The 104,234-nt window shown below is 29.7% G+C and overlaps 10 protein-coding genes and 1 pseudogene across 25 annotated transcripts; 8 read left to right on the plus strand and 3 right to left on the minus strand.

Moving 5' to 3' along the window:
• Window positions 1-11,081: 11,081 nt before the first annotated feature.
• Window positions 11,082-17,255, plus strand: LOC107629231 (cytokinin riboside 5'-monophosphate phosphoribohydrolase LOG1). Its single transcript, XM_088509656.1, has 7 exons — window positions 11,082-11,317; window positions 12,138-12,235; window positions 12,372-12,402; window positions 15,549-15,648; window positions 16,076-16,146; window positions 16,290-16,433; window positions 16,903-17,255. The coding sequence occupies exons 1-7, from the start codon at window positions 11,156-11,158 to the stop codon at window positions 16,996-16,998; spliced, it is 702 nt and encodes a 233-aa protein (XP_088365782.1). The 5' UTR covers window positions 11,082-11,155; the 3' UTR covers window positions 16,999-17,255.
• Window positions 17,256-19,225: 1,970 nt separating this feature from the next.
• On the minus strand, window positions 19,226-22,666 carry LOC110262348 (uncharacterized). Of its 5 annotated transcripts, XM_088510184.1 has the most exons (9): window positions 22,314-22,593; window positions 22,109-22,240; window positions 21,885-22,024; window positions 20,735-20,821; window positions 20,445-20,651; window positions 20,217-20,340; window positions 19,778-19,869; window positions 19,589-19,670; window positions 19,226-19,506 (listed from the first exon to the last, which is right to left on the minus strand). In XM_088510184.1, coding segments are annotated over exons 1-4 (348 nt in total). In that variant the 5' UTR covers window positions 22,389-22,593; the 3' UTR covers window positions 19,226-19,506; window positions 19,589-19,670; window positions 19,778-19,869; window positions 20,217-20,340; window positions 20,445-20,651; window positions 20,735-20,820. The 5 variants fall into 5 exon arrangements, with proteins under 5 accessions (XP_088366310.1, XP_088366311.1, XP_088366309.1 ...); XM_088510185.1 differs by lacking the exon at window positions 21,885-22,024 and having other exon boundaries at window positions 22,314-22,666; XM_088510183.1 differs by having other exon boundaries at window positions 20,735-22,024; window positions 22,314-22,598.
• An 8,551-nt stretch (window positions 22,667-31,217) lies between these two features.
• Window positions 31,218-32,745, plus strand: LOC148569664 (cytokinin riboside 5'-monophosphate phosphoribohydrolase LOG1-like). The gene is made up of 4 exons (XM_088508939.1): window positions 31,218-31,352; window positions 31,757-31,827; window positions 31,971-32,114; window positions 32,594-32,745. The coding sequence occupies exons 1-4, from the start codon at window positions 31,295-31,297 to the stop codon at window positions 32,687-32,689; spliced, it is 369 nt and encodes a 122-aa protein (XP_088365065.1). The 5' UTR covers window positions 31,218-31,294; the 3' UTR covers window positions 32,690-32,745.
• Window positions 32,746-36,126: 3,381 nt separating this feature from the next.
• LOC107629232 (uncharacterized) lies at window positions 36,127-38,421 on the minus strand. The gene is made up of 7 exons (XM_088510268.1): window positions 37,816-38,421; window positions 37,633-37,719; window positions 37,346-37,550; window positions 37,118-37,241; window positions 36,679-36,770; window positions 36,490-36,571; window positions 36,127-36,407 (listed from the first exon to the last, which is right to left on the minus strand). Exons 1-2 carry the CDS (start codon window positions 38,233-38,235, stop codon window positions 37,702-37,704), a joined length of 438 nt encoding a protein of 145 aa, XP_088366394.1. The 5' UTR covers window positions 38,236-38,421; the 3' UTR covers window positions 36,127-36,407; window positions 36,490-36,571; window positions 36,679-36,770; window positions 37,118-37,241; window positions 37,346-37,550; window positions 37,633-37,701.
• Window positions 38,422-39,313: 892 nt separating this feature from the next.
• Window positions 39,314-40,427, minus strand: LOC107629233 (uncharacterized). Its single transcript, XM_016331966.3, has 3 exons — window positions 40,067-40,427; window positions 39,847-40,002; window positions 39,314-39,757 (listed from the first exon to the last, which is right to left on the minus strand). The coding sequence occupies exons 1-3, from the start codon at window positions 40,139-40,141 to the stop codon at window positions 39,563-39,565; spliced, it is 426 nt and encodes a 141-aa protein (XP_016187452.1). The 5' UTR covers window positions 40,142-40,427; the 3' UTR covers window positions 39,314-39,562.
• A 10,082-nt stretch (window positions 40,428-50,509) lies between these two features.
• On the plus strand, window positions 50,510-56,713 carry LOC107634116 (glycosyltransferase family protein 2). Of its 3 annotated transcripts, none has more exons than XM_021117783.2 (5): window positions 50,510-50,599; window positions 51,923-53,110; window positions 53,802-54,086; window positions 54,203-54,588; window positions 55,492-56,713. In XM_021117783.2, coding segments are annotated over exons 1-5 (2,883 nt in total). In that variant the 5' UTR covers window positions 50,510-50,597; the 3' UTR covers window positions 56,514-56,713. The 3 variants fall into 3 exon arrangements, with proteins under 3 accessions (XP_020973442.1, XP_016193176.2, XP_088365638.1); XM_016337690.3 differs by lacking the exon at window positions 50,510-50,599 and adding an exon at window positions 51,711-51,841; XM_088509512.1 differs by lacking the exon at window positions 50,510-50,599 and having other exon boundaries at window positions 51,893-53,110.
• Window positions 56,714-59,692: 2,979 nt separating this feature from the next.
• LOC107634115 (uncharacterized) lies at window positions 59,693-63,527 on the plus strand. Of its 2 annotated transcripts, none has more exons than XR_015907328.1 (15): window positions 59,693-59,879; window positions 60,223-60,340; window positions 60,497-60,608; window positions 60,727-60,876; window positions 60,993-61,097; window positions 61,369-61,452; window positions 61,543-61,658; window positions 61,938-62,039; window positions 62,122-62,235; window positions 62,321-62,377; window positions 62,467-62,533; window positions 62,627-62,688; window positions 62,780-62,854; window positions 63,000-63,035; window positions 63,180-63,206. XR_015907328.1 is itself a non-coding variant. In XM_016337689.3 (15 exons), exons 2-15 carry the CDS (start codon window positions 60,330-60,332, stop codon window positions 63,279-63,281), a joined length of 1,185 nt encoding a protein of 394 aa, XP_016193175.2. In that variant the 5' UTR covers window positions 59,693-59,879; window positions 60,223-60,329; the 3' UTR covers window positions 63,282-63,527. The 2 variants fall into 2 exon arrangements, 1 of the variants encoding a protein (XP_016193175.2); XM_016337689.3 differs by having other exon boundaries at window positions 62,627-62,680; window positions 63,180-63,527.
• Window positions 63,528-65,082: 1,555 nt separating this feature from the next.
• Window positions 65,083-69,316, plus strand: LOC107632367 (UDP-xylose transporter 1-like; annotated as a pseudogene). The gene is made up of 8 exons (XR_015907512.1): window positions 65,083-65,211; window positions 65,821-65,949; window positions 66,281-66,465; window positions 66,910-66,977; window positions 67,098-67,230; window positions 67,704-67,865; window positions 68,586-68,862; window positions 69,174-69,316. The product of XR_015907512.1 is annotated as a UDP-xylose transporter 1-like (transcript).
• Window positions 69,317-78,657: 9,341 nt separating this feature from the next.
• Window positions 78,658-84,926, plus strand: LOC107629230 (protein ENHANCED DISEASE RESISTANCE 2). The gene is made up of 20 exons (XM_016331961.3): window positions 78,658-79,223; window positions 79,323-79,376; window positions 79,940-80,005; window positions 80,102-80,163; window positions 80,295-80,401; window positions 80,501-80,547; window positions 80,822-80,922; window positions 81,195-81,290; window positions 81,408-81,472; window positions 81,559-81,630; window positions 81,909-82,055; window positions 82,217-82,524; window positions 82,761-82,824; window positions 82,912-83,087; window positions 83,308-83,409; window positions 83,520-83,570; window positions 83,654-83,797; window positions 83,945-84,040; window positions 84,273-84,374; window positions 84,571-84,926. Exons 1-20 carry the CDS (start codon window positions 78,942-78,944, stop codon window positions 84,661-84,663), a joined length of 2,235 nt encoding a protein of 744 aa, XP_016187447.1. The 5' UTR covers window positions 78,658-78,941; the 3' UTR covers window positions 84,664-84,926.
• Window positions 84,927-87,340: 2,414 nt separating this feature from the next.
• On the plus strand, window positions 87,341-92,607 carry EMB2735 (embryo defective 2735). 5 transcript variants are annotated; one of them, XM_021117786.2, is made up of 6 exons: window positions 87,341-87,711; window positions 87,862-87,968; window positions 89,091-89,288; window positions 90,993-91,137; window positions 91,499-91,658; window positions 92,085-92,607. In XM_021117786.2, the coding sequence occupies exons 2-6, from the start codon at window positions 87,937-87,939 to the stop codon at window positions 92,276-92,278; spliced, it is 729 nt and encodes a 242-aa protein (XP_020973445.1). In that variant the 5' UTR covers window positions 87,341-87,711; window positions 87,862-87,936; the 3' UTR covers window positions 92,279-92,607. The 5 variants fall into 5 exon arrangements, with proteins under 5 accessions (XP_020973445.1, XP_016187446.1, XP_016187445.1 ...); XM_016331960.3 differs by lacking the exon at window positions 87,862-87,968; XM_021117785.2 differs by lacking the exon at window positions 87,341-87,711 and having other exon boundaries at window positions 87,790-87,968.
• Window positions 92,608-96,199: 3,592 nt separating this feature from the next.
• On the plus strand, window positions 96,200-99,843 carry LOC107629228 (GATA transcription factor 11). Of its 4 annotated transcripts, none has more exons than XM_088508686.1 (5): window positions 96,200-96,386; window positions 96,874-97,143; window positions 98,544-98,796; window positions 98,905-99,187; window positions 99,428-99,843. In XM_088508686.1, exons 2-5 carry the CDS (start codon window positions 96,901-96,903, stop codon window positions 99,441-99,443), a joined length of 795 nt encoding a protein of 264 aa, XP_088364812.1. In that variant the 5' UTR covers window positions 96,200-96,386; window positions 96,874-96,900; the 3' UTR covers window positions 99,444-99,843. The 4 variants fall into 4 exon arrangements, with proteins under 4 accessions (XP_088364812.1, XP_088364811.1, XP_016187441.1 ...); XM_088508685.1 differs by having other exon boundaries at window positions 96,201-96,463; XM_016331955.3 differs by having other exon boundaries at window positions 96,201-96,463; window positions 98,544-99,187.
• Window positions 99,844-104,234: the final 4,391 nt, after the last annotated feature.

The following is a 104,234-nucleotide window of genomic DNA, read 5'->3' on the forward strand; positions in this document are numbered from 1 at the left end:
TAAAAGATATCAACATAATAAAATTTTTTGAGAACAAAAAAATTTGATACAAAATTTTTTAAGAACCTATTTAAATATATATTTTTTGAAAAAAATATTGCATAAAAAATATATAATTATTTATGTATTTCTATCTAGTTATTAACTTAAATTTTTGGTCAAGTAATTTTTTGACAAATATCTATCTCGTCCTCTCATTACATGAGAACCTTTTTCTGAAGTATGATTGCAAATAAGTTTTTTTTTTTCTTTAATTTCTTTTTGTTTGCTCATGCATGATAATGAAATATAATTATTTCTTTTCAGAATAGCAAGAATTTTTTTTTTTTTTTGGTAGATGGGTAGCAAGGATTCTGCTCTGTCAAAAAATCATTTATCCAAATATTTATGGTGAAAACTTAGGTGAAGTCGAATTCACATGAAGTTGATACCTGAGAGCCGTTAAATAATTTGACTGATTTGATTAAATTTTCATCCAATGACTCTCAGATATCAACTTTACGTGAAGTCGACTTCACCTGAGTTTTCACCTTTAAACAATTAGACAAAAAAACACATAAATTATTATATTTAACCGTGTAGAATCAATGATATATATATTAATAAAAATCTATTACATAAACTATTGTGAGAAGCTGCATTACGTACTCTATATATAGTCTTACAATTCAAATGATGTAAACCTAATCAAAAAGACATCCCATGATATAAAAAGAAAACACAAAAGAAAAATATATAATAAATCAAACATCTCATATTTTAGTATCTAATTAAAATGCAATGCTATCGTCATCATGACACTAAAAATTAAAACTTTCAAGTAGTTGAAGATTTTTTGGGCTATGATAACTTGTTCGCATGCATCATTTTCAACTTTCGGGCATTAATAATCCACACAAAACTAGGTTTATTCGTCCAAAAACTACATCCAAAAAAAGAAAATCGATGTTAATAATTATGATGATAATCATATATATCCGCATAACAGCATGTGAAAGTGTACATCAAAGTCCTTTATAATCGTCCAAGGACGGTGTGGTGATTTGTCACATTTCATCATATATTAATTAGAACATATACATATATATATATTCAATTCTAACTATGGTTTATATAAAGAGAAAGCTTTATTTATTTTAACCGACATCGCTTATTATTAGTTATTGGAACATATACATATCAATAATAGAGTAATGTTGCTTTATGATTTAATTAGTGCATTCATTATGCAGGGTTATGATTAGTCATGGGGTTTAGTTTGAATGAAATTAACAATAGTCAAATCATAAAGTGTATTTATTAATTTGCTTTTCATTTGACAAAGCAAAATTAAAGGAGGGATAATGTGGCACGCATATCATCATGCATGTATTTGTTTTCTTTAGTAAAAACCTGCCGATTTTTATAAAATATAAAATATTTTTTAAATAAATCATAATAATATTTTAATATTTTATTAATATTAAAATATAAATTAATTTTTTAATTATTTTTTAATATTTTATTTTAATTATATACATTTTTTAAAATATTTTTTATTTTAATAAATATTAAAAATAATTCTTACTAATACATAATGATATTTAAGTATGTTTAAATCTGTTTAAAAAAAATTTTTTATTTTTTATTAAGATATAATTTAGTACAATAAATATGCATATCAGATAAATATCAACAAATATTATATTTAAAATATGTCTCACATATAGATACAGTAATTCAACGGAATATTCGTATTATGGAGAGAAAGAATGAGTGGAATGGAAGGGGAATATTTTGGTGAAGTTGGAAAGAATATGCAAATATTATTGGAGACAAAGAAAGCAGAAGGAAAAGGAAGTTTTGTTAGGACCCAAGAAGAAGATAGAAAGAAGCCCCCATGAATTGCGTGTTCATCTTTGCTTCTCCTTGCTCAAAAATTAAACTCCATGTTTTGGACCATGGAATCTTTGCTTTTATGTTGAAATTGCAGAAAGGGACTTAAGCCAAGCAAAATTAAACATCAAATTATTATATTATGTGACACACATTTACATTCCTTAATAACAGGACAAATGGAAAGTCGGTGGCTCAGGTTTAATTTCCTAGAAGCTCACAACCACAACTGCAGTTTAATCCAATTGTTTAAATTTATTATTATTATTATTATTGATAATCAGAATTTTGATTTGTATTAACTTTAGGTTTTATCTTTGTTATCCTCTTAGTTACTATTATCATTATTTTTAATTGAGATTATAACTAATTTATTTATATGTTAACGAATTATAGCTTAAATAGCATAGTCTCTCCATATTCACTTAAAACATCACGAGTTCGAATCTCTTTATCTTCGGTAATAAAAAAAAAACCTAATTTATTTAAACCTATAATAATAGACCTGGCTTAGGCAAATAATCAGTTTATTACTCGTATGTTAAAACAAGTATTATAAATTTAAATTACTATAATAAAACTTATTAATTACTATAATAAAAAAATCTATGATATATCAAATATATATTTTTATACATAATAGTTAATTTTTAATTAATATACACATAATTAATTAAAAATTATATGTTTGCATTTATATAAAAAATAAATAATGTTGCTATTCAAATAGATTTATTCACGTTTGAGCAAAATTACTTAAATATTTTTTTAACAAAAACAAAAGTTTTGGCTTAATTATTTATTAGTACAAGGGTAATATGGAGTAATCGGATTTTACAAATTAAAAGGTGTGCACTTAATGGATGGATGGAAATGATGATGTGTATAGTACTATAGTAATAAACACACTCCCAAAAAATAGATCCTGGCTTTTTGTTCTGCGGATATTTTTGTCTCTGACTATTGAAAAATATTTTTAAGTTCCTGACTTTTACAAAATTTGGACAGAACAGTTCATGACGGGGGTATTCGGACGGATCAGTCTCTGACGGAGGCATTTAGACAGAGGGACTGATCCATCCAAATTTTGTGAAGGTCAGAGACTTAAAAGTATTTTTCAATAATCATGGACAAAAATGTCCGCGAGATAAAAAATTAAGGATCTATTTATCATTTTCTCTAAAAAAAAAACTACTCTCATCAAAAGGACATATCTCAGAACTTATTGGATGTGTAGGCAAATGGTAAAGAAAGCAATAACATATATACTTTTGTGATTGTAATAGGAAAAGGAAATAGTGGAAGCTTTTTAATTTTTATACGCAAAAATTAATGAAAAAAGCATAAACAAATAAATAAAGATGAGTGGTAACAATCAGTATATGAAAGGAAGCTGCTAGGAATGTAGTCATATTGGTGTTCAATTCATTGCATGCTAATTATTATTACTATTATTTATTTTGCACAATGAATTTATTTGGATGGCTTCCTCTTGCTCTTTGATGGCGATAATTTAGAAGTATAGTTGTCATTATTTTAGTATTAAAATTAATAAATTATCTATTTTACTACAACAGTAGCGACAGTTTCTAGTGATTTATTCTTGATTTTGCGACTTATTAGAACTGTTATACTTTTATTAATACGATATATATATATATATATATGAGATTTTTTTTATATGATGATCTTATATGTATAGAACTAAATATTTATGTAAAAATTTTAGGGTCAGATATGCCAACTAAATCCAAAAGTATTTAATAAGTTGATAATTTTTTTATAAGTGGATGATTATTATCTAAGCTAAGTAGGATTCCCACTATTTAGTTGTGTAACTCAATTATTTATGAGAAAGAATAAACTTTTTTTTAAACAACCTAAACAATAGGTTTAGAAAAAAAATAATTTTAATTTTAAAAATCAAAATTTGAATTAATTAGGTTTAATCATAACTTTGAATCATTTTTTTTTGTTGCAACTGCTCTCTCGTAATTCTGTGCCATCGCTGCTACTGTATTGCGACCCCAATTCCTATAGCTGCTGTCTTATTACTTGTTTTTTATCAACTAAGTTGGATATTCATTTTACTATGTATGCATATGATTCTTTTTATTCTAAAGTGGATGTCTATATATTTAGGTATACCATTGGTATTTTACTTGATCTTGTATGCACATATTTCGCAGGATGTTCATTTTACTATGTATGTGGATAGTTCTTTTCACTAAGATGTGGATGTTTATTTAGGTCATACCATTTAGGTAAACAAAGCAAAGTGGCAAAGACATGACACAGCAGCATGAAAACAAGGGCAGAAGTGCAGCGTTGGAGCAACGGCAGAACAAGGCCTTTGATTCAATGACGGTGCGACATCACTTCGTGGGCTTCGAAATGGGCAGAGCAGCACTGTATAAAGGATTGGAAGAAGACGCGACTACGCAGCGATAACACAGCGGCAGTGGTGCAGCGTTCGAACAACGGAAAAACTGCAATTCTCCTCGACTGATTAGTGAAAAGAGCAGCGACGCGTAATGATTAAGGATGAAATGCTACAGCGCATTGTTGACAAGGGGATAGTGATGCAGCGTCAGGATGAGGACGGAATAGCAATTCTCCTCACGGAGTTAGTGATGGCGGGTGAGGACGGTGATGGGAAGCTTCGTTGCCGACGACAATGACTACATGCTAAAATAGGGTCGATGGGATAGCTGCAATGAAAAAAGATTTAGGTTAAAAGGGGATAAAATTAGGTAAAAAAAATAAAAAATAAAAATAAAATTAAATATTTAATAGATCCAAAATACAACCCATTATTCACATTTTTCATTATCTACCTAACAAAACTCATTATTTATTTATAATTGCAAGTAGATGATGAAACTCCAACAAACATGGCAAAGAGCAACGAAGTGGCCGGTAATAATACTCCTTCCCCCCGCCTAAGAAACTTTAGGTGTATATACATATAGATAAACATAAAAATATATATATTATTATTTATGCAATCCATCATATTTGACTAATGATTTCTGTACCAACATCAAGCTTGGGTAGTTTTTGTTGCTTTATAGTCAATTAATAATTAATTTTAGTTTGATGATGATGATGAGAAGTATATTTAAGAAACCTAGAACATTAAACTACGACCACTTTTCATTCAATGGACATGTTTATTTAATAAAAAAATGTTGTGATGCTTTCCCCCAACAAAGGATAAAGGTGAGATTTGATAGCTATTTGTCTACCCAACATATATATAATGCCAAACATCTTATCTCATCAGAGATGGCCACCATTATTAATCTCATCATTTCAGTCATTTCTAATTGATTTAATATAGTTTGACTGGTTTCTTACAAAGATAAGAAATTATGTACATTCTAATAGTAAGAAGCTTCTTTTGTTTTATTTCCATCAAGAGCACATGCCATATATCAGTATGGTGTTTTTAAAAAAAAATATATATTTTTTGTCCTTAAAATTTGACAAAAATAAAATATCCTTAAATTTTATTTTATTTTAATTTTTTATTTGTATCAAATATACCACTGACGGCTAATTTTTCAAAAAAATTAAGACCGATTCAATAACAATTTCATAAGAACAACCCTCAACACAAGCAAATCAAGCATAATTTTCATACATTATTATTAGATTGGTTTTAAATTTTTTGAAAATTTAACCGTCGATGGTATATTTTCTACAAATCGAAAACTTTTGGGACAAAGTTGAAATAAAATAAAATTTAAGGATATTTTTGAAATTTTTATCAAACTTTAAGGACAAAAAGTATACTTTATCCTTAAAAAAACTATATATCTATAAATATATAATTAAGTTGATGAGATATAAAAAAAAATTATCTATCCAAATAAAAATATTGTCTTCTCACAATAAATTCTTAATTCATTTCAAGAAAAATGCTAATTAAGAGGTCAATATTTGTTATCAATGTTAGCTAATATTTTGGATCAACTTTATTTTTATATTATTATAATTTAAAAATTAAAATTTAAAATTTAAAATTTAATATAAAAAAATTATTTTTTATTTAAGTATTAACCAAAAATAATAAATTTTATTGGTCATATATATAACATTGCTCTATTTTAGACTTAAAAATAACTATTCGGATACAGTTTACTACATTGTTTTTTAGAATATAGTTTATTTTTATATATGGGAAAATTCTCTTAAAAAATACATATATGAAGGAACATTATAATTAATTAATAATCTAAAAAATTTTACAAGAATATTATATTAAAATTGTTTAAATTAATTGTTATATTCTTGTGATTGCTGGACCAAACATTATTTAATTATAAATATGGGAAATGCTATCTTATATAAAAAATTATTAATATATGCGGTAAATATTCAATAAATAAAGATAAATAAATTAAAGAACACTAGGATAATGAGGCCATCACCCTTTTTGCCTTTCAACACCCATAACATTTTTGTTTCTCTCAATTAATTTTGAAACAAACCAATTTTAGGCCAAGGTCTATTACTTTTATTGGTGTTAGGGATGGTCCCATACGTGCAATAAAGACTATAGGAATGTGACCACAACCCATAATTTTCTCACAAAAATGATTGCTGGATGAGAGAAGTTAACTAAGGTCCACTTGGAAATGGATCCTTTCCAGTTTTTTCAACACTTGACAAAATATAGTGCAATCTTTCACCTTTGATTTTAATAGTGGGACCAGAAATAAATAAGAGAAAGAATGTGGTGAATGGTTAGATTAAACACTTAACACCATCCAGTTTTTTATTCACTGGAGAGGATCCACTCCCGGTCCAGTTTGGATAACCAACTTAATTAAGTTCTTTTTGATAAAATAACTTAAATAATAAATGAGTCTGTTAAAAGTAATTTATAAATAAGTTATTTTGTATTTGAATTTTTAACTCTAAAAGTGCTTATTTTATAAAAATGTGATGAAAAGTAGAAGTATTATGAGAGAAGGCATTTTTTTTAACTTCTCTATAAGCTCCAAAATAGCTTCTTAGAAAGTTGCAATTTGGTTTTGAAAATTGCACCAGACATTAATACTACTACTTTTCATAAGTCAAAAGTTAAAAAAAGTTACTTCTAAAGTTTCCCAAACGGACCCTAAGTCTTATCATAAAATAGCTTCTTTTTGTAGAAAATTTTTCAAGTGTACTAGTACATTTATGTTTCAGTAATTTTTAATTATTGATCTTAATTATAAAAAAAAAATACTAATGTATCGATATACTTAAAAATTTTTCTCTTTTATAATTAAAGTATGATTGTGATGAATAGTTTTTTTTCTTTTTTTTTTCTTTTTAATTTGTATTATATATATTAATTTTTTTTACAATAATAAATATCAAACTCTAAACTTTTAATAGTAAAAACTCTTATATCATATTATAAAATTTTGTTATCCAAAAAAGTTAAATTTATAAAACAAGACCCATAATGGATTATATATATTCCCCGCATCTAATAAAAAACATCACTCTTCATTGATCAATATACTAACACATGTATTTAATTTTACCCAAGTTTTTCATATTTGTATATTATTAATTACTATTAATTTAGAGTAGCTAGCTAGGGATCTTGATTCATTTTCAGCTAAACATATAAGACAAGAGGAAATTAGGGTTCTTTCATATCGAAATGAACAACAAATAAAGATATCAATGGTAGGAATGCATGATGAGTAAATTAAAAAAATGATCAGGGCAGATTTTATAGGCTTTGAAAAATAAAATTTTTAATCAAGGTACTCTTTTTAAATTTTTAAATTTATCTAAAAAAATTTAAATTAATAAATAAAAATACACGAATCTAACCCTTTTTTTATTTATTGTTTTTGATGCAGGGGTCTTTAATAGGGATGAGTATGGATCGGTTTGATTCAGGTTTATAGTAAAATTAGAACCGAATTGATCAAAATATAATTGGTTCGGTTTGGTTCGGATTTGTATTTTTTTGTATATGTACCCGAACCAAACCAAACCGATTAAGAACGGATTGGTTCAGTTCGGATAATTGGATACCCGATGACTTTGAAATTCATAAAAAAAAAAACAAATTTTTATCTTAAAAATTCAATAAGTACAATAAATATGTAACAATAGAAATAATCCAAACATGTTAAATATCAAATATATTAAAAATTAAACTCATTAAAATCCAAACATATTAATAGTGAATAATCATTGTCTAATGAAAAATCATATATATTTTTTAGTTTTTTATTTAATTAATATATGATCGGATTCGCGGATTGATTCAGATTCTACATTTCCAGAACCGATATTTGAACCAATCACTAACAAAGACTATCAATTTGATTCAGGTTGGACTCAATTACCCGTTGATTTCAGAATCAATTTAATTAATTCAGTTCAAATTCAGACGGATAATTAAATACCCACTATCCGTTCTCACCCCTACCTCTTTAAGAGAGTCGGAGAGGAAGAATGATTGGATTTGGTGAGTGGACATGTTTTGTTGGATATCAAAAATGAATCCAATGTGATAAAGTTGGACATGTTTTGTTTGAAAGTCAACCCATATGATATGAAGATTCCAACACTACTCACACACAATAATAGAAATGGCAGAGTCAAAGCAAGAACCATGTGCTTTCATTTGCTAAAGGGTTTCCTTCATGATGAGATTATTAATTGCTAATACATATATTGGTCCATTATTACTTTTTAATTACAATGATGCATAATCAAAATAAAATTAATTATATTTATGAACAGTTCTGTAAATATATATTTGATAAATTAAAAAAAATGTTTTTACTTTGCATAATAGAATAATTTTGTTCATATACATTTTTTTTAAAGTACATTTTTCTCTCAACCTGAATTTAGATTTCAACAAAAAGAAAAAAAAAATGGGTTCCACGAGATCATCACAAAAATTCTTTATATTATTATACCCTATGTTGGAAATTCTAAGTTTAATTATTCTTTTAGTCTTTATAGTTTTATCAAATTTGTAATTAGATTTTTATATTTTTTTAGTTAAATTTTTATATTATTTTTAATTTTGTAATTAACAGAATATTTTTTTAAAAAATATGTAATCAAATATTTAATTAAGTTTTTAATTATGAATACATTCAATTTGTGAAAAAATATTCAATTAATTTTAATATTATTTATACTAAAAAAATTTAATTACAAAATTAAAAACAATATAAAAATCTAATTTAAAAATATAAAAAATTAATTATAAATTTAATAAAATTATAGTAATCAATGTAATAATTAAACCCAAATTCTAGTAGGTCCAAATTTGTAAGACTTTCAACTAGTTTTTGTATGTAGTCTTAATTACTAGTATTGAAAACCATATTAACAGTTTAAAATAACTGCAATAAGAGAAAAGGAATAATTTTAAATAAGAAAGCAGGTCCCAACTCTATGACGATCAATGTATATTATATGTCTGAATTCCTATGTGGGTGTCAAAAAGGACTATATAGTATATATTGTATATTATGGTTAAGTACGATTTTTGTCTCTAATGTAGGGATTGAAAATTTATTTCGTTTTTAATTTTTTTCGTTAGAAAATGATTTCAAAGGTTTCAGTTTATTTAAAAATCGTCTTTCGAATGAAAATATTTTTCCCCCATCTTTTTCAAAATGCAAAAACAGAAGCAGAATACAAAAGTAGAAAACAAAAACAATGAAACAACAACAATGAAATAACAATAACTAGAAGAACAACACCAACAACAACAATGGATAATGAAATCAAAGCAACAACAAAAGCAAAACCAAAAACAAAAACAAAAACAAAAAATTAAAGAAAAAAGAGCTGCGGCAGTGGTGAAAGTAGAAGGGGCTACGACGATAAACTGCGAATCGCGAGAGGAGGAGAGATGTGGTGGTAGTGGCGGATCGCGTGGAAAAGACTGCGGCAGTGGTGGCGACGCTGCAAATTATGACGAAAACGGCGACAAAGCAGCAACGACGGCGGCGGCGCTACCTTCCCCCCGACTCTCTTTCCCCCGCTCTTTTTCACCCTCCCCCTTCTCTTTCTTTTCCCTTCCTGGTTTCCTTTCTTTCTTTTTTCTTTTTTATTTTATTTTATAATTTTTTTAGTTAGGAATAATTTGTAATAAAAATAAAAAATTTTATAAAAAGAATAATTTTAAAACAAACTAAAATATTCGGGACCATTTTGTAGCGAAAAAAAAAAAAGATAAAAAACAAAATAAATTTTTGACATTTACGTTAGGAACTAAAATCGTATTTAACCCTATATATTACTACACCTAAAATCTCAGATTTTACGCTTACCGTTTTAGTGTGTTCTAGTTACTTTCTTTACCTTCTAAAAAGATATTCATAATTTAATTCATAGAACAACAATAAAAGGACAAAATGTTTGGGTGCGTGTATATGTTACTATGTTCTCACTTGATTGAGATTATTAGCTTGATAAGAAATTTGCTTTTGGATAATCTCAACTCTATTCTTGTTGAATTTCATTTATAATTAACGTATTGATTTAAGTATCTAAATAATAATAATCAATAATAAAATTGAAGTTTTACACTAGTATTAGAGATATGATTATATTCAATATTTCTTTTTTATCGATTTAAATTTGTTTTAAAATAATATCATAATATAATATTAAAATTCTTATGACTTCATAAGATAAATAAAAAGAAAAAAAATTACACAAATTTACACAAATACAGAACAAACTTGAATCCACTATAATCTTTCAATTTATTAAACATATAATAAAAAATAAACTAATAAATATGTAGAGAGAGAGAGAGAGAGAGAGAGAGAGATCACAGGACAGCATTCATGTTTGTGTTCCCAATTCAACAAAAACGCATAATAATGATGTTATTGTCATCTTGAAATACATAGGACCACGGAAACTAGTGCCTTTTTTATTTAAATTGTATTAATTTCTTTTTATGGTATAGGGGACCATAGTCCATAGGTAAAGTAAAAAACAAACACACGTTTATGTATGGATCAAATGCTTCTTCTCTTTCTCTTCTCTCTACACACAACCCTATTCTGGTCATGATGATGTGATTAACATATAATTAATATGGTTTATCTTATGTTATGTTATGTTCCACAATAGGATACACCCCTTATTACATACCCTTCTTACATATATAGCCTCATCATATGAAATGAAACACTACTACTACTACTACTACTACTTCAACATATATAGTATATATATTATAATATATGCAAAGTAAGAAGGCAAGAGAATCAAGTGTGAGATGATGAAGAGAGAAGAAAAAGAAGAACAAGAACAACAACTAGAAGAAGAAGAAGAAGAAGAAGAATCATCAAGGTTCAAGAGGGTATGTGTGTTTTGTGGTAGTAGCCCTGGGAACAAGAGTAGCTATAAGGATGCTGCTATTGACCTTGGCAAAGAACTGGTAATTAATTAAATTAATTAAATAAATTTTATTATTATTATTATTGTATTATATTTATATTGTAATAAAATATAAGAAAATTTTCAAGTGTATCGAGAAACACCGGTATTCCAATTATTTTAACCATTAATTTTAATTAATATATATTATATATATTTTTCATAATTCGGATAAATCAACGGTTAAAACACAGTATTCTCGGTATACTTGAAATTCTTTCTAAAATATAATATACTCTTTTCTTTTGATGTCTTCTTTTCTTGGGAATTGAGTATTTACATGCAATATTTCAGAAGTGTCAAATTGAATTCCCTTTTAATTATGTTTTTATATATTCTTTTTATATTTTTTTTTGTATTCTTGGTTTGGTTCAACCTTTTCTTGGTGTCCGTTGATAAGTTTCTTCGTTCCTTCATCCATCATTTTTCATCCACATTTCATCTACATAATATTTCATGTTAATGTTATGAACCTATGTATTTTAAAAAATTTTAAGTTGATAAGAAAAAGTATATATTAAAATATAATTGTGTATAATTTTTTTTTAGTTTATTTTACATGAATATCGTATCACGAAACTACTCATTTTAATTAAAAGTTTAATTTAATAAAAATAAAAAACATGTAAATAATTATATCACGAAACTACTCATCATGTGTTTCACACCTTCATAAAATTATAGTATAGTGTAGTTGGTGATAGAGGAGAATATATAAAGTGTGAAAGGCTATTATAATATAGTTAATATATTGTTATATACATATATAAATATTAATTATTCACCAGCTTTCTGGGTTCTGTTTGGTTATCTTAAAAAAGGTGTCAAGAAATATTGATTTGGTTTATGGAGGAGGCAGCATTGGCTTGATGGGATTGGTTTCTCAGGCTGTTTATGATGGAGGTCGCCATGTTATTGGGTAAGAATTATTTCTTTATTTTTTTTTTTAATTTATTATAAATTTGCATTAGGATTATGTATATATATGTTGAATATATGTTGTTATAATAATATGAATTAATTTTTTTTTTTTGTCATGATATTGTCTTCTGCAGAGTTATTCCCAAGACACTCATGCCAAGAGAGGTAATGTTAAAGATTGTTTTGGATTCATATTTCATCAAATCATCATTGCAAGTAAAAAAATATAAAAAAAAAAAAAAAATAAAGTATATTTTTTATCTCTGAAATTTGATAAAAATTTTAAAAATGCCTCTAAGTTTTATTTTGTTTCAATTTTGTCCCAAAAATTTTCGATTTGTATCAAATATATTATCGACGGCTAAATTTTCAAAAAATTTAAAACCAATATAAACTTTTGGAACAAAATTAACACAAAATAAAACTTAAAAATATTTTTTAAATTTTTGTCAAACTTTAGAAACAAAAACTCAAGAAGTATAATTTACCTTAAAAAGAAAACAAACAAACCAAAGAGACAGAGAGAACTATCTCACTTATTTCACTTTTCCTTCCTCTACCACAATATTAATTTTTTATTATTATTTTCCCAACCATGCTGGTTCCTCTTTTCAATTCCAACCTCACTTTTGTTATCCCTGTTTGTCTATGGATTTTGCACTTTGTCCCTCTTATCTAGTTTTTTTTTTTTTTCCCATGTATTTTCAAGTAGGATTTTGGTGTAAGATTGTAAAATAGGTTAAACAAGTATAATTACTTATGTCATTCATCTAATAAAATTAAAATTAAAATTTTAAGTTATTTTATTAAAATTAATTTAAATTATAATAATTTGACTAATAAAAAAATAATGAGTTATGTATTGTTTATTTTTTTAATTTAGTATTAATTGTATTAATTCTAAAATAGTTATTAACCAATTTTAGTAATCTATTTTTTTCAATAAATCAGACATATATATTGAATATGACCATAAATAATTTAATAATACTTAAATCTTATAGTATAATACATCGGACTGATCATAAACGAATTAAACCTAAATATTAAAACCTACAGAAAAAAATAAATAAATTAACCCGTATAATCTATAAATTTAGACAAATCAGACTAGCTTATTTGATAATCCTAGATTAGTATTTAATTTATAGCATTTTATTTCACATTTTAAAGGACCTCTTTATGCTTTATAGACTTAACAATCAATACACCTGGCAATCTGGGGTCATTTCCCTTCTGAACAATTTTGGCCCTTCTTCCCATCTTCCATATACCCTTCTTTAGATTCTCTTTTATGCCTATGCCTTGTTTTATTTGATCCACCATATCCTTATCATCATCCATATAATATTCATCGATAAATGTTTTTTTTAATGTGAAAATATTAATATAGATAAAATAAAAATGTTATATATTTCAATTATAATTTAGTGTTTATGTACCTCTATAGTTGCCGTGTCTGCGTGTTGGACACATTTCGAACACGGCACTCACCGACACTCGTCCGACACGTGTGTCTGCTGTGTTCAAACCGTGTCTCAATAAAAAATAAAAATTCTTCTCTGAACACATTTGGACACACCTAAATACCATTACGTGTCAGCGTGTCCAGTCTTATTCTTAATATATATTCTTAAAATAAAGTTACATATAGTATATATTATTATTTATTAAAATAAAAAATATTTTAAATACTTGATATAATTAAAATAAGATATTAAAAATAATTTAAAAAATTAATTTATATTTTAATATCAATAAAATATTAAAATATCATTACGGTTTATCTAAAAAATACTTTATATTTAATATGTATACGTGTCCTCGTATCATGTAAGATTTTAAAATTCGCGTGTCGACGTGTCCCGTGTCGTGTCGTGTCCCGTATCCGTGTCAGTGTCCGTGTATCATAGGTAATAAAACAATTACCAATTGGGGTTTTCTTGTTCTTTTATTTCTTTTCCCAAGAAAAAACAATGATTTTGTTGTTATGTATATGATTTCCAATTGAACCCACTTTCTGGACCACTCATCATTACTCATCCACCATTCCTATCCATGCATTCTTGCAAATGCTCATTCTCACACATGCCACAAATTCTTGGTACAATCATCCAAAAAAAGAAAAAATACAAAAGAAAAGTTGTGTTATAGGTTGCATTCATAATATATATGACATCTCATCCATTTAATTTAGGGTAAATTACATCATATATATATACATTAGTTTTCTAAATTTTATGTTACATGATGATATTTGTTATGTATAAGTTTGAATAAATAATTAAATTAGTGAACATAAATTTTAGATTTATTATTTCTTAATTTTTAAATATATGAAATTTTATTGATTAAATTTTCAAAAATTTGTTTTATTGTTGGATTTCGTTAAAGAAAAAAAGGTAAATTTAACAAAACAAAATATAAATTTATTTATCTTATTCAATTATATTCTTCGGTATTACCATCACATAATAAATAGATCGGGTAAAGTATTAAATTAGTCTCCTACGTTTGGACATAATCCTGTTTTGGTCCTTAAAGTTTAAAGTGTACTATTTGAATCCAAAAAAGTTTTATTTAGCTTCAATGTAGTTCCACCGTGAGGTCAAAGTTAAATAATTAACGAAATGTCCTACATAACAGCAGTACAAGAACAAAATCGATAATATGGGGAATAAGTAAAAGTTCCAGAGGCACAAAATCAATCGTGGATGTATCAATACTTTTATTTATCATTTTTTATAATTTAAATGAAATATTTTCTATAAAACTAAAGAGAATAATAAATAAATGTATTGATGCATCCACAGTTGATTTTATGCTTCTGAAGCTTGTATTTATTCTCCAGATTATCGACCTTGTTCTTGTACTGCTGTCATGTAGGACATTTAGTTAATTATTTAACTTTGACCTCACGATGAGATTAAATTAAAACTAAATGAAACTTTTTTAAATTCAAATAGGACACTTTAAATCTTAAAGGACTAATTTAGTACTTTACCCTAAATAAATCTATTATTTACTACAATAATCTCATTATTAGATTCCTATCCTATCCTACCTTAATTATTTATGAGTTAATTATTAATTTATTTTTATTACTATCTTAGTAATAAGACCAGTCGAATTCTTATATTTTATAAAATACAATATTAACATATACTAGATACCATATAAATACGATGCTGAAGTCAGAGAATATTTGTATAATGTAGCCTTTTATTTCTCCAACGTGATAAAAAGCTCTTTCCAAATATTTTAGTAATAATTTGGGTTCACTTAGTTGATATATTTTTTTCTCCCTCAAGATTACTGGAGAGACAGTGGGGGAAGTAAAAGCAGTGGCAGGCATGCATCAAAGAAAGGCAGAGATGGCTAAGCATTCTGATGCCTTCATTGCTTTACCAGGTTGGTACGAATTCGGATATCGAATGATCAATTTACTCGTTCGTTTAAATAAATATCAAAAGTTAAAATTTTATTTTATATATATATAATATATTGATTAATAATAAAGCCTTAAATGAAATTTGTAGATATATGTTAAGAAAAAAATATGACATTCAAGATTATATATTATTTATTTATTTATTTATTGGGCAAAAATTGAAATATCATCCAGTTATACTATATCATGACGTAAATTAAATAAAAGGAAAATGGGCCATGTCCCTCTTATACAGGCCCAAGTTAAGAAAAAACTAGGGCCCAAGTTAAGAAAAAAACTAGGGCCCAAGTTTTCCACTTTTTTGTTGTATTAAACCACCAACTTCAAAAAAAAAAAAACCCACCAACTTCAAACTCGAATTTTATATTTGTTTTTATGTGCATGAAGGTGGCTATGGAACTCTTGAGGAGCTTCTTGAGGTCATAACCTGGGCTCAGCTTGGAATCCATGACAAACCAGTAAGAACTAAATTGAAACTTTTAAATTCAAGAATTATTGTACTTGTTTAATGTATCCCTAGCTTATTATTCTTATTTATATATTACTTGTTTTATTGAGGAAAAATATAATAATTTTTGTAACATTATTTAATTATTGCAAGGTGGGGTTGCTGAATGTAGATGGATACTACAATTCGTTATTGTCTTTCATTGACAAAGCTGTGGAAGAAGGCTTCATTAGCCCCAAAGCTCGCCACATAATCGTATCTGCCCCTTCACCAAAAGAGCTTGTCAAAAAGATGGAGGTTAGTTATATAGTAATATATAATATAAATTGTCTTCGAGCAAATTATTTGTCATAAAAACTTAAATTAATATAAAAAAATATATAAATAATTATATTTTTAACATGTTTTTTTTATAGAAGATTCTTTTTGTTTTACGTATATTTTGTATAGAATTCTTTCTTTTGTTATTTATCTTATACTGAAATTTCTTTCTTTTGGAAATATATATAACAACGTCAAATTCTAAACCTTTAAATAAAAAAAATTTGGATATCATTTCATAAAATTTATTAAATTACTAAATCTAAAAGTTTAAGTCGATAAAAAGAAATACACAAATAGTTATATATATATATATAAAATTAAAAATTCATTTTTTTTTTGCAAAATAGAATCTTGTAGATTTCTACATAATACATGCATGATTGGCTTCAATTAACTAGAAATTAATATATAAGATTTGGTGACATGATGGTCGTAATTGTAGGAATATTCCCCACAACATGAAAGAGTTGCATCTAAGTTAAGCTGGGAAGCTGAGCAAGTAGGATCATACACCTCAAATTGTGACATCTCAAGGTGATTAATTAGATGATGATGATGATGATGCAAGAAGTGGTAGACAGTGTTGTTACTGTAATTAATTAATGGCTTAAAGCTAAGTGAAACTATTAATTATTGTTGATTTGTTGTTGTTGTTATGACTAATTTTCCCTCAAGCCTGGATTCTATCCTTTAATTTGCATTTTTTTTCTTGGTTATTAGTGTAAGTGTTACAAAACTGACTGTAATTTTAATCAGTTGTCAACTCACAACTCTTAATACTCTGTTCAATTTGAATTCTGTTTTTTTTTTTTTTTCAGTTGCTATTTTGGACCCCTCAATTTTAGTTTGCAATCCATTATCATTATTGCTATCTATCTAATTTAAAACTCAACCTAAATTATAAATACAAATGTATATGTACTACCTATTGATTTCAAGATATGGTGGTAAACAATATATATATATATATTGCGAGTATATTAACCCTGTTTTTGGCCGAAATTAAATATATGTACTACCTATTGATTTCAATATATATATATATAGGTGAATTCTATAATGTAGAAGTGATTGTCTTTCTACATGTATAGAAATGTAGTGTCCATTTTCTTATTATGCCAAGTGTATATGAGAGAGAATTAGAAGTGACACTTGATAGTAAATGTTCAGATACAACAGTAGAATTTACTGTTCTCATCACTTGAAGAATTAGTAACATTATTAAATTTAATTAAATTTAAGTGGATTAATTAAAGTGAGAGAATCAGAGGACAATAAACTTAGGTGAGTTGGGCTTTTTTTAGATTGATTATTGACATACATAAAAGTAAACAAAAATATTCCTGTTCTTATTTAATTTCATGGTTCTCTTATTTTGATCTTTAATCATTATATTATTGTGTGAATAATTAATGAGTCCAAATAAATTTTTTTTTGATTTTTTTCGTAATAATAATTCTTTAAATTTTAAACTCATAATTCAACTGATTTATGGTATTATATTGTTTTATAGCACTAACAATTATGAAAAAAGAATGGATAGCAAATGAAGTCATGAAAAATAGCATCTTCCCTGCATTCACTTTATAAAGCTTCAAATATGGATAGGAAATCATATACTCTATTGCACGTAGACTAAGGTCTACAATACATGTCACACGGTATAATAAAAAGCATTCACATGCATGTACTATGGTATTTGTGTTTTTTTATTTTTAATTATTGATTTTAATTAAAAATATATTATAATTAAAATTAACAATTATTAAAATTAATTTTATGATTAAAATTAATGATTAAAAATACTGAAATATTTCATATCAATTACTGAAATATTTCATATCATGATACATGCTATATGTTTTCGTAGTATATTATTTTTACATGTATTAATTTTATTAACATGACACAATAATAATAATAATAATAATAATAATAATAATAATAATAATAATAATAATAATAATGACTGTAATATTTTTTCTTTTCAAACAGCTATAAAAGAAGTTGAATGAATTTTAACTATTAATTGAACATATATAAAAAAAGTGCTTCATTAAATACTTATATACCTTATTAAAATATAATAATATCAAATTTTTAATAGACCAATTTGACAATTATAACATATAATTTGAATGGAATATATCAAATAGTTTTATTATAAAGATATAATTAATGGTATAAATATTTTTTCACATGAAGATACATAAAAGTAATTAGACTTTTTTAAAGTATTGCTTCTAGAGTCACAATTCGACTTCAACTACAGGTCTTTCGTATTTTACACAAAATTTTGCTATTAAATGACTCAGATCTCAACAATATAATAAATAATAAAAAAAACAAAATAAAGAACCAAAATCTGAAATTATTTGGAGTCATTTTTATTGACCCAGATCTTATTTACCACAATAATCAATTTACAAAAAAACCCAACTCAAGTAAGTTTATTGTCCTTTTGATTCTCTCATTTTAATTAACCCACTTAAATTTAATTAGATTTGAAAATATTACTAATCTTTCAAGTGATGAGAATAATAAATGCTACTGTTGCATCTGAACATTTATTGTAAGGTGTCACTTCTAATTCTCTCTCATATACACTTGGCATAATAAAAAAGTGGACACTACATTTCTACACATGTAGAAAGACAATCACTTCTACGTCATAGAATTCACCATATATATATTGCTACCTAAATTATAAATAACAGCAAGCTCTTTTTGGCCGAATGAAAAGAGGCAATGAATACCGACAAGCCTTGTAATGTAAAGCCAAATGCATGGAGATAATAACTTAATCCAATAATAGAGTTTGAACAACAGAACTAATGGTTTCCTACGTGATGCCCAACCGGCAGGAGCTTCAAACTGGGAGGGGCTAATCTGCTCATTCATTTTTATTTTGTATTTCAAAAGGAAGTGTCAAATGTCTAGTTGAAACCAAATATATAGGACAATTACACTACATAAGAAGAAGTAACTCTTTGTCACAGCAGCTACAAACTATTCCAAAACCCCGCTTGTAACCATCCAATAGTCGCTGCCAACACAAGAAAAGCACATTCAGAAGAACAATAATTTATAAAAATAGGAAAATAAAGACGAGTCACTATCAATGCAACCTTTCCGTGAACATAGTATGCTACTTCTGTTCCATCTGGCAACACATCTGCTTCAAAGATCAACTTATGCAAGCGTAGATCCCTTTCAAAATTCACGTATAAGAGAGAAAAATACATGTTGAAACAAATAAAAATAATATTTAATTCATACACAAAAATTGCACTTTCCAACAGAACACAAATGCTTACTTCTTAGTTACTTTTCCATCACTCTTATCACGAGATGTGCTGTGCTTCATTCCATTGTTTATTGACTTTGAACCACAATGGGTTCCTGGGATCTGCAATGGTAAAAAAGTTCATGTTATATAATCATATGACTACATTGAGGCAAAGAAATTCCAATCAGTTTTGTAATACGTCTGTAGGAGTGACATGCAAATACATTTATACAAATGATACTCAAATAAATCACCAATGTATGAATGCCTGAAACCAAACTTGTCATCCGGCTAGTATACAGAAAAGAAATGCTCGGTAAATTCTGACGATGGCCTTACCTATATTACATATAACAATGACTTAAAAAAAATGCCTTGCTATCCAACAAATGTCATGCTTTTCTTTCTTGAATTGTTATAGTATTCCATGATATACTAATTATGATCATCAAGCAAACAACTAGTACCTGGATTGAACTGCAAGTGAAACATTGCAATTGCTGGTGTCGGTTGTTTGAGTGGGGAGGTTAGGAGGGCATTCCTTCGACTCCATGCATGAATTGCAGAATAGTCTCGACACAACATTGGCATCTTCAAATGTACAATGATAAAATAGTGTTACTTGTTAGCCTGACTGGAATAAGCTTGCAAGCACGTCAACAAAGTACAGGAAATCAAACAAGTGAATCTCAAACCTCTGCAGTTAAAACAAAAGGTAGATTTCTTTATGGTGAAGCCTCCTCCAATGACTTTTTGGACAACTTCTTCCAAGGTTTCTAATGGTACATCCAAACATGCATTCATGACATCACGAAGAGTACTCCCATTCTCAAGGTATATATACTCGGGGGGCACTTGTTTAAACGACTAGCATGAAGCTTAAACAAGGTGGGAGTCACAACCTAGTTCCACAAAAAACAAAGGAACTGACACACAATATTTTAGACTATACAGTAACATAAAGTGTATCTTCATTTTTACTTACCTCAACACCATGGCAATCTTCACAATTGCACACAATCCCATCACCATTAATCACTCCCCGAAGCCCTGCTTATCCAGCCTTGCTTGCCTGCAAATTTCTCAAATTCAGACACTCGCATTTTCAACAGCAATACTCATATCTCAAAAGAGAGCCTATGCGATAAGAAGGAAAATCAGCCAACGCCTTCACACTGTGAGCATAATTCACTGCCACACCCTCAAGAATCCCTGTGGCTAGAAGCTCCTTCAGACTTGTTGGGCACCTCTTAGTACTAGCCTTGGACACAGCAACCAATGCACCATCTTCAATTTCCTGCTTGACATCATCACCAACTTCAACAGCTTCGGCATTGTTATTTACCTTATCATTCCCAACCTTTGCGCCACTAACATCATCTTCCAACTTTCTCTTTAGTAGAGACCTAGTAAACCTCCAAAATGGCTTCTCCATAGAAACAACAGAACACTTCAAACTACCACCATCACCTGTAATTGAAACCGGTGTTGCCCCACCAACACCATCTTCCTTAGAACAACATACCTCACCACCCTCCTTCACCTCGCCTTCACAACCAACCTTCTCCGTTTCAGAATAGAACATTGTTTCTAACTTCTAAGCTTTTGTAACTTTCTCATCATACAACATCCAAATCTATAAATATTTTGTTGGTATTAACATCCAAATTTGTATATTTTTTTTTTTGGTACTAATACGGGGCTTCAAGCCCGGAGAAGAAAAACTTAGATATAAACTATATAGGATAAGGTAGTCCATTTTTCATCATCATTCAAAATGCTATAATTCCGGGCGGGAAGGTAAGTCCCAAAACACAAAATCATTCTCTAACAGCAAGCTCTTTTTGGCCGAAAATCAAATTAAGCCTGTTCTTTTGAGAGGTGAACAATCCTGTTTTTCGTTTTTCGTTTTGATATAGTTATCTTACGGAAATAATGCACTTTATTATATAGTATATAATATTGTGAGTAAATTTGAATCCAGAGAGCAGCAATATAATAAGCATGTATTGTTATATGATGATAATCCATAACTAAAAATAATAAACTAGCTAGAGAAAATAGTTTGAATGTAATTGATCTAGGACTCTATGGTATGAAACAAATGGAAAGCTATTTCAGGAATGAATTCACACTATTGCTGTTGGTCCTTATGTAGGAGGCTTCTCCTTTGGAATGTTCTTCTTGGGGCTTCCTCATCAAATAGGCCGAGGTGAATCAGTTCTGATCGTAGTTTCTGCACATTTAATGCAAGGTCTGCTTCTCGACCAGGAGACTCCACCGATGCCATCAAGATTAGGTTACATGTTAGGGCTAATCAATTAACACCACCGTAATCAAATTGAAAGTATAAGCTTACCTTATTTGGAGGGTTGTTGGAACGACGGGGAAAGTAGCTGATGGCGGGCCCCCTTCTTCTTTCTGCTCTCTCATAAAGTAGGCGTATCTCCTCTTTCTCTTTCTCAGAAATCTCAGACTCCACCGTTGCCATCTTCAATTCACACAGCACCATAATCAAATTCAAACAAAAAAAAATTATTCATCATTTCATCGTAGAAGCTTACCTTATTAATCATGTGGGAGTCCGGCTCGTCATCAGTATTCACGAGAGGCAGCGCCTTGTCTTCCTCCGATGCCATTTTGATGAGAGTAAAGCTAGGTTTCTTTTTTTTTTTTTTAATTATAGTAGAGCTAGGTTAACAAATGGATTTTTGGGCTCGTATCCTATAAACGTCTTTCTACTAGCGTTGGACAGAGTAGTAGTGACGATGATGAAGACCCAATAGTAGTGACGATGTTGAAGACCCAAGTGAAAGCTCCGGCGAGTAGATACAGGGAACGAACGGCGTGAAGATAGGAGCAGCAGCTGCAGTTTGGGGAAGGAGGATGCATCCAGCGCCGGGTCCAAAACCGGGTCGTGCATAGGGTTGGGGTTTCCGGTTTTCTGTGGTCTGGGCTTTCTGTTAGCCTGGAACCTGACCAAAAAAAAAAATAGTTATAAATTTTTTAAGAAGATGTAATTTTTATCTTTAAAAAGATATTTTCTATAATATAAAAAATATTTCAAATCAAATAAGATTATTTAAAATTGCTCAACCAGCCTAAAACATGAAATCATAGTAGTTAGAACTCTAATAAAATTGGTAAAATTATTGATTTATTGGTTCATTAATTTAATTGGTGAATCACTAATTAAATTTATTGACTCGATGCTATTGTAAATAAAAAATATAAAATAATAAAAAAAACTTTTAAATAATTAAATCTCAACAAATTATAATTTAATTATTATTAAATAATTATATAAAATTTTATTTTTTTCATAATACAAATTTTTTAATTATATGTTTATATTAAAGTAATTATTTATAATTTTAATAACTAACTAATTAGTTTATATTATCATATTATTATATATTATATTTATTTATTAAAAAAATAATATTAATAAATATCATATAATCATAAAAAAATAATTATATTGTACTTAATAAAAGTATTTGATCTTTTCTAATTAAGTGGATTTTAACTTAGACAAAAAATTAACTCAAAATATGAGAATTGTCTCACATTTATAAAAATTATCAAATTTTTACTTTTATACAAAATAAAACTTAATTATTTTAATTTATATTTTTAGAATATATATTAATTAGATTTTTTAAGCCATATATTAATCGAAAAATCTCCTAAATTGTTAATTTCTTTCTTAAATTTTCAAAAAAAAAAGGTTAAATATCTCTTGCTAAACCATCACATATGTTCTTACGAACTTTGACAATAAATCCCCTCAAAAACTATGTTAATAAATGAACATGTCTTCTGTTGTGACAATTAATTAATATGCGTTCTTTAATTTCTTTGGAAGATGGAAGATTAGGACAGGGGGCCCTATTGTTCCCAATAACATGTTTGTTTTTTCATACTAAAATTTCTTTCTTTTAGAAATATATATAATAACATCAAATTCTAAACCCTTAACTCAGAAATTTTGACATCATTTCATGAAATTTAATAAATTACTAATTCCAAAAGTTTAGGTTGATAGAAGGGATACACAAATAGTTATATATTTAGCCACAAAAAAAAAATAGTTATATATTTATATATAAAACTAATTTTGTTTTTTGAAAAATAGAATCTTGTAGATTTCTACATAATACATGCATGATTGGCCTCAATTAACTAGCAATTAATATATAAGATTTGGTGACATGATGATCATAATTGTAGGAATATTCCCCACAACATGAAAGAGTTGCATCTAAGTTAAGCTGGGAAGCTGAGCAAGTAGGATCATACACCTCAAATTGTGACATCTCAAGGTGATTAATTAGATGATAATGATGATGATGCAAGAAGTGGTAGACAGTGTTGTTAGTGTAATTAATTAATGGCTTAAAGCTAAGTGAAACTATTAATTATTGTTGTTGTTGTTATGACAATTTTTCCCTCAAGCCTGGATTCTATCCTTTAATTTGCATTTTTTTTGTTATTAGTGTAAGTGGTACAAAACTGACTGTAATCTTAATTAGTTGTCAACTCATAACTCTTAATACTCTGTTCAATTTGAATTCTGTTTTTTTTTTTTTTTTAGTTGCTATTTTGGACCCCTCAATTTTAGTTTGCAATCCATTATTATTATTGCTATCTATCCATTTTAAAACTCAACCTAAATTATAAATACAAATGTTTATGTACTACCTATTGACTTCAAGAGGCTATAGTAGTAAACAATATATATGAGGGGTAATGCCAAATACAGTTAGAATTTGTCTTATTTAGCATTCATTAATTGTTGTGACAATTAATGAATGTTAAATAAGGCTAATTATGAATTTTGCTATCATGTAGATTTCAAATTCTATGTACAGGTATAGAGGTCTAACAATGTACATGCCACACGAATTTTGAAAAGTATGTGTGTTACAATGACAAAATAAGATTGATGAAAAAACGGAGAAAGAAAAACACAAACTTTTTTTTTTCTTTTTTCTTTTTTCATTATAAAAATCAATACAACCACTTCTTTTTTCATCCCACTATCCCAATGAGATTATAACAAAAGGTAACAAAGTTTCATCACCTTTGAAAACACCAAAATCTTCACATAAAAAGCTATGGTTTATCAAAATTCAGAAGACCCATAGTTTTTCCTACTTCAAAACTTTCTTCATGATCATTGAGTGGAAGTCTCCTTCTCTTGGTTATGGTTGCAGAAGCTACCACAGAACTTCCTGTGATGGCAACTAGCCATGATAGGAGAGGTGAAGGACTAGGAAAATGTACAAGCTTGTATCTTATAGTTTTTTCAAAAACTTTGAATTTGATTATATCATGTGATGGTTATTAGGGGTTAAGAGGAGGGAGTTGAATCTTAACCTCATTTTTTAGAATATTATCTTTTTTTGTTTTTTTTTTTAAATTAAGAGATATTTTTATTTTTGTTTCGTATGAAATTGAGAGACACTTTATTTTTGTCTTCTGTATAACAGAAACAGAAATGAAGTAGAGAAGAAGGAGTAACACCCAGATGTATTACTTAGTGCAATGTAACTTACATGCAGTTTCCATCACAATAATAATAAAATTTTACAAACTTTTTCAACAGATTACATACACCAGTATTTTCCTTAAAATCTATCCAATCCTATCTGAAACAAATCCAGATTCTAACCTAATTTAAATTTGACTAGGACTCAACCTTAGGGGTGTCCGCGGATCGGATCGGATATGGCCGAAAATTCGATCCGATCCGCACAATTTTCATCGGATCGGATATGATATCCGCACTTTTTAGTGGCGGATCCGATCCGATCCGATCCGCACATTTGCGGATCGGATATCGGATATATCCGCATAATTAAACCTTCTCTTTTTAATCATATTTCTATGTAAAAAAATTCGATAAAAATATTTTTTTTATACTTTTAAACTTATTTATTTCTAAAATATTTTTAATCAAATTCTCTCTAAATAACAAAAATAAAATAATACAATATATGAATAATAATTACTAACTAAAACATACAAATAAGTAAATATAATACCAAACATATATATATATATTTATTTATTTTTAAATTATTATAATGCAGATCTGCGGATCCGTGGATCGGATACGCGGATGTAGAGCAGATATCCGCGATCCGATCCGCAAAGGGTGCGGATCAGATCCGATCCGATCAATTTGCAGATCGGATGCGGATATTTACCGCGGATCTGCGGATACGATCCGATCCATGGATACCCCTACTCAACCTAACTTTCAACAACAAAGTGCTAATCCAACTTGGAAAAGAATCTCCATAGGATCATGACACAAAACAGAAAGATGTACAAAAAAAATTCTGAGACATTTTATAACTTTTTCTCCTAGTTTAACTCACTGTCTTTTACTTCTCATTGATTTTTTCTTACAAACCTCACCATGTTTGCCTTTTTCAATGAGACTCAAACAGATTACATTGAGAAAAATAAATACAACATGAAAACCATGAAGGAGAAAAACTCAACCAGCTTAGGTTGCTATGAGAACCGAACCATGTGCTCTATTCTACTCTCTTACCTTCAACTCTTGACCGTTCACCTTTATTATAAAAGAGGGAAGCTAGTTCAAGATCCATACTGTCTTTTTCTCCTTCACAGAACTTGCACGTCAGTGAGGAGAGAGAAATCCGAATCTGTTGCATGAAATTACCCATTTTCTCTCATCCTTTTTTTTTAAGTTCCTTCAATCTTGACCGTGGAGCCTTACTTTGGCTCCAAGTTTTATTTCTGAACATTGATGAGCTCCTGACCATAGTTAATTTCGTTTTCTTCATTGTTGTTTGTTCTGTTCTTGGTGTTCGACAGATTTCTCCTTGGTTCCTTGGTGAAGCACAAAAGAAAAAAAAAACTTTATGATATATTCTTACCGTAGAATGACTAGCTTTTTGGTTATAGTCATTTCTTTTTACTTGGATTTAGAAACAGCTTTTTGTTCTTCAAACTATCATAGCTACTGCACTTTCTTTTTCTTTATTTCCTTCTTGTTGGAAGAAGACGTGACCAAATTGAAAGATAGAGGAGAGAGAAGAGAGGACTTTTGATTTTCATTGGAAGCTAGGTAGGATTAAAGTGAATTAAATTTGGGATTCAAGTTTTTTGAGGTATGGAAATAGGTAACTGAGACTTGAAAGATTTTCGTCTCTTTTTTTTTATTTCTTTATATTTGATTCATGGACTTGTGATTGGACTTGGCTTAATCATAATGGACCACAGTGTGTGGGCTTTAATTATTTGTTCTTTGGACCAAGATAGTTAAACCAATAATTATAATGTTTGTTCATCATATGGATTGATTTTTCAAATTCAACATTATGCAAATATATCTTTTTGCAAATAAACTGATTCTATATATAATAAATTTGTATCAACTTTTATATAATAAAAATAGATAGATAGACATTTGCTTCAAATTATAATTAAATTTGCTTCAAATCATAATTCAAAATCCAAATATGATCAAATACTAAGACCTAAACCAAAATTCGAACTCATACTAATCAAATACATAGAAAATTAAAGATTATAACCATTAACATAAACTAACTCCAAATAAACCATTAAAAAAAATTCTAAACCAAGTAGGTGGTAATAAATGCAAATTTTTTATTTAATTTTAAAATTATTTAGAATAAAATACTCTAACAATTTATACTAGAGTACCTAAAGAATACATAAAGAGTACCTAATTAACAAAATCAAATACATACTAAATTTAAATAATTACATATTATAATTTTTATAATATTATTTAATATATAACCTTAAATAAGTAAAATTCTTAATATCAAATTTTGGTTTGTTCCAAATGTCACCGTGATTTTAGGTGCACATCAACTTTTTCACATGTGGCAGAGTATGATATGCCTAGCATTCACTGAAAAAACTAAAGAAGATGGTATAAAGAAGATAACATTTCAGTCTCTGGTAATTTCCAAATGACAAATTACGAAGTCGGATGTTATCAGATCAGAAGAATTTTCTTTTAAGCCTAAAAAATGCTCAGTCTAATGTTAGTAGATCAGTTACTGATCAGTTTGACAAATAATTTTTTAATGCGTTAAAATAACTACTGAACTACACACAAGTACTTTAGCATAGAAAGATTATAAATATTAATTTTTTAGAATATATGAATGACCTCCTTTATTATCATGTATATATATAACCATTTATATACACTAGAGTACTTTAAGAGTACTTATTAAAAAGTACTTAATTAATAAAATAAAATATATATTAAATTTAAATAATTATATATTTTAACTTTTATAATATTATTTAATATGTAACCTTAAATAAATAAAATTTTTAATATCAAATTTCGACTGGTTTCAAATGTCAATGTGATTTTAGGTGTAAATCAAGTTTTTCACATGCCACATATTATGATAAAAAAGATGGCACTTCATTCTTTGAAAATTTCCAAATGACAAAATTGGCGTAGATTTATATAAGTTTTTTCAATGTAAAAAGACTGTTAAAAATAGCAATTATGTATAGTAATTACTTCATAATAAATTTAGGAAAAGTTTAGGGGCAGCAATTTTATTGAATTTTGGCTAGCATATATATAACCAGCAGAGAAAGGTGAGTCATTAGATGAAATCTCACATCAATCTCACACCATTAAATTATCATTGATAGCTATTTGATGGCTACCAATCACAAAAGTTGCTGGTCCCTAACATTGCTCATAAATTTATTATTGCTCAATAGCAGAATTATAGATAGTGATATATTTTTCTAGACTTCAAATCAAAGTTAAGCAGAAAAAGTAAGCTAAAAATTTACGTATGATTTACCACCATAGTGAAACTTGATATTTTTACCACTAACTTTAAGCAGGAAAGTAAACTCTGAATCACTATAAGAGAAACATACAGCAACTTCAATTCCTGTTAGATATACTTATTAAGTTCTGACAGTATTTACAATACCAATTGGAATAGAGGGGAGAGGAACACAATCTGCAATATTGAATTAAGCAAAGAGGAATGCTAGGAGCCAACAACTTTTGTGATTTGTAGTCATTAAATAGTCATTAATGATGGTTTTAACGGTGTGAGATTGGTGTGATTTCATCAAATGGTTCACTTTTCTTTGCTGATTACATGCTCGCCAGAATTTAACAAAGTTGCTGGCCCCTAGACTTTTCGTTAAGCAAATATTATGGGTGAGATCACAAAGCAGAAACATATTATTTGAATAAAGGACATGACAATTAATTCTGTGTTCAGCCGAAAAGAATTTTTCTATAAACATAAATAGAACTGCGTTGTCGACTAGTTCCTAGACATAAATAACAAAAGACCAAAACATACACTCAACCTACAAGTATATTACAAAAGAATCAATTTATACACAATATGGAAAATAATAAGTTACTGGGACTTCACCAATGTGAAATGCTCTTGAGCATCCATGGCAACACAAAAGATCCCCTCCATCAGAACATATACTGCAGAGGTCATCAAAAAGAATTATGATTAATCTCAAATCATTAACCAATCCAATTCTTATATTTTATAAAATACAATATTAACATATACCAGATACCATATAAATATGATGCTGAAGTCAGAGAATATTAGTTATATTTCTAATGTATATATATAATTAAAAATAAAATTATAAAATTACTTTTTGGAAAATAGAATCTTCTAGATTTCAACATGGTACATGCATGATTGGCCTCAATTAATTAACTAGCAACTAATATATAATATTTGGTGACATGATAATCATGATTGTAGGAATATTCCCCACAACATGAAAGAGTAAGCTAAGCTGAGAAGCTGAGCAAGTAGGATCATACACCTCAAATTGTGACATCTCAAGGTGATTAATTAGATGATGATGATGATGATGCAAAAAAGTGGTAGAAACAATGTTGTTAGTGTAATTAACTAATGGCTTAAAACTAAGTGAAACTATTAATTATTATTTTTGTTGTTGTTACGACAAATTTTCCCTCAAGCCTGGATTCCTTTGTGCTCCTTTTAATTTGCATTTTTTCTTGCTTATTAGTTATTAGTGTAAGTGTTAAAGAACTGACTGTAATCCTAATTAGTTGTCAACTCATAACTCTTAAATACTCTTTTAAATTTGAATTCTGGTTCTTCTTTTTTCAGTTTCCATTTTGGACCTTCCATTTTAGTTTGCAATCCATTATTATTATTGCTTTCTATCCATTTTGGACCCTCCATTTTATATATATATCGATGGCGTTTAATGTACATATTTGTATTATTCAAATTGAAGTTTTTTTTAATTAGGTTGCATTCATAATATATATGACATCTCATCCATTTAATTTAGGGTAAATTACATCATATATATACATTAGTTTTCTAAATTTTATGTTACATGATGATATTTGTTATGTATAAGTTTGAATAAAAAATTAAATTAGTGAACATAAATTTTTAGATTTATTATTTCTTAATTTTTAAATATATGAAATTTTATTGATTAAATTTTCAAAAATTTGTTTTATTGTTGGATTTCGTTAAAGAAAAAAAGGTAAATTTAACAAAACAAAATATAAATTTATTTATCTTATTCAATTATATTCTTCGGTATTACCATCACATAATAAATAGATCGGATAAAGTACTAAATTAGTCCCTTAAGTTTGGACATAATTCTGTTTTGGTCCTTAAAGTTTAAAGTGTACTATTTGAATCCAAAAAAGTTTCATTTAGATTCAATGTAATCCCACTGTGAGGTCAAAGTTAAATAATTAACAAAATGTCCTACATGACAACAGTACAAGAACAAGATCGATAATTTGGAGAATAAGTACAAATTTCAGAGGCACAAAATCAATCGTGATGTATCAATACTTTTATTTATCATTTTTTATAATTTAAATGAAATATTTTCTATAGAACTAAGGAGAATGATAAATAAATATATTGATGCATCCATAGTTGATTTTGTGCCTCTGAAGCTTGTATTTATTCTCCAGATACCTTGTTCTTGTACTGCTGTCATGTAGGACATTTAGTTAATTATTTAACTTTGACCTCACCGTGGGACTAAATTAAAACTAAATGAAATTTTTTTGAATTCAAATAGGACACTTTAAACCTTAAAGACTAAAACAGAATTACGTCCAAACGTAAAGGACCAATTTAGTACTTTACCCTAAATAAATCTATTATTTATTACAGTAATCTCATTATTAGATCCCTATCCTATCCTATCTTAATTATTTATGAGTTAATTATTAGTTAATTTTTATTACTATCTTAGTAATAAGACCAGTCGAATTCTTATATTATAAAATACAATATTAACATATACTAGATACCATATAAATACGATGCTGAAGTCAGAGAATATTTGTATAATGTAGCCTTTTATTTCTCCAACATGATAAAAAGCTCTTTCCAAATATTTCAGTAATAATTTGGGTTCACTTAGTTGATATATTTTTTTCTCCCTCAAGATTACTGGAGAGACAGTGGGGGAAGTAAAAGCAGTGGCAGGCATGCATCAAAGAAAGGCAGAGATGGCTAAGCATTCTGATGCCTTCATTGCTTTACCAGGTTGGTACCAATTAGGATGTCCAACTATCAATTCACTCGTTTGTTTAAATAAGTATCGAAAGTTAAAATTTTATTTTATATATATATAATTTATTAATTAATAATAAAGCCTTAAATAAAGTTTGTAGATATATATGTTAAAAAAAATATGACATTCAAAATTATATATTATTTATTTATTTATTTATTGGGCAAAAATTGAAATATCATCCAGTTATACTATATCATGACGTAAATAAAATAAAAGGAAAATGGGCCATGTCCCTCTTATACAGGCCCAAGTTAAGAAAAAAACTAGGGCCCAAGTTTTCTACTTTTTTGTTGTATTAAACCACCAACTTCAAAAAAAAAAAAAACCATCAACTTCAAACTCGAATTTTATATTTGTTTTTATGTGCATGAAGGTGGCTATGGAACTCTTGAGGAGCTTCTTGAGGTCATAACATGGGCTCAGCTTGGAATCCATGACAAACCAGTAAGAACTAAATTGAAAGTTTTAAATTAAAGAATTATTGTACTTGTTTAATGTATCCCTAGCTTATTATTCTTATTTATATATTACTTGTTTTATTGAGGAAAAATATAATAATTTTTGTAACATTATTTAATTATTGCAAGGTGGGGTTGCTGAATGTAGATGGATACTACAATTCGTTATTGTCTTTCATTGACAAAGCTGTGGAAGAAGGCTTCATTAGCCCCAAAGCTCGCCACATAATCGTATCTGCCCCTTCACCAAAAGAGCTTGTCAAAAAGATGGAGGTTAGTTATATAGTAATATATAATATAAATTGTCTTCGAGCAAATTATTTGTCATAAAAACTTAAATTAATATAAAAAATATATATATAAATAATTATATTTTTAACATGTTTTTTTATAAAAGATTCTTTTTACTCTACGTATATTTTGTATAGAATTCTTTCTTTTGTTATTTATTTTATACTGAAATTTCTTTCTTTTGGAAATATATATAACACCGGCAAATTCTAAACCTTTAAATCATAAAAATTTGGATATCATTTCATAAAATTTATAAAATTACTAAATCTAAAAGTTTAAGTCGATAAAAAGAGATACACAAATAGTTATATTTTTAATATATATATATATAATTAAAATTTTTTTTTTTTTTTTGAAAAATAGAATCTTGTAGATTTCTACATAATACATGCATGATTGGCCTCAATTAACTAGCAATTAATATATAAGATTTGGTGACATAATGGTCATAATTGTAGGAATATTCCCCACAACATGAAAGAGTTGCATCTAAGTTAAGCTGGGAAGCTGAGCAAGTAGGATCATACACCTCAAATTGTGACATCTCAAGGTGACTAATTAGATGATGACGATGATGATGGTGATGATGCGAGAAGTGGGAGACAGTGTTGTTAGTGTAATTAATTAATGGCTTAAAGCTAAGTGAAACTATTAATTATTGTTGATTTGTTGTTGTTGTTATGACTAATTTCCCCTCAAGCCTGGATTCTATCCTTTAATTTGCATTTTTCCTTGGTTATTAGTGTAAGTGTTACAAAACTGACTGTAATTTTAATTAGTTGTCAACTCATAACTCTTAATACTCTGTTCAATTTGAATTCTTTTCTTTTTTTTTTTCAGTTGCTATTTTGGACCCCTCAATTTTAGTTTGCAATCCATTATCATTATTGCTATCTATCTAATTTAAAACTCAACCTAAATTATAAATACAAATGTATATGTACTACCTATTGATTTCAAGATATGGTGGTAAACAATATATATATATATATATATATATATATATATATATATATATATATATATATATTTTTTTGTGGGGTTGGAATGGGGTTGGAATAATTGTGGATAAGTAGTGGAAGAAAGACAGGGTTGGAATAATTGTGGATAAGCAGTGGAAGAAGGACGTAGTGGATGTCAAGAGGGTGGGAGATCGGATCATCTCTATCAAACTTGTGGTGGAGGGAGGTGCTTTCTATGTGATTAGCGCCTATGCACCGCAAGTGGGTTCGGACGAACAACACAAGATAAGGTTTTGGGAGGATCTAGAGAGTTTGGTTCAAGGCATACCTTTGGGAGATAAGATTTTCTTAGGAGGAGATTTAAATGGCCATGTTGGGAGAGAAGTGACTGGATATGGGAGTATTCACGGAGGCCATGGTTTCGGGGTGATCAATGCCGAGGGTAAAACTATTTTGGACTCTTCCTCAACCTTTGATCTTTTCATCGCAAATACATGTTTTAAAAAGAGAGACGAATATCTTATAACCTATAAGAGTGGCATGACAAGCTCTCAAATCGACTTCTTCTTGTTGAGGAGAGTCGACCGGAAATTTTGCATTAACTGTAAAATTATCCCGGGAGAGAGTTTGACAACACAACATAGGGTGCTCATCATGGATTTTCGCGTTGAGCAAAAATTGAGGAAATGACATCATACGAAGAACCCAAGGACGAGGTGGTGGCGGATGAAAGATGAGGAACAAAGAAGCTTCCTAAGACGGGTAGGAGAAGAGGCAAAGTGGGATGGGAATGGAAGCGCGGAAGAGATGTGGAGGGAGATGGCAGAAGTTATTAGAAGAACAGCAAAAGAAAGTTTTGGTGAATCTAAAAGAATAGGACCAAGAGACAAGGAGTCCTGGTGGTGGAATGCGAGTATACAAGAAAAGATAAAGACAAAAAGGGAATGCTTTAAAGAGTGGTCTTTATGCCGCAATGCAGATAATTGGGAAAAATATAAGGCGGCTAAGAAAGAGACAAAAGTGGCTGTAAGTGAAGCAAGAACAAGAGCATATGAGGGTCTCTACCAGTCTTTGGCACGAAAGAAGGAGAAAAATGTATATATAGAATCGCAAAGAGCCGGAAAAGAAGAACGAGAGATTTGGATCAGGTTAAGTGCATAAAGGATAAGGATGGAGAGGTATTGACTCAAGAGGAGAAGATTAATGAAAGGTGGAAGAGCTACTTCTACGAGTTATTTAATGAGGGACAGAAGACTCTTCCGAGCCTTGGTCGATTATGCACAAGGGAAGAAGATCAAAACTTTGACTACTATCGAAGGATTCGAGACTTCGAGGTAAAAGAGGCTCTAAAGCAGATGAAAAATGGTAGGGCAGTAGGACCTGATAATATCCCGATTGAGGTTTGGAAGGGTCTTGGAGAAAAAGGCATCAACTGGTTAACCATGCTTTTTAATGAAATTTTAAGGTCAAAGAAGATGCCTGATGAGTGGAGAAAGAACACCTTGGTACCTATCTACAAGAATAAGGGGGATATACAAAGTTGCGGAAACTATAGAGGGATTAAGCTTATGAGTCATACTATGAAGTTATGGGAAAGGGTGATAGAACGGAGGTTGAGAAAAGAGACACAAGTAACAGAGAACCAATTTGGATTTATGCCAGGCAGATCTACCACTGAAGCGATATACCTATTAAGAAGGATGATGGAGAGGTATCGTAGTAATAAAAGGAATCTACATATGGTGATTATTGATTTGGAAAAAGCGTATGATATGGTACCAAGGGATGTCTTATGGAAGGTTTTAGAAAAGAGGAGAGTAAAGATCGCATATATTCGGGCAATTAAAGACATGTATGATGGGACCACAACTAGTGTGAAGACTCAAGGTGGTGTGACAGAGGAATTCCCTATTGGTATAGGATTACACCAGGGATCATCCTTAAGTCCATACCTTTTCACATTAGTCTTGGAAGTACTCACAGAGCACATCCAAGAGCCTGTGTCATGGTGCATGCTTTTTGCCGATGATATCGTCCTTATGGGAGAGTCAAGGGAAGACCTAAATAAGAAGTTGGAGTTATGGAAAGAAGCTCTAGAAGTGTATGGTCTGCGCATAAGCCGTAGCAAGACGAAATATATGGAATGTAAGTTCAGTCTGAGAAGGGAAAACCCCAATATAGAGGTGAAGATTGGAGAAAACATCCTGCGAAAAGTTAAAAATTTTAAGTATCTTGGGTGCATCATACAGGATAATGAAGAGATTAAACAGGATGTAAATCATAGGATCCAAGCAGGTTGGTCAAAATAGCAGAGTGCATCTGGTTTTATATGCGACAAAAAAGTACCTTTAAAACTTAAAGGTAAATTCTATCGCACCGCTATAAGACCGGCTATGCTGTATGGTACGGAGTGTTGGGCGGCTAAAGGGGAACACGAACATAAGCTGAGTGTGGCAGAGATGAAGATGTTGAGATGGATGAGTGATCATACACAATTGGATAAAATAAGGAATGAATATATAAGGGAGAGAGTTGGAGTAGCACCCATTGTGGAAAAGATGGTTGAATCGCGTCTCAAGTGGTTTGGACATGTGAGAAGAAGACCGATAGAACATCCAGTCAGGAGAGTGGATGAGATGGAAGATGGACAAAGGGCGAAAGGCAGAAGAAGACCTAAGAAGACCATCCATGAGGTGGTCAAACGAGATCTACATGTAAACGGCCTCTTTGTAGACAAGATACATGACAAAGCACAATGGCGTCGTTTGATTCATGTAACCGACCCCACTTAGTGGGACAAGGCTTTGTTGTTGTTGTTGTAGTATATATATATATATATATATATATATATATATATATATATATATATATATATATATATATATATATATATTAACCCTGTTTTTGGCCGAAATTAAATATATGTACTACCTATTGATTTCAATATATATATATATTGCTACCTAAATTATAAATAACAGCAAGCTCTTTTTGGCCGAATGAAAAGAGGCAATGAATACCGACAAGCCTTGTAATGTAAAGCCAAATGCATGGAGATAATAACTTAATCCAATAATAGAGTTTGAACAACAGAACTAATGGTTTCCTACGTGATGCCCAACCGGCAGGAGCTTCAAACTGGGAGGGGCTAATCTGCTCATTCATTTTTATTTTGTATTTCAAAAGGAAGTGTTAAATGTCTAGTTGAAACCAAATATATAGGACAATTACACTACATAAGAAGAAGTAACTCTTTGTCACAGCAGCTACAAACTATTCCAAAACCCCGCTTGTAACCATCCAATAGTCGCTGCCAACACAAGAAAAGCACATTCAGAAGAACAATAATTTATAAAAATAGGAAAATAAAGACGAGTCACTATCAATGCAACCTTTCCGTGAACATAGTATGCTACTTCTGTTCCATCTGGCAACACATCTGCTTCAAAGATCAACTTATGCAAGCGTAGATCCCTTTCAAAATTCACGTATAAGAGAGAAAAATACATGTTGAAACAAATAAAAATAATATTTAATTCATACACAAAAATTGCACTTTCCAACAGAACACAAATGCTTACTTCTTAGTTACTTTTCCATCACTCTTATCACGAGATGTGCTGTGCTTCATTCCATTGTTTATTGACTTTGAACCACAATGGGTTCCTGGGATCTGCAATGGTAAAAAAGTTCATGTTATATAATCATATGACTACATTGAGGCAAAGAAATTCCAATCAGTTTTGTAATACGTCTGTAGGAGTGACATGCAAATACATTTATACAAATGATACTCAAATAAATCACCAATGTATGAATGCCTGAAACCAAACTTGTCATCCGGCTAGTATACAGAAAAGAAATGCTCGGTAAATTCTGACGATGGCCTTACCTATATTACATATAACAATGACTTAAAAAAAATGCCTTGCTATCCAACAAATGTCATGCTTTTCTTTCTTGAATTGTTATAGTATTCCATGATATACTAATTATGATCATCAAGCAAACAACTAGTACCTGGATTGAACTGCAAGTGAAACATTGCAATTGCTGGTGTCGGTTGTTTGAGTGGGGAGGTTAGGAGGGCATTCCTTCGACTCCATGCATGAATTGCAGAATAGTCTCGACACAACATTGGCATCTTCAAATGTACAATGATAAAATAGTGTTACTTGTTAGCCTGACTGGAATAAGCTTGCAAGCACGTCAACAAAGTACAGGAAATCAAACAAGTGAATCTCAAACCTCTGCAGTTAAAACAAAAGGTAGATTTCTTTATGGTGAAGCCTCCTCCAATGACTTTTTGGACAACTTCCAAGGTTTCTAATGGTACATCCAAACATGCATTCATGACATCACGAAGAGTACTCCCATTCTCATGGTATATATACTCGGGGGGGCACTTGTTTAAACGACTAGCATGAAGCTTAAACAAGGTGGGCGTCACAACCTAGTTCCACAAAAAACAAAGGAACTGACGCACAATATTTTAGACCATACAGTAACATAAAGTGTATCTTCATTTTACTTGCCTCAACACCATGGCAATCTTCACAATTGCACACAATCCCATCACCATTAATCACTCCCCGAAGCCCTGCTTATCCAGCCTTGCTTGCCTGCAAATTTCTCAAATTCAGACACTCGCATTTTCAACAGCAATACTCATATCTCAAAAGAGAGCCTATGCGATAAGAAGGAAAATCAGCCAACACCTTCACACTGTGAGCATAATTCACTGCCACACCCTCAAGAATCCCTGTGGCTAGAAGCTCCTTCAGACTTGTTGGGCACCTCTTAGTACTAGCCTTGCACACAGCAACCAATGCACCATCTTCAATTTCCTGCTTGACATCACCACCAACTTCAACAGTTTCGGCATTGTTATTTACCTTATCATTCCCAACCTTTGCACCACTAACATCATCTTCCAACTTTCTCTTTAGTAGAGACCTAGTAAACCTCCTAAATGGCTTCTCCATAGAAACAACAGAACACTTCAAACTACCACCATCACCTGTAATTGAAACCGGTGTTGCCCCACCAACAACACCATCTTCCTTAGAACAACATACCTCACCACCCTCCTTCACCTCGCCTTCACAACCAACCTTCTCCGTTTCAGAATAGAACATTGTTTCTAACTTCTAAGCTTTTGTAACTTTCTCATCATACAACATCCAAATCTATAAATATTTTGTTGGTATTAACATCCAAATTTGTATTTTTTTTTTTTGGGGTACTAATACGGGGCTTCAAGCCCGGAGAAGAAAAACTTAGATATAAACCATACAGGATAAGGTAGTCCATTTTTCATCATCATTCAAAATGCTATAATTTCGGGCGGGAAGGTAAGTCCCAAAACACAAAATCATTCTCTAACAGCAAGCTCTTTTTGGCCGAAAATCAAATTAAGCCTGTTCTTTTGAGAGGTGAACAATCCTGTTTTTCGTTTTTCGTTTTGATATAGTTATCTTACGGAAATAATGCACTTTATTATATAGTATATAATATTGTGAGTAAATTTGAATCCACACAGCAGCAATACATAATAACTCTGTATTGTTATATGGCACGGGATTCGGTGGTCCAGGAACCTTTGGACCACTTAGTGGTCCAGGAACCTTTGGACCACTTAGTGGTCCAAGTAGAAAACATGTTTTTGGAGTTTTTTTTATCAATTACTACGTAGTCCTTGAACTAATTTTAATTACAAATTAACCCCATATATTTTATTTAATTATAAAAATAATTTTTTATTTTATAAATTATTATTTTATCAATTATCTATTATATTTATTAACAATCAAATACAAAAATAACAACCAATTATATCCTCCATTCATCCTAATAATTTCAATTGATTAAAAAATTAACTTTGATCTCGTTACGTTCGTCCATGGCTTTAATTTCATCATGTAGTATCACGGATTTAATTAATACTAGTAGAAATACATTTTCTTCGTCCAAACTAGACCAAACTACAGGATCAATGATTTAAGTTAAGTGATAAAAATTGTTCTTATGTTAATACATTGATATTGGTGCAAGAAGATAATAAGATCCTGATCATGGTGATTGAAAAAAAATGATATAACCTCTTCATTCTAATAGATAATTGATATAATAGATAATTGATAAAATAATAATTTATAAAATAAAAAATTATTTTTATAATTAAATAAAATATATGGGGTTGATTTGTAATTAAAATTAGTTCAAGGACTACGTAGCAATTGGTAAAAAAACTCCAAAAACATGTTTTCTACTTGACCATTAAGTGGTCCAAAGGTTCCTGGACCACAGAATCATGAGCCTTGTTATATGATGATAATCCAGAACTAAAAATAATAAACTAGCTAGAGAAAATAGTTTGGATGTAATTGATCTAGGACTCTACGGTATGAAACAAATGGAAAGCTATTTCAGGAATGAATTCACACTATTGCTGTTGGTCCTTATCTAGGAGGCTTCTCCTTTGGAGTGTTGTTGGAATGGACTTGGGGCGGCAAACGGGTCCCTCCTAGTTCTTCTTGGGGCTTCCTCATCAAATAGGCCGAGGTGAATAAGTTCTGATCGTAGTTTCTGCACATTTAATGCAAGGTCTGCTTCTCGACCAGGAGGGTAGAGAATTTCATCTTTCCCTTTCTCAGAAATCTCATCAAGATTAGGTTACATGTTAGGGCTAATCAATTAACAGCACCGTAATCAAATTGAAAGAAAAACTATTCATCGTATAAGCTTACCTTATTTGGTTCAAAGAGTCCTCGTTGTTGTTTCTGCGCTGGTTTTCGACGACGGCGAAAGTAGCTGATGGCGGGCCCCTTTCTTTCTGCTCTCTCATAAAGTAGGCGTATCTCCTCTTTCTCTTTCTCAGAAATCTCAGACTCCACCGTTGCCATCTTCAATTCACACACCACCATAATCGAATTGAAACAAAAAAAATTATTCATCGTAGAAGCTTACCTTATTAATCATGTGGGAGTCCGGGTCGTCATCAGTATTCACGAGAGGCAGCGCCTTGTCTTCCTCCGATGCCATTTTGATGAGAGTAAAGCTAGGTTTCTTTTTTTTTTTTTTTTTTAATTATAGTAGAGCTAGGTTAACAATGGATTTTTGGGCTCGTATCCTATCAACGTCTTTCTACTCTTTATTACTCTCTTATAGTTATACTGGAGGCTCGAAAAAACTTAGTCTCCGACAGCGAGCCGTCCACAAGGCGCCACCACCGCTCAGAATTCTGGTTCCCACGCCGGTGCAGCAATGAAGAAGATGCTTCAGAACGTGTAAAATTCAGCCGTTTCTCTAGTGCAACTGAGTGGGTACCGGGTCGTTTTGAGGACAGGGCTCTTTGTTTTGGCCTGGGCTGGTCCGATGACCCAGATCTCTGTCCAAAAAAAAAAAATTTTCAGAAGATGTAATTTTTATCTTTAAAAAGATATTTTCTATAATATAAAAAAATATTTCACAAATAAGATTATTTAAAATTGCTCAACCAGCCTAAAACATGAAACCATATATAGTAGTTAGAACTCTAATAAAATCGGTAAAATTATTGATTTATTGGTTCATTATTTCAATTGATGAATCACTAATTAAACTTATTGATTTGATTTTATCGTAAATAAAAAATATAAAATAATAAAAAAAATTTTGAATAATCAAATCTCAACAAATTATAATTCAATTATTATTAAATAATTATATAAAATTTTATTTTTTCATAATACAAATTTTTTAATTTTATGTTTATATTAAAGTAATTATTTTTAATTTTAATAACTAACTAATTAGTTTATATTATCATATTATTATATACTATATTTATTTATTAAAAAAAATAATATTAATAAATATCATATAATCATAAAAAGAATAATTATATTTTACTTGATAAAAATATTTGATATTTTTTAATTAAGTGGATTTTAATTTAGACAAAAAACTAACTCAAAATATGAGAATTGTCTCACATTTATAAAAATTATCAAATTTTTACTTTTATACAAAATAAAACTTAATAATTTTAATTTATATTTTTAGAATATATATTAATTAGATTCTTTAAGCCATATATTAATCGAAAAATCTCCTAAATTGTTAATTTCTTTCTTAAGGTTTAAAAAAAAAGGTTAAATATCTCTTGCTAAACCATCACATATGTTCTTACGAACTTTGACAATAAATCCCCTCACAAACAATGTTAGAAAGCAGCAAGCCAGCAATAATACTGAACTACATATATAGCTCATTATATATGTTTGTTTCAATATCTACGTATTAATTATTACGAGAAATATGATTAACTTAGTTTGAAAAATGTGTGTACACTATGTTGTTTCCATTTCTAATATTTGAACACGAGATACAATAAAAATGAAACAAACTTACGTATCACTTGATCAACTTAATTAATACTGGTTTCGCTTTGCAACAGGTTTCTTCAAACATATTCCACAAAATGGGAAAAATCTCTTTTTTTGAAAAATAGAATCTTGTAGATTTCTACATAATACATGCATGATTGGCCTCAATTAACTAGCAATATAATTAAAGAAAAGTATAGGGTACCAACATATTATCTGTCAACTTCTGCCAACTCTTATTTATAATTGTGTTTCATGGAAATGTGTTCGTGGATGTGTCTAATAATTAATATATTTTAAATACATATATAAAGAGACACATTTAGAAAATATATCTATAAAGACACTTCTATTAAACACAGTTATAAAAAAGATATTTTTATTAGACACATCCACGAACACACTTCCATGAAACACAATTATAAATAAGAATTGGCAGAAGTTGGTAGATATGCTGTTGGTAACGTAGCGGAACCGTATAATTAATATATAAGATTTGGTGACATGATGATCATAATTGTAGGAATATTCCCCACAACATGAAAGAGTTGCATCTAAGTTAAGCTGGGAAGCTGAGCAAGTAGGATCATACACCTCAAATTGTGAAATCTCAAGGTGATTAATTAGATGACGATGATGATGCAAGAAGTGGTAGACAGTGTTGTTAGTGTAATTAATTAATGGCTTAAAGCTAAGTGAAACTATTAATTGTTGTTGTTGTTGTTATGACAAATTTTCCCTCAAGCCTGGATTCTATCCTTTAATTTGTATTTTTTTTGTTTGGTTATTAGTGTAAGTGTTACAAAACTGACTGTAATCTTAATTAGTTGTCAACTCATAACTCTTAATACTCTGTTCAATTTGAATTCTGTTTTTTTTTTTTTTTTTTTTTCAGTTTCTATTTTGGACCCCTCAATTTTAGTTTGCAATCCATTATTATTATTGCTATCTATCCATTTTAAAACTCAACCTAAATGATAAATACAAATGTTTATGTACTACCTATTGATTTCAAGGGGCTATGATAGTAAACAATATATACGAGTTTTGCTACCATGTAGATTTCAAATTTCATGTACAGGTGTAGAGGTCTAACAATGTACATGCGATACGAATTTTGAAAAGTATGTGTGTTACAATGGCAAAATAAGATTGATGAAGAAATGGAGAAAGAAAAACACAAACTTTTTTTTCTTTTTTCATTTTTCATTATAAAAATCAATACAACCACTTCTTTTTTCATCCCACTATCCCAGTGAGATTATAACAAAAGGTAACAAAGTTTCATCACCTTTGAAAACACCAAAATCTTCACATAAAAAGCTATGGTTTATCAAAATTCAGAAGACCCATAGTTTTTTCCTTCTTCAAAACTTTCTTCATGATTACTGAGTGGAAGTCTCCTTCTCTTGGTTATGGTTGCAGAAGCTACCACAGAGCTTCCTGTGATGGCAACTAGCCATGATAGGAGAGGTGAAGGACTAGGAAAATGTACAAGCTTGTATCTTATAGTTTTTTCAAAAACTTTGAATTTGATTATATCATGTGATGGTTATTAGGGACTAAGAGGAGGGAGTTAAATCTTAGCCTCCTTTTTTAGAATATTATCTTTTTTTGTTTTTTTTTTTAAATTAAGAGATATTTTTATTTTTGTCTCGTATGAAGTTGAGAGACACTTTATTTTTGTCTCCTGTATAACAGAAACAGAAATGAAGTAGAGAAGAAGGAGTAACACCCAGATGTATTACTTAGTGCAATGTAACTTACATCCAGTTTCCATCACAATAATAATAAAATTTTACTAACTTTTTCAACAGATTACATACACCAATATTTTTCCTAAAATCTATCCAATCCTATCTGAAACAAATCCAAATTCTAACCCAATTTAAATTTGACTAGGACTCAACCAGTCAACCTAACTTTCAACAACAAAGTGCTAATCCAACTTGGAAAAGAATCTCCACAGGATCATGACACAAAACAGAAAGATGTACAAAAAAAATTTGAGACATTTTATAACTTTTTCTCCTATTTTAACTCACTGTCTTTTACTTCTTATTGGTTTTTTCTTACAAACTTCACCATGTTTGCCTTTTTCAATGAGACTCAAACAGATTAAATTGAGAAAAATAAATACAACATGAAAACCATGAAGGAGAAAAACTCAACCAGCTTAGGTTGCTATGAGAACCGAACCATGTGCTCTATTCTACTCTCTTACCTTCAACTATTGGCCATTCACCTTTATTATAAAAGAGGGAAGCTAGTTCAAGATCCATACTGTCTTTTTCTCCTTCACAGAACTTGCAACGGCTTCGTGAGAAATCTGAATCTATTACATGAACTTACCAATTTTCTCTCATTCTTTACCTTGCTTTGGTTCCAAGTTTTATTTCTGAACGTTGATGAACTCCTGACCATAGTTAACTTCGTTTTCTTCATTGTTGTTTGTTCTGTTCTTGGTGCTCGGCAGATTTCTCCTTGGTTCCTTGGTGAAGCACAAAAGAAAAAGAAACTTTATGATATATTCTGACCGTAGAATGACTAGCTTCTTGGTTATAGTCATTTATTCTTACTTGGATTTAGAAACAAGCTTTTTGTTCTTCAAATTATCATAGCTACTGCACTTTCTTTTTCTTTATTTCCTTCTTGTTGGAAGAAGACGTGACCAAATTGAAAGATAGAGAAGAGAGAAGAGAGGACTTTTGATTTTCATTGGAAGTTAGGTAGGATTAAAGTGAATTAAATTTGGGATTCAAGTTTTTTGAGGTATGGAAATAGGTAACTGTACGAGACTTGAAAGATTTTGGGCTCTTTCTTTATTTCTTTATATTTGATTCATGGACTTGTGACTGGACTTGGCTTAATCACGATGGACCACAGTGTGTAGACTTTAATTATTTGTTCTTTGGACCAAAATGGTTAATCCAACAATTATAATGTTTGTTCATCGTATGGATTGATTTTTCAAATTCAACATTATGCAAATATATCTTCCTGCAAATAAACTTATTCTATATATAATAAATTTGTATCAACTTTTATATAATAAAAATAGATAAATAGACATTTGCTTCAAATTATAATTAAATTTGCTTCAAATCATAATTCAAAATCCAAATATGATCAAATACTAAGACCTAAACCAAAATTCAAACTCATAGTAATCAAAATACATAAAAAATTAAAGATTATAACCATTCAAATAAACTAACTCCAAATAAACCATTAAAAAAAATTCTAAACCAAGTAGGTGGTAATAAATACAAATTTTCGACTTAATTTTAAAATTATTTAAAATAAAATACTCTAACAATTTATATACACTAGAGTACCTAAATAATACATAAAGAGTACCTAATTAACAAAATCAAATACATATTAAATTTAAATAATTATATATTATAATTCTTATAATATTATTTAATATATAATCTTAAATAAGTAAAATTCTTAATATCAAATTTTGGTTTGTTGCAAATGTCACCGTGATTTTAGGTGCACATCAACTTTTTCACATGGGGCAGAGTATGATATGCCTAGCATTCACTGAGAAAACTAAAGAAGATGGCATAAAGAAGATGGCATTTTAGTCTCTGGTAATTTCCAAATGACAAATTACGAAGTCGGATGTTGTCAGAAGAATTTTCTTTTAAGCCTAAAAAATGATCAGTCTAATGTTAGTAGATCAGTTACTGATCAGTTTGACAAATAATTTTTTAATGTGTTAAAATAACTACTGAACTACCACACAAGTACTTTAGCATAGAAAGATTATAAATATTAATTTTTTAAAATATATGAATGACCTCCTTTATTATCATGCATATATATAACCATTTATATATACTAGAGTACTTCAAGAGTACTTATTAAAAAGTACTTAATTAATAAAATAAAATATATATTAAATTTAAATAATTATATATTCTAACTTTTATAATATTATTTAATATGTAACTTTAAATAAATAAAATTTTTAATATCAAATTTCGACTGGTTTCAAATGTCAATGTGATTTTAGGTGCAAATTAACTTTTTCACATGTCACATACTATGATAAAAAAGATGGCACTTCATACTTTGAAAATTTCCAAATGACAAAATTGGCGTAGATTTATATAAGTTTTTCCAATGTAAAAAGATTGTTAAAAATAGCAATTATATATGGTAATTACTTCATAATAAATTTAGTAAAAATCTAGGGAGTTAGCAATTTTATTAAATTTTGGTCAGCATGTATGTAATCAACAGAGAAAGGTGAATATTAGATGAAATCTCACATCAATCTCACACCATTAAATCATTATTGATGGCTATTTGATAGCTACCAATCACAAAAGTTGCTGATCCCTCGCATTGCTCATAAATTTATTATTGCTCCATAGCAGAATTATAGATGTGATATATTTTTCTAGACTTCAAATCAAAGTTAAGCAGAAAAAATAAGCTAAAAATTTACGTATGATTTACCACCATAGTGAAGCTTGAAATTTTTACCACTAACTTTAAGTAGGAAAGTAAACTCTGAATCACTATAAAAAACATACAGCAACTTCAATTCCTGTTCGATATACTTATTAAGTTCTGACAGTATTTACAATACTGAGTACCAGTTGGAATAGAGGGGAGAGGAACACAATCTGCAATATCGAATTAAGCAAAGAGGAATGCTAGAGGGCCAGCAACTTTTGTGATTTGTAGTTATCAAATAGCCATTAATGATAGTTTTAATGGTGTGAGATTGGTGTGATTTCATCAAATGGTTCATTTTTTTTTGCTGGTTACATGCTCGCCAGAATTTAACAAAGTTACTGGCCCCTAGACTTTTCCTTAAGCAAATATTAAGGGTGAGATCACATATTATTTGAATAAAGCACATGACAATTAATTCTGTGTTCAGCCGGAAAAAATTCTTCTATAAACATAAATAAAACTGCGTTGTCGACTAGTTCCTAGACATAAATAACAAAAGACCAAAACATGCACTCAACCTACAAGTATATTACAAAAAAATCAATTTATACACAATATGGAAAATAATAAGTTACTGGGACTTCACCAATGTGAAATGCTCTTGAGCATCCATGGCAACACAAAAGATCCCCTCCATCAGAACATATACTGCAGAGGTCATCATTATCATAGGTCATCAAAAAGAATTATGATTAACCTCAGATCATTAACCAATCCAATTCTTATATTTTATAAAATACAATATTAACATATACCAGATACCATATAAATATGATGCTGAAGTCAGAGAATATTAGTTATATTTCTAATGTATATATATATAATTAAAAAATAAAATTATAAAATCACTTTTTGGAAAATATAGAATCTTCTAGATTTCAACATGGTACATGCATGATTGGCCTCAATTAATTAACTAGCAACTAATATATAAGATTTGGTGACATGATGATCATGATTGTAGGAATATTCCCCACAACATGAAAGAGTAAGCTAAGCTGAGAAGCTGATTAATTAGATGATGATGATGATGATGCAAAAAAGTGGTAGAAACAATGTTGTTAGTGTAATTAACTAATGGCTTAAAACTAAGTGAAACTATTAATCATTATTTTTGTTGTTGTTACGACAAATTTTCCCTCAAGCCTGGATTCCTTTGTGCTCCTTTTAATTTGCATTTTTTCTTGCTTATTAGTTATTAGTGTAAGTGTTAAAGAACTGAGTGTAATCCTAATTAGTTGTCAACTTATAACTCTTAATACCCTTTTAAATTTGAATTCTGGTTCTTCTTTTTTCAGTTTCCATTTTGGACCCTCCATTTTAGTTTGCAATCCATTATTATTATTGCTTTCTATCCATTTTGGACCCTCCATTTTATATATCGGTGGCGTTTAATGTACATATTTTTATTATTCAAATTGAAGTTTTTTTAATTAGGTAAAAGTACACTATTTTTGGAAAAGATGGAATTGGTATTCATTCATTTAAGAACAAAAATTCGACATTGTCGTCCCATGAATATTGAGGTGGACCAACCGACCAAGTTGGTTAACAAACTCTGAGTGGCATATACTCGTAGAATAAAAAACAATATAATAATTAAGAATTAAGATAGTTAATTAATAAAAAATATTATATGCATATAAAAAATTTGTCATTAAATTTATTATTATATATTTATTTATAAATATATATATAATTTAATTTATTTTTAATATATATTTTATATTAATATTTTATTTTGATATACATATAATATAATTATAATTAAATTAATAATATAAATAAATGCAATGAAAGATTTATTGATTGGCACGTGGTAGAAAGAAGACTATGGCAAGAAAGAATAAAGGATTATTCAAAGTCCTACTAATAAATTAAAGAAAAATTTTTTGGTGTCTATAATTTATGTGTTTAAATTATTTTAAAGTACATATTAAAAAATAAGATTTATTTTTTTTTTGAATTTTACGTATAAAATTTAAGCATTATACAAAGCATCTAAATTAAAAAGATCAAAAACTAAGTTGAGTTGATTTAGTGATTAATTTACTAATTCGCTTAAGATTTAGTGTGGATGATTCGAATCTCGTCTTTTACATGTAATAATTTATTGGCCAATAACAAATCCTTAAATAAAGATTTAATCTATCACGAATTAGTTTTTAATTTATTAAATTAGAAGATATCATAAAAATAAACCTAAATAAAAGAGCAAAAAAGTTGCCTTATGTGGTTTCCACCTCACCCTTCTCCCCTCTTGCGTGGTCAAATCATACCCAACTCCATGTTATGAGTAGGACTTGAGAAATGTTTTTTTCTTTTCCCTTCCTTTTAAGTAAGACTAAGTAGAAAAAAATAACTAATAAAAAAAATTAAGTTTAATTAATATTAATCAATTTTTAAGAGAATGTATGATTTAAAATTAAGATAATTTTAAGAAATTAACTAAAAAAAAAGTTAATTCTCTAATTCAATTCTTTAAATAAATATGATGATATGACATGAAAATGTATCAAATAATCCAAGATTAAGCTCAAGTTAAGAGAAATACTAATAGATGTCATAAATACTTTATACTATATTTGGATTTGAAGACTCAAAAGTCAAAACCTTGCACAAGTAGTGTTATTAATAGGAGATTAATGTATGTATACCGACATTGACTTGTTTAAAAATTAAAATGTTTAATTAATTAGGAGAACTTCACGACCATAGGCGGCTTTGCACGTGTCAAGCATCCTTTGCTATAGTAAAATTATTAATGGATAAACCTAAAAAGTAATAAAAATTAACTGATACATGTGTTATAAAATATTTTACATTAACATTATAAACTTCACAACCATTCATTCCATGTATTTTCACGTAATTAACACGGTCAATTAAAGTAATCGATACTCTTCCGTTACCCCAAAATAAATAAATAAAAACCATAGAAGTTTCATCTTAATTATTGCTTAATCAAAACAGCGTAAATCTATATATTTTTTCCCTAAGCTCATTATTCCTCCATGTATATGGTTTAATTTGTACATGTATTGATTATATAAAATATTTTATATAATTATTTAATTATATTTATTTTTTAAATGATTATTTCTATAACCAATATTAAAAATAATTATTTTTATTGATATAATGTTATATATAATTAAATGCATCCTTAAAAATTTGGATCATGGCTTAGTTTTATCTAGCACATGTTATCGGTGTTATAGAATGATTCTGAATCTATTTTTCATTGTCTTTGGGAATGTCCTAGTGCCAAGGAGGTCTGGAACCTTTTAAGCTTGTATTCAGATAACTCAGATTTATGTGATTGGCTCTACAAAGGTGCAAGGAGTAGAGATGTTTTTTTTTTTTTTCGACCATCAAGTGGATTTGGAGAAGCAGGAATCATTACTTATTTATATATAGATGACTCTTGGAGTGCTAATAAAGTGGTGAGTTTGATTCGTAGTTCAGTAAGGGAGTTTCACACTATTTTTGCTATGTATCAATCTTTATCTTCTCCTTCGCTTTGTTTGCATTGGGTTCCACCTCCAGTTCATTCTATTAAATTGAATTGTGATGCTAGTTATTTTGCTCCTTTTAGCTATACTGATTTTGGTTATATCATTCGCAATTCTAATAGATGTTGGTTGAAAAGTTGCACTGACGAAGTGTGCAGTTATATTAATTTTTTCTTTCTTTTCTGTTTAGTCACAAAAAAAATGCACCCATTAAAATTAAATTTTTATTCTATCAGTCTTTATAATTTTGTTAAAATTTTTAATTATTAAGATTTTATAGTTTAAAAATTTATAATTTAATTTTTATATTAGATAAAAGTTTATTTGTTATTATTTTCAAAAAATACAATAATTTAAAATATTTAATAATTTATCTTACATCAAACACACAAATAATAAATATTTTAACAAGAAAAGTTAGAATTTAGAACGAATATATAATTGCAAATTTTTATCCAATACAAAGATTTAATTATAAATTTTTAATAAGATTTAATTAAAAATTTAATAAAATTATAAAAAAATTTACAGAATAATTAAACCTATCAGCCTATAAATATCTAAAAAATCTCATGTTCAATCTCAATCAATCTTCATCGGCAAACTTCAATGGCAACTCACCAGAAAAAGAGAAAAAAAAAAAAAATGGAAATGCAAACCTAAGAATTGAAAAATTAAAAAACCTATTAATTTGATACAAATATAGAGCATGGCATGTTCCCATTATTATTTGAAAACCTTTGTTTGTAGCCAAAGTTACCAAATATTCATTTGAATTCTCTCATGTCAGTCATGTGTAAGAGAACCAACCAAAACCATGAGATTGTTGCGTCGAACCCGCCTAAGTTCGGCAATGAACCATTATCAAATAAATTAAATTAAAGTTTTTTCTCTTCTAAGTTTCAATTTACGTATCCTCTTATTCATACACATAAAAAGTCAATCATATATTATAATAATGTTTCTTTGGTCTATCTAGTTTCTTTTAGGTCTCACCCGTTGATTGTGCTTGAATCTATATATATAAGAAGGGTCTAGCTTTATTAGGTCTCCAATTGCATATTTTGCTGAAGAAGAAAAGAAAAAAAGTGTTTGTTTACATATATATCTTTGTATTCAAGCCATTGATTTGATTAAATGTACGTATACATACATACATGCATGCCTTTCATTCTAACACCCCATGTTCTTTCTCATGTTTCTTTGCGCCTTAAATTTTGTTTTCATATTTATATATCTTATATATTCCATGCTTGTTTACGTATAGTTCTCATTTTAAGCAAGGTGATGATATTATTAATCTTGTTAGAAGTTGAACTTTAACTTTGACCATTTGCCCTTAAATCATGTTTTTTTTTTATGTATTTGTTTTATGAATTATTAGGTTTCTCTAGAATAATCTAAACATCAAAATGCTTATATATGATTATGTAAATTTTTTTTAGAAAATGACAAATAGGTCCCAAACCTTTTGTCCTGCAGACATTTTTGTCCCTGACCGTTGAAAAATATTTTTAAGTCCTTAACCTTCACAAAACTTGGACAGATCAGTCCCTCCGTCCAAATGCCTCTGTCAGGGACTGATCCGTCCAAATTTTATGAAAGTCAAAAACTTAAAAATATTTTTCAATGGTCAGAGAAAAAAATGTCTGCGGAGCAAAATGCCAATGACCTATTTGTCTTTTTTTTTAAGAGAGGTGTGTAGCAAAAAGTATGTTTTTCACATATTTTTAGTATAATTTTTTATTTTTTTTACACGAATATTTAATTAATTATCGTTAAGTAAATTTTACGCAAACATCACATCGTGTACATAAATTTAATTAGATAATTTATACTATTAGTACATCAAAATTAAAGTGATATATAAAATATATTTATCTCGATAATGCATTAAAATTGAAGTCACAAATATATATTTTTATTAAAAAAAAAAGTAATATAGGTAGAGGAATTTGATTTCTTTTTGAAGAAGAAAAAAGAATGTAGGATGATGAATTAATTACCATACCATGGAGGTATGTAGTGCCAAAAACGCAGGGGTGAGCCTTTTCCACGGCACCAAAAATGGCTTTACAATAATGGTGTCTTAAGGAAGAAAAATAATACAAAGTAGTGTATATGTATATGTGTAATGAATGAAGGCAACACTTTAATTAGTTTTGCTACACTTATAAATTTCTTAAGCACCATGCATACACTATATAGATACACCTATCCCATGTGACCATTGCTGCAATTTTCATCACCTTTTTCCTTAACTTCTCCCCACTCTAATATATAATAAAACTCACACAAACCTTATTCTTCTATCTCCATCACCAAATCTTCCTCATCACAACATTTTCTCTAGACTCAACTATAGAAAATAGTATCTAAGAGTATGTTTTTTTAGTTTTATTCTTATAAACAGAGAATAGAAACTGAATTAGTCTTTAACTTTGGTTTTATTTTCTGTGTAGGTGTGATATTGAATCTAGGAGTTCGATTTTCGACATGGGTTTCGGGCGAAATTCGACAGAAGGGATGGTGATCCAAGACTATGTAGGATCAAAGAACAACAAAGTGATGAAATCCCAAAGGAGTGGTGCACCAGCAAAGTTGGTGACAGCACTAACATGTCTCCAATTCTTCTTTGCAGTTTATGCAACATTCTTATTATATTACATGGGACCTTCCATTGATCTAAGAACATCAAAGCCAGATTTCACATGGGCCACAAGAATTGCAAACCAATGGAAGCAATACATGATCACACCCCATGTTGTTGGACACTACCAAGAAGCTGCTTCTTCTCTCATAAGAGAAGATAATAGTAATAATCATAATATGAACATTCTTGTTCCTCCTCATCAACAAGAACAACCTTTGAACCAATCACAAGTTTGTGAGTATGAGAAGATTGATTTCATGCAGAAGAAGTCCAATGATGTTCAAATGATGAAGCTGAAGAGGGAGCTGTATGATGAGGTTTTGGAGTTTCAAAGCAGAAGCATTGGAACTGAGACATTACCTCAGTTAATGGCAATGAAATCCAAGTGGGACATAAAGGGAAGTAGTAACCGGAAACCAAAGATCACAGTTTTGTTGAACCATTTCAAGAGAAAGACACTTTGTGCACAGATTGATTCATTGCTACAACAAACTCTCCCTTTTCACCATGCTTGGGTGCTATCATTTGGTAGCCCAAATGAAGTTTCCTTGAAGAGAATTGTTGAAAGCTACAATGATTCAAGGATCAGCTTCATAAGCTCAAGCTATGATTTCAAGTACTATGGAAGGTTCCAAATGGCACTACAAACAGAATCTGATCTTGTATACATTGTTGATGATGACATGATTCCAGGGAAGAAAATGCTTGAGATTCTAGCACATGTTGCTGGGACTGAGAAGTACAAGAACTCAGTGTTGGGAAGTATTGGGAGGATTTTGCCATTTAGGCAGAAAGATTTTACATTTCCAAGTTATAGAAAGTTTAGGTCTAAAGAAGCAGGGTTGTATTTGCCTGATCCTGCTTATGATATCACTGTTGATAAGATTCTGCAGGTTGATTTTCTTTCTAGCTCTTGGTTTCTCTCTGCTCAACTTGTTAAGACCCTCTTCATTGAGACTCCTTTTACTTTCTCCACTGGTGAAGATCTGCATTTGAGGTTGGTAACCCTTTCATTTCCCTGCAAAATTCTGTGAATAATTTAATTCTATTTTATTGGTACAATGAGAATATAGGTGAAAAAATTAGAACAAGTTGAACAAATAAGTCAAAGTCAAACAAGCATCAAGTTGACTGTGCTAAACAATATCTGGTAGTGTTCAATTAGTTGTTGTTGCCATTAGGTTCAAAAACACTACATACTACAAGTTGTAGTACACAATACAATATGTTAGTCAAATTCAAGATAGACTTTTTGTTAGTTATCTACCAAACTAATACTAGTGTCTTATTACAATTTGACCCTCACAATTACAACATTTTTGCCTTCAAAAAAATTGTCCATTGAATCTGAGACTTCTTCTTAATCTCTTGACTTGATTAAGAATGTGTGCTTCTGTTGCAATATTATCCACTAGGAAACAGAATACTAGAAATATTCATATCAAAATTGACCTTCTTATTTTGTTTGTTAGAATATAATTAGGATCAATTATGATTAATTAGCATTATTTAGCATATCTGAATATTTATTATAAGATATTACGTCTTTATTATTTCGATTTTCTTAGCACCTATAAATACTCTATATTGTATTATTAGTTATTACAGACAACTGGAATACCTTCAATAATATACAAATCATTTCTCCAGTTTAGTCTCTTATTTCTAACATTGTTATTGAATTGCAGCTATCAGCTTCAAAAGTACCAGAATGCAGGGTCATTTGTTGTCCCAGTTGACCCTAATGACAAGGAAACATGGGGTGACAGTGAACATAGGCTAGCCTATGTATCAGAAACCACAGTGATATTCAAGGACATAGTTCAAGTTAGAGATGATCAATGGTGGAAAGCACTTTCCACAGGCTATGTTACACAATGGGCAGCAATGTACCCTCAAAACATTGACGCCCTCTTCTACGCTCACACACTTGACCATGTTAAAGCACTTCAACCACTTCTTGACAAGTTCAGGTGCAGAATACACCTTAAAATACAAAATTTATTTTAAAAATAAGTATATATTTATACATAAAAATATAGTAACTAATTTTGACGACTGATTTTAACGTGTATCTTTCTTTGAATAGGTCTACAGTGGGTAAAAAGGCCTACATTGTGGTCTCGGGTGGGAAATTTTGCCCGTGCGAGGATGCTGCAAGGGCATTGAAGTGGCCATTGTTGGTGTGCAAGGAGAGGAGGTTCAAGATCTTTGACTTGGGAATAGAGGCCATTTCCGGGGTCTCGGATTCAGAGGTGCCGGTGATACAGGCAGTGTATTCTAGCATGAAAGGTTTGATCAAGATTCATAATCCTAGTGTTGTGATCACAGTGGATGACATTGATCCTCATGTGAGGAAGGCTCTCAAGATGGCATCAGAGAGCACTTCTAATGCTACTACTTTAGTGTTGTTGCCCAGAGCTTCTGTCACAAAAGTGCTTTGGATGTCTGATCTCCGTTCAACTGCATTGCCAAGTAAGAATTATGTTAATGTTCGGTAGATGATAATTTAGTCAAATCTGTTAGATAGCGTTTGTGGAGAGACAGAGACGGAAAGATTGCTAGATGATAATTTAGTCAAATCTGTTAGATAGTTGGTGGAGAGACAGAGATGGAAAGACTCACTAGCGTTTGTTTTGAGGTATTGGGACAGAGATTGAGAGACTAAGACACAGTATCACGTTTGTTGGCTCAGAGACTGGTACTAAAATTTCAGTATTTCAGTACCTCCAAAAAGTAGGGACACAGGAGACTGAAATTTTTAGAGACGGAGACTAAAATTTTAATAACATTTTATACTTAAAATACTCTCATTTCAATTAATTAATTCCAATTTTATCCTTTGTACAAATTAAATTAGAGTTTTATTCTTATTTCAATTTATGTCTCTCACTTTGCACCAAACAGAATATTGAAATTTATTTCAGTCTCTGTCTCTTAGTCTCTGTCTCTCTTTCAGTCTCTGTCTCTCTACCAAACGCTAAGGGATTGAAATAAATCTCAGTATTCTGTTTGGTGCAAAATGGGAGACAGGAATTGAAACAAGAATGAAACTCTAATTTAATTTGCACAAAGGGTAAAATTGAAATTAATTAATTGAAATGAAAATATTTTAGGTATAAAATGTTATTAAAGTTTCAGTATTCATCTCTAAAATTTTCAGTCTCCTGTGTCCCTACTTTTTGGCTGAAATACTGAAATTTTAGAGATAGAGACAGAAATTTTAGTACCAATCTCTGAACTAACAAACACGATACTAAATTTTAGTCTCTCAGTCTCTGTCTCAATACCTCAAAACAAACGTTACCTTGACTATCCACTTGAGTTTGTGGTCTTATCTTTGAGTTTCTTTGCTTTTAACATAATTTTATGTTGCAGATTGGAACAAGATGAGACTTTCTATCAACATCATCACCCAAAATAGAGTAACTTCACTAACAAGGCTCCTCAAATCTCTAAGCAATGCATACTATCTTGGTGATGAAATTCCCATAACCTTCAACATGGATAGCAAGGTAGATGAGGCAACAATAAAGCTAGTGGGCTCATTTGAGTGGCCTCATGGGCCCAAAACTCTAAGAAGGAGGATCATCCAAGGTGGGCTCATTAGGGCAGTTAGTGAGAGTTGGTACCCATCCAATGATGATGACTTTGGGCTTTTACTTGAAGATGACATTGAAGTTTCCCCATACTACTACCTTTGGATCAAATATGCATTATTAGCATACCACTATGATCCACAAGTTTCTCTCCCTGAATTGTCCTCAATTTCACTCTACACACCAAGGCTTGTTGAGGTTGTTAAAGAAAGGCCCAAATGGAATGCCACTGAATTCTTCAAAAACATTCATCCAAACACACCTTACCTACACCAATTACCTTGTTCTTGGGGGGCAGTGTTCTTCCCTAAACATTGGAGAGAATTCTATGTTTACATGAACATGAGGTTCACTGAGGATGCTAAAACAAACCCGGTTCAAATCCCAAGGTCAAGAACAAATGGGTGGCAAGCATCATGGAAAAAATTCCTAATTGACATGATGTACCTTAGAGGGTATGTTAGTCTTTACCCTAATTTCCCTAACCAAGCTAGCTTCTCAACCAATCACATGGAGCCAGGTGCACACATTAGTGCTAAGGACAATGTTGTCAAACATAACAAACAAGACTTTGAGGTTCCATTAATGAGTCAAGATTTTAGAGAATTGCTACCTAGTTTGAAGATGCCACCAGCTTCAAGATTACCATCATTGAACCTATTCAATCAACCTGTTTCTTTAAAGGGTCTTAAAGCTGCTGGTGCTAAGTTGGGTCAAGATGTTCTAAGGTGTAACAATGTTTCTGAGGTTGTAGCTGTGGATCAAGATACTGGTCTACCACAACGCTGCTCCAAATTCTGACGGAACACAACAATATAATCTCTCTTCATTGTTCTCATTGGTTTAATTTTTATTTATTTTTTTGCATTGTTTTTGTTATATTTTAAATTAAGTGGGAAATTTGGTCAGCGATTTTGCTGTGTCACAAGGTGATCGTTCCCATAGTGAAACAATTGTAATTAAATTATTGGTTATACATTTTAATTATTAGTACTAAGATTATTCTCTCCCTGCATATCATCAATAATCCACGTCAAATTTAATAATATAGTTCATGTAACACGAACATCTTTTTGGTTTAGACAATTTTATCCACTAATTACGTAATTATCATGTACTTTGCTAGTTGATATCAAAGTTGTTGGGTTAAGTAGAATAATAATGAGACAAGTTTGTCAGTATAAGGTAATAAGATAACTAAGACTATTATAAAGAAGAATGAAGCCAAAGGGCAAGTGACACAGTTTACCATTAAATATGGATAAATTTATTTCCTATAATATAGTATTAAATTTTAAATTACTTCGTAGTCATCATGCAATCACACTAAGAGTAATCTATTCTTAATATATAAAAGTAAATAGATAAATTTATTCATATTATTTTGAAGACATCTTTTTTCTTTCTACTAATGTCATATTAGTATTATCGTTTACTTAACAAAATTTTAGAATTGACCACTCAATTTTTGCCAAATTAACTATTATTTCTAAATCAGCAAATATATATATATATATGAGGAGTGCTAGGGGACCAACAATTTTTGTATTTTGTAACCATTAATTGGCCATCAATAGTCTTTTTAATGGTGTGAGATTATATTCAATGGTGAGAGATCACTTACTTTTCTTTTAATGGTTAAGTGCTGGCCACAAAACACAAAAATTACTGGCCTCCTAGACTTTTCCATATATATATATATATATATATATATATATATATATATATATACACACACACAAAATATACAAGTAATAAAAATATATACAAATTAAGGTGCAAAATTACCAATGACAATAATTAAAAATTAATAATGTCTAACCAAATTTGTAACATACAAAGACATTGAATCCTATCCCTATATTAATTATTTTTACGGTTATAAACAATACAATAAATTTATAATCTAATAATTAATTTATTAATTTTTATAAATAACTCATTAAATATAATAAACATCCATGTTACAAATGTCATAATAATATTATTAATCATAATAAATTTTACGTTACAAATATTCAAATTCCATATTATTTGAACTAGTTATATATATAAGTCTCTTATCACTATTCCTTCAAATAACATCAAATTTAGCACAAAAAATTTATTTCCAAACTACACATCATTCTTTGGACAATATCACCAAACAAACTATCAAAGTTCGCGAGATTAGTCTCTGAAAAATATTAACATCCACAAATGAAGAGAAGCCTCTTTACTTAGAAATGATTATATTAGATGAAAAGGTACAAAACAAACATATTTATTGTATTTTTAAATTAAATTTACAAAAAAATTACTTTAATTATTTTTGCTTTTTATACTTTTTATATTATTTTATAATACTTTATATATAATTGTATTTTAATATCGTTGAAATTATACTTTTTTTCAATATGCTATTCATTGTTCTTTTTCTAATAGCTTAAAAAATAAATGTAATCATTTTTTAACTAATTATTAATTATGATTTACTAACACCGCAGGAAATACCTCTTCATGTAATTGTGAAAAAAAATATGATGAACAAATTGAAACATTTGTTATAAGAAAAAAAAGTCTATGCTATAAAAAAAATTTGAAAATAGAAGATGTAAATAATTTGTATAGACCAATTAAAGGTACAATGAAGGCAAATTTTTTACTCACAATTGTTGTGAAAGAAATTAAAGATCTAGTTTTAAACATTCTCCAACACTATTTTGAATTTGCATAACTTGAGATATTGTCTGACAGAGTGGGTCAAAGAAAAATATTAACAGGTAATTTCACTTTATACTATTTCAATTATTCAAAAAAAAATTTCTACACATTTTTTGTTCTTTTTATTGTAGATGTCATTGAAAAACTATATGCACATCAAGAGATTAAGAAGAAAGAAAACCATACAAATTCAAGACACATCTTTGAAAGAAGAATATACATGCAAAGATGGAACAAACAACACAATAGAAAATGCATATAATTCAACAATTCATAAAGAACATGCCTTCACAAGCACCTATCCAGAAAGAAGAAAACAATAACTCTAACAACAACAACCAATAAAGAAAAAGGAGGACGAACGCCACATAAGAAGACTAAGTCCATCAACTAAAATAAATACAAAAATCAAACCACCAAATAAAAATGTTATTTTGTATAATTTCAACATCCAAATTGTTTATACTACAAATTATTCTAAATAAAACATCGTTTAAATTTAACTTTAATTTACACATATTTAATTTAATTTTACAAAATATAACAATTTTTAATATTTATTATATACTATCGTTAATTTATTGCCCGTGATGCGCGAATTTTATTCTAGTTACTATAAAGTTAGCCAATGTATAAAGGTAAAAACTTATTTGTAGTAGTTTTTATTTTTGATAAGAAATTAATAGTTAAAAATATTTGATTTGATATATTTAATTAAATTATTATTCAATAACTTTTAATTATTAAATATTAACTTTATATAAAAATAGCTATATTTAAAATTCTAGTATTTATAAATCAATGAAAATACACGTATAATTTTTTTTATAAAAATTTGAGTTATACTACGTGCACACTAAAATCAGCTACTAAAGTTAGCCACCAGTATAAAATACATGTTAGAATATAAATACATATTAAAAATAAATTAAACTACACATATATTTATACATAAATACATTGGTGACTGATTTTAGTGGTTAATTTTGGTGTGCAAATAGCATTTTTCCAAAAAATTATAATTAAAAATAAACTATGGTATTTTAAGATAAAATTCGAATTATCTTTATTGACTTAAATGGACGGCTGAAATCCCTCAATCAACTTGATTTTGCCATACATGTTTCTAAGTTTCTAACACATATTTTTTTCATTTTTTTTAATTTATTTTTATCTCACTGAAAAATCCAAAGAGTAAAACTGCTAATTGCAAATCGAAGATGGAGGGTAGTTTCGTCATTGTATAAATAAGCTAGCTCAAATTCAGTTAGAGTTTCAGTTTCAGTCTGAGCCAGCAAACAGAGCTACGTTGACAATGGCGTATGAGTCCCTTCGCTCTCTGCATTCGATCCACCAAACCTAAACCCCTACCTCTCTCTCCATTCCTTCTTCTTCTTCTGATCGATCTTTCATGCCTCCATTCACCACGATCTTTTTTCTCCGCCGCTTCTTCTCTAACAACCTGTAAGTTAATCTACCTATCTATTCTCAGTTAATTATGTCACATCAAAGTTCAATGCGAATGAATATTTTTTCGTCGCTAAAATTATATTATAATGTTCTACAATGCAGATCAGGAATATAATGCAATGCAATTTAACGTGTTTCGATTTCAATTTTTAACTGCTTTGTTTAATTTGTGCTAAGCGATAGCTAAGCTATTTTACGTGTTCCATGCGTAGTTTATATTCGCATGATTTGAACTGAGAGATTCAGACGTATATATGGAGATAATAACTTTAATTTATACGTATCATATATTCTTTTTGTGACTTATACGTAGAGGTTACACTTTTGGTTGTTGAAGGATGATATATTTGCTTCAGAGATTGCTCAAGGATTTCAACCTTTCTCGGGTGATAAATCTCTTCATTTGATTGATTGTGTTGGAGACTCTTAGATTCTTCTGGAATAATGTATCGCAGGTATATGATGTATTTTTTTAAACGACTACTCATTTTTTTTTAATGAGTATATATATGATCGTGTATGATTAAATGTTTATATTAAACTTTGTTAATATTAATTTTGTTGCAGTTAACAGAAATGATTGAGTTTTAGTTAGCTAATTATTTTTGCAGCAATAAAAGGTCAAATAATGATGGTAGAGCCAGGTCTATTATCAAGGTAATTATGGCAGCTGCCTTTGGATTTTGTCTTGGAATGTCAATTCCATCCTTGCGTTTGAATAAGGTATTATACTGTAGAGTGTATTATATTTGCCACCTAATTAATTTCTCAATGTTCCAAAAATTAGCCATAATTGAACATTCTTTTTTAATATTTTCTTTTTTTCTTATTAAACTTGTAGGTTAGCATGTCTTCAAGCCGTCGACATTCCTTTGGTGTATCTATAGAAGAAATAGAAAGATATGCTGCTGATGTAGACAATGTTCAAGCTATTACTGACTATTCTGGAACCCAGCGTATTGAAGCCCTTGGGTCAATGAGATTGCCAAACGTAATTAATTATTGTCATGCTTGTGCTTTAGACAGTTGGATATGAATTTGCTGAAATGCTGGTTATCAACATAGTTGAAAATAATCAAGTATAATTCAAAACTGTTAATCTTGCAGTTATATATTCCAACAAATCCTATTGGAGCCCAATCTTTGCCCCCGGGAATTATTGCACCGCAATCTGATTTTCATTTACGCAGATTATGGGGTCAACCTAGTGAGGTATGACATGTAAAAGTTACTTAATGTGGAAGGACTTGAAAATGTGCATGGATTTTAGTTATTAACTTTAATTTCATCAGAATTTGGACTATCAAAAGTTGAAATTGTGCATTTGCATGTGTTGCCATATCGACAATGTTTCTTTCATTCTTCAATATGCTTTCCACATGATATACAAAACAAATGTGTCTGTATGCAACTCTTATGCATGCTTAGTTAGATGTCTTGTTCATGAACCTCACTATGAGTCTATGACCCTTTAATTTTGCAGGATCTGAAGAAAAGGCCAAGGTATTTAGTAACATTCACGGTCGGTTATGATCAGAAAGATAATATTGACGCTGCAGTAAAAAAGGTTACAAGATGAACTCACAATTTTTTTTAATTTATTGTCCCTTCCATGTTATCTTCAGATCAGAGTGCTGACTTTCATATTGTTCTGTAGTTTTCTGATGATTTTGCAATTTTGCTATTTCATTATGATGGACGGACTAGTGAGTGGGATCACTTTGAGTGGTCAAAGAATGTCATCCATGTTAGTGCAAGGAAACAAACAAAATGGTAACTTTCATTTTTCTCCTATCCCTCTTTTAATCCTCACTGGCTTATGGTTGGCAATTTACAGGGTTTTTTTATGCTTTGTTGCAGGCAACAAGCATTATGTTTTCATTTAACTGGAGGAATTCATCTAACTGTTTATCATCTAATAATATTTCTTCTTATGTCAGCAAAAAAAAAAGGAAATAATATTGTATTGATAATGATATTAGGAGTATTGAACTTAATAGTTAATATTCCCCCAGTTGTTACAATCTGGAACTTACGTAGTTAATTATGCAGGTGGTATGCTAAACGGTTTTTGCATCCTGATATTGTTGCATCATATGAATATATTTTTATTTGGGACGAAGATCTTGGACTGGAAAATTTCAATGCAGACGAGTAATTGTCTTGCCTATCTGTTTATTCAGCTCATATTTGTCATTAAATGCAGTGTCTTTTTAACTGAATTCTTGTTTACCAGATACATTGAATTGGTCATAAAACATGGTTTGGAGATATCTCAACCTGGTCTTGAGCCCTATGATGGATTGGTATGGGAGATGACAAAGAGAACTGAAGACACAGAAGTTCACAAGTATTTCTTTGCTGTTGCATTGCTTTTTATTATCATGCTTTCACATGTATTATTAAGACAACTTTATGCATTTATTGGTGAAAAGGTCAACAGAAGAGAAGCCAGGCCGTTGTAGTGATGCACATTTGCCTCCTTGTGCTGGGTATGCTTTCCCTCCTTGATTCAAAGTGTTATTTTAACTTATAACTGATAGCTGTGCCATCTTCCTAGAGTTTCTCTTGTTCTTTTTAGATTTGTGGAAATTATGGCTCCGGTCTTTTCTCGGAAAGCATGGCGTTGCGTCTGGTATATGATTCAGGTATATTATTATTTTCAACATGATTTTTCTTGAATTCCTGATATGTTCAAACATTCTATTGGCTTTGATGGACTTGCCACAAATGTTTTGTAGAATGATTTAGTGCATGGATGGGGATTGGATTTCAATCTCAGAAGATGTGCAGAGGTCAGCAGGTCCTTCTCCATATTTGTTCTATCAGGACATGAAAGCTATCTTAAGTTCCTTGCAAACCTGAAAACTTTAATCTTTGTTTGGTTTTGGCAGCCTGCACATCAGAAAATTGGTGTAGTTGATTCACAATGGATTATTCATCAAGGAATTCCTTCCCTTGGGAACCAGGTTAGTCATGACCAACTTGCAAAATATTTGGAACTTTCCTTTGAAGATACTATACTTACCATAACAGTTCATTATGTGTCATTTTCTATAAAATTTTGAAAATAATAACTCTTCTGAGGTATATGTATATCAATAAAATTTTCAGGGAGAAACTGACGAGGGAAGAGCTCCATATGATGCGGTATGTGTATTTCACATGTAAATGATGTCCCTCATATCATTCTTTGTGTTCAATCATATGCTTTCAATTACTTTAACACAGTGTTCTTCCAAAATTTTCCCCCAACATAGAGTTTATATTATGCTTTGGCATTGTAAATTTCAGGTCAAAACAAGATGCAAAAATGAGTGGGCCGAATTCCAAGTTCGCCTCACAAATGCTGATTTAACATACCTTAAAGGACTAAAACGTAATATGAAGGGTTAAACAACATATATATGCAATGCCCTGTTCCTTCTCCCTGTCATTGAGTATTGATTTATATACTCGGCATATTTTGTTGAGTTCTGGTTCCTTCCTTCCTTCCTTCGGGTGCAAGGTATCTTTACAATGCGCATACAAGTGTAGATATATATGAAAGGAAAGAACATATTCAAGCTTATTTATTACCTCTAACTATAAATATATGCTGCCAGAATTCTGCAGCGATTTTGGAATCTTGCTGGAAAAATAGTTTGCAGGCTTTAATTTTGATAATCTTGATCTGCATGTGCCTTATCTGAAAAAGTAGTGAATAAGTAAGAAGAACTACATTTAGCTGAGGCTGTGATCATATGGATATGTAATTTTTGGAGGCTGTAATGCAAGCATCATGACTTATACATTTTCATTATCATTTTGTCGAGATTCATTACACTTACATAGCATTATAGACGCCAAAGATACCTTTTTTTCTTAGCCAATAATTATATAGCTTTGAATTTGATATTCCTCTCTACAAATGGTTAATGGTATTCTCTTGTAAAATAATTACATCTTTTACTTTACGTCCAAATTTGTGTAATTAACAAAGTTTTTTATTTTTATAATATTTAAATTTTGACATTTTTTTATCCGATTATTTAATTATTAAAACCAATCTCCAATTTAAAATCGAATAATAAATCCGCAAAATCCACTACGTAAATTATAGTATCATACAAAACACGGCATATAAAGGTCCCATGAATGACAAATTTGATCCTGAAATCACTTTAATAAAATTGAAGAATCATATCAGCATAATGTTGATGTAAAAAATTCACCTCACAAAATGTTTCAAAATTTGCATTTGAAAGAAGTACATAGAGTCCAATAAGGAAGAGAGGGGGGGGGGGGGGGGGGAGCCAAAATGGAAGTCTCATTTGGAGAATTATGAATGAGCTTTAAGTTTCTATTGAAATTGGGTTGGAGAGTCTTGTTTAAAAAGGCAGATATATACAACTGGCCTAAAACTAAATGTTGGTTTCCCACACCTTTCATCCTTATGAACCAAGACTTGATTACTATACGATTTTATGAAAGCTACTTATTGGGATTAAAAAAACAAAGGTCTTTGGTATATAAATGATGAATTGGTGAATATAGAAGTTGGTGCATACCTAAATGGACTTTAAAACACCCTCTTGATATGAACTTCCCAGCTGTTTATCTCTTGTATGTATGTTTTACTACTTGTTGCTTTAATTTTAGCGTTAATTAAAAGATATATGTTGAGGAAAACGGGACATTACATATATCACCTTTTTAATTATTTCCTTATAAAAATATATACACAAATTAATTTCTTCTGAAATTTTTTATGATATTACACTTAGTACCATTATATATTTTATTAAATATAATATTAGCCTATTCTATATAAACATGACATTAGTAAACATTTTCTTTAAGTAAATTAGTACAAAAATAGCAAATTAAGAAATCCCAACTGTATAACTTAATCTCTAGAGAGATAAGTAATTGAGTAGTGTGATCTATCCAAAAGAAATATAATAATTAATAACTAACAAGGAAAAAGTAATCCGGACAATGATATTGATGTCCATATTTATCATAAAAGATAAGATTATATTATTGTTATATATGCGTTGTTTCTTTTGTTTCAAAATGACCGTCAACTTTGGTTAATTAAGTTGCAATTGAGTTACCAGACATACACCCCAATCCAGAAAACCAAACCAAAAAACATTGAAACTCAACAAACAATTTTTTTTTTTTATTTATATAAAAGGCAGAGGAAGAAGCTGCCATTATTCCACAACAAGCCAAAGACATTAACATAAAAAAAATTCTGTATCTATCTCTTGCTGCTGAGAACAACTTTGTTGCAAATTATTAATTATATCAATTTATCTACATTCTTCAGATATACAAGGTAAGTGACATGATTGATATCTCATCATATATAACAAGTTTAATTGATTATTAGTTCTATATGATTATGGATAATGTTTATTTAATTTGTACTTTGTGATTATTTTCCGGGCTACATCTTTGCAAGTAGTACTTGAAGGATCATGTAGCTTTTAATTATTTCCTTATGAATACAACTAATCGCAGTAGGTTTTGATTAATTTCTTGTTGATTACAAAAAATGACGAGTTATTTTAACAACCCCACCCCCTTTTTTTTTTTCTTTCTTCTTTTAAATGCGTTGAAGTTTAAGTTGAGGATGTCCTGAGACTTGAAATTGTTTTTTTTTATTATTATTATTATCGTAAAAATAACTTAATATACATATATCAACAATAAATATTTTTTCCCTTTTTCATCAAGGTGTATTATTTCAATTATGTGCCTTTTTTTTCCCCCTTTTCTAGATTTTCCAAATGACACACTTCAAAAGAAGTCTATCTTCTTCTTTTCCTCAAAATTAGACAATTAACTAATATCTTTAATTTGCACCCTGAATTAGTTTAGATTTAGCAAGATATATATTCTTCATAATTTATATATAATATTATCCCTTTGATCATTTTTGCAGCAAATATGGGAGAGATATCATCAAGCTTTCAATTAGGTGTGATTGGTGCACTTTTTCTTTCAGTGGCTTCCTCAGTCTCCATTGTCATTTGCAACAAAGCTTTGATGAGCAGCCTTGGCTTTCCATTTGGTAACTAAATATATATAATTTTATTCTGCATATAATAATATTTAATTTATATGCACGGTCAGTATAAAGTTATTTTACACAAATATTTGATGTGTATTATAAAATAGGAAACATTTTCAGTGCAACGGGAAGTATCGGTGCACCAGTTGTTTTAACCGTTAATTTTAATTAATATATATTATATATATTTTTTATAATTCAGATCAACGGTTAAAATAATTGGAGCACCAATACTCCCGATGCACTTAAAATATTTCCTATAAAATATATGCAATGTTAATAATTTTATTTCTAATATGATTTTTTGACTAATTATTTTTTTTGGGAGCAGCTACAACTCTTACAAGTTGGCATATGATTGTTACATTTGGCACACTTTATGCTGCTAAAAGACTTAAATTCTTTGAGGCCAAACCCATTGACATGAAGACAGTCATACTTTTTGGCATTCTAAATGGTGTCTCCGTTGGATTCCTCAACTTGAGCCTTGGCTTCAATTCCATTGGATTCTACCAGGTTAATTAATTATCTTAATTAAGTAATTAACATATGTTTTATATGTACTTCCTTTTTTTGTCATGGTATCTTTTTTGGACTTGGGTCATGGTGTTTTATATATATTTCTTCATGTAGTAGAATTTTAGGCCCAAGATATTAAGGTAGTTAACTTTTACTTATATATAGGCCCAAAAATTTTTTAGACCCAAACATTTTGCTGACCCAAAGGAGAAAATAATAAACAATAAAGTTGTTAACAAGGTCCAAAAAATGGGCCCATTGTATTCAAGAAAGGAAAAAAATGTGGAATAAAAATTAATTTTGAATCATAATTAAAGTCAATGTGTGGTAAAAATAAAAAATAAAAAATAATAACAATAACTGTTGGATCAAATTAAAAAAAAAAACGATGAGACACTACAATATTATTTACCCTATTTTTCTTTTTTTTTTTTTTTTCAGATGACAAAACTTGCAATTATACCATTCACAGTATTGCTGGAAACCGTTTTTCTCAAAAAGGAGTTCAGGTAACAAATTTGTGTAAAGTGTTTGAAACATAACAGTGAAATTGAACAGAAAGAGAACAATGTCTACTATATATTATATATTATTATGTAACTAAAAATTGTTTTGCTAATTATGTGCAGCCTAAAAATAAAATTCTCTCTCTCCCTTTTACTTTTGGGAGTTGGCATTGCTTCAATCACAGACCTTCAGCTCAATTTTCTTGGAACAATAATTTCAGTTCTAGCTATCATAACAACATGTGTTAGCCAAATTGTATCCTTTTGTTAATTAATAAATATTCACTAATAGATTATTATATTTAGTAGATTTAATTATTCTTTTAGTTTTTATACTTTCATCAAATTTATAATTAGATTTTTATATTTTTGTTTTTTAAATTGGATCTATACACTGCTTTCAATTTTATAATTAAGTCATTTTCATGTCAAAAATATTAAAATTAATAGAATATTTCTTCTAAAAAATATGTGATCAAACATCTAATTAAGTTCTTAATTAAATATACATTCAATTTGAAAAGAAATATTCAATTAATTCTAATAATTTTTACATCAAAAATAATTTAATTACAAAATTAAAAGCATTGTATAAACTAAATTGAAAAGAAAAAAAAAATAAAAACTTAATTAAAAATTTAATAAAATTATTGGAACTAATAGAATAATTAAACCTAATTATTAAATTAGCCTTATTGTTTTTATTTCTTAACTTAGTTTTGAATTCAGCTTACCAGCACCATACAGAAGAAGCTTAATGTGTCTTCCACTCAGCTTCTCTACCAATCTGCTCCATTTCAAGCAGCAATTCTATTTCTAACAGGCCCTCTTGTGGATCAAATGCTTGTCAACAAAAATGTCTTTGCCTTCAATTACACTCCTATGCTCTTGGTAACTAATAATATCAAATACCAACCCTTAATCCCTCTATGTCTTATGCAAAATTCAATTTGAATGTATTATTGTTAATGTTAATTAAAATTTTAGAGAAAAGGACAAATAGGTCCCTGACCTTTTGTCATACAGACATTTTCGTCCCTGACCATTGAAAAATACTTTTAAATTCCTGACCTTCACAAAACTTGGACGGATCAGTCCCTCCGTCCAAATGCCTCCGTCAGGGACTGATCCGTCCAAATGTCTCCGCCAGGGACTGATCCGTCTAAGTTTTGTGAAGGTCAGGGATTTAAAAGTATTTTTCAATTGTCAGGGACGAAAATATCCGCGGGACAAAAAGTCAGGGACCTATTTGTCCTTTTCTCAAAATTTTATTATATACTACTAACACCTAACTAATATTCACACCTATTACTTAAATCATTCTCGATAAGATTCTGAAAATTAGATTGAACCGGTCAATTCAATCCAAAATCAACCATAAATCAATTCAATTCAAACAACAATATTAATTACAAAAATGCATTAAAAAATGATAAACTGATTAAATTGGTTCGGATTTTATTAAGAGAGCTGTTGAAAAAACAAATTTTTTTGAAATTTTTTTTTATATAAAAATATATTATTTTATTATATCCGATTGAATTTCGATTAAACTTATGTTGAATCAAATTTTTGGGGATATTTGACCTAATTAATTTCTTTTTTTTTCAGGTATTCATAGTATTATCTTGTATAATAGCTGTATCAGTAAACTTCAGCACATTTCTAGTGATTGGAAAAACATCACCAGTAACCTATCAAGTTCTAGGGCATCTCAAGACTTGCCTTGTTCTTGGAGTTGGCTACTTAATATTAAAGGACCCTTTCACTTTTAGAAACATCATTGGCATTCTTGTTGCCATTTTTGGTATGGCCTTGTACTCTTATTTCTGCATTCAAGACAATACAAACAAACAATCAATCAATGGATCCTCCATTGCCATCTCAGGTCACACTCTCTTTTCTTTCTTCACTTTCTTTTTTTTTTTTAATTATGATCTCCTTATTGTTTATTATTGTGTTTGGTAAGTGTTTTAAAAGATGAGAAAAAAAATAGAATTAAAAAAATTAATGTTTTCATAATTACCCATCTATATCTGATTTTACAACAAATATATTATCTATATACCTCTTTGTGATATGAAATAGCTAGCTAGATTAAATTCAGTTAATATAATTTTTATTAATGTAAATTCTTTTTTATATATATGTTCATGATGTTTGTAATAATTTGTTTATTTATTACATTATTCTTTACAGGTAAAAGGCAAAGACGATCAGCACTTTTATTAAACGAACAAAAAGAGAATAATGAGCCCCTGAAATCAATAAGCAAAGACTCTGTTGTATAAAAATTAAGAAGAAACATGCTCTTTTAGGTTGTGTTTGGAACGAAGACTGAGATTAAGATTGAAAATTTAAGGTTGAGAGACAGAGACTAAAAGATAAAGATTAAAGCTTATCTTAGTATTATATTTAGTTTAAGATAAATATGGAGATTAAAAAATAAATTTAAAAATTGAAAAGTTAAATTAGAATATTTTAAAAAAAAATATTATTAAAACTTTAATCTTTATCTCTAAAAATTTTAGTCTCCTATATTCCTACTTTTTAGAGGTACTAAAGGAACTAAAATTTTGTGTCTCGAAACTAAAATTTTAATTACAATATATCTAATTACAAAACCCAATATTAAATTTCAGTCCTCAATCTATTAGTGCCTGAAAACAAACCTTGCTTTGTAACTTTAGTGTAGCTCACTGAATTACTCTTATTAATAATGTATATGTTATATATAACACACCCAAAGTAGTATTAAACTATGAATGAAATTGTTATCTTATTTTAATGGAAAGTTTAAAGTTTAGAGTTACTCCAATTATTGTGCTTCTATACTATTCATTATTCTCAATACCTTAGCCACAGATAGATATACAATTTTGCATTTTCAACAAATAAAAAAAAAAGGAGAGGATGGATTTGCACATGCTATTGTTTTATTTAGTTTATATTTCCATGCATTGTTTATGGAGAAATACTTCATATGATTGAGTATTTATCAATTTAGACATGAAAGGTTCCTCTCACAGCAGAATAAGTTATAATTTTTATCCATAAAAATCCAAAATACTTATAAATGACAAAACTATTTCTATATTAATAAAAGATGATCCCTGTATTATAAATGTATCCAAATGAATTTAAATATTAATTTTATTTATAGATAAATTTATTAATATTTTTAATTTTTATATATAAAAACAATAATTTACTCTTAATAGAATGAAAAAATAAACTAAATTGTAGAGTGTTAAATCTCAACTAAACCTAAATTGTCACAACTATTAAGACCATTCAAAATCAATTTTCCATTGTACACCAATTTTCCCATTATTCTCTGTTTTTTAATTTACTTAAAAAAATTATTGAAAAGCTATTTAGTTTGAGATTATAAAACAAACTTTTTTTTACTTTTCACGATGGACTAATGAGCTAACTACTAAACCAACTTAACTTTGTATGCAACCAAAATTGAGATGCAAATTAAACAGCCCCTTATCTTCTGAGGAACTTTGTAGTATAATTTAATATTATTCTCTTAAGGAATAAAATAAATATTGTATTATGCTCAATTAAACTTCAAATTAAAGTACTATTACTACCTTGATCAAATGGCTTGATGATAATTAATATACCACGCTACTATTTGATACTATCCTTCTTCGTATGATTTAATTTGGGTATGGTCAACTTGCCAATTAGAATATGCCAGCTATCATGTCATGAGAATTTATTTTATCCATTATTATGACATTCTTATTCTTTAATTTTTCTCTTAGTTGTGCTCTATTATTATGCAACAATATCATTTGGCAGACATGTAGAATAATGCCCTTTAGCTAAATAAATTAGCTTGATCAATAATCTATTAAGAATCTCTGCCTTTATAAATAGAAAAAAAAAAAAAAATGCATATCAAAAATCAAGGATTTTTGAGTCTTGGTGGGTTATGTATGAGAGAAGAAAATCAAAATTTTGATTATTATCGAAAGATTCGAGACTTCGAAATAAAAGAGGCTCTAAAGCGGATGAAAAATGGTAGGGTAGTAGGACCCGATAATATTCCGATTGAAGTTTAGAAGGGCTTTAGAGAGAAAGACGTCAGTTGGTTAACCAAGTTTTTTAATGAGATTTTAAGGTCTAAGAAGATGCCAGATGAGTGGAGAAAGAACACCTTGATACCTATCTACAAGAATAAAGGGAATATATAAAGTTGCGAAAACTATAGAGGGATCAAGTTCATGAGCCATACCATGAAATTATGGAAAATAGTGATAAAACGGAGGTTGAGACAAGAGACACAAGTAACAGAGAACCAATTTGGTTTTATGCTAGACAGATCCACCACTGAAGCTATATACCTGTTAAAAAGAATTATAGAGAGGTATCATCATAGTAATAAAAAGGATCTACATATGATGTTTATTGATTTGGAAAAAGCGTATGATAAAGTGCCAATGGAGGTCTTATGGAATGTTTTAGAAAATAAGAGAATAAGGATCGCATATATATGATGGGGCTACAACTAGTGTGAAGACTCAGGGTGGTGTGACAGAGGAATTTCCTATCAGTATAGGATTACACCAGGGATCATCCTTAAATCCATACATTTTCACATTAGTCTTGAAAGTACTCACAGAGCATATCCAAAAGCCTGTATCATGGTGCATACTTTTTGCCAATGATATCGTCCTTATGGGAGAGTCAAGAGAAGATCTAAATAAGAAGTTGTAGTTACGGAGAGAAGCTCTAGAAGTGTATGGTCTGCGCATAAGCCGCAGTAAGATGGAATATATGGAATATAAGTTCGGCATGCGAAGGAAAAACCCTAATATAAAGGTGAAGATTGGAGATAACATCATACGAAAAGTTAAGAGTTTTAAGTATCTTGAGTGCATCATACAGGATAATGAAGATATTGAATAGGATGTAAATCATAGGTTCTAAGCAGGTTGGTCTAAATGGCGGAGTGCATTTGGTTTTATATGTGACAAAAAAGTGCATTTGAAACTTAAAGGTAAATTTTATCGCACTGCTATCAGACCGGCTATGCTTTATGGTACAGAGTGTTGGGCGGTCAAAGGGGGCACGAACATAAGCTAAGTGTGGCAAAGATGAAGATATTGAGATGGATGGGTGGTTATACACGATTGGATAAAATAAGGAATGAAGATATAAGAGAGAGAAAGTTGGAGTAGCATCTATTGTGGAAAAGGTGGTAGAATTGCGTCTCAGGTGGTTCGGATATGTGAGAAAAAGACCGACAGAACACCTAGTCAGAAAGGTGGATGAGATGGAAGATGGATAATGGGTGAAAGGCAGAGGAAGACCTTTGAAGACAATCCATGAGGTGGTCAAACGAGATCTACATGTAAACAGTATTTCTATTAATATGATACATAATAGAGCTCAATGACATCGTTTGATTCATGTATCCGATCCCACCTAGTGAGACAAGATTTTGTTGTTGTTGTTATTTGTTTGTATCAAAAATCAAAATAGCAATATATAATTACAAAATCCCATTTTTTCAATAAAATTATAATACACTTTTGCTTATTTCTTCTATTTTAAATTTTAATAGATTTAATTTAAATGTACTAATAATATAAATTATTAATAATTTTTTATACGATTATCTAATCTTATGTGATATCAAAATGAAGGTTCATATTTTATTATAAAAATCAAAATAACAAGAAATATCCAAAAAAAAAAAAAGAAATTCCCATGTATTTGTGATCACACAATGATGTGACTCCTAATGCAAATGAAGTCGTTATCTACATATTCCACTCACTAAATACAAAACTAATCATAATCAGAGTATTAATCACTCTATTATGACTTCATGACTCATTCCACACCTTTTTCTTCTTTTCTTTCTTTGATAGATATAATAATATACTAAATTGTAAAGGACCAAAAAAATAAAAAAGAAAGAAAAGCAGAAGAATACGCGTTGATATGAATTAATTAAAAAATAGTACTACAAATAATAAAGGTAGAAAGTTGAAGGTTGTGATCGATGTCTTGCTTCCGAAGTATTTTATTATTTGGTACATAAAGTCAACATTTTATGCATTATTACTACAAACTTAATTAAGTCCTTAAAATAATTTTTCACGTAGTTATGTATTTGTATTGCTTAGGAAGCAATGGTGGTTGTGACTTGTGAGTATATATACATATACAACATCCAAATGAGTTACACTCCCAAAGCACAAACCAGATAACTTAACTAAATTCTATATTAATAACTTCATTTTTTTTTTCCTAACAATTTTCTTAACAATATTGTTATGATCATTTAAAATGAAATATTCAACAATTTTACGTATACATAAGAAATCAACTACTAAATCAATTATTTATATAAAATATACACATTAAAATAAATAAAATAATACATATATTTATACATAAATATATAATAGTTAATTTAATATACTTATTTTTATATAAATATAATATTTTTTATAAACATTTAAACTTATTTGTTTTTAATATATAAATTATAAAATATTAAAAACTTTAATTCTTAAATTTTTTTAATAAAAGAGTAAAACGACAAATAAATTTATAAAAATTTATGCTTCGGACAAATGAATCGTTAAAGTAAATAAAATACTAATAAAGTTTTTTATTTGTAGATCCACAACCTTCAAATTAACTCTTATGTTAGAGGAAAAGGTTTTAATTTAAACTAATGTGTCTATATTTGTCATTTTAAAAGACTTTATAGATATTTTTTTTGGAAGCCACTCAGATAAACATGCCTAAAACGTCTTTTTTTAAAGATGTTTTTATATTGTGTTTTAATTGGTTTCTGTATAATTTATTCCGTGTTCCTCATCACATATTATTAAATTTCTCAAAAGATTTTCTTTCCAAAAACACTAAAAAATATTTAATTTGGACTAAAACAAAAAAAGTAATAGATTAACTATTAGATTTTTTTAAAAGATTATTTACATAAAAAATATATCACATATATATATATATATATATAACAAGCTCAGGCGTTTAAAAATTTTTATAAATAAAAAAAATAATTAATTTATATTCGTACAATATATAAAATAATTACTATATTATTATTATATTATAGATTAAGATTCACTAATTTAATTTTATTTTATTTTTAATATAAGTATTAGACATAAATAAAATTTTTATAATTAAATGTAGTGTAACAAAATATATATAATATTAATTAGTTCTTAAAAATTTTAAAAAAATAGTTTCTCATTTTAGTAAAATAACTATTTATTAAAGTAGACAAATTAATTATTTTCTTCTCATATACGGTTTTTTTAAGACATAAAAGCAATTAATTAGGACATTGGTTAAGATAATTAAAGTCACTATTTCATTAAATTTTTAATTTAAAGAAAAATCCTAGTTAATTTTGGTATAGAAATTTCGAATTTAAAAACATTGATAAAAATTATGTTGAATTTTTATTTATTTGATTTTCATTTAAATTAAGCACTACATAAGTTAAAGTTCTGTTTTGAAGTTATATTCGAGCTTTAATCTGATTTTTAAAGTTTCAATTTACTTAGTTTGATTTTTTAACTTAGGTATCCGTGACTCATATTAGGGTTTTAAGTGTTTAGTTAAAAATAAAAAATAAGGTAAAAAAATTTCAATTGTCACATCAAATAGTCGCTAGAATGTATAATGTAGCAGTCGTTAGTCCATTTCAGCATGTCGTTAACGATTTTGTGAGACAGTGACAAAAATGAGATTAGGAACCAATGTGAGTCATAACTATTAAGTTGGGAGACATAATTGTTAGAACTGATTAGGAACCAATTGGGAGACATAATTTGTTGTTGCTTGATTAGGAACCAATTGTGAGTCATAACTATTAAATTGAGTAAATCGAAATTTTTGAAATTAGATTGAAATATAATTGTTAGAACTAAACCAGTGATCGAACCGATCAAGCTACTGGTTCACTGGTTTATTGGTTCAACTGATAAATCACTGGTTGAACCGATAAAACTAGTCTCACGTAAATATAAAATATAAAATAGTTAAAAACTTAAAATTAAAATTTGAAATACATACCTTCACTAACATTTTATGAAGAATCAAGTCTCAACTTCTAAAAATAACTAATATAAAAAAAATCATAAAATTTTAATACTACAATAGTATCTTATTTTGACATAATAAAAAAATAATTAATTCACAAAGCCTATCATCTAACTATAATATCAGTAGATTTTAACACTAACATCAAAACAAATAACCTTAATCACAATACTAGCAATAAAATAGATCAAGTAAATTAATAAATTTTTAGTGAAATTTATATTTATATTAATAATGGTATATAATTAAAATATAATTAATTTTAAAAATAGAAAAAACAAAAATTAAATTAAATTAGATATTTATGTATACTATATAATTAGTATTTGTCAAATATAGTACTTAGAAGTGCAATAGCTAAGTGGCAAGTAGAGGTTACTTTTGCTCCAAGGTTCTTGGTTCGAGATCTTGTGGAGACATTTTAAAATTTTTTTCAAGCAGACCAGTTTGGTTAGACCGGTTTGCACCGGTTCTTACCAGTTCACACCGATTTTATTCTTTAAACGGTCCAAAGAGTAAACTGAACTGGACTATAATCCAGTTCTAGTCCGGTTCATTAGTTTTCTGGTCGAACCAACCTATCCAGTTCGATTTTTACAACTATGGATATAATAATGGTAATTAAGTTGACCATTCAGTTGTTTTAATGGTAATTAAAATCTAATAATAGTTTATAATAAAAGAAACATTCTTTTGCAATAATGAACCTATAGTAATAGTTAGGGGTGTTCATAGATTAGATCATATCCATATAAATCCACCGTATTTATCCGTATCTGATCTGTAATTTGAGAATATGATCTGATCTGTAAGATGATCGGATTGGATCGAATCGGATCCACACTCTAATCAGATAGAAGTAAATATGTTTAAAAAAGTAAACAAAAAAAATTATTGACTTTTTTTTATAAAAATAAATTTTTTTATATTTTTTATTTTATGGATATATTTGATATCTGATCCAAGCATAAAAAGTGCGAATATCGAATTTGATCTAATGAGTTTAGTGCGGATTGGATCGAAATTTTAGCCATATCCCATCTGTAAACACCCCTAGCAATAATAACTAAAAAATTATAATGATTATATTTTTAACTAAGAGGAAGTGCAAAAAAAAAAAAAGTACTAAATACAAGAACATTTAATCAAATATTAAAAAAAAATTTTACTTTAAAACATACCGTTGGACTTTTTTTGCTCATAATAATAATAATAATAATAATAATAATAATAATAATAATAATAATAATAATAATAATAATAATAATAATAATATGATAATTGCTTTGTATATCACACAAATATAAACGTTTTTTTTTTCTATGATCTTAAGAAAGGTTTTGTAAGTCTCTAACTTTGTTGTCGATTTTTGTAGTGTTAGCTCTCATATTATCAATTTGATTCATATATAATTCAGATGATAAATTATTTGGTGACGTGCTTTCTTTTTTACTGTGATATACTTGTTTATTATTATTATTATTATTATTATTATTATTATTATTATTATTATTATTATTATTATTATTATTATTATGTACATTAAAAAATAACAGGCCAAATTATTGCCATAACATAATAGAAGTATGGAAGTTTATCATTCTTCTCTAATGGAGGAAACAAAATTCTTTTCAATAATTTATTTAACGTTTAGTAGAATAAAAATAAATTTTATTAGAATAAATTTTAGTACGAGTTTAATATGTTTATTCATCATAAAATATTTATAGAATTACTCGTAGATAAATTTTGGAAAAAAGAAAAAAAAACCATGATTTTTAATTTTATTTTTAAATAAACTTTATTTTTAATTTTAAAATAAATTTTATTTTTATTTTTTAATAATATTAATTTTTTACCGTATATAATTATTCAATTATTTTTTAATCATATATAAATAAATTACTCTTAATAAGACTTTTTTGTGTTATTCAATTATCTTTTTTTAAAAAATAATTAATTATTAAAATAATTAAATTTTTCACAACAAAAATAATAAAAAATTATGAATGAAAAAAATTAACCATCCTGATACTTTTTTGTATTTTTATTCATATTTTAATTATAAACATAAATATAATTTAATTATATTATTTATGAAATGTGACTATAGATGTAGATAAAATTTAGTTATATTACTTATATATAGTTTCATTGTATTGTATTACTTATAAAGTTAGATTATAATTATGACAATAGAATTGTTCTTGTATTTTTATATGTGTGACTAATTGGTGGTGTTAAAACATTACTCTTAATTATAAATAAGGTTTATAATTTAAAAAATCAAAGACTCAATTAAAAAGATACGAAAAAAATGATGTTAAAATATTCTAACTCTTTAAAATAAAAATATTCGAAATTTAATTAAAAATTATTTAAAATTTAAACTCAATAAAAATTTATATTCAATGTGTTTTGTATTAAATATATTTAATAACCTATTATATCATATTATATCATATTGGTTGAAATTAGTTTTTATAATGTTAATTTTTTAATAACACTTTATTAGAAAAAACCATCTTTTCAGAATTTTTTAAAAACTAATTGATATTATATATATTTTATTACAATATATCTTGTTATAAAAAAATTATATATTTCTAATGCTTATATTAAAAATAAAAACAAAATTTAAATTAGTAAATTTTAATCTATAATATAATAATAATATAGTAATTATTTTATATATTATACGAATAAAAATTAATTATTTTTTATTTATAAAATTTTTTAAGAGCTTTTATATATATATATATATATTTTGATGAATGTGATATATTTTTTTATGTAAATAATCTTTTAAAAAAAATCTAATAGTTAATCTATTACCTTTTTTGTTTTAGTCCAAATTAAATGTTTTTTATTATTTTTGGAAAGAAAATCTTTTGAGAAATTTAATAATATGTGATGAGGAACACCGAATAAATTATACCAAAACCAATTAAAACACAACATAAAGACATCTTTAAAAAAAGACGTTTTAAGCGTGTTTATCTGAGTGGCCTCCATTTTTTTTATAGATTAATCGGTCCCAAATATAAATTTTTAAGGATTTATTTCTCACTTTATCTTTAATAAAATATATTTTATATTAGATACCTTAATATCTAAATGTTATATTTTTGAGTAAAGTGACAATTTATTTTTAAAAAATTTTAACTTTTGACTAATTAATTTTTTTTTAAAAAAAATATCAATGAAATCTTTTATAATAACAAATAGGAAATATATTATAGCTCAAATAGTATAGTCTCCATACTCAATTAAGAGGTTGCGGGTTCGAGTCTCCTATCTTTGGTAAAATAAAAAAAGAAATATATTATGTCTTTTTTGTCAATAAATAATACAAAATAAAATAAAATTATTCATATATTTTATTATTTAAAATATGTATTCTATTATTATCATATGAACATAAAAATAATGCTATTTAAAAAAAATCTTCCAAATTTTTATATTATCATTTTCAATTGCTCTCTATTTTAAGTTTTACATAATAAATTATTAGAAATACATTTATCATTTGCTATTATAGAAGATCTAAGAGTGATTTTATTTGAAAGAGTTAATTAGACATTGAAATTACTAGTTGTTACTTTACATTTTTTTTTTTTTGCATCTGATTCCTTAATTTTTATTTATTTGTTTATTTATATGACGAGAGAGAACCAAGTACATATGATTGATTGACTCCATGCATTGTTCTCTTCTGCGATTCCAATGTACCTTCAAACGTTAGTAGTTACATAAATCCCTCCACCTTCAACACAAAACACAACCACCTACGAAATTTTAAGGTGGTGGTTGGTGTTGGTGCAATTGTTTTCTCTTCTTGAACTCAAGGTGTTCGACAAAATGGGTAGCAGAGAAACTGCAACTGCAAGTGTTGGTGATGGTGGAACAAAACCAATGATAATGGAAGGGTGGTTATACCTCATACAATCCAACCGTTTGGGGCTTCAGTTCTCGAGAAAGCGCTACTTCGTGCTAAAGGGTCACCATCTTCGAAGTTACAAGTACCCTCCTTCACTTTCTCGCAACAACAACAACCACCACCACCTTCTTCCTCTCAGAAGTGCTGTTCTTGACTCCACCATTCGGGTCCTTGATAATGGCAGAGAAACCATTAACAGAAAAGTAACTTCCTTTTCTTATCATTATCATAATTTTTTTACTCTGATCTCATTTTTCATCATCCTTCATTGTTTTCACCAATTTTTATTTTTCTTCCTTCAGGTGTTTTTCATGTTCACCCTTTACAGCACTTCCAATCACAGCAATCAACTAAAGGTGACTTCTTCACATTTTCATCACTTTCTTTTCATTCATTTTTTTTAGAACTATCTAGATCAGGTGGATCCACAAGCATTGGGTTGGTTGAGTGGATGCCAAGATCTTCGATGTTAGGCAGCCATATTAGCTGATTCCTGGGTAGGTCTAAAGAATGCAAAAACTAAAAGTTAAATTGGGGATTAGTCCAATAAGAAGAGTGAACCTCATCCACTGAAAAGCATTTTTATCTATTGATTTAGTTATGATCAGTCACAATGACATTGTTCAATCCAATTAGCTATACTTAGTATGATGGATTGTTTTTTTTTTTTTTTTGGATAAAAAATATGTGTGTAACCATAGATATACTCACATCACTATTGTACGAATTATGTTGTAGGTAGTAGACTAGTAGCAGTAGGTACAAGTCAAGCCCATGATAAAGAGCTGCTCTGGTGGTTTTTAACTAGTTATCATGCTTAAGAAACTTGAGGCCTTTTTGCTATTACTGGCATTTTTATTATTTGAGAGTTTGGTACAATGTAAAATTATGAAGTGTGAATGTTAACAATTGATTATAGTTAGGAGCAAGCTGTCCTGAAGAAGCAGCAAGGTGGATTCACTCCATTCAAGAATCTTCTTTAAAGGTATGCCTACAACTTGAATGGATTTTTAGGGTGTTTTAGTTTTATTTCATATTCAACGAAGAAACTGTTGCTATGAACTGTGTGTTCACTGTGCAGGGTGCTCCTCGTACACGAGATAATGTTGTAGCTAGTTCTAAGAGAAGATGGCACTCATTTAGGTCTAGCAGCTTAAATTTTCATCTACCATGCATTGTTCTTTATGAATGAAAGTTTTTAATTTGTCTGATTAAAGATCACTAGTGCTGTTTCCTCCATGCCCTTGATAATTTTTCTCATGCTATGCTTGCAGATTATGTGGGTTGTCCAATACGACTCACTCTGGCTCTGTAGATTGGACGATTGGTTCATCTGATGTCATTGCTCCTTCATCTTGGACAATCTTTGGTTGCCAAAATGGTAAGGATTTAAGTCTGTTCTGTTTCAAAAAGAAAATTGTTTCTTTCTAAAGATCTAAAATCTGCACATACATTTTTTGTGGGTGTAAATGTAATGTAGGATTGCGACTATTCAAGGAAGCAAAAGAAAGGGATTCACGTGGGAAGGTTGGTAGGATTTCTGTTCAAAAAAATATAGTGTTCAGAAGATAGAAAAATACGGATGAAATGTTAACCCTATAGTAATCAATGATTAATTCATGATTGGTTCTGTGTGATGAATTTGAGCTTGCTTCGCTGCTGATTCATTGACATAATAAGCTTGTGATATTCTAATGAGAACCCTCTCTGCTGACGTTCTATCCCTGTGAGATTCCTTTTATATCATTCAAACAATATTTATGGTTGAATTTGAATTTTTTGCATATGGTCACATCATCAGAAGTGGGATGATCACCCTGCAATAATGGCTGTTGGTGTGGTTGATGGAAGTTCCGAAGCCATTTTCCAGACTCTTATGTCACTTGGTCCTTCAAGATCAGCGTAAGTCCATTAAGTTCACATGGCATTCTTATAGTAGACTTTTTATGTTGTTCTCATTTTCCTTTAGGAAGCACATATCTTCTTATTGGATGCTTTGTTTGAAAATCTAGGCCACAACATTAAATAAAGATTCATTGTCTTCAAATAAGAATTGTAATCGGATAGGTCAGAGCCTTTTAAAAAGTGTAATTTTATAAGCCACGATTACTGTTGCCATTTGCATTATGGTATTATTGAGTTTGTTTCTATGCCTATTATTTATTGACTCGCAGATGGGATTTCTGTTTCTACAAAGGCAGTGTGGTTGAGCACGTAGATGGTCACACTGACATCATTCACAAAGAGCTGTATAGGGATTGGTTGCCTTGGTAAGATTCAAACATGAAGCCTTGAATGCTGATTATGTATCACTACTTGTTTCAAGGCATTATATCGTACCTGTCTTTCCTAGCAGAAGTTTAAACATTGCATGTCCTGCTTTACAGGGGATCAAAACCAAGAGATTTCTTGTTGCAGCGTTATTGGAGGAGAGAAGATGATGGAACCTATGGTAATAGAGTCATATATAGAAGAAACTGGCTGAAAATACACACAGATTCTATTGAAACTAACTACATTTGGTTTTTCTTGACACAGTTATTCTTTACCATTCTGTGTATCACAAGAAGTGTCGGCCACAGAAAGGCTGTGTACGGGCATGGCTTAAAAGTAATGTATGCTTAAACTTTAGAATATGAACATTTCTAGCTCATGCTATCAGCTTTTTCTGCACTGTATCTCTAGATAAATTAGGCATATTGCTTAATGTTACTACTTGAAATTATGACGTTCCTTGGTCTTGGTCTTCTTCTAAACTAAAATAGTTCACTTATTCTTGAATGTTTCTCTATGTATGTCAGTGTCATTGTTCATTGGTGCCTACGTTTTGCTAGAAAGACAGCTAACTAAAAAAAGTTATGATGGTGACCACATGCGTTCTTTTGTAGGTGGAGGTTATGTTATATCACCAGTGAGCAATGGAAAACAATCAGTCGTAAAACATATGCTTGCCATTGATTGGAAGTTCTGGAAATCCTATCTTAAGCCTTCATCAACACATTCCATGACCATTCGTATGCTTGAGAGAGTTGCTGGTAATCTCTTATTATTTTTTTTAAATTCTTTTCTATTGATAACTTTATATTAATGACATGAATGTTATATGCCATTTGCCAACATGTATTTTTTATGTTGTTAGACAGTATTATATTACAGTCAAAGATTACGACTATCTATATTTTGCATGTTCTTATAGCATTGCGGGAGTTATTTAAAGCTAGACGTGGGAATTGTCGTTCATCTGATAGTTCATCTGGAGAGTTGACAAGAAGCATCGGGCTTAGTTTGAAGGAAGGAGATGTCAACTCTGATAGCCAAAGGCAGGCAGTAGATGAGAATGCCCAACATATCTCAGATGGAGTAGTAGATCAAACACAATCAGAGCATGCAACCCTTGTTAGCCTAAATGATGCTGATGATGAGTTTTTTGATGTTCCAGAACCATCAGACAGTGACGAGTCGGAAAATGGATGGATGCCTGATTGTAGTCACAAGAAGTCTCCGGTAAAAAGCTGTTTGATATTATAGTCTAGAAATTTAGCATGTTATCACCTCTTTATGACTCATCAGATGCTTGCAATAAGTATATTCACCAACACTCTCAAGTCATGCTGTCCTCTGGCATATTTTAGCTATAAGTCTATAACCCTTATAATGCATGTAGTGCACTTGTCTTGTACTTTTAGTTGGAAAACTACGCTAAACTTGGCATTTTTCTCCTGTGAATTTGATTGTTTCAGGACTTCCGTCAACCTAAGTTGTCAACAGCTGCTAATTTTGTGAAAAAATTGCATGATCTTGCAGGTGATTAATATAATATGTATGACATATCAAGATTATCCATGATTTTATTCTTCTATAGCTAACAATATTAGGCACCATACAATGCAGTTCAGAAGAAGGGTTATGTGGACTTACACGAAATGGTCAGAGAAGAAAGTACCTTATGCTCCTATGGATCAACTCTTCCAAAAGATTCCTCTTGTACATTACCTTGCAGCTGGGCAGAAGCAGATCCTTCCACTTTCCTGATTCGTGGGGCAAATTACCTCGAAGACCGCCAGAAGGTATACGTGAAAAATGTTCATTTCACTTAGATAAATATAGGGACAAAAAGGGAAAAAAAGGTACTTTAATTATGTCATTCAAAAAGGATCCACTGCTGCTTATGAATGTTCTGTTTTATTCCATTCTTTTAGTGCATTTGTATCATTTCATGTGCCAGTCAGTTATGGCTTATATTTGTTTGTACAAATTTATTCCTTTATGGGGGTAATCAATTACTAGGTTAAGGCAAAGGGAACCTTGATGCAAATGGTTGCTGCAGACTGGCTGAGATCTGATAAAAGAGAAGATGATCTTGGTGGCCGACCAGAGAGCATTGTGCAGGTCCGTTATTTTTCTAATGATTTTCGGTTCCAAATGTTGATAATATTCAGGCAATGCATTTTCAACTTATGATTAACATATTGACTGAGAAAAATCAACTGATGATACAGAAATATGCAGCAAGGGGTGGGCCCGAGTTCTTCTTCATTGTAAACATTCAGGTTGGTTAATATTCATCTGTTTATGTTGTTCTTACTTAAAACTTGACATAATTAACACTAATTTGATTGTTTATACGGACCAGGTTCCAGGTGCAACTACATATAACCTAGCACTATATTACATGATGACTACACCTGTGGAAGATACCCCTTTGCTTGAGAGTTTTATCAAGAGTGATGATACCTACCGAAATTCAAGATTTAAACTCATACCATACATATCCAAGGTTGGTAGAAGTCATCGCTGGTTCTATATATATATATTAGAATCTCTGATCCCCAGTGGTTATAATTTTCATCCACAGCCAAACTTATGTTTTCTTCTCCTTTGCGCGTTATTTGAAATGTTGAATGTGTCACAAATCATGTTTCAGGGTTCATGGATAGTAAAACAAAGTGTGGGAAAGAAGGCATGCTTAATTGGTCAAGCATTGGAAATTAACTATTTCCAAGGGAAGAACTATTTGGAGGTAAATTTTGAACTAATAATTAGACCAATGGAATGAAGATAAATATTTAGAGTATTAAAAGGTTCTCTCTTTCTTTGCATTTATGTGGTCCATGAAGAAAACCTTAAAATAAGTTGAAAGGAAGTGAATGATTGGAACTTTTGTGGTATGCATGCATCACATGTTAAACTCTCAATCATCTTACAATGATTTGAAAGAATGCTGATGTTGAAATGATGACATCTATTTTCAGCTTGGGGTTGATATTGGATCGTCAACTGTTGCAAGAGGTGTTGTAAGTCTTGTCCTTGGATACCTCAATCATCTAGTTATTGAAATGGCCTTTCTAATACAGGTATAAATAACAATCATGTTCCTTTTTATTTTGAATTGTCACCATTTCCTCTAGAAGAGTGTTATTGAATGTATTTATGTATTGTCAACATACCATTCGTTCACGATTGGCAAGGACCTACACCTGGCCAATGGTGGATGGATGATATGTCGGCTCAGAATACGATATTGACTACTGTCTTTTATGTGTTGTTAAGGGGAATACGCCGGAAGAGCTTCCGGAGTTCCTTTTAGGGACATGTCGCCTTAACCATCTAGATGCTTCCAAATCAGTTTCTTTGAAGCCTTGATTTTCAATGAGGTATTTAAGTACCTTTGGTCTTATGAAGGAGGATGCCATGTTGTATATAAATTGAAACAAGGAGAGTTCTTTGGTGGCTCCAATTCCTTTAATTGAATTCCAAAAGCCATTATTTTATTCAATCAAAGCAGTTTGTGATGATGTTTGGTACTAATCTTTCAAAACAATTGCATATCTTCCTTAGTTTTCGTTAGTAATGTAAATCACACATGAAGCTCATACATAAAAATATTATTCCATTTTTACCCCTAAGTTGTCTTACTTAAGAAGAATGTATCCAATTCATAGTCATAAACTACTTAAAGGTGGTACAAGATAGAGCGATTTCAATTTTCAGAGACACTACTACATGCAGCCACACTCATTTCAGTCATTGACTCTAAGTTAACATGACGCACATGGACATATTCCAATTATGCACAGTACATTATATATATATATATATATAACGATTGTATGTAGGGGCATGCTCCTTGAATAACACAAATCCCCCACATTGTTTTGTTTGGCAAACAAAACTATAAGAAATTCCTTATTTTTGAGGTAGACATAACTTTAAAGATTATTCCAATAAACTAGGGTAATTCACTTCAATAAATTGTTTGAAGATCAAAATTACATAGATGTTCTAAATTCAAATTGGTTACATGTCTATCCTAAATAATTATATGTAAATCGAATTTAGTTAAGTCGAATTATATCAATATACATAAATTGATTCAATTGAATTCGATTTACACTTTATACTAAATCGAAACAATCAAATTTGATTTAGTGAGAGAGATGAAACTTTCATAATAAATTGACAAGTAAATTTGATTTACTTGGTTTTGTATCACCAAGTAAATTGAATGAAATGTATTCGATTTAGTGATTTACACTTTTTTTTTTTTTTACTGTAAGACAAAAGCAAAGAGAGCAGAAGAACAAATTTGCAACAAGCCAACAAGGTAGGACCCATCTTTCAATTCAACCTCGATTCATTATTATATTATTTTTTATTTAAATTGCTTTCAATGCAACTATATATATTTCATATATTAAATACTCATATTTATGTCTACATCTTATGGAATGAGTTACATTCTATTTTACATGATCAAAATGTCAAATTTTATTTGACACGACTGACTACAATGCAATAATAATCCACCTAATGTTTTATTATGAATTTTTACTGAATTCTTTTACATACACTGCAAAACATATTAACATTATTCTTCTTGATTAAAACTTAAATAAAAGCAAAGCACATATATATATTCTCAACAAATTTTTAAATGTATAAAATATATATTAAAATATAAATTATACATTAAATATGAGTTAAATAATATATATTTATATATAAATACATAATTATTAATATATATTTTATACACTAAGTATGAGTATTTCATTGAATACATCATTCTTAAGTCTTGGTAGGGGGCTCTCTCTTTATTTTAACCATTTAGACATTTCGGTGCAACCATATGAACTGTTATTATCATGATGGTATTTTTGTACCAACCATTTCTACACATACAAGTATATGATTATAAAGGAAATTCAGAACAATAGATTGAGCCCTTATTTCTACTCTTTATATTCTACACTCTTATCAAAATGTCCATTAAATCGTTGATGAACCTTGCTATCAATTGTATACACTATGAGGTTTGTTTTATAGATGTATTATTACATTAGTATTTTGATTATTCACTATATCAAAAATCATATAAGACAATATGTAATTAGATGTGTAAAACTTTTAGAATTATATGAATTTATAAGAAATTAATTTTAATGTATATTTAATATTCTAGCTTTATAGAGGAAAATGGATATATAACTACACTTAAAATGGACTAATCTTTATCCACAATAATAAAGGAACTTTTTTTTAATATTGGAGTCTAATTGGTGTAACCCACGAAAATGGTTAAAAAACCGTGTTTATGGGAACTTTTTTTAATAAGGGAACCTTTTTTTTTTCAATATTGGAGCCTAATTTATCAAGGTTGATTTACCTTTATCCCTAATAATTTGAATTTGATCAATTCGATTTACTACTTGTATGCCTAAATCGAATTGAATCAATTCGATTTATATAAAAATATGCTCTGGGACATACACGTAACAAATTTTGATTTGAGGGATTTCCGTAATATTCATCTCTCTTTGGCTTGTAGAGGTGGTTTACCCATAGTTATCAAACCTGGCTCGATCCTGGTCGGTTCGACTGGAAACCCAGTCACTCAGTCACCTAGTCAAACTGAACAACTTGTTGAACCGACTGCACATTGGGCTGGTCGAACCCGATTTGCACTGATATGTTGATTCGACCGGTTAATTTGACTCAATTCGGATCACGTTTATTTATTTATTTTTTTTCTAATATCTAAACGTAAGGTTCTGAAAACCGGATCGGATTGGCCGGTCGACCGGATTAACCAAAAACCGATCATCTGGCCGATCCGGTTGATATGTAAAATTGGCCTGCAAAAAGGGTAAAAAATCGGTCAAACTGGTGGTTAACTGGTGAACCAGACCGGTTTTTTAGAGAGCCGGTTTTCTATTAAGAGTAAAAACGGCGTCGTTTTGATCCTTTAAAAAAAAAAAAAAGAAAAAAAAGGAAAAGCCCAGACTCAGAAGCAAAACGGACCCCCTCTCCCTTCTCTCTCACTCTTCACCAAAATCCCAAATTGAACCCTACCACAGCAAACACCCACTAGAAGCCCTAGCCACCACCTTCTCCATCATTGATCTCCTCTCCTTGGCCGCCGGCGGGACAGACCGTGGTTGTCGTCTTCAAGCGCTCTCTCTCTCTATCTCTCTCTTTGTCTTTGTCCAAGCTCAAGGTCCCTCTTCGAGCTCTCTCGCCGTCGCTGCTTCTTCGCTCCTCGCCGTGGGTCATTGTTGCTCCACTCCTCGCCGTGGGTCGTCGTTGCTCCACTCCTCGCCGTGGGTCGTCGTTGCTCCACTCCTCGCCGTGGGTCGTTGCTGCTCCCTCGCCGTTTTGGCTGTCGCCCCTTCTCTTCTCCTCTGATTTTAGGTAACTCTGTCTCACACTCTCCAAGCTCATTCTGTCTTCGCCATTCATCTTTTTTCCAACTAATTTTGAAGATTCTGAGCTGAGTCTCTGTTCTGAGTTTGAAACTGGATTATTTGTTTGATTTGTTGAATGTTAAACCAAACCTGCTAGGATTATTGAATTGAAGACAAGCTATTTGCGCCCTGTCACGGTAAACTATACTTATAATTCAATAGAATAGGGCTTATGGAATGCCAGCAATTTGGTGGAGTCAATAGGTAACTCTGTGTCACACTCTCCGAGCTCATTTTGTCATCGTCGTTCATCTCTTTTCCAATTTTTGAAGATGCTGAGCTGATTCTGTATTCTGAATTTGAAATTGGATTATTTAATTTGTTGAATGTTGATGTGATTCTGAGTATGGATTCTGAATTCAATTTGCTGAATGTTGAATTGTTTCTGAATTTCATTTTAGGTAACTCTGTCTCACCCTTCGAGCTCTCTGAGCTGATTCTGTATTCAGAATTTGAAATTGGATTATTTAATTTGTTGAATGTTGATGTGATTCTGAGTATGGATTCTGAATTCAATTTGCTGAATGTTGAATTGGTTCTGAATTTAATTTTAGGTAACTCTGTCTCACACTCTTCGAGCTCATTCAATTACTTTTGTTGTTGATGTGTTTTAGATTAGTTTGGATTCTGAAATGAGAACATGTTGATTAAACTAATTGATTAGAATTCCAAAAAAATATGATTATATAATTTGGCGGTCTTATATTCGGCTAATTTAGGAATTTGTAATTGAATTGAACTTTGTTGTGTTACGATTATATTTTGTAATTGAATAGAATTGAATTTTTCTTATATTTGAAATTTGTAATTGAATTAAAATTAGTTTAAAAATATTGAATTGAAATATTTAATAATTTTAATGTATATTTAATTAAACCGGTTCGATCCCAGTCCGACCCCGGTTAGACCATTGAACCATTGAACCAGTCACTTGATCGGTTCATTGACCGGTTCGGTTCTCGCAACCTTGCCTAAACGACGTTGTTTCAAACGCCCCTTTTGGAAATGGATCCTTGTAAATATGATCTCTAATTTTTTATTGCTCTCTCTTTCATATTTATTTTTAGTCCCATTTATAAAATTAATAATGGGAGATCACACTTTACTCCTTCAATTGTTAAAAAAATTTAGAAAATCTATTTCCCCCTCCCCCCTTCCCTTTCAATGAAACCCTATTGCCCAAATCTGAGACTGAGTGGAACCCTCTCTATGCTCTCTGCCTCTCTCCATCTCTCGAGCTCGGCACTCAGTAGTCAGTAGTCCCTCACTCACTGGCTTACGGCCTCTCCCCTTACCTCGATAGTCATCACTCTCTGTCTCTCACAGCCTCACTTCGTCGCGCTCTCAGTCTCTCACCTCGTCCCCTCACCTTGGTCGTCGTCGTGGTGCCGTGCCCCTGCGTTCGGTTCGTCGGCGGCAGAAGCAGACGGAACCAGTCAAGCAGCAACTGCTCCCTCGGGTGGTGGTCATCGTCAGTCGTCATCTTGTGTCGCGCCAGTCGCGGTGTTCTGACCAGTCAATCAGGTGAGCTCCCTTCAAGTTCAAGTTTTCTACTCTGTTCTTTCACTAGAATTGTTGTTGAATCTGGTGGTTGTTGGCTTGTTGCTGTTGTATTTGGTTTTAGAGTTATTGAACTGGGGAGAATTTGAGTTAGAAACTTAGAATTGTTATTGGGTCTGGTTATTGTTGCTGTTGTATTTGGTTTTAGAGTTGTTGAACTTGAGAAAATTTGAGTTAGAAACTTAGAATTGTTATTGAATCTGGTTAATGTTGCTGTTGTATTTGATTTTAGAGTTGTTGAACACTTGAACTTGAACTTGAGAAAATTTGAGTTAGAATTGTTATTGAATCTGGTTAATCTTTAGAGTTTAGAGTTGTTGCTGAACCTGAGATAATCTTTTTGTTGCTGGATAAGTGGATAGCGTTTGAGTTGAATACTTTGCTGGATAACCTGAGATAAATTTTTTCTTGCTGGATAATGTTTGAGACTGAGTTGAATACTTGCTGAATTTTGTTGTTGCTGGATAATGTTCGAGTTGAATACTTGAATTTTGTTGCTGGATAATGTTTGAATTGAATACTTTGGTGGTTGTTACTGTGATGCTTAAAACTCACTTAGGTAAACAAATTGGTTGCTGAAAATCTTTTATTTCTTTTGCTAGAATTTTAAAAATGTCTTCATCTCAAACACCATGAGAAACACCACCATCTCAAGAACAAGCATCATCAGCAACTCCTGATCTTACCACTAAAAGAGTTTACAATAATAGAGGGAAGACTGATCCTGTTTGGGGTCATTATAAACAAATTGTGGAAAAATAAGAAAAAATCACTATGATGTGCATATATTGTGACAAATTAGTTATGTTTAAAAATTGATATTAGATTATTAATGTTTGTAAAGACTTGCATTTTAAATTTTAAGACATTATTTTAATTTTATTTATATAATTTTATATTTTTTAATTATGACCGGTTGGTGAATCAGTGACCCATCAGTTGAACCGGTGACTCAGTCATATGACCGGGTTGATTACCGGTTCGGTTCTGATAACTATGGTTTTATCCAAAAAATGAGCCACAATAAGGAGAAAGGATCTAAACTAAAATAAAATTGATATATTAAAAAAAAAAGATCACGCTAATATTAAGTTATAAAAAATAAAGAAACAAAAACAGAAAACGACGTAGTTTTTATTCCTCTCACTGTGTTAGTGCCTCATTCTTGCACAAAACACACTTCACAGTTCACACACAAGCAGAAGCAGCTCTGCTCACACATTTCGGCGCGCGTCTCGTCATGGACTCGTGGTTTCTCGTTCGCAGATTCATCTGCTCGCCCCTGGTTCCTGTGCCGTCATCTTTTTAATTTTCTGTAATAATAATTACTTGATTTAGGTTTTTAAATTTTAGATAAACATGATTGCCTGATTTATTAATTAGATTCTAAATTTAGGATTTTAATTATGCAATAATAGTCAAACGTTCTTGTTGTTTCAGTTTCCATTTGCAGGTTATTTAGCTTGTATGCAATAGGAGTTGGCCTGTGTCTCTCATTGATATTGTTAATTGTTAATGATGGATTCAATTCATTTTTGCAGATATTCTAAACATTGTTATTGAATTCAATTACATACATGCTAATTTATTTCAAACATAAGAATTTCAGTCAAAATTTTATTCAATTTCTTCTCATGTGTAGTGTGAACTCCATTCTTCGATTTGCAGATGCAAGATGAAAGCGAGGGTTGTTTGTAGGAAAATCTATGATTACATACGCTATGATCTCAAAGAGATTGCTTTCCCATCGTCTTTGCCTGACCCTCCTAACATTAAAAAGCGTCGCAAATTGACCTGGGACCAGCGTATTTGGGTAATTTTGTTTATATTACTGTTGGAAACTTTCAAGTGTATCATGGAATCAGGTATTCCAATGGTTTTAGCCATTGATTTCAAATATATATATATTTTATGACTGAGATCATTGACTGAAACCACTGAAACACGTGATTCCGTGGTACACTTGTGGAAACCTTTTGCATTTATCTCAATTCGGTACATTGTTTTTTAATCATGCAGTGGGCTCATGATTTTTCCTTTTAGTTAATGTTATTAATGTTTTGAGTAGACAAAGATGCAATTTTGGAGAACCATACTATAGACTAGAGTTAATTGAACTGGTGAAACTTGGCCGTTGGTAACTTACTAGTTGCACTGTAACATTCAATCTTCAGGTTTTAAAGAGAGCTGCTAGGCTTTATGCCGCAAGCTGGGTTCGCGACATTGGTCCTGATCTTCGGCCAGCACATTATAAGAAGGATGAAATGATCGAAGAACCCAATGATGAAAAGAAACCTGCTAAAGGAAGAGAGCCTTCAACACTGGAGGATCTTGGTACCATCTCTTTCTTTCCCAAGTTTATATTAACATCATTATCTTGTTTGGAATCTGATAGCTTTCCAAAACTAAGATTACAGTTACATACTAGTTTCTAGCTTGTGTAAATGTGTGATTGAGTGAATTATTTATACTATATATATATATTATCTCTTCTTGTAAATTAATGAGTTATCGCAGAAAGGTAAACTACATAGAGCTTAGAAGCCTAATAATATACCAAGAGAGATTAGTTATAGTAATCAATGATGCTGCTGAGTGAGCCATCCCTTGCCATTGATTCAGCATTAGAACTCTCTGTTCTTGCTATTTGTGCAAATTTGAAACTGCTGTTTTCGGTAGCTTTCTGCCATTGATTTGAAGAATGAGTTTGAGATGGTGATTTTCACAAAACACATGGATCTTTTACTGGAAAACATTCAGCTGTAGCCGCCAGAGGTGGAATGGAGACTCTCAGACCTGCCTTGCAGCGCGTGTACATGACCAGAGCTTCTGCATACAGAGATGCTCTTAAAAGCTTCATAGTAGGTTACCAAGAAGGTGTTCAACAAGTAATGGAAAAGAAAGAAGATTCCAAAAGTCAAGAAGATGCTGATGTGCCCAAAAAATCAACTTGAAATTTCTTGTGTCGAGCAGCAGCAGCATCAACAACAACAAAGCTTGGTCGACTACATAGATCAAACCACGTCATTGACCTCTATCATGTATCAAGTCATAATGAGTTTGTTTACGCATAGAATTTTTTGACCACCTCAAGTATAGTAAATTTCTTGTATCAAGCAATGCTATTTTTCACTCTTATTTAAACACAACTTTGCAGAAGTTGCCAACTTTATCTTGAACTAAAGGTTTTGATGTACAAAGTACATTGTACTGAACAGATATAATTGAGCATTCCAAAATAGTGAAATGCTTGATTGGACACTTATACCCTTCATATTCTACAGTACACTCCTACCAAAATAATCTTGCTATCAGTTGTATACTCTGAGGTTGATTTTATAGATGTATTATTACATTAGTATTTTGATTATCCACTATATCAAAAATCATATAACTGATATTTAATTGGACAAATAGTGTAAAATTTTTGAAATAATATGAATTCATAAGAAATTGATTTTAATGTATGTTTAGTTTTTTAGCTTTATAGAGGCAAATTTAACTACACTTAAATCGACTAATCATTACCTCAATAATAAGGAGAAAGGATTTTAATGGAAAACTAAAATGATATTGATATATTTTTATTGATGGGATACTATGTACATAAAAAATTGATCACATTAATATTAAGTTATAGAAAAATTTCAATTCAATTTACTCAATACATTATGAAAAAATTTTTTGTGTAATAATTGTATACTGTTTTTGGCGCATCCATGCCTTATATCTACCAATGTATCAAACAAATAATGTATAATATGGTATGAAGTATTGAGACTTTGCTGAGTTTTGTGTGTGAGTGTTCAACATGCGGACATATTTTGGATACGACATTCATCGACATTCGTTCGACACGCGTTGCTGTGTTCAACCATGTCTTAATAAAAAAAAATTTTCGGATACGTTTAGATACACCTAAATACCATCACTTGCCGGCAGGTCCAATATTATTCTTAACATGTATTTTTAAAATAAATTTAGAAATAGTATATATTATTATTTATTAAAATAAAATATCAAAATATCATTTTGTTTTATCTAAAAAATATTTTATATTTTATATGTATGCGTATTTTGTGTCTTATAAAATTTTTAAAATTCGCGTATTGGTATATCCCATGTCATGTCGTGTCCGTATCAGTGTCTGTGCATCATAGATAATATCTAATAAAATTAGCTATAAATTTGTAATACTTAATTTAAAATTAAAATGGTACTTAAAATTTGGAAAGTAATAATAAAATTGACCATTTCTTAGTCGTGCTAATGTCAACCATTCTCTCCGGTCCCTCATCAAATATCTGACCCCAATTAACAGTTGTTGCCCGATTGATTATTAATATTTTCCTAAGAATTCAGAAATCAGATACAATAATTCAAGTATTCGTCATTTATAATTATTCTTTCAAATGATCAAATCTTCAGATCCGTCCATAATTATTTATGGCCTAAAACCTGTCATGTAAAATATACAAACGGTAAAAGACACCATTACATTTTATTATAATATATAAAAAAAGATTAAAATAATATTATAATAAGTTAATGATACCTAAATGTCATATCAATATTCAATACTAACGAGATAGGAAAGAGCATATATGTAAGTATCATACTCATAATTAATTTATCATGGATCATTCACTCAAATAAATACTTCAACAATAATTTAATATAATTCAATATAATGTTCTTCCAACAATAACATAATAATATACTAAAAGAAAAGTTAAAACAATAATAATAATACATATATATTTTTACTTTCGATTAGCTCGCTTAATAAAAAGAAAAGTAAAAACTCTTAATATAGTTTCATATTACTCATAAATTTCACTTGAATGATACTATTATAATATTTATTTGAATAAATTATCATTTGTACCTATAAAAGATACAGATGCTGACAAATATACCCATATAAAAATAAAATGACAATTATAACTACGGAAGATGGCTTCTGTGTGCCAAAAGTACCCGGACGTTGGTTACACAATTGGTCCGTTAGGGTATTCTTGGCACACGGAAGCTATCTTCCGTGGTACAATTGTTGTTTTATTCTTATATGGATACATTTGTCAGGATTTGTATCTTTCATGAATACAAATGATAATTTATTCTATTTATTTATATAATTGAATATATTAATTTTTTAATCCCTAAGTTATTTTTAACAACTCCAACTCATATCTCTACAAGGTTCTAGCATAGCAAGATAGTAACTTATTTTACTGCTTTATAAATATGCCAACATATGACATAATTGTGATAAACTCTAGCTACAAACTTTAATTATCCTTTTTGCAATTTTACCAATTTTAACTTGTTAAACTTATATTTTTTTTATTTTTATCAATACTGATAAATTCAATCTGACCTTCTTTTAGACACTTGAATATAAATTATCATATTAAAAATTTTATAATTTTTTAGCAACTTAGTTATTGGTAATTGATAGACTTAGTTTAAGTTCTAGCAATCTATTTACATAACTATTTTTATAATGTAATAGAAATTAATATTTATATAATTAACTTATCATCAATCTCTTAATTTCTCACATTAAATTATATATAAAAGAATATCATGAAAAATGTTAATTTATATCAAGATTTTAAATTCTAATATATTTGATGTCTTATATTTGTTTTTATTTCATACATTTTAGTTTATAGTCAATTTCATATCATTATATTGCAACTAACTATTTGGAAAATAAATTTTATAATTCTAATTAGTTTTTATAAAATTGTTTTCCGTGTATAGTCATATAAGGAATTAATAGTCTTGAATAATTCGAATAGATAATGGGCTTGTTTGGTTGAGTTTCTAAAAAGATATTTTTTTTAGTTATCTTTTTTTAAAAGATCTTATGGAAAAATAAAAGTAATTTTATGTTAGGGTATTTTATGCAAAAAGATATTTTTATCTATCAATTATGTTTGGATATAACAATATAAAAGTACTTTTTGTTTATTTATTACATAAAAAACATCTTTTTTTTAAAGAAAAAAGATCTTTTAAAAAAAGATGTAAATTACAGCTTCTCAAAAAAGATGTTTTTCTGATTTTTCTAGTACTTTTACTTTTACTACTCGAAATTTGTCAAACACGCTAAAAAATAAAAATAAAATCATTTTTTATTAAAAAAAAAATCTTTTTTTTATCAAAATAATGACTTCTAAACAAACACAGTATATCATTCTAATTTATCCATAGAACCACCTTGCCATATCTGGTTATATATGGAAGTAATAATCATAATATCATTCAAATAAGCAATATATCATACTCATTTAAAAGATTTTTTATAATGAAGTTTGAATACTAATTATATTTATGGGTGTAAAGACTAAAAACATCGTATAAAAACCGAAAATTTCTTATATGTTCATAAATGAATGAAGTTAAAAAAAAAAAGGATAAATTTCATTTTTAATTGTCATCATTTGAGTTTTCTTATACTAAAAATGCTATAGAATTTGAGCAAGATTACATTTATTAATATATTTTTTAAAATTGGACTAAATAAATTTTATAAATAATAAACGACTTTTATTTAGAGAAAATAAATAAAATTTTAAAATTGGACTAAATAATTTTATAGAAACACTTGACTAGACATTTTTAAATTATTTTATTTTCTACCACAAGATTACAATTTTGATTTTTGTACTTCTTTTTGCACGGCGCAGTTTAAATCTAATTTTAAGAATAAAAAATATATATATACACCATGAAAATGACAGAAAAGTAGAGACATATCACATGGGAATAGGAAACAATTGAAGCAAGCTCTAATTTTTTTAAAATGTTTTAATTATTTATTTTAATTTAATTTTATATAAACGCAGTTGAAAACTAAAGACTTTCGGACAGCTCAGAGATATCACTACAGACACATTCCAAGAACAGGATGAGGGCTTCCGCATGGTAGCGCCGCCGCATGTTGCAAATTTTCCATTTTTAAAAGAAAGTATTCAGACAAAGAAAGATTCGGAGTGAAAAAAAGAAAAAAAATCTCACCTTGGTTGAGTTCCAGCAACTTCATCATCCTCTGTGAGTGTCTGCAAATGTTCAAGTTCCTTTTTTGCACTTGCACTTGCACCACCCACTTTACTCTCTGAACCCCAAAGGTCTTAACTTTTTGGCCCCCTCTTCATTTTTCATATTTATTTTGCTTTTTTATGTTCATTTTCTTATCTGGGTATGTTTATTTTGCATATTTTTTCCCCAAAGAGAGAGGTATGTATGTATTGTACTGATAGCTCAATACAATGTTAGGCTTCTTGGATTGTTTGTTGATAGTGTCTTGCTAGTTCAATATAATGTTATACTCTTGGGTTTTGTTTCACTTTTCCATTAACATTTAGTAGATAAGGATAGAGGGTGTGTGTAGCTGAAAGCTTTTTGCTTTGTGGGTATGCCTATGTTGCATTCCACATACTCTCATTGTGACTAGGGAATTGCACATTTTTTTCATATTTATTTTTATAATTTAATACTTAATTACTGAGGATTTTGTTAATTTTAATTTCAAACACAGGATATAGTTCAAGTATATATTGCTAATATGAAGGATTGTTGGTTTTTGGACAACAATTTGAATGGGGTATCGGATGAAGCTTTTGATGTGGTGGGGTTTTTTGATTTCCCAATAGAAGATGTGGAAGATGATGCTGTGGAGGAGGATTGGGGTGCTCAGTTTAAACAACTTGAAGAGCCATCTCTTGGTGTGTTTTCGGTATCACCATCCGGACTGAGTGATAAAACTGAGAATGAGAATCCGAAACTTGGGAGGAGTATCTCTACTCCTGTGAGTATTTGCTCAGTTACTCTGAATAGATGTCTTTTTCCTCTCACAATCATGTAGGAGAAAACTAAAATTTACTTGTCCGGTTTCTAATACATGAATTAGTTACATACATATAATTCTATCGTGTGAAGCTGAAGCGACATGATTATAATATCAACATTGAAGGATGCTAATGCTTAGTTGTTTCAAGTAGTGTGATATTTCGTTCCCTTTTCACAAGGCCTTCTTTTTAATTTGATCCTGTTTTTCAAGTTCAGTTACTTGCAATGGCTGTTTCATCTGATAGGATCATTACTTTTGAATGAATGTAACTTTCATAATCGAACAGCTAAGTCTCAAATGTCGACATATCAGTTTAGAGTTTTAGACAACTACATAATTCTATTAGTTGGATTTTTAGCAGCAAATGCGAATTACTACGATGATGTTGTTCAAGAACTGTCAGATTGAAAAGAAATACTGGTAATTCAAGTCTAAAACATGAGCAAGTAAGGTGACAGAGGATATTAAAACACAAAAAAGGAGTCCTCTGACTTTGTGATTCCCAAAAGAGAGGGCTTTATTTCAAAATTTACTTTCATTGACTTGCCCCTTTGTTGAAGAGTCCTCTGACTTTGTTGGAGAAAGATGTAGAAACAAACTTGTGGATAAAAGAGAAGATTTATTTATTTATTTTGAATAACTTTGGTCTACACTCTACAATGGTACTCTGATTTACCTTGAATTGACATGCTTAAGATGCTAATGTGTGTTTCTATTTAAAAAAAGTTTAATACTTGAACTTGTTGCAAATGCTTAATTTGTACTTTTGTAGTATGTTAACAACTTAAAGATTTTGTCACATGTTTATTGTTTTGAATTGTAGTTGTTGCCACCTGCCATGGAAATCTTTGTTTCATGTTTACAATTGTACCCATTCCATGTTTTGGAAGAGTCTTGTCTCAAGAAGTGAGAGTTTGAGGTGCCATACCTAAAAGTTAGAAGTGTTCTAGCTATATGCATCATAAATAGATGTTATGCATGGAACAGAAGATGTAAAGTTTTCTTCCATGAATAAGTAAAAAGTAGATGGATGTACTTGTGTTTGGCATGGAAGTACAGTAATGATGAGTAGCATGTAGCATTTCCCTCCAATTCAAACCCTGGAAAATTTGCATCTAGTGAGGTGTCTTTTACATGCTTTAGTTTGATAAGTGCTTACACATATTGTCGGCATGCGTATATACGCAATTTAAAGCAGGAAGCATTAATTTCATGTGTGATTAGCTCGGAGGAGTAAAGATGTGATTGTTGGAAGAATCTATGTGGATTGCTATATTTCCATTTTCCACCTCATGTAAACATATCTATAATTATTACATCCAATTTGTGGCATTGATGTGTTTTCTGTAATAATACAGGTGGCCGATCCTGCTCGACCTACATACGGCAATACTATTCGGAACCAGAATGTCTCTTTTAATGGGAAAAGGGTGCCCAAGTTCCAAACCTACAGCCCTGTGTCTGTCTTTGAAAGCAGTAGTTCCTCCTCGGTCGAGAACTCCAACTTTGATCTACCTGTCATCCCGGTAAAGCGTCCTCGAGGCAAACGCCGGCCTCTCTCAAGCTTCAGCTTGCTATTATCTGTTCCATTCGTCTCTAACTCCCCAAAAGGTGAGGCAAATGATTTATCTGAATCAAATTTACAAACACAAGCTGATGGTAAATTAATAAGCAGTCTCAAAAAGAAGCAGAGGAGTAAGGATCTACCTTTGCTTTCAGATCATACTGAGAAGAAGGGATCTGCATTGCAAGGATCAGTTACCCACCGAAAATGCATGCATTGTGAGGTGACATCTACGCCGCAGTGGAGAGAAGGACCCATGGGTCCAAAGACACTTTGCAATGCTTGTGGGGTTCGGTATAGGTCCGGCCGGCTCTTCCCTGAATACCGGCCTGCAGCTAGCCCTACGTTTGTACCATCATTGCACTCGAACTCTCACAGGAAGGTCATCGAAATGAGGAGCCGAACTGCGACAGAGACTCTTAAGGGTTCTTCTATGTTGTAATCATCATGACACCTTCCCTAAAAATCCTTCTTAGCTAATATTATGTTGGAATTTGTTGAGGAAGAAACAGTAGTCTTAAACAGGATCCATCTTGTTTATTTGCTTTCTTTTTCTTTATCTTACATTGCTTAGTATCATTTGTTTATATGTAAAAATTCATTGGTAGGATTAAAGGTAGTATGTATTAACACACTATCACTGGTTTTTTTACTTCATGCTGGTAAATTGCCATTCAGGGACAAAGTGTTGTGAGATTTAAGAGGGAGAGAATAGAATGAAGGTGGTGTTTGAGTACATTTCGCCGCGGAGGAGGCGAAGCCGGCGAACCAGTCAAGCATAGTTCTAAGTACGGATCAAGTAACAGCAGGTGAAGCAATGAGGTGAAATTGGATTAGTGGATAAAGAATCCTTGAAATTGAATGCTGCAAGTAAAAGGACATGAAGAACTCAGATCAAGTGTGTAGAAAGGACAACATGCATAGCTTTTTGACCTGTAGTCCTGAATGGTGCCTCTACTTTTACAGCTTCATTTTCAGTATATTATGTTATGTCCATTTTAGATCCATGTGAGGTGAAAGATTAACATGTTTTGTATTCTTGGTAGTAATTTCTTCATGAGAGTTGGAATTTTGCATGTGGTTTTCTATAGAGAATCTGCCTCTGAATTTTTCTCATTTCCCTTTCGAGAAGAATTTTATCTAACTTTAACATACAATACAAAACATCTTCCAAAAAATAGAAAATACAATACAAAATTGTATTAGGAACTCTCATGACAAGCAAGGAAAAAGTCATAGTCGAGTATGAAGTTTAAAATTTAAGATTAGAACTTCAGGCAGTCCGTCGCAAATTGGAACTCCATTTAAGAGTTTGTCGTTGGCCAATGGATTGCTGCATGCACAAGGCAAGATTCAAACTTCAAACATTTACTTAAGCGGACTAATGAGTTAACTACTATTTCATTCAATGTTGTTAGGTTACCTACTTATAAATATTCACGTTTCAGATGATTATTCGGTGTGAAGAAAGATTACAAGTTCCATATTATATATCTCAAGGATAAGATTTTAATAATTTATAAGACATTCATCATCCCATAAACTAGTTTTTGAAGTTAAGTTAGACATTTAGATTTGTTCAATCTCAATTCTAATAATATTAGAAAAAAGTTTTTTTTAATAATATTTTGCAATATATTGAAGATATAAATTTTATTTTTATTACTATTATTATGCTAATAAGTGCTTTTTAAGCATCAATAAATAGCTGTTTGATAGAAAATTTGAGTGTGGGGGTAGATAGTATAATTATTAGTATGACCACAAACATGCCCTCATCATATAATATCTCATAGGCTACCATTAAAGCAAAGCTTAATTAATTTGTTGACTCTGTTGCCTTTTTCTAATGACATGCTCCTAACTATTATGTACATCATGTGCAAGTTACTAGTTAATCAATTATAGTTCAAATGTCATAATTTTTTTATATTCATTTAGAGATCGTAGATTTAAATTTCACTTCTAATTTAAAAAAAAAAATGTGTATGTTACTAATACTACTTTCTCTTAATTTAGGGTTCTTCTTATGTTATTTTCTCAACTTGTAAACTGAATAATCTTATTGTTCGGGTGTTTAAGATTTGGCTGGACCTAAAATTTGATCTGGATCCGAGACATATTTTATCGGATTTGAGTTTGTTATTTTTATCTATGTTATTTTTGGATCGGAGTCGAATTATATTTTAGGTCACCAGGTTTAACTCAAAAGTTATTTTTTACAATAAAAATATATATTTTAGAGTGAAATTAATAATATTATATTATATCTTTATATTTAAATTAATATTTTTTATATTATATGATATTATGTGTTTAAAAATAATTTATTTTGATATAAATAGAATATAACATTTGTTAAATTTAATTTTTAAAAATAAAATTTTACTATTTTAATATATAAAATTTATAAATTTATATATACTAATTTTATATCAGATCGATCCGATTTAACCCGATTTATTTCGGATCACTTTTAGCTTTCCTTTTAAGATCGAGTCCGAATCTATTTAAATCCGATCCGGGCCATGAACACCCTACTTATTGTTATGCTAATTTTAGTTTCAATGATGACCATGCATGTACCACACTACTCCTAATGCCTACAACTATGTACATATAAACATATATGCTCTAAGCCCCTAAGGTCTAAGGTCTCTAGCTGATTATTACATAACATGTGAATAGAATTGAAAAATGAAAGCACGTGCATTAATCCTAACACAATTTTCCTCGTCAATGTTTGACTTATTACACTTCTTAGCCAGTGGGTTGGGTAGAGTTGGGACATATTCGAATATGTCTTGAACTTTATTACATAATTTGAAATATAAAAATGTTAGATCTACAATAAAAAAATCAATCACTAAATTAATTATTATTTATTTATATTATTTTATATATTTTCTTATAAATAATTAAATTAATGATTAATTTTTTGTATATACTTAATATAATTGATTTCAAATAAAAATTAAACAAGTTGAAAAAAAAAATTATACGTATAAATAAATGTATAATTATATGGCATATAAGGTGGGGAGCAAGTTAATCCCAAACAAAATCGACCTCGTATTTTGAAGTTTGAATTGATCTGATTACATTGGACCAGGGTGGATACCTATTGCTTCTAGTATGTGAACACATGTTATTGAAGCCTTAAACCAACTTGTATTATGCAAATAAAGAAAAAAATAAAGCTATATATGTACCTAGTTTTTTTTTCCTTCAATATCCTCCAAACCTAGTAAGTCAACGACTAATTTCATCGCGAATTAAAATTCTATTTAAAGGTTTATTATTGGTTATTAAGATAGCGTTTGTTTTGAGGTACTGAGACTCAGTATCATGTTTGTTGATTTAGAAACTGATACTAAAATTTCTATCTCTGTCTCTAAAATTTCAGTATTTCAGTACCTCCAAAAAATAGGGACACAAGATACTAAGATTTTTAGAAATGGAGACTGAAACTTTAATAACATTTTATATCTAAAATACCCTCAATTCAATTAATTAATTCCAATTTTATCCTTTGTGTAAATTAAATTAGAGTTTCATTCTTGTTTCAATTTCTGTCTCCCATTTTGTACCAAACAGAATACTGAGATTTATTTCAATATCTGTCTCTTAGGTAGCGTTTGTTTTGAAGTACTGAGACAGAGACTGAGAGACTGGAATTCAGTATGATGTTTGTTGATTCAGAGACTGGTACTAAAATTTCTGTCTCAGTCTCTAAAATTTCAGTATTTCAGTACCTCCAAAAAGTGGAGACACAAGGGACTAAAATTTTTAAAGATGGAGACTGAAATTTTAATAACAATTTATACCTAAAATACCTTCATTTCAATTAATTAATTCCAATTTTACCTTTTGTACAAATTAAATTAGAATTTCATTCTTGTTTCAATTTCTGTCTCCCATTTTACACCAAACAGAATACTGAGATTTATTTCAATCTCTGTCTCTCAGTCTCAATCTTTCTGTCTCTGTCTCTCCACCAAAAGCTATCTTAGTCTCTATCTCTCAATCTCAGTCTTTCTGTTACTGTCTCTCCACCAAACACTACCTAATAGATTTATTGCATACTCAATACGAAATTTAAACTCCAACACTTACTTAACTCGGACTAGTAATTCACTAGATAAACCGAATCGATAAACATAAGAGATGAATTGGGTAGCAACATAGCATATGCTGCTGACTCAACATTGCAACTGTGTGGTAGAGATGGAACCATAATAGATGAAATTAAGTAGGTAATTAAGTAGTATAGTGCAATGGACCAATTGAGAATTGCTAATAATAAGTCCTATTTAGTGTTTTAAGTACGTGGTCCTTTATGTATTTGATTAGATGCCTCGCCAACTCGATCCACCACTTGATCCATGTAATCATCACCTTCCTCATTATTATTGTTTGTCGTGGCTTCTATTCAACAAGAGAGTAATCAAATAATCATTATTAGCTTCCTCATTATTCCCTTTGATATAAGTTTTCCTACTTGATTAATGTTATGCTTAGACATACATAATCTATTAATACGTATATATGACTTAATTAAAAACGTGACAACAAATATAAATTTATAGTATAAGTTCAGTTGTCGAGATTTAAAAAAAAAAAATAACAAAACACATGTAGCAAAAGAAAACGAAATCCCAACAAAGAGCGAAAGTTGAGTTGATTTGTCAATTTTTGGGGACCCTAATCACCCAAACTTGCCATTAATTAGAAACATTTATTTGTTGCTCATTTTAATTTCCGATGCTACCCCAATATCATGGCCAATAATACAAAGTAAGTATAATTCTTCATTCAATGCTAACCAAAATTCATGTAAATAGCATACGATAGTCCACGTTAATTAAATTAAAGTGCATACACCTAATTAATAAATCTTCTCGTAGAATTCAATATATCACAATCACGAGTAGTTTTCTTCAAACTTATTTAAACTTGTATTTGGTTTTATATATAGAAGAAAAAAAAGCCTCCGTTTTATGTTATTTTTATTGATAATTTTATTTAGAGTTAAATTTTAATACATCAACAATCTAAAAATTTTGAATATAATTATTATTATTATTATTATTGAATATAATGATATTCAAGTAAGTAAAATATAATTTAGTATTGATTATTAATTATTGAAACTAAATTATTGAAAATGTTTTTTAATAGTAAAAGTAAGTTAATTGACTCCTCTTTTTTCCCCTTATTATATTCGTAAGATAGTGAAATTTACTATAATATATAGAAGAGTAAAATATAGTTTTTGTCCTTGACGTTTGGGGTAAATCTTAAAGTTGTCCCTAATGTTTCAATCGTTCCATTTAAGCCCTTAGCGTTTTAAAATTGACTCAATGTTGTCCTGCTGTTAGGGATTCGTTAACAGAATTGATGGCGGGACAAAATTGAGACGATTTTGAAATGTTAGGGACTTAAATAGGATGAAAACGTTAGGAACAAAAACGATACATAAAAA

Source organism: Arachis ipaensis, chromosome B3 (assembly GCF_059453495.1).
Source record: "Arachis ipaensis isolate K30076 ecotype BB chromosome B3, ASM5945349v1, whole genome shotgun sequence".
NCBI lineage: Eukaryota > Viridiplantae > Streptophyta > Magnoliopsida > Fabales > Fabaceae > Arachis > Arachis ipaensis.

Excerpts from the sequence above, each read along its gene's own strand:
- LOC107634115 (XM_016337689.3), top strand. Across the intron at positions 61,659-61,937 it reads GCAAGGAAACAAACAAAATG|GTGGTATGCTAAACGGTTTT; the intron begins GTAACTTTCATT and ends TTAATTATGCAG. Across the intron at positions 62,236-62,320 it reads GAAGACACAGAAGTTCACAA|GTCAACAGAAGAGAAGCCAG; the intron begins GTATTTCTTTGC and ends ATTGGTGAAAAG.
- LOC107629232 (XM_088510268.1), bottom strand. The coding sequence starts at position 38,235 with ATGTTCTATTCTGAAACGGAGAAGGTTGGTTGTGAAGGCGAGGTGAAG.
- LOC110262348 (XM_088510181.1), bottom strand. The coding sequence starts at position 21,334 with ATGTTCTATTCTGAAACGGAGAAGGTTGGTTGTGAAGGCGAGGTGAAG.
- LOC107634116 (XM_021117783.2), top strand. Across the intron at positions 53,111-53,801 it reads GGTGAAGATCTGCATTTGAG|CTATCAGCTTCAAAAGTACC; the intron begins GTTGGTAACCCT and ends ATTGAATTGCAG. Across the intron at positions 54,087-54,202 it reads CCACTTCTTGACAAGTTCAG|GTCTACAGTGGGTAAAAAGG; the intron begins GTGCAGAATACA and ends TTCTTTGAATAG.
- LOC107629231 (XM_088509656.1), top strand. The coding sequence starts at position 11,156 with ATGATGAAGAGAGAAGAAAAAGAAGAACAAGAACAACAACTAGAAGAA. Across the intron at positions 12,236-12,371 it reads GGAGGTCGCCATGTTATTGG|AGTTATTCCCAAGACACTCA; the intron begins GTAAGAATTATT and ends TGTCTTCTGCAG. Across the intron at positions 16,147-16,289 it reads TTGGAATCCATGACAAACCA|GTGGGGTTGCTGAATGTAGA; the intron begins GTAAGAACTAAA and ends AATTATTGCAAG.
- LOC148569664 (XM_088508939.1), top strand. The coding sequence starts at position 31,295 with ATGCATCAAAGAAAGGCAGAGATGGCTAAGCATTCTGATGCCTTCATT. Across the intron at positions 31,828-31,970 it reads TTGGAATCCATGACAAACCA|GTGGGGTTGCTGAATGTAGA; the intron begins GTAAGAACTAAA and ends AATTATTGCAAG. Across the intron at positions 32,115-32,593 it reads AGCTTGTCAAAAAGATGGAG|GAATATTCCCCACAACATGA; the intron begins GTTAGTTATATA and ends TCATAATTGTAG.
- EMB2735 (XM_021117786.2), top strand. The coding sequence starts at position 87,937 with ATGGAATGCCAGCAATTTGGTGGAGTCAATAG. Across the intron at positions 89,289-90,992 it reads TGTTCTGACCAGTCAATCAG|ATGCAAGATGAAAGCGAGGG; the intron begins GTGAGCTCCCTT and ends TTCGATTTGCAG. Across the intron at positions 91,659-92,084 it reads TTCAACACTGGAGGATCTTG|CTGTAGCCGCCAGAGGTGGA; the intron begins GTACCATCTCTT and ends GAAAACATTCAG.
- LOC107629228 (XM_016331955.3), top strand. The coding sequence starts at position 96,901 with ATGAAGGATTGTTGGTTTTTGGACAACAATTTGAATGGGGTATCGGAT. Across the intron at positions 97,144-98,543 it reads GGAGGAGTATCTCTACTCCT|GTGGCCGATCCTGCTCGACC; the intron begins GTGAGTATTTGC and ends GTAATAATACAG.
- LOC107629230 (XM_016331961.3), top strand. The coding sequence starts at position 78,942 with ATGGGTAGCAGAGAAACTGCAACTGCAAGTGTTGGTGATGGTGGAACA. Across the intron at positions 79,224-79,322 it reads GAGAAACCATTAACAGAAAA|GTGTTTTTCATGTTCACCCT; the intron begins GTAACTTCCTTT and ends TTCTTCCTTCAG. Across the intron at positions 83,571-83,653 it reads TCTTCATTGTAAACATTCAG|GTTCCAGGTGCAACTACATA; the intron begins GTTGGTTAATAT and ends TATACGGACCAG.
- LOC107629233 (XM_016331966.3), bottom strand. The coding sequence starts at position 40,141 with ATGGCATCGGAGGAAGACAAGGCGCTGCCTCTCGTGAATACTGATGAC. Across the intron at positions 40,003-40,066 it reads ACTCCCACATGATTAATAAG|ATGGCAACGGTGGAGTCTGA; the intron begins GTAAGCTTCTAC and ends TGTGAATTGAAG. Across the intron at positions 39,758-39,846 it reads GACTCTTTGAACCAAATAAG|ATTTCTGAGAAAGGGAAAGA; the intron begins GTAAGCTTATAC and ends AATCTTGATGAG.